General features: G+C 44.5%; 2 protein-coding genes across 2 annotated transcripts; one reads left to right on the forward strand and one right to left on the reverse strand.

Annotated features, from left to right (window-relative positions):
* The first annotated feature begins 8,228 nt into the window (after positions 1-8,228).
* Positions 8,229-88,389, forward strand: glb1 (galactosidase, beta 1). Its single transcript, XM_078419245.1, has 16 exons — positions 8,229-8,341; positions 15,246-15,412; positions 16,109-16,259; positions 16,345-16,405; positions 17,652-17,746; positions 22,195-22,375; positions 24,627-24,685; positions 31,557-31,678; positions 31,788-31,828; positions 32,601-32,713; positions 36,473-36,547; positions 37,474-37,563; positions 49,782-49,895; positions 61,147-61,278; positions 63,839-64,075; positions 87,648-88,389. The coding sequence occupies exons 1-16, from the start codon at positions 8,288-8,290 to the stop codon at positions 87,894-87,896; spliced, it is 1,941 nt and encodes a 646-aa protein (XP_078275371.1). The 5' UTR covers positions 8,229-8,287; the 3' UTR covers positions 87,897-88,389.
* Positions 88,390-100,392: 12,003 nt separating this feature from the next.
* LOC144609577 (C-C chemokine receptor type 4-like) lies at positions 100,393-102,017 on the reverse strand. The gene is made up of 2 exons (XM_078428086.1): positions 101,944-102,017; positions 100,393-101,480 (listed from the first exon to the last, which is right to left on the reverse strand). The coding sequence occupies exon 2, from the start codon at positions 101,455-101,457 to the stop codon at positions 100,393-100,395; it is 1,065 nt and encodes a 354-aa protein (XP_078284212.1). The 5' UTR covers positions 101,458-101,480; positions 101,944-102,017.
* Positions 102,018-117,783: the final 15,766 nt, after the last annotated feature.

A 117,783-nucleotide genomic window follows, 5' to 3' on the forward strand; every position in this document is an offset into this window, starting at 1 on the left:
ATCCATGTCAGTACCCTACCTCCAATACCATGTGCTCTAATTTTGCCCACCAATCTCCTATGTGGGACCTTGTCGAAGGCTTTCTGAAAGTCGAGGTACACCACATCCATCGGCTCTCCCCTGTCAATTTTCCTAGTTACATCCTCAAAAAATTCCAGTAGATTAGTCAAGCACGATTTCCCCTTCGTAAATCCATGCTGACTCGGAACGATCCTGTTACTGCGATCCAAATGTTCCGCAATTTCGTCTTTTATAATTGACTCCAGCATCTTCCCCACCACTGATGTCAGACTAACTGGTCTGACATCAGTGGACCAGTGCACCACCCTCTATGTGAAAAATTTGCCCCCTCAGATTTCCATTAAATCTTTCCCCTCTCACCTTAAATCTATGTTCTCTGGTTCTCGATTTCCCCACTCTGGGTAACTACATCTACCCTATTTATTCCCCTCATGATCTTATACAACTCTATAAGATCATCTCTCATCCTCTCTCCAAAGAATATAGTCCAAGCCTGCCCAACCTCTCTCTATTCCCTTGGGCTTCAAGTCCTGAGGTCAAAGTCCTTGTAAATTTTCCCTGCACTCTTTCCAGCTTAACAACATCTTTCCTACTGCAGGGTGACCAAAACTAAACACAATATTCCAACTGTAGCCTCGCGGAAAGATATGATTCTCTGTCGCAAGGATCAAGAGTCTCGAACACCGTAGTTACCAATGGTATAAGTAGAACAAGGACAGAGGTACTCGGAGGGGATTTGAGCAACTAATTAAAAAGCAGAACCTAAAAGGTAAAAATCTCTGAATTGCTTGAGCCATGAGAAAATAGGCAGAGGGTTGAGAAGATTAAAGAGCTGAATGTGTGGCTGAAAGATTGGTGTGGGAGAAGGGGGTTTGAATTTGTGGGACATTGGCATCAGTATCGAGGAAGGAGGGAGCCGTTCGGATGGGACGGGCTCCCTGAACCCTGCTGGGACCACGGTACTGGTCAACCGTACAACCAGGGCCGTAGATAGTGCTTTAAACTGAATAATGGGTAGGTTTAACAAATTGGAAATGTATGGATGAAGTTAAAGGGAAGGAGAGGGCAGGGAAGATTACTGAGGTTTGTGAATACTGAACTAAAGGTGTTATATTTGAATGCATATAGTATGGTAAGGAGTTGGCGATGGTGGCGGCGGCGGCGGCCGGTGTGGTGGGTCTGGTGGCGGCGTCGACGGCGGTTATGGGAGAGGCGGCATGGGCAGCCAGCATGAGCTGGACGTGGCCAGCACTGCAAGCTGCTGCAGAGGGTAGGTTAGGTCATAAGGTCATAAGTGATAGGAGCAGAATTAGGCCATTCGGCCCAACAAGTCTACTCCACCATTCAATCATGGGTGATATCTCTCCCTCCTAACCCCAGTTGCCTGCCTTCTCCCCATAACTGCTGATACCACTGAGGTTAGTCTGCTATAACCAAAATCTGTTATAAAGTGTTCCATTAAAACGACAGGGTGCATGAAGAGTTTCCAGATCTATCCAGGATAATTTTCCAGAGTGGTATGTTTTTGTCGCAGTGAGGAAGGAGGCATTGCTGGATCTGGTTTTAGATAATAATGTGGATCAAGTACATCAAGATTTGGTAGGGGATAATTTAGATGATAATGCTCATAACATAATTAGATTTAAGTTTGTAATGACTAGGAAAATGGGATGTTTCAAGGTAAAAACAATTAATTGGTGGAAAAAGAAGGGATGAGAGTGGATTTAGCCCACGGTTCAAAGGAAAAAAAATAACAGAACTACAGTCTGTGTTTAATGAAGAGATGAAGGTAACTCAGCGGGTCATGTAGCATCTCGGAAAAGAAGGAATGGGTGACGTTTCGGGTCGAGACCCTTCTTCAGACTGATGTCAGGGGAGGGGGCGGGACAAAGATAGGATGTAGTCGGAGACAGGAGGACTAGTGGGAGAACTGTGAAGGGGGAGGGGATAGAGAGGGAAAGCAGGGACTATCTGAAGTTAGAGAAGTCAACGTTCATACCGCTGTGGTGTAAACTACCCAAGCGAAATATGAGGTGCTGTTCCTCCAATTTGCACTGGGCCTCACTCTGACAATGGAGGAGGCCCAGGACAGAAAGGTCAGATTGGGAATGGGAGGGGGGGTTGAAGTGCTCAACCACTGGGAGATCAGGTTGGTTAAGACGGACTGAGCGGAGGTGTTCAGCGAAACGATCGCCGAGCCTGCGCTTGGTCTCACCGATGTAGAGAAGTTGACACCTGGAACAACGGAGACAGTAGATGAGGTTGGAGGATGTGCAGATGAACCTCTGCCTCACCTGGAAAGACTGTTTGGGTCCTTGGATGGAGTCGAGGGGGGAGGTAAAGGGACAGGTATTGCATATCCTGCAGTTGCAGGGGAAAGTACCTGGGGAGGGGGTGGTTTGGATGGGAAGGGACGAGTGGACCAGGGAGCTTTGGAGGGAACGGTCTCTGTGGAAAGCAGAAAGGGGTGGAGATGGGAAGATGTGGCCAGTAGTAGTGGGATCCCTTTGGAGGTGGCGGAGATGTTGGAGGATAATATGTTGTATGCGACGGCTGATGGGGTGGAAGGTGAGGACAAAGGGGACTCTTTCCTTGTTATGAATAGGGGGAGGGGGAGCAAGAGCAGAGCTGCGGGATATTGAGGAGACCCTAGTGAGAGCCTCATCTATAATGGAAGAGGGGAACCCCCATTTCCTAAAGAATGAGGACATCTCCGATGCCCTTGTATGGAACGCCTCCTTCTGGGCGTATATGCGGCGTAGACGGAAGAATTGGGAGTAGGGGATAGAGTCTTTACAGGAAACAGGGTGGGGAAGACGTGTAGTCAAGATAACAATGGAAGTCATTAATGAAGAGATGGTTGAAGTACAATTGATACAACCTTGGATTTTAGGGGATTTCTGTAAGGAAATCATGGGGGCACTGAATATAGTTTTTTTCAATTCTCCTCAAATAAGGTTGGGGAGGTGGTGTTTCCAGAGGATGAGAGAATATTAAATATTACTCCCTATTGTAAATGTAAAATGTAAATGTAAAAAACCTTTATTGTCACTACACAAAGTACAGCGAAATTAAAGCAGTCCAGATGATGCAATCACACACAGCAGACAGTACAAAGGATAAACCTTTATAACAGGTATAACAGGTATAACAGAGCTTTATTTGTCTTTCAGTACCGAAGTACCGAACGAAACTACATAGCAGTCATAGAAAAAAAAAAAAGAACACAAGACACATAACCCCAACACAAACGTCCATCACAGTGACTCCAAACACCCCCTCACTGTGATGGAGGCAACAAAACTTCCACTCTCTTCCCCACGCCCACGGACAGACAGCTCGTCCCCGACCGACCCGCACAGTCCCCGCACCGGGCGCTGAAACGTCTCGCGGCCTAACCGGGCGATGAAAGGCCCGCGACCAAGCCTTGCGCAGCTAAGTCCCGTGGTCGAGCCGCACCGGGCGATGTCAAGTCCGCAGCCGAGCCGCACCAGCGATGAAAAGCCCCGCAGCCGAGCTGCACCGGGCGATGTTAAGTCCCGCAGCCGAGCCGCACCGGGCGATGTTAAGTCCCGCAGCCGAGCCGCACCAGCGGTGAAAAGTCCCGCAGCCGAGCTGCACCGGGCGATGTTAAGCCCCGTGGTCGAGCTGCACCGGGCGATGTTAAGCCCCGTGGTCGAGCCGCACCAGCGGTGAAAAGTCCCGCAGCCGAGCTGCACCGGGCACTGTTAAGTCCAGCGGCCAAGCCGCACCGGGATGTAAAGTCCAGCGGCCAAGCCGCAGCGGGCGATGTTAGGCCCCGCAGCCGAGCCGCACCCCGCGCAGTGAGGAAGAGAAAAGTTCCCCCCCCCCCACACCCACCCACCCACACCACCACCCCCTCCCACACATACACAACCAAAAAAATATATATAAAAACCATCCCAACACCGACACACAACAAAAAAAGGGAAAAAAAAGACGGACAGACTGCTAGTCAGCCGCTGCCGTTAGGCGCCGCCACCATCCATAACAAGCTAAACCTAATCTACTGAATTAAACAAACTGACCTCTAATACAATATAGACAAAACAATTACAATACGGTCAAGGCAGTGTACAGTTCAATCAAGACAGCAAGTTATTGCACAGCAATGAGAGCTAACATATTGCAAGTGCCGTTTTTAAAAAAAATAAAAGAAATAATGTAATTAAATATAAGGTGCGGTCGGTTGTAACATGTAATAAGTTTAGCAAATGTTAAGCAATATAAGTGCAGTAGAATGTAAACATGTATTAAATTGAGGCTTATGTTTTCTGACAAGTAACTGACAGTGTTCCGATCAGTTCCGTTCCTTCCATTCAGTTTTATGTGAGTGTCTGGCAGTGTTCAGCTCATGTATGACGCTGGGGTAGAAGCTGTTCTTGAGTCTATTAGTCCGTGATGTAATGGACCTGAACCATCTACCAGAGGGCAGCAGTTCGAGCAGCTGATGACCAGGGTGGGAAGGATCCCTCAGGATGTTGGCTGCTCTGCTGAGGCAGCGGACGGAGTAAAATTCCTCTAGAGAGGGCAGTGGGCAACCAATGATTTTCTTTGCAGAGTTGATGACTCTCTGAAGGGCTTTCTTGTCTGCCTCTGAGCTGCTGGTGTACCACATAGAAATACAATATGTCAGCACACTCTCGATGGTGCAATGCTAGAAAGTCACTAGCAGTTGCTCTTGCAGGTTGTTCTTCCTGAGGATCCTCAGAAAGTAGAGCCGCTGCTGTGCCTTTTTGACTGCCGCTATGGTGTTTGTGGTCCAGGAGAGATCCTCAGCAATATGCGTGCCCTGGAACTTGAAGGCAGGGACCCTTTCCACACAAACCCTGCTGATATGCAGTGGTGTGTAGCCCGTATTGTGTCTTCGGAAGTCTAGTATGAGTTCTTTTGTCTTGGAAGGATTCAGAGCCAGATTGTTTTCCGCACACCATCCTATCAGTTTTTGGACTTCATCTCTGTAGGCTGTCTCGTCATCTCCTGAGACGAGTCCAACCACAGTCGTGTCATCCGCAAACTTGATGATGGTGTTGGTAGGATGAGTGGGGGTGCAGTCATGGGTGTAAAGGACGTAGAGAAGGGGGCTCAACACGCATCCTTGTGGGCAGCCGGTGCTGATTGTGAGAGTGGAGGATGTGTGAGGGCCTAATCTGACCATCTGGGGCCGATTGGTCAGGAAGTCCTTAATCCAGTTACAGATAGATTGGGAGAGTCCTAAATCAGTTAGTTTAGAAACCAGTCTGTCCGTGATGACCGTGTTAAATGCTGAACTATAATCTATGAAGAGCATCCTCACGTAACTGCCCTGCCACTCAAGATGGCGTCAGTGCGGTGTGTAGGGCAGTAGTAATGGCGTCCTCTGTAGACCTGTTTGATCTGTAAGCGAATTGGTGTGGGTTGATAGTGGCTGAGAGGCTGGCTTTGATGTGCTGCTGGACCAGCTTCTCAAAGCACTTCATAATGACTGGGGTTAGTGCAACAGGACGGTAGTCGTTGAGATCACGGATGACTGATTTCTTTGGCAGTGGGATTATTGTCGCGGATTTCAGGCAGGATGGGATGATGGCTTTGGACAGGGACAGGTTGAAGATTCAACCCAGGGAATAAGGAAAAGCCCAGCATTTGTAAGATAGTCAATGTGACTTCAGTATTGGGAAAGTTCAAAGTGGGACAGCATCAGCAGTCACCGAGAAAAAGATGGATTAATTAAGGAATGTCAACACTAATTTTCAGGGAAAAATGTGTTTAACCAATATCTTAGAATGTTTTGATGAGATATAAGTAGAGATAAATGTAACATAACCCTAATATATTTCCAGAAGACGTGATAGGATGTCACAGAACGTCATTAGTAGCAAAACTGAAGCACAAACAAAGGGTCGTGCTAAATGGTTGTTTTTTCACCTGGAGGAAGACGAATAGCTGTGTACCCCAGGGGCGATGATGGGGATCATAGCTTTCTTTGATTTACATTAATAAACCAGACCTGAGTTTGCCTGCCATAATTCCTAAACTGGCAGACCAAAATAAACCTGCAGTACTGTGAGGAGAATACTGATGTAGGTATATTCCAGTGAGATATAGAGAAGCTGCAGGAATGGGTATTCTAACAGCAAGTTGTAATATTGTAGCTTCAAGCCTCTGAAGTCAAAATCAATTTTGCAGTGAGTTGAGTAATAAAAAACATTTCAGGAGTTATACTCTGGAGGTGTTTGATCCTGGAGCTCCTGGAGAAATAGGATGGTACCTACAAGCCAGAAGACAACTCAATTATAGAAAAGTAAAATGTTGTGGTTGGGAGGCAGCTATTATGTGTGCAGTCCCAAATGAGAAACAATGTTGTAATTTCTGCAAATTTGCAGTGTACAGATTTACTTAAAAGTAAGGTGTAAACTACTTTTGGAATTCTGAAAGAAAATGTAGACGATATATAAATAGAAGTCTTTATAAAATAGAACAGTACTGTAGGGAATAAATAGGCCCTCTGGTCCAATCCAGGTCATACGAAAATAACTTAGATAAATAAGTCAACACGGGACCAATAGAATTTTACTCAATAGTCAATTTCTGGTAACTAACAAAACAATGGAATTCAGTCAAATGAACATCAGGGAAATTGAATTCTGCAGTAGCAAGATCCTAAATTGTGGTACAATCTTCTTTAGAATAGAGAGACCAGCCATCAGATAGCAGAATAAAATCCATAACACAGTAGGCGATGCTCAGTACAAACACAAAAGTGTTTTCATTTATGAGGTAATCTAGGAAGCGGCTGGAGAGCATGAGACTTCATACAGGGCAATACCAGGAAGCAAGCACAGCATCAGTTTTAGAGGTGGGAGTGCAGCAGTTAAAGAGAGATTAATGATCACAGCAGCAGTACCACTTCATTAGCCAGTTCGGCTGCAGCTCTTCATACAGGTATAGTGAGGGGTTGGATAATAATTTGCACAGACAGTGGAGTGACAAATCAGGAACTGTAGTTTAAAAAATATATTACGTTGCAATTCATTCTCAGTATATGTCAAGAATCTAGACAATAATAAATGCCTTTGTTTCAACATTTTTATACATTAATTGAAATATTTGTTTTAAGATATACTAGACGAAGTGGACCCCTTTGGGCCCAAACCATTCTTGCATTGCTGCAGCACCCTCTCCTCCCCCCAGCCATCTCCTCCCTCCCCCCCCCTCCCCCTCCTCCCTCCCCCCTCTCCCCCTCCTCCCTCCCCCTCCCTCCCCACTAGGGTTGCCTCTCCTGCATTGATGCAGCACCCTCTCCTCTCCCACTCCCTCCCTCCCATCACCGACTCTCCCCTCCCATCTCTGATTCCCCCTCCCCTCCCTGATTCCCCCCTCCCCTTCCTGATTCCCCCTCCACCCCCCTACAGATCTAAGTCCATGGAGGTCCAAGTCCAGGCTTCCCTGATGAAAGTGGCATTAAAAGTAGATAGGGTGGCATAGAAAGTATATGATTTGCTTGCCTTTATTGTTTTGTTTAGTTTAATTTAGGGATATAGCATGGAAACAGGCTCTTCGGCCCAGTGAGTCCACACTGACTATTGATCTCCTGTTCACACTAGTTCTTTCTTATCCACTTTCTTATCCACGCCATACACACTAAGGGAAATTTACAGATGCCTATTTACTGATTCTATGTCATCTGTCCAATTAGCCAGGATCACTTTCTATTGAGATGGACCAAACCAGCAGTGGACTGATATGCAAGGGGCATCTTCCAAATTTGTTGATTTATTCAGTGGCACTGTTCATAGGATGATTCCAAGAAATGTATCTGAGAATCTATTGACAGGAATTTTGGATCAACTGATGTGCCATCAATTCTGGACATTGATCATTCAAATGGATCTCTTAATTCTGGATAGGAAACCAATATTACTCCATGCAGTTTAAATTTGAGCATGAAAAAGAGCAATTATTGCAAGTGGAAAGAAGAAAATTGCAAACTTGGTTGTGAATGGAATATTTGAGTTTTACAAATATTGAATTGAGGATTATTGGGAAAATAAGTCGATTTGCAGCTCTGCATGGATCTCTTTAAGCAAAAGAGTGAAGCGTGAGATGCTCACAGAGGCACCAAACCAAAAAACCGCCTGGCGATAAAGATCTTAGGAAGAACTGGCCGCCACTTTGTGTGTGCGCGATGCAAACAGCGAATGGTATCATACTTCCTCAGTCATGTGATGATCATTGCCATTTGCGACCAGCTGATTAAAGAAGGAACATGAGATCGAGTGTGGGGCTTCTGGTGGCGATTAACTTCTGTCTGTACTCGCCAGTAAGTGCCCTTTTTTTAAATTTTTCATTCAGTATTACATTCAATGGGCTGTCCGAATCGGACAATGAAATGTCCTCAGATCTGCGAAGGGAATACTTCCCTGCCTTGCAGTCACTTAAGGGAAGCGAGTTAATGCAGCCCACTAGCACTGCATGAACCCGTTCTGCAGCAAGCAGCAAGCAGCAAGCCCCCTCACCTTCGGAAACAGGCCAGCAAGTTCTATCTCTGTGTCAGTCAGCAAACCCCCCCTTCCCTGCGGTGGGTAGCAAGTTCTCACTGTGCATTAATTAGACAGCATTTCGCCAATTTCATAACCAGGAAACTAATTACCCGACCCGCCAGAGCAGAGAGACAGCAGCTGCTCTGTGCACCTCGCAGCGAATTCCCTCTCTGAATCTGCCTACCTTTGTAAACCGGGTCCCGTTGTACATCAGGCACCCAAACCCTCCAATAAAGCCTGCAGTTAGCCCTCTAAGGTCCCCCGCTGCCAGTGGGAGGCTTCGGGTTTGTTTTTAGTAAAAATCAGCGACCGCTCAAACTCTTCTGCTGGTAATGTTGAAAGAGTTATAGGGTTAGAAACATAGAAACATAGAAAATAGGTGCAGGAGTAGGCCATTCGGCCCTTCGAGCCTGCACCGCCATTCAATATGATCATGGCTGATCATTCAGCTCAGTAGCCTGTACCTGCCTTCTCTCCATACCCCCTGATCCCTCTAGCAAAAAGGGCCACATCTAACTCCCTCTTAAATATAGCCAATGAACTGGCCTCAACTACCTTCTGTGGCAGAGAATTCCACAAGACTCACCACTCTCTGTGTGAAGAAATGTTTTCTAAACCTCGGTCCTAAAAGACTTCCCCCTTATCCTTAAGCTGTGACCCCTGGTTCTGGACTCCCCCAACATCGGGAACAATCTTCCCGCATCTAGCCTCTCCAACCCCTTAAGAATTTTATATGTTTCTATAAGATCCCCCCTCAGTCTTCTAAATTCCAGCGAGTACAAGCCCAGTCTATCTAGTCTTTCCTCATATGTAAGTCCCGCCATCCCAGGGATTAATCTGGTGAACCTTCTCTGTACTCCCTCTAAGGCAAGAACGTCTTTCCTCAGGTTAGGAGACCAAAACTGCACACAATACTCCAGGTGCAGTCTCACCAAGGCCCTGTACAACTGCAGCAGAACCTCCCTGCTCCTAAACTCAAATCCTCTTGCTATGAATGCCAACATACCATTCGCTTTCTTCACTGCCTGCTGCACCTGCATGCTTACTTTCAATGACTGGTGCACCATGACACCCAGGTCACATTGCATCTCCCCTTCTCCCAATCGGTCACCATTCAGGTAATACTCTGCTTTCCAGTTCTTGCCGCCAAAGTGGATAACCTCACATTTATCCACATTATATTGCATCTGCCATGCATTTGCCCACTCGCCTAATCTATCCAAGTCACTCTGCAGCCTCCTAGCATCCTCCTCGCAGCTAACACTGCCACCCAGCTTCGTGTCATCCGCAAACTTAGAGATGTTGCATTCAATTCCCTCGTCCAAATCATTAATATACACTGTAAATAACTGGGGTCCCAGCACTGAGCCTTGCGGTACCCCACTAGTCACTGCCTGCCATTCCGAAAAGGACCCGTTTATTCCTACTCTTTGCTTCCTGTCCGCCAACCAATTTTCTATCCACCTCAACACTGAACCCTCAATACCGTGTGCTTTAAGTTTGTACACCAATCTCCTATGTGGGACCTTGTCGAAGGCCTTCTGAAAGTCCAGATATAACACATCGACTGGTTCTCCCTTATCCACTCTACTAGTTACATCCTCGAAAAATTCTATAAGATTCGTCAGACATGATTTGCCTTTGGTAAATCCATGCTGACTTTGTCTGATGATTTCACCACTTTCCAAATGTAATGCTATCACATCTTTAATAACTGACTCTAGCATTTTCCCCACTACCGATGTTAGGCTAACTGGTCTATAATTCCCCGTTTTCTCTCTCCCTCCCTTTTTAAAAAGTGGGGTTACATTAGCTACCCTCCAGTATAGGATTAAGCTTTCTGAGTTATGAACTTTCATCAGAAGTAGAAAAGTTTTGGGATAAACTGGATTTTGATATCCAGCTAAGAGGCTGTCTGGAGAGGAAAGAAAGGGAAGGAAGGTCAGTGAGGAATGGAAGCACAATAAATGGAATGATCTTGCAAGGTGATTAAAGGTAGTGAAGATACAACCGGAAATGCAAACGGAGGAATGCAGAGTTACTAGAGTTGGTTGGGTTCAACACTTTTTGCAACCTTCATTCCTGCTCACAAGGCTGTGATACAACCAGTCAATATGCTCTCTGCCGCAGTAATTGGTATACTGAATCTCATCAATCTTCCAAGGAAGTAAAGGTGTTGATGGGCTTTCTTTATGATTGCATCAATGTGCTGGGTCCAGGACAGATCTTTAGAGATATGTATGCCGAGGAATTTGAAGGCATCTGCCTCAACTATCTCCTCTACCAGCACATTCCACATACCAACTGCCCTCTGAGTAAAAGCGTTGCCCCTCAGGTTCATATTGAATCTTTCCCCTCTCACCTTAAACATATGTCATCTGGTTCTTGATTCTCTTACCCTGGGTAAAAGACTGCATTTACCCTATCTAACCTCTATATGATTGCCCCTCAGCCTCCTGTGCTCCCAGCCTGCTCACCTCTCCCGATGCTCAGCCCCCCAAGTCCTGGCAACATCTGGGAAATAACCAAAGCAAGGTTGAGCAAATGCTGCTAATGTGAATAGAATTGCTGATATGTGAAAAGGTTCCGTTTTGTATTGCACAGTTTGTTTCCCTCCATGGTGTAGGCTTCCTCCTCTTCATTCTTATTATCAGTTTTCAGCAGTTCGCTCTCGTGACGTGTGTGATGTGTGGTCTACTTCAGATTAGGTCATTTTCATATACACCAGAGTGCAATTAAATTCCTTGTTCACATGATACTCATAGAGGAAACAATATACATCCAGTTGTAGCGCGTCGATAAAGGCCCGAAATAAAGGCAAGGAGCCAGGTATTTCGGGAACGTTATATTTTATTGTACCTCGGTTATCAGACGGGTCGAGTCTGCCGGAATGGCTTGGCGCCCAAACCTTGTCCTTATATACCTGGTCCCGGACCGTCTCCCTGGACTGGTCCATTCCCGTGCCGAGGGGTCGGTAGAAGTATGGCCCGACCCTTGGGAGCCGCCACAGTACCCCCCCCCCCAGAACCGGAGGCACAAAACGCACTGGTGGTCGCACAACCCGACCGGACCGTGTACGGTAATCGATCGACAGAGGGGCCGGCGGAGGCACAGTTGGAGGGACAGGTGGTGGGACCCGCAAAGGGGGGCGACCTCGTGGCCGAGGCTGGACAACCCGCACCGGTTGGTCGATGATAAATACAATAATAAATACATCAATGAGTGCAAAATAGCAGAATGATGCAAAGATTGTGGTGCAAGTCCAAGTAGTGCAACAAAAATAAAAGTACAGTAATGAAATACTGGAATGTGGTCACAAGAAACTACAGATGTTGGAATTTTGAGCAATGCACAAAGTTCTGGAGGAACAGCAGACCAGGCAGCATCTGTGAAGGGAATGGATGATGTTTCGGGTCAAGACCCCTCTTTCCATTTCTTCCATGTTCAATATGGTCTGACTGCCAGCCACATCTTCCCATCCCACCCCCTCCTGCTTTCAGCAGCTCATCGCTGCCCACCCAACCAGCTCCCTCCCCTTGTACTTTCCCCTGTCACTGCAGTAAATGCATTGCCTGCCCCAATATCTCACTTCCATCCAGGGACAGCAGCAGCCCTTCAAGGTGAGACAACAGTAGAGTTGCTACCATACGGTGCCAGAGACCTGGGTTCAATCATGACTATGGTTGGTGTCTGTATGAAGTTTGTACATTCTCCTTGTGACCACATGGGTTTTCTCCAGGTGCTCTGGTTTCCTCCCACATTCTAAAGTCGTGCAGGTTTGTCGGTTAATTGGCTTCTGTAAAAATTGTCCTTTGTGTGTAGGATAGAACTAGGGTATGGGTGATCACTGGTTGGTGTTGACTCGGTGGGCCGAAGAGCATGTTTCCACGCTGTATTCATGTTGTATCTAAACAAAACTAAATATGCACCTCTTCAAACCTTGTCCACTGCATTGTGTGCTCCCGATGTGGCCTATTTAACAAGGGTGAGACCAAGTGTAGATTAAGCCACCGATTTGCTGAACACGTGCTCAGTCCACCAAGGCTTGCTGGATATCCAGGATGCTAACTATTTTAATTCTACTTCACATTCGCATACCGTCCTTTCTGTCCTTGGCCTCCTCCATTGCCAGAGTAAGGCCACTCGCAAACTGGAGGAAGAGCAGCTCATATTTTGCTTGAGTAGCCTGGTATGAATCCAATGGTATGAATACTGAATTCTCCAATTTCAAGTAATAACCCCCTACCCCTCCCGCTCTCTTTCCTGTGGGTTCAACCACCCTTCTATGCATACATTTCTCCCACCGCATCCCACCTACCCAGTCGCCCTGCTACTTCCCCCTCCTTCCTACAATCACTTTCTATCCCGAAGTTGCCCAGTTCCCTTTTATTATTTCTTCTTCATTGCTCCTCTCAGTGTTTTCCATCCTCCTTCCAGCTTTACATTTCACTCCTCTCCTCATCTGACACACTTTTGTCTCTTTTTCAAGTCTAGCTTTTGTTCATCCATCTGCCTGAGGGGAACAAACCCTCTTCATCTTTATCAACCTATAATTTGCCAAGCATTGCCCCACTGCTTTCTCCCTCCTACAATCAGTTCAATGGAATGGGGCATTCAGCTCCTCTTTCCTATCGAGCACTGCTCCATTATTTTCACAAATGCAGTCCCTTACTTATATTTCTTGCCTTGTGTACAGCATTCACATGTCATACCTTGCGTTCCTATACATTTGCGAGATCTAACCCAATTAGGTAGTCACTTTTCAGGATAACTCTGTCCAGTTTGTAAGCATGACTGTGAATACATGTTTAGGGTCTTCCTACACCTCCTAAATACCTCCAGTTTTGAATGGAGTTCATTGAGGTATCACGGGTGTTGCTGTTTTCAGTCATAGAGTTATACAGCATGGAAACAGGCCCTTCGGTCCAACTTGCCCACGCCGACCAACATGTCCAATCTACACTTGTCCCACCTGCCTGCGAAAACATCCCTCGAAACCAATCCTATTCATGTACCCGTCTAAATGTTTTTTAAACATTGTGTAAGTACCTGCCTCAACTACCTCCTCTGGCAACTCATTCCATATTCCTTCCATCCTTTGTGGAAAAGAATTTGCCCCTCGGGTTCCTGTTAAATCTTTCCCCCTCACTTAAATTGGTTGGCGGACAGGAAGCAAAGAGTAGGAATAAACGGGTCCTTTTTGGAATGGCAGGCAGTGACTAATGGGGTACCGCAAGGCTCAGTGCTGGGACCCCAGTTATTTACAGTGTATATTAATGATTTGGACGAGGGAATTGAATGCAACATCTCTAAGTTTGCGGATGACATGAAGCTGGGTGGCAGTGTTAGCTGCGAGGAGGATGCTAGGAGGCTGCAGAGTGACTTGGATAGATTAGGCGAGTGGGCAAATGCATGGCAGATGCAATATAATGTGGATAAATGTGAGGTTATCCACTTTGGCGGCAAGAACAGGAAAGCAGAGTATTACCTGAATGGTGACCGATTGGGAGAAGGGGAGATGCAACGTGACCTGGGTGTCATGGTGCACCAGTCATTGAAAGCAGGCATGCAGGTGCAGCAGGCAGTGAAGAAAGCGAATGGTATGTTGGCATTCATAGCAAGAGGATTTGAGTTTAGGAGCAGGGAGGTTCTGCTGCAGTTGTACAGGGCCTTGGTGAGACCGCACCTGGAGTATTGTGTGCAGTTTTGGTCTCCTAACCTGAGGAAAGACGTTCTTGCCTTCGAGGGAGTACAGAGAAGGTTCACCAGATTGATCCCTGGGATGGCGGGACTTACATATGAGGAAAGACTAGATAGACTGGGCTTGTACTCGCTGGAATTTAGAAGACTGAGGGGGGATCTTATAGAAACATATAAAATTCTTAAGGGGTTGGAGAGGCTAGATGCGGGAAGATTGTTCCCGATGTTGGGGGAGTCCAGAACCAGGGGTCACAGCTTAAGGATAAGGGGGAAGTCTTTTAGGACCGAGGTTTAGAAAACATTTCTTCACACAGAGAGTGGTGAGTCTGTGGAATTCTCTGCCACAGAAGGTAGTTGAGGCCAGTTCATTGGCTATATTTAAGAGGGAGTTAGATGTGGCCCTTTTTGCTAGAGGGATCAGGGGGTATGGAGAGAAGGCAGGTACAGGCTACTGAGCTGAATGATCAGCCATGATCATATTGAATGGCGGTGCAGGCTCGAAGGGCCGAATGGCCTACTCCTGCACCTATTTTCTATGTTTCTATGTTTCTAAACCCATGCCCACTGGTTGTCCGGTGTTGTTTCAATTGATGTCAGATTTTCAGCAGCAGCATTTGTTCATTCCCATTATACTTTTGAGGTATAAACCTTTGCTGCCTGAAACAAAAACAGAAAATACAAGCAACAGAATCAGTTGAGACAAACAGTTACATCAGCTGACCTGATGCAAAACAAATGCTGGTATGGATCTTATAAATCAGCCCCAATGCAAGAAATTTTACCCATGTTCTGGAGTGTATTTTCTATTTTGAAACTTGCATTTTAATAGGGAATTGTAACCTTCGTAGATTTTCTCGTGGTTTGAGAGCTGGAGTGGGGCAAGCATGATTTCCTTGATATCAAGCTTTTCCTTAATTTTACTGTGCAAAAAATGTGATCTTGATGAATAGGTTCAGGAGGATTAATCTGGTCTCTTGGTTGCAGAGTTCATCAAGGAGCTTTCAGATCGATTATGACAATGACAGTTTCCTGAAGGATGGTAAACCTTTCCGCTACATCTCGGGAAGTATCCACTACTCCCGTGTACCTCGATACTACTGGAAGGACCGTCTGATGAAAATGTATATGGCAGGATTGAATGCTATTCAAACGTGAGGAAGAAAACTTTTAAAATATATATTTTGTGATTGTTGGAATCACTATATCAATGCAGTTCTTTATACTTTTTACGCTTTCCTCCTGCCCTGACCTTCACTGTCCTCAACCAGTTGGGATTTGTTCATTTTCTAGACAGGGTTCAGGACATTCAGTCATCATTGTAAATTATTACCTTTGTTCTTTGAGTGCAGTTCAAACAGAAAGGGCACTTCTTTCCTGTGCCTTGGTATTTCTGCCACTCGTGCCATTTACTTTTTCCAAATGTACATTTTTTTAAACTCATTATATCAAATTCTTCTCTTTGCTGCTGGCTTCAAAGAATGAAAATTTATATGGGGTAATATCTGGGCAATGGGATAGTTCCTTTCGTTAATTCATACTGATTGAGAATGATCAGCCATGATCACATTGAATGGTGGTGCTGGCTCAAAGGGCCGAATGGCCTTCTCCTGCACGCACCTATTTTCTATTGTCTATTGTCTATTGTTAAGCTGCTTCAACCTCAAAGCCAGTGTCCCAGTTGAAACTTCATGTTGCTTACTTCTATTGCTACATAAAGATCAAAGAACATGTGCAGAATGTGAAACTTTATGTGCATAACTAATAAATTAATATTCTTTGGAGCTAATCTTCTCTAGTTGTAAGCATGCAGACAATGGAATGACATTTTTAAAAATCCCATTATGTAGATATGTGCCATGGAATTTTCATGAAACTACACCAGGAAAATATGACTTCACTGGAGACCGAGATTTAGAAACATTTATAAAGTTGGCCAATGACGTTGGCTTGTTGGTCATCTTACGAGCCGGCCCCTATATTTGTGCCGAATGGGACATGGTGAGTGCAGTTAATTTCCATTTAGAAATCATCATTTGAATGTGAAAAGAAGTTTGCCAATTGTAATGGATTTTCACTTTTATAGGGTGGCCTTCCTGCCTGGCTGCTGCGGAAAGATTCAGTTGTTCTCCGATCTTCAGATCCAGGTAAGACAGGAACATCACAAATAATGGAATTGACCTCCAATGGTCTTCATCTTTGTCAGATTGTATGGCATTCCCTTGACATTCTTCCTTATTCAGTCATAAGCAGAGTTTTTTGGCCTCTCTTTCTACTGCCACACTATAGTTGTGGTATCTCCCAGTCACCAAGCCTTGAGCCCCTTCATCATTCAAATTACCACTCTCCAACTTGAAATGCCTAAATCCTTCAACACATGGACGTTGAAATGTGTGCTCTTTTTTCACAACACTTTTTATTTCTGACATATCTACCTCTGCTGGTATTTCAAAACACAAATCATCCAAATCACAAATGGCATCCAAAGTGATTGTGACACAAGTATAGTATTAACCTGTCCTCGACCTTTGTCATTGTTGGTCACACAATTTTCATAAAGTAATTCAGTATGCAAACAGGCCCTCTGGCCACCAAATCCATGTTGACCAAAGTCAAATATGAAAGAGTCAAATATAATACCAAGGTTTTAACTGTTCTAATTCATTCTCAATCATTTGCTGGGAAGAGAAATGTTTTGGGTGGTTCGGGAATGGAATTTGTCAGTAGAACCAAAGACAATAAGTACTTTGTGCTTATCCCGTATCAGGCATTGAGAAACAATCTGGCAATTTAATGACAAAGAGAGAGTAAAGCGATGTGGTGGTCAGGTAAAACTGTGACAGCAGTGTATGGGGAAGCCTGACCTAGAAATTAATGAATGTGACACCGAATTGAGTCCCATGTTATCACACAGTTAGTCAATTTCGTGAATGTTTCTGTATATGGTAGCAACATCATCTACTCATTTTGAGGTTAGATTTTCTTGTTCCCTTGTTTTATTTTTTGACCTTGTATGACAGCGAAAATTTGTCCTTACTCACTCACATCAAAGAACCAGCCATTATGAATGCCCAAGGGTCAGAAACAAAGTTAAGTAAAGGCCCAATCAGTGTAAAGTTGTTTTTCCACAACGAGGCACTGCACACCACTCACCTCAGCTGTGCACAATGCACCCATCGAAAACCGACTCGTCCTTGTATTTTCAAGTATCTTTGTGTAACTAAAACTGACTTCAATTTGTCATTTGGCTCGATGTAACAAACTTCTCGACTGTCCAAATAAAATCTGGACCATGCTGCATTCTATGCTTGTAGAGCACGTGAATAGCACAACAAGGACGGATTTAAACAAACAGACAGGTAAAGGGTTATCAACCTGTTTTTATCATTTTAGATTATCTCGAGTATGTTGACAGATGGATGTCTGTTCTCTTGCCCAAGATGACACAATTCCTGTATCAGAATAATGGACCAATTATTGCTGTACAGGTATGGATTTTTTTTTAACTTAAAAGCATGACTAAACTGTTCAACAGACTAGATAAAGGTTGCTCGAGTAATCCTGTTTACTGAACCCATTTCCTGGTGGGGAATGGAGGTGTAGAGTAACTGGATATCCATGGTGGAGATGAGGCGATGAGTATCTCGGAAATGAAAGTTATTGAAGCGTTGAAGACCATGTAAGGTGTCTTGGATATAGGTCGTGGACAAGGGGGTATGAGATAGAATCAAGGTTTTTGGAGATAACTCCGATGGGGCAGCAACAGGCAGAATAGCTGGGCCCTAAGCATTGCACTCTGCAGTACCACAGTTATAACCTCCCTACCAAACAATAATTTTCACTCTTTTTCTGGTTCTTTGATTTCTGTTTGATAACCAATTCTCAATACATGTCAGTATATTACTCCAATTCCATATGGTCTAATCTTCTTAGTCAAAATTTGTGGGACCGTATCCGACCCCCTCTAAATATTCAAATATCACATTCACTGGTTTCTCCTTCTTTATATTACATAGAAACATATAAAATAGGTGTAGGAGGAGGCCATACGGCCCTTCGAGCCAGCGCCGCCATTCATTGTGATTATGGCTGATCGTCCACAATCAATAACCCGTGCCTGCCTCCAATAACCCATGCCTGATACTCAAGGAGTATTGTGGAGAAAGCAGATGAAGGTAGAGCCTGGATTGATGGTTGGAACTATAATGTTGTGGCCGTTGTGGAAACGTGGTTGCAGGATGTACTTGACTGGCAGCTCAATGTTCCTGGGCATCAATGTTTCAGACATGATCGAGAGGGAGGCAAAAGAGGTGAATGAGTAGTGCTACTGATCATGGAGACTGTCACGGCGACACTCAGAGAGGACATTCTAGAGGATTGTCTGCTGAGGTGGTATAGACAATAGACAATAGGTGCAGGAGGAGGCCATTCGGCCCTTCGGCCCTTCGAGCCAGCACCGCCATTCAATGTGATCATGGCTGATCATTCTCAATCAGTACCCCGTTCAGTACTGCCTTCTCCCCATACCCCCTGACTCCGCAATCCTTAAGAACTCTATCTAGCTCTCTCTTGAATGCATTCAGAGAATTGGCCTCCACTGCCTTCTGAGGCAGAGAATTCCACAGATTCACAACTCTCTGACTGAAAAAGCTTTACCTCATCTCAGTTCTAAATGGCCTACCCCTTATTCTTAAACTGTGGCCACTTGTTCTGGACTCCGCCAACATTAGGAACATGATTCCTGCCTCTAACGTGTCCAACCCCTTTATAATCTTATACTTTTCGATAAGATCTCCTCTCATCCTTCTAAATTCCAGTGTATACAAGCCTAGTCGCTCCAGTCTTTCAACATATGACAGTCCCGCCATTCCGGGAATTTACCTAGTAAACCTACGCTGCACGCCCTCAATAGCAAGAATATCCTTCCTCAAATTTGGAGACCAAAACTGCACACAATACTCCAGGTGCAGTCTCACTAGGGCCCTGTACAACTGCAGAAGGACCTCTTTGCTCCTATACTCAACTCCTCTTGTTATGAAGGCCAACATTCCATTGGCTTTCTTCACTGCCTGCTGTACCTGCATGCTTCCTTTCAGTGACTGATGCACTAGGACACCCAGATCTCGTTGTACGTCCCCTGTTCCTAACTTGACACCATTCAGATAATACTCTGCCTTCCTATTCTTACCACCAAAGTGGATAACCTCACACCTATCCACATTAAACTGCATCTGCCATGCATCCGCCCACTCACACAACCTGTCCAAGTCACCCTGCAACCTCATAGCATCTTCCTCACTGTTCACATTACCACCCAGCTTTGTATCATCTGCAAATTTGCTAATGGTACTTTTAATCCCTTCATCCAAGTCATTAATGTATATTGTAAATAGCTGTGGTCCCAGCACCGAGCCTTACGGTACCCCACTAGTTACTGCCTGCCATTCTGAAAGGGACCCATTTATCCCCACTCTTTGCTTTCTGTCTGTCAACCAATTTTCTATCCATGTCAGTACCCTACCTCCAATACCATGTGCTCTAATTTTGCCCACTAATCTCCTATGTGGAACCTTGTCAAAGGCTTTCTGAAAGTCAAGGTACACCACATCCACCGGCTCTCCCCTGTCAATTTTCTTAGTTACATCCTCAAAGAATTCCAGAAGATTAGTCAAGCATGATTTCCCCTTTGTAAATCCATGCGGACTCGGAACAATCCTGTTACTACTATCCAAATGCTCCGCAATTTCGTCTTTTATAATTGACTCCAGCATCTTCCCCACCACTGATGTCAGACTAACTGGTCTATAATTTCCCGTTTTCTCTCCCTCCATTCTTAAAAAGTGGGACAACATTAGCTACCCTCCAATCCGCAGGAACTGATCCTGAATCTATAGAACATTGGAAAATGATCACCAATGCATTCACAATTTCTAGCGCCACCTCCTTAAGTACTCTGGGATGTAGACCATCAGGCCCTGGGGATTTATCAACCTTCAGTCCCATCAGTCTACCCAACACCATTTCCTGCCTAATGTGGATTTCCTTCAGTTCCTCCGTCACCCTAGGATCTCTGGCCACTAGAACATCTGGGAGATTGCTTGTATCTTCCTTAGTGAAGACAGATCCAAAGTACCGGTTCAACTCGTCTGCCATTTCCTTGTTCCCCATAATAAATTCCCCCGCTTCTGTCTTCAGGGACCCACATTTGCCTTGACTATTTTTTTCCTCTTTACATACCTAAAAAAGCTTTTACTATCCTCCTTTATATTATTGGCTAGTTTACCCTCGTACCTCATCTTTTCTCCCCACCACCGTATTGCCTTCTTAGTCATCTTCTGTTGGTATGGATGGAGTTTAGAAATAAGATAGGTGCAAGCACACTAATGGTATTCTACGATAGGCTTTCCCAGTAGCAAGCGGGAGGTAGAGGAAGTGTATAAAATTATGAGAGGCATCGATAGGGTAGACAAAGAAGATCTGTGGGGCAAGTTTTTTTGCACAGAGAGTGGTGAGTGCCTGGAATGCGCTGCCCAGGGTGGTGCTTGAAGCAAATATGTTATTGGCATTTAAAAGTCTTTTGGAGACAGATTTGGATATGCAGCAAATGGAGGGATATGGATTATGTACAGGTAGATAAATTATGGTCTTGGCATCATGTTTGGCACAGACTTTGTGAGCCGAAGGGCCTGTTCTTGTGCTGTACTGTTCTATGCTCTGTGAGACATGTCATCAGAACTTTACTTAACTGGCTATCTAAATACTGCCGTGATGACACATTGGAGTCTAGGTTTTGTGCAGCACTAAACTATTGGCCCGTGACCTCTAATGCATTAAAGGGTTGGGGCTGCAGGTTCTTTTCCAAGTTATACACCATTGTAATTAGAAATATGAAATCAAAGCTAAAACTAGAACCTTATGATTACTAAGTTTGCAGATGATACTAAAGTAGGTGGTATTGCAGACAATGTAGATGGTTATCAAAAGTGGATCCAGATCGGTTGGGAAAGTGCGCTGAGTAATAACTAATGTAGTTTACATCAAATACATGTAGAGTGTTGCATTTTTGGAAGTCATAACAGGGCTGGACTTCACAGTGAATGCTAGGGTCCAAGGAAATGTGGTTGAACAGAGGGATGTAAGAGTACAAGTACATAGTTCCCTGGAAGTGGCATCACAAGTAGATAAATGGTGAAGAATGTTTCTGGCACCTTGGCCATCAAGGGTCAAGGAATTGAGTATAGAAGTTTGGATGTTATGTTATTGTCCTACAAGACATTGGTGAGGCTGCACTTGGAGCATTCTGTTTGGTTTTAGTCACGCCTGCTCTAGGAAAGATGCTATTAAACTGGAAGGAGTGCAGAGAAGATTTACAAGTATCCTGCCAAGTTTCGAGGGTCTGAGCTTACAGGAAAGGTTGGGCAGTCTAGGGCTATTCTCCTTGAAACGCAGGCAGCTGAGTAGTGATTTTATAGAGTTGTGTGTCACCAAAACAGGCCCTTGGCCCCCCTTTATCAATGTCACTGAGTCATTGTCCTGAAACTTAATGGAACAGCACTCAAGAGTACCCTCAACACACAAACTGCAGCAATTCAACAAAGCTGCATGCTTCCAGACTCCTATGGGCAACCAGGGATGAGAAACAAATGCTGGATTTGCATGAACATTCATAGAACAGAGAACAGTACAGAAGAGGAACAGGTTCTTTGACTCAAAAGGTCCATACTGGCTGTGACGCCAGGTTAAACTAATCTCCTCTGCCTTCATGTAATCCATATCCCTCTATTCCCTGTATAACCATGTGCCTAACTAAAAGCCTCTAAAATGCCTCTACCGCCACCACCAAGCCCGACAAAAGAACTGTCATCAATAACTGTGTTTGGATGGATTTATTACATAACTAAAAGTGACGTGGGTTAAAATTCTTGTGCTGTTCCAGGTGGAGAATGAATATGGCAGCTACTTTGCCTGTGACTATGATTATTTGCGACATCTATCAAAACTCTTTCGGAATTTCCTGGGAGATGAGGTTATTCTGTTTACAACGGATGGTGATGGTGAAGGATTCCTCAAGTGTGGCTGTTTGCAAGGACTGTATGCAACCATAGACTTTGGTCCAGGTAAAAATCATTCAGTTTCTCTTGGAATATCTGAAATCATTTGGATGTGAGGACAAAGATCCCGCTGCTCCCATGAACTGTCTTGATTAATTTTGTTCCACAGCTGGCTTCCAGAAAAAAAGACTTGCATTTATTTTGTTACTTTACATCCCTTTTAGGATATTATCCATGAAGTTGTTTTAGCAGCATACATGTGGAGAAAGGAAAGGTATTTTAACTGATCGTGATATGCTTGGAACTCAGAGAGAGCCAGCATTATCCCTGATCTACTTATGCACGGTTTACGTAAGAGCCTGCTTTAAGCTGTAAAAAGATCAGTTCATGTGTAGGAAGGTACTGCAGATTCTGGTTTAAAAAGTTCAGTTTAGTTTATTGTCACGTGAACCGAGTTACAGTGAAAAGCTTTTGTTCTGAGCTAACCAGTCAGCGGAAAGACAATACACGATTACAATCGGTGCAGGTTATACTTCTACTTTTGAAGTATTGAGCCTCAGTGCTGGGACCCCAGTTATTTACAATATATATTAATGATTTGGACGAGGGAATTGAATGCAATATCTCGAAGTTTGCGGATGACACGAAGCTGGGTGGCAGTGTTAGCTGCGAAGAGGATGCAAGGAGGCTGCAGAGTGACTTGGATAGATTAGGAGAGTGGGCAAATGCATGGCAGATGCAATATAATGTGGATAAATGTGAGGTTATCCACTTTGGCGGCAAGAACAGGAAAGCAGAGTATTACCTGAATGGTGGCCAATTAGGAAAAGGAGAGATGCAACGGGACCTGGGTGCCATGGTGCACCAGTCATTGAAAGCAAGCATGCAGGTGCAGCAGGCAGTGAAGAAAGCAAATGGTATGTTAGCATTCATAGCAAGAGGATTTGAGTATAGGAGCAGGGAGGTTCTGCTGCAGTTGTACAGGGCCTTGGTGAGACCGCATCTGGAGTATTGTGTACAGTTTTGGTCTCCTAATCTGAGGAAAGACATTCTAGCCTTAGAGGGAGTACAGAGAAGGTTCACCAGATTGATCCCTGGGATGGCAGGACTTTCATATGAAGAAAGACTGGATAGACTAGGCTTATACTCGCTGGAATTTAGAAGACTGAGGGGGGATCTTATAGAAACATATAAAATTCTTAAGGGGTTGGAGAGGCTAGATGCGTGAAGATTGTTCCCGATGTTGGGGAAGTCCAGAACCAGGGGTCACAGCTTAAGGATAAGGGGGAAGTCTTTTAGGACCGAGATGAGAAAACAATTCTTGACACAGAGAGTGGTGAGTCTGTGGAATTCTCTGCCACAGAAGGTAGTTGAGGCCAGTTCATTGGCTATATTTAAGAGGGAGTTAGATGTGGCCCTTGTGGCTAAAGGGATCAGGGGGTATGGAGAGAAGGCAGGTACAGGTTACTGAGCTGGATGATCAGCCATGATCATATTGAATGGCGGTGCAGGTTCGAAGGGCCGAATGGCCTACTCCTGCACCTATTTTCTATGTTTCTATGTTTCTATCATACATCAAGGCATTGGAATTTAATTGTAGTGCTGTTAAGTGTTATTTGAATGCAAATGGACTTTTCCCTGGTAAGTTACAATAATGATTTTGTGTGTCTCCGTTGAATATCTTGCACAATTTCCATGTTGATCATGCTTTCCATACATCGTCCCTCTGCAACACTACAGTCTGATCATGGCTGGCCAGTTTAATCCACATTGTCGGGCACCTCCAGGCCACTAGACTTTCATACCTCCATAAATCCTGCTACATAACATTTCTCCTTCAGGCATTCCCAAAATGATATAGATATCCCAGGCATCATGATCTCCATCCTAATCATTGACACGTCAATCCCCAATCTCTTTCCACCATGTTTCTCTCTCAACCCCAGTCCTCACAGCACCAGTGGAATGACCCCCTTACCCCATTGATGAGCCTCAAATAAACCTGTCAATATATGCACTTTCCCACCCTCGCCCTGATCAGTCCAGTCAGCTCTTCACCAGCATTCCCCATCCTTCCAGAACTAATCTCAATATAGCAATATTTTGCTATCTGCTCTCTGCAGTATGGATTGGAAAATACGTAACAAGCATCCACTGTTGCCCAAGCCATTGGCAGTTTGCTGCAATGGGCCCATAAGCAAAATACCTTTTCGCACACAACACAGCTGCCTTATGGCAACCCTGGTCTGGTACACATGAGATTCCAAGTCCAAGTCTTGCCAGCCTCACATTGTGCAATGCTTTCTTCTCTCGACAGGTGGAAATGTGACAGCAAAACTAAACACTCAAAGGTATGCAGAACCACAAGGACCACTGGTAAGCTTCAACCAACAAACTAACAAGCATACTATCAGCAAATCATATTATACTACATGAGATAGAACACCTTTCTTTGGCTTAATTAGCTTGCGTCCAACAATTACAAAGATGTAGAAGCAATCAAACAGAGAGTTAAATCCAACACTTCATAGAGTCATGCCCATTGGCCCAACACATCCATGCCGACCAAGATGCCCTATCTAGCTAGCCCCTGTTTCCTGTAATTGATCCTTATCGCCCTAAACCTTTCCTATCCATATATCTATCCAAATATCATTTAAATGTTATTGTACGTGCCTCTGGCAGCTCATTCCATACACTCACTATGCTATGTGTGAAAATGTTGCCCCTCAAGTTCTTTTTAAATCTTTTCCCTCTCAGCTTAAATCTATGATTCTAGTTCTTGATTCTTACACACGAGGAAAAAGACTATGCATTCACCCTTATTCCATTTCATATAACTCTACAAGATCATCCCTTTAACCAGATGCATCACAGCATGGTTTGGGAACAGCTCCATCCAAGACAGCAAGAAATTGCAGAGAGTTGTGTAAGCAAACCAACCTCCTTTCCATTGAGTACATCTACACTTCATGATGCCTCGGCAAGGACACCAGCATAATCAAGGATATTTCATCCCGGTCATTCTCTCTTCTCCCCACTCCCATCAAGCAAGAGCTACTGGAGTGTGAAAATGCATACCTCTAGATTCAGGAACAGTTTCTTCCCACTGTTATCAGGCAACTGAACCATCCTACCACCAACCAGGGACCATTTTACAGAAGCCAGTTAACCTGCAAACGTGTAGGAAGGAACTGCAGATGCTGGTTTAAATCGAAGATAGACACAAAAAGCTGGGGTAACTCAGCGGGACAGGCAGCTTCTCTGGAGAGTAGGAAACGGTGATGTTTCGGGTCGAGACCCTTCAGTATGTGGTCTTTGGAATATGGGAGGAAATCGGACACAAGAATAAAATTCACGTGATCACAGGAAGAATGTTTAAGCACCGTAGCCGAGGTCAGGATGGAACGTGGGTCTCTGCCACTGTAACGCAGCAACTCTACTGCTGCACCACTGTGCCACCCATGTTCTCTAGGGATACTGCCTGACCCGCTGAGTTACTCCAGCATTTTGTGTCTTTTTTCAAATAAAACAATTTGTTGGAGGAACTCATTGAGTCATGCAGCATCTGTGGCGGTAGAGGGATGCTTGATATTTCAGGTTGACACCATGCATCGTATCATCGACCATCCACTGCCAGCGACGCTGTCTGAGCTGCTGAGTTCCTGCAGCAACTAGTCTCTCACGGGTAGATTGATAATCCTGGTGCTCATAATTCTGAGTCTATCGATGTTCCGTTAGCTATTTTTATTTGACGTATCCATGCATCTGGGACATGGCTCAAGACTGACTCAGGACGCATCTTTTACATTTCTCTCAACAATACCTTGGTCACAGGATCAGGCTCTCAGAAAGTCTGTTTCAGAGATTTTTATGGACATAAACTGTGGAGTAACTCAGCGGGTCAGGCAGCATCCCTGGAGGACATGGATAGGTGACGTTTCAGGTCGAGACCCTTCTTCAGACTGGGCAGTTTCAACCTGAAATGTCACCGATCCATGCACTTAAGGGATGCTGCAGTAACCCACTTACTCCAGCACTTTGTGTCTTTTTGTGTATTAATCAGCATCTGCAGTTCTTTGTTTACACTCAGTGATTCTGAGATTTAATTCTGTAGGACCACATTTTAATATTGAAAATCTAATCTCACAAAGTGGCAACCCAAGACCATTGTTATGGCAAAAAAAAAAAAAAAAAATCAAAAAGATTTATGAGGTGCTACTTGAGAAATTAATATATTTGACAAGAAATATATCTTGATTTCTTCATTGCTGCTGGTGCAAGATATTTAATGCATGGTTCTATTTATATTTTTATTTAAATCACTAAAGAGATGAACAGCTATTGTTTCATTATAAATGTTTGCAGAATTTCTTTCACAAAGGTTAAACTGTGAACCCTTCCTGCTGTGTCAGCCCTGCTCTTAATGTTCCAATAGTTCCAATGCATTAAGCACCAAGCTCATATTTGCAGAGATTTACTTGTATCCTGTGTTCAAATTTCCCCAGTTCATGTGTTTCAGCAAGACATTGGTGAGCCATTTTGTGTATGAAGCAATATTTAAAATGCAACATTTTGCATTTTCTTTAGCACGTTGATGTCAATGCTGCAAGATGCTTAGCTTTATATTTTTAAACCCTTGCTAAGAGCGTCAATAGCTGTTGTTCCATTGAAACAATTTTGCAATGACAAATGTCTTCAGAAAGGAAACTTGCAGTAAAGCACACATTCAGTTCATCAGTCATATCTTTACAAAACCTGATCTATCCGTTGGGACCATATTCATCTTTAGGCATTTACTTATATTTCACCTTTGATATATGAACCTTTGATGTCGTTGAGACATTTTATTTTGATCCCTTCTTTGCTTTTGCTATGATGAATTAGAATGTATTATATTCAATGCCAGTTATTTCTTTCATAATTTTAATCAACAATGAGAATTTTTTTTTGTTAACTCTCCTTTTACAGTTTCTAGTTTAGTCATTTAAACATCGCTTTAGAATGAATCTCCCTTTTGCATCTTGGGGATTTGCAAGGTTTCTTCGTCCCTCAGCACAAATGTAAATGCAAATTCAGTTTTCCTGCTGTATCAGTTTTCTTTTCTAACTTCATTGCGTTAGTTTTCATTTAATGAGAGAATATCTGGGGGAAAATATATATTTCTCCCATTTGTATAGAAATGTGCGTGCATACCTTAGCACCCCTCCCAACCCTTCCGAATTTGGCGGAAAGTTTCCGCTTCCTTATTTCAATTTCGCCATTCCGATTTCGCCTTGCATTTTTCCGCAAAACAGTCGGTAATTGCAATTTGTCTATTCAGCCGCTAGAGGTCGCTAGGGGTTCTGCGAGAAATCCCTGCGCCCTGGAAGTTTCCCCGAAAATGTGGCACCTAGGCTTGACAAGGCAGCCAATCTCCACCTTATCGGGACTTCCATGGCCAATTTATCAATTCGGCCGCTAGAGGTCGCTAGGGGTTCGGCGCAAAATCCCCCCACCCTGGAAGTCTCCCCGAAAAGTGTGGCACCTAGGCTGGGCAAGGCAGCCAATCTCAACCTCATCGAGACTTCCATGGCCAATCGGTGAGTTGAATTTGCAACCTGCGGTGGGGGCTCTGGAACTCCAGCCCAGCTGGAGCCAGCACATCTATCCCCATAACCGACTTCCTTGGCCATCTGGATTAACCAGCAAAGCTCTGGAACCAAGAGTGCCAGAAAAACAGTGGTGGAACTGTAATGAGTAAATATTAAATTTAAGTGCAAGATTATATAACTATTAATTAATTAAGACGGGGTTAAAATATAAAACACAGCAGAAAAGCCAATTACCACCTTTTTGGGCTGATTATCAATTAATATGCAAATTTACTTCAACAAGTAAACATAGAAACATAGAAAATAGGTGCATGAGTAGGCCATTCGGCCCTTCGAGCCTGCACCGCCATTCAATATGATCATGGCTGATCATCCAGCTCAGTAGCCTGTACCTGCCTTCTCTCCATACCCCCTGATCCCTTTAGCCACAAGGGCCACATCTAACTCCCTCTTAAATATAGCCAATGAACTGGCCTCAACTACCTTCTGTGGCAGAGAATTCCACAGACTCACCACTCTCTGTGTGAAGAAATGTTTTCTCATCTCAGTCCTAAAAGACCTCCCCCTTATCCTTAAGCTGTGACCCCTGGTTCTGGACTCCCCCAACATCGGGAACAATCTTCCCTCATCTAGCCTCTTAAGTATTTCCGTATGCTTAGTCGAGGCACATACATCACAACTGCAGAAGGACCTCTTTGCTCCTTTACTCAAATCCTCTCGTTATGAAGGCCAACATGCCATTAGCTTTCTTCACTGCCTGCTGTACCTGCACTTACTTTCAGTGACTGGTGTACAAGGACACCAAGGACTCTTTGCACTTCCCCTTTACCTGATCTGACACCATTGAGATAATAATCTGCCTCCTTGTTTTTGCCACATTATACTGCATCTGCATACCCACTCACTCAACCTGTCCAAGTCACCCTGCAACCTCCTCATATCCTCTTCGCAGTTCACACTGCCACCCAGCTTTGGGTCATCTGCAAACTTGCTAGTGTTACTTCTAATTCCATCATCCAAATCATTAATATATATTGTAAATAGTTGCGGCCCCAGCACCAAGCCTTGCGGCACTCCACTCCCCACTGCCTGCCATTCTGAAAAGGACCCGTTGCTTCCTGTCTGCCAACCAATTCTCTATCCATGTCAATACCCAACCACCATTACTCAATACATGTGCTCTAATTTTGCTCACCAACCTCCCGTGGGGGATTTTATCAAAGACTTTCTGAAAGTCTAGATACACTACATCCACTGGCTCTCTTTCATCCATTTTACTTATCACATCCTCAAAAAATTCCAGAAGATTAGTCAAGCAGGATTTCCCTTTCATAAATCCATGCTGACTTGGACCAATCCTTTTACTGCTATGCAAATGCGCTGTTATTACCTCTTTAATAATTGACTCCAGCATCTTTCCCACCACCGATGTCAGGCTAACTGGTCTATAATTTCCTGTTTTCTCTCTCTCGCTCCTTTCTTGTAAAGTGGGATAACATTAGCTACCCTCCAATCCACAGGAACTGATCCTGAATCGATTGAACATTGGAAAATGATCACCAATACGTCCACAATTTCTAGAGCCATCTGGGTACCTGGGATGCAGACCACCAGGCCCTGGGGATTTATCAGCCTTCAGTCCCATCTGTCTACCCAATACTATTTCTCGCCTAATGCAAATTTCTTTCAGTTCCTCTGACTCCCTTGATGCTCTGTCCACTAGTACATCTGGGAGATTGTTTGTGTTTTCCTTAGTGAAGACAGATCCGAAGTACCTGTTCAACTCTTCTGCCATTTCCTTGTTACCCATAATAATTTCACCCGTTTCTGCCTTCAAGAGATCCACATTTGTCTTTACTAATCTTTTTCTCTTAACATATCTTTTTCTCTTAACGTACCTTCTTTATATTCTTGGCCAGCTTTGCTTTGTCCCTCATCATTTCAGCCCGTATTGCCCTTTTTGCTACCTTCTGTTGTCCTTTGAAAGTTACCCAATCCTCTGGCTTCCTGCTAGTCTTTGCCATGTTATACATCTTTTCTTTCAGTTTTATTCCATCTCTAACTTCTCTTGTCAGCCACGGTTGCCTTTTTACTCCCCTTAGAATCTTTCTTCCTCTTCTGGATTATGCCCAGAAATTCCTGTCATTGCTGTGCCACCGTCATTCCTGCTATGATCCTTTTTCATTCAACCTTGGCCAGCTCCTCTCTCATGCCTTCATAGTCCCCTTTGTTCAACTGCAACACTGACATTCTTGGTTTAACCATCTCCCTCTCAAATTGCAGATTAGAACTAATCATATTATGGTCACTACCTCCAAGCGGTTCCTTTACCTTGAGTCCCTTATTAGATCTGGTTCATTGAACAACACTAAATCCAGAATTGTCTTCTCTTTGGTAGGCTCCAGTACAAGCTGCTCTAAGAATCCATCTCGGAGGCAAACTCCCTTTCTTGGGGTCTAGAACCAACCTGATTTTTCCAGTCTACCTGCATATTGAAATCCCCCATAACCACAGTGGGATTACCTTTGTTACATGCCAGTATTAACTCCTGCTGCAACTTACACCCTATATCCGGGCTACTGTTTGGGGTTCTGTAGATAACTCCCATTAGTGTCTTCTTACCTTTACAACTCCTCAACTCTATCCACAGCGATTTTACATCGTCAGTCCCAATGTCAACCCTCACAAGGGGCTGAATTTCATCCCTCACCTACAGAGCTACCCAACCTCCTCTGTACCTGCCTGTCCTTTCTATAGGACCTATAACCCTGAATATTCTGTTCCCATTCCTGATCCTTCTACAGCCATGTCTCTGTAATCCCCACAATGTCATATCTTCCAATCTCTAACTGGACGTCAAGCTCGTCCATTTTACTTCTTATACTTCGCGCATTCATATATAGTACTTTTAATCCTTTGCTCATCTCACCTTTCACATCGATTTCTATTACACTTGGCCATTCTCTCCTATTCCTTCGTGATCTTTCTGTCGTGTTAATTCTGAGGTCTTCCTTCACTTTTCCTATACTCTCTTTCCCTTTAACTCCATCCTTGTCTATCCCATTTGAACCCCCCCTCCACTATTTAGTTTATTTGGAACACTATTTAGAACAAGCTGCCAGAGGAGGTAGTTGAGGCAGGGACTATCCCAACGTTTAAAAAACAACTAGAAAGGTACATGGATAGAACAGGTTTGGAGGGAAATAGACCAATTGTGAGCAGGTGGGACTAACATAGCTGGGACATGTTGGCCAGTGTGGGCAAGTTGGGCTGAAGGGCCTGTTTTCCACACTGCATAACTATGACTCTAATTTTAAATTGTTACTTTGAGACTGGTATTTAACGTGAAGAGTTATTGGAGTGTTAATTATGTTGTCAAATGAAGTGATTAGTATAGAAGCAATGGGCCCTTTTAAGGAAAAATTGGATACATATATGAACAGGTGAGCACACAGGTCTGTGGAGAGCATGCAGTTGATTGTCACACTGTTATGAATGCTGACATCCATGGATGTGTTGCTGATAGGAAATAATGTCATCAACCCATCAACTCCAATTTAATAAACATGATTAAGAAGATCTGAAAGATTGCTCCTCCTGCTAAATACTATTTTATTATTTTTTTAAATTAAAATGGTGTCCTTTCTATTTAGGTAAACTCTGAGTTTTATACCGGATGGTTGGATCACTGGGGCCAAAAACATTCTGTGGTTGGGAAGGAGATTATTGCTCGATCATTGGATGAAATGCTTGCCCTTGGAGCTAATGTTAACATGTAAGTGTGTTTTCTACTGTTACATGTTGTGTTTTCTACTGTTTTAAAGATGTTCAAAAACTAAATGGTGCAGTTTCTCTTTGAAATCTGAGTTTTATTTTGTCTCCAGGTATATGTTTGAAGGTGGAACTAATTTTGGCTATTGGAACGGTGAGAGTCTATCTCTTATTCTTTCTCAGTACTGGGACAGCAGGTCCTGATTGGTAATTGTTAGGATCAGAGGTAACTGATGCGCCAATTCTCCCAAGTGGGTTCTCCTGACCCATTGCTGACTTCAATTGAAGTTTCACAGAAACAAGGAACGCTGCAAAATCATCATTTACCAAAATGTTGCCTGGAATAGAGGGTTTCAGCTACAGGGAGAGGTTGGGTAGATTTGGATTGTTTTCTCTGGAACGTTAGAGGCTGAGGAAAGACTTGATAAACTTTCTCTCCCCTTCTCTCCTTCTCTCCTGAGATGCTTCCTTCTCTCCTGAGATGCTGCCTGACCCAGGGCTGTCTTTACAGCATTATGGGCCCCGGGTAAAGCAGTGTACTGGGGCCCCTACGACAACTACTCACAGGAATAAAAATGTAAATGGTCGATAAAATGGGGCCCCTATGCTCGTGGGGCCCCGGGCAAGTGCCCATCAGGCCCATGCGTTAAGACGGCCCTGGCCTGACCTGCTGAGTTACTCCAGCATTTTGTGAATAAATACCTTCGATTTGTACCAGCATCTGCTGTTTATTTTCGTATAAAGACTTGATAGAAGCATATACAATTATGAGAAGCATAGATAGAGTAGTTAGTCAGAACCTTCTTCCCGGGGGAAAGTTTAATGGAGATGTGTGGGGCAGGTATGACTTATCATGAGTTCCTGCACACAAAATTTTCCTAAAATGTGTGTGTGGAATTTGTTCTTATTCTTGTTTATTGCTGCAGGAGCAAACTCTCCATATTCGCCACAGCCAACAAGCTATGACTATGATGCTCCTCTGTCAGAAGCAGGAGACCCAACAGAAAAATATTTTACCATCAGGCAGGTTATTGCCAAGGTTTGTAGAATCTTTACCTTTTCAAGCAAGATTGTGTGTTGTGATCTGTGATATCCAGGACTACACCCTAATATTATTGGGTATTATTGGTTTAAAGGTACTTGAGCGGTATACTGTTGTTGATCAAGATTGCTTTGCAAGAAGTCATATTGAGTACATTTATTTAATTTTCTTATATGAAAAATTGTCGCACTAAGATCTATAATTCAGTTGAATTGCTTTTTATTGCCATATATATCGAGGTATAGTGACATTCTTTGTTCGTATACAGTTCAGTGAAGTATTACTGTACATAAGCACAATTTTAGACTAAGTATAAAGTGTATAGAAATAGTCCACTGAGACAATACAAAAATTGCCATTTTTAAAATCCAAGTTGTTCTGTGTGCAGCTGGCCAGGCCAAGCTATTGGTGTCCTCCAGTGCTACTGCAGTACTCTGTGCTGCTGCAGGCCGTGGCCAGTCCGCTCTTCTGTCTCTTATGCAACTAGCTGCAACTTTATAGTTGTACATTCCTAAATCTTTTAAAAAAAATAAAATTTAACAAACAAGTAGTTCCCAAGGCATTTAGAAAACAATATAGACAAACTTCTAATGCCAATTTTGACTATTTTAGAAAGTATAAGTATGGGACTCCAGTATTCTACAGCATAGAAACATAGAAAATAAGTGCAGGAGTAGGCCATTCGGCCCTTCGAGCCTGCACCGCCATTCAATATGATCATGGCTGATCATCCAACTCAGTATCCCGTACCTGCGTTCTCTCCATACCCCCTGATCCCTTTAGCCACAAGGGCCACATCTAACTCCCCCTTAAATATAGCCAATGAACTGGCCTCAACTACCTTCTGTGGCAGAGAATTCCGCACTTATTATCATGAAGAAATCTGGAATTTTATGATCATGAAATCATAGATATTTATTGAACAGAAGGATACCATGCTCCTGATATCTGATAAAGATCCATTCATCCTAATTCAGTTCTTTATCCAAAGCAATGTAGGTCATTAGCACATCAAATGCTCATCCAGGAACCTCTTCAGCATGGTCAGGGTTTCAAGATGAAAAATAATTCCTCAATTCTCTAAATATACATGCCTATCATGTTCATCAAGTACCTTTCTGATAATAGGTCATTTCTAGGGTTATTATCGGTGGACTTTGCTTTAAATATTTCCAAAACCACCTCTGTTCGGCCAATGTCAACCACCATTTGGCTAAATTTTTCTTTAAACACCACATTTCCAACCTTGCCACATCCACTCTATCCCGGCCTTTCACTATTTGGTAAGTTTCAATAAGGTCTCCCCTCATCCTTCTAAACTCCAGCAACTCGAGACCCTGTGCCATCAAATGCTCATCATATGCTAACCCAGTCATCCCTGGGATCATTCTTGTAAACCTCCTCTGGACTCTCTCCAATGCCAGCACATCCTTCCTCAGATATAGGGCCCAAAGCTGCTCACAATACTCCAAATGCGGTCTGATCAGTGACTTATAAAGCCTCAGCATTACATCCCTGTTTTTCCGATTCTAGTCCTCTTGAAATAAATACAAATGTTGCAATAACCTTCCTGACAGCAATTCAACTTGCAAATTAATCTTTGGGAATCCTGCACCAACACTCCCAAGTCCCTTTGAAGCTCCAATTTTTGAATTCTCTCCCCAATTAGAAAACAGTCTACACCTTTATTCCTACCACCAAAATGCATGATTGCACACTTTATACTCTGTATTCCTTCTCCCACTTGTCCACTCTCCAAGCCTGTCCAAGTCCTGCAGTCTCTGCTTTCTCTCCTATCCTTAAATCACCCGCAAACTTTGCCCCAAAGCCGTCAATTCCCTCATCCAAATCATTGATATACAATGTGAAAAGTAGCGGCCCCAGCACTGATCCCTGCGGAACACCACTAGTCACTGGCAGAAAAAACTCACTTTATACCCACTCTTTGCCTTCTGCTATTCAACCAGCCTTCTATCCATGCTAGTATCTTCTCCCTGATACCATGGGCTCTCATCTTCTTTAGCAGCCTCACATGCAGCACCTCATCAAAGGCCTTCTGAAAATCCAGGTAAACAACATCCACTGACTCTCCTTTGTCTATCCTGCTGATACTTCTTCAAAAAACTCTTGCCTAACAAATGTGTAGAGATTTGCCAGGCAAAATCTCCTCTTCTTAAAACCATGCCGACTTCGGTAGAGGACAGACCTCTTGAGAATGCATTGCGAAAAGTAGTCTTAATAATTTTCTGGTTTTAACTCAAACATCAGATTTATTTAAAATTAGACTAATTGGGGCTTCATAAAGATCTAATTGTGGCGGTCCCTGGGGATCAGGCCACTCCTTGGGTCAGCCCCCTCGTCACGTGACGGACAGGCGTAAGGGGTTAAAAGCCAGCCCGTTGGGAGGCGTGGCTCATCCCTAGGTGGACTACGCTGTGAGCAGGAGCTCACAGCCTAATAAAGAACCTTATCTTAAACTGCCTGGCGTCTTGCCTTTTCTCTGGCCTCCGCCAGGCCACTACACTGGTGACCTCGACGTGATGTGATGCTGCACCCCGTGCTTGGGAGCGGAGGAGCAGAAGTGGGTTTGAACAATGTCCGGGAAATCCGCCAGGATGCGCGCGTACGTCGCATCCACGGACGACAGGGGTCCGACGTTGGGGGAGACCGGCCTCAGCGTGCTGGAGTGCACCAGGCGCTGCCGCCTGACATCCACGAGCATGGAATGCGCCCGCAGGAAGTCGGCACCCAGCAGCGGCTGGGAAACATCGGCAATGACGAACCCCCATGTGAACCAGCTGTCGCCGAAGTTAAGGGCGAGCTGGCAGACCCCGTAAGTGTTAATTGGACCTTCCATCCGCACGTCCCTGCCGCTCTGGAGGACTGCCAGTTTGTGTTCCTGCGCAGGGACGTGCACCGATCACCTCTCCAGCGGCCGTACGAGGGCCCCTTCCGGGTCCTGCAACACGGCTCGGCCACATTCGTTCTGGACATGGGGGGTCGCAGTGAGACTGTTTCGGTCGCACGGCTGAAGCCGGCACACGTGGACATTGATCGGCCGGTGCCGGTTGCGCAGCCCCACCCGCGCAGTCGCCCCCCGTCCACATTACCCCCGCCAGTGTCTGCTACGACCCCTCCACCTGTCGGTTAGTTGCCGGTCCCTGCGCCGGTCATGGTGCGCACTCGGGCTGGTCGCCTCGTGCGCCCTCCTGTCCGTTTTGTATCTCTGGTTCTTGGGGGGGGGGGGGGGGTCCTGTGGCGGTCCCTGGGGATCAGGCCACTCCTTGGGTCAGCCCCCTCGTCACGTGACGGACAGGCGTAAGGGGTTAAAAGCCAGCCCATTGGGAGGCGTGGCTCATCCCTAGGTGGACTACGCTGTGAGCAGGAGCTCACAGCCTAATAAAGAACCTTATCTTAAACTGCCTGGCGTATTGCCTTTTCTCTGGCCTCCCTCCGCCAGGCCATTACATAATTATACTTCAGCTACTTGCACTGGTTGGTGTCTGGCCCAAATGAGCTTATTTGTTGTCAAGCCAGTAATGCAGAATTGCTCAGGTGTTCTCAGTTGATCACTGCTCTGATATCTGAAAGATGAAGCATGAGTATAGATAGTTTCACTTTAAAACTTGTCCCCGTCCTCAACATAGTTTTGACCTTTTCAACATCTGGCTCAATAGGATGAAGGTGACAATAAATATACTTGTAATTCACTTAAGAGATTAAAAACAGTGTAATTATGTTTTTCTCTTTCTTTAGCACAGAAAGGTACCCATCGGTCCAGTTATTCCAGCAACCCCAAAATTTGCATATGGGACCATTGGAGTTAAAAAGGTAATATGCTACTCTAAAGCTGTGCGCACTTAAAATCCCAGCCATACTACATTGCAAAATTTGATAATTAAAAAAATTAAAATAATTGAAAAGTATTTGGAATAGTTTCATTCATATATTGTAAAGACGAACATCCTTGGGGGTCACCAGAAAACATTGGAAAAATTGAACATAGACCTGAACCCACTATTTGGGCTAATATTTCAGTGCAGTATTGTGATTATGCCATGTTAGATCAATGCCCCTCTTGGTTTTCAAAGTAAGAAATCATATCCAGCCATTACTTGCCGTAGCATAACATGTTGAAGGGATGTCTGCAGGTTCCTGGCAGCTGCATTTCATTGATGATAAAAAGGAGATTATATTTCAACAGATTCCATGAATGTGAGTGTAGGACAAACAACTGTGCTCCATAGACACAGGGCCTAGGAATTTTCTGAGAACCTGCTTAGTTCCTCTTTAGCTTACCAAGTAGCAGGTCAACATGGGTGTGATTTTTTTTTGAAAGTCTCCACATTTCTCATGGGAACCACCGAGATTCTGCTAACTCAATGGATTTGGACTTTGATGATTGGCTGAGTGCATAGGTTTACTGCCCGATTTATTCACAAAATGCTGGAGTAACTCAGCAGGTCAGGCAGCATCTCGGGAGAGAAGGAATGGGTGACGTTTCGGGTCGAGACCCTCGTTTACTGCCCAGTTGGCAAAATTGGCCTATCATTATTTTCTCTCACAGAAGTGCCTGATAAAGTCAATAGGTCAAAAGGAAGATATGCTATCAGATATTAAGTTTGCCAATGTTAAGGATGTAGTTAATCTTGAACAGCACCAAATATTTGTTGAGAAATGAATTTTCATATTTTGTGAAAATAATATTTAGATATATTTTGGCTTTCAAACATGTGACCAATAATTCCATTATACAGTTACAGAGTGTTGTGGAATTGGTTAGCTACCTCTCGTTTTCTGCACCTGTCACTTCAGAATATCCATTGACCTTTGTTGAAATGGAGCAGGTGAGATTTTTCAAGTTTTTGCATTCAGACATGTTGCCTTAAATGTGAGTCATTGCTGCATTAAATATGATTGTTCAGATTAAACATACAGGCTCTTAATCCAAGGCCACATAAGACCCTATTTGATTATTATGTGTTCATTGAAGGCGCACATTTTCCTCAGCCCACTGATCACATAAATCTTGGAATAGCCCATCCTTTCATTTTTTTAATTGATTGTCTGGATCCTGTTAGCCATATTCCCTAATGGCAAAAAAATAAGATACGGGTGACATGTGAGATTTACAGTTATTGTATAGTCAAATTGATATGTGATTGAGTTTAAATTGATTTTCACACCCTTTCGTTCTCTGGATATAAAATGACTAGTATTTATTTTAAATGTAGCAGAAGGAAGATTTTGGGTTTCTGATGGAACGGAGGAGGGGGAGGGTGTATCTTTATTGGATCTGAGCCATTCGGTTGTTTGCTTCTCTTAGTATCACTGTGTAGTCATCTTTCTACAGATGGGGCACAGGAACCTTTCTCTATTGCTCCATTGCACCACATTGATGCTACTCCAATATTGTTTTCATTATCAAAAATAAAGGGGGGAAAAAATCAATTATTTCCTCAAATTTGACTGACACCTTGGAGATCTTCCAACCAACAGAACCTTCACGGTAGCAGTCAAAAATTCATGGCCCAGTCTTTTCTGGCAGTCTTGTGAAGAAGTGCTGGAATTGTTTTGTGTTGGTGCTCGAAGCTTGGGACCCCCTTGTGAATGTACTTCGCATGGGGTCCAGTAGTGGGCAAGAAGCATATGGGAATTCCTTGTATATTCAACCCAGAGTCTGCTTCTCGACCTGGCGCCACATGAGAATAGCCACAACATCTACATGCCCATTAATTTGTATGAGGACTTTGCCATTTTTAGAAATATTAAGCTGCAAGGTTTTATAACATATTTTTAGCAATTACTTTGAATCATTTGAATGTTGACTTTCCCATTTCAAACTTAAAATTAGGTGCTTTTAAAATTTAATTATTATTTATTACATGTTTAATAGCTTTAGTTTAGACATACAGCATGGAAACTATCCCTTGGTCCATTGAGTACACGCATTCCCAGAGATCACCCATTCATACTTTTGCATCTACCCCCTATACATTAGGCCAGAGGCCAGAGGCCACAGGCCACAAGTAAGCTGCAAAACTGTGGGGTGTTTTTAATCCTTTTAAATATAATGGATATTCACAAGCTTTGAAATACCTTGATAATTACGATAGATCAGTATGGAATGGGTTGACTTTGATTTAGATTTTAGAGATACCGTGCAGAAACAGGCCCTTCAGCCCACTGAATCCGCTCTGATCACCCCAGACACTGACCTACACACGAGGGACAATTTTTACAATTTGCCAAAGCCAATTATCCTACAAACCTGTACGTCTTTGTGTGGGAGGAAACTGGAGCACCCGGAGAAAACCCATGCAGTCACAGGGAGAACGAACAAACTCTGTACAGACAGTACCCGTAGTCAGGATTGAATCTAGGTCTCTGGCACTGTAAGGCAGCAACACTACCACTGCGCCACTATGTCGCTGGCAGCTAGATTTATTTTCATTGAACATTTTTGTGTGGTTTACAAGCTTTCAACTGTTACCCAATGAGTCAAGTAAAGATCTTGACTATACTGCCTCCCGTACACTGTCTGCTGTAAGGACTACATTCCATTCTTCTAACTCCACCAATGTGGCGGTCCCTGGATATTAGGCCACTCCTAGGGTCAGTCCCCTTGGTACTTGACGGACAGGGATGAGGGACTGCCCACAGGCTAAGGGGTTTCTACCCAGGGCTTTTTGGGGCGTGTTCATCCCTTCGGTGGAACTCGTTGTGAGTGGATGCTCACAACCTGCATTAAAGAACTTTCAAAACCTGCCTGGCGTCCAGCCTATTTCTGGCCACGTCCAGGCCACTGTATTCATGACCCCGACGTTCATCACGCGTCGTGATGGACCAGAACAATGCACAACCCGGTCCTGCCTACCTCGAAGCCATCGCGCTAAAGCTCCCGACTTTGTGGACCGAAGAGCCTGATGTCTGGTTCTAGCAGGCAGAGGCACAGTTTGCTGTGCGGGGCGTGACGGTGGATGAAACCAAATATTTCTATGTCGTCGGTGCTCTGGACCAGGCGACTGCGAGGCGAGTTAATCCGTAACTCCGCGTCTCCCCCCTCCCGGCAGCTAACAAATATGCGGGCCTCAAGGCTCTGCTCATCAGCAGGTTTGGCCTTAGCGACTCCGAGCGGGCAACTTGGATTCTGCGTATGGTGGGCCTCGGTGACCGCCGGCCGTCGGCCCTCCTGGAGGACATGCTCGCCCTTATGGACGACCATGAGCCCTGTTTCTTGTTCAAACATGTCTACCTTCGGCAGCTCCCAGCCGACATCCACCTGCAGCTTGCCAGCGATCCCTTCACCAACACGGAGGCGCTAGGCGAGCGCGTTGACCAGCTGTGGATGGCCCGTCAGGAGGAACTGGAAGCGCTGGCTGTTCTCTCCGCGGCATCGGGAGGCGCACAGCATGTCAAGGCCTCCATCGACCGCATCTCAGGGCGACCTTCGCGGCGAAATCCGGCCGCCATCGGGCACCCCAGCGCAGGCACGTCGTCCTCGCACGGCCCGCCGGCAGTTCCTATCGACGCCAGCAGAGGTCGCTGGTGGTCGGCCCAGTCAGCACCACCTCCTATACCGCTGGAAGCCACCAGAGGTCGATGGTGGTCGGCCCAGTCAGCACCATCACCTATACCACCGGACACCAGCAGAGGGGACTGGTGCTATCACCGCCGCTGGGGACCAGCAGCCAAGCAATGTCGCCCACCTTGTGCCTTCCCGGGAACCATAGGGGCCGGCCATCAGTGATTCCTTCGGCGGCCGGCCAGATCCATCGCATGTTCGCTCGGGATCGCCGCACCAGGGGTCGGTTCCTTGACACCGGAGCGGAGGTGAGTGTCCTGCCTCCTTCCATCGCCGACATCCGTGCGGGCAAATGCGGCCCCCTCCTCACTGCGGCGAATGGGTGCCCTATCAGTCACGCTTGCCGTCAACTTCGGCCAGAGCTGGTTTTCGTGGGGGTTTGTCATCGCCGACGTTTCCCAGCCGCTGCTGAGCGCCGACTTCCTGCGAGCGCATTCAATGCTCGTGGATGTCAGGCGGCAGCGCCTGGTTCACTCCAGCACGCTGGAGCCGGCCTCCCTCCACATTGGACCCCTGTTGTCCGTGGAAGCAACTTACGCACGCATCCTGGCGGATTTCCCGGACATCATCGAACCCCACTTCCGCTCCTCTGCCCCCAAGCATGGGGTGGAGCACCACATCCCTACCACCGGGCCGCCCGTGCGTGGCGTCTTGCACCAGACAAGCTCCGTCTAGCGCGGAGGAGTTCCACCAGATGGAGTCGATTGGCATCGTGCGCCCCTCCAATAGCCCATGGGCGTCACCGCTCCACATGGTCCCCAAGGCGGACGGGGGCTGGCACCCGTGTGGGGACTACCGTCACCTGAATGATGCGACCGTCGCCGACAGGTACCCGGTCCCGCACATCCAGGATTTCAATGCCCACCTGGCCGGAGCATCGGTGTTCTCCAAGGTGGACCTTGTAGCGGGTACAATCAAATTCCGGTCCACCCCAATGACATCCCCAAGACAGCCATTATTACACCGTTCAGGCTGTTTGAATTCTTGAGGATGCAGTTCGGGTTGAAGAACGCCGCACAGGCCTTCCAACGGCTTATGGACTGTGTGTTTGTATTCGTGTATTTGGATGACGTACTCGTGGCCAGCCGCACCCACCTCCGCCAACTGTGTCAGCGCCTCAGCGCGTACGGTTTGGCTGTTAACATGGCCAAGTGCCGTTTCGGGGTGACGGCCATCGACTTCCTCGGCCACCGCGTGACCCCACAAGGGGTGGTACCTCTGCCGGCCAGGGTGGATGCTGTCCGCCGGTTCGCCCGTCCGACCACCGTTAAGGGATGGTCTCTTTTTATTACCGCTTCTTACCGGCGGTAGCAGGAATCATGCGCCCGCTTTTCCACCTCATGACTGGTCGTCACAAGGAGGTCGAGTGGTCCGACGAAGCAGTAGCGGCGTTCGAGCATGCCGAGGTGGCCCTGGCCGGGGCCACGTCGCTCGTCCATCCCAGGGAGGATGCCCCAACCGCCCTGACCATGGACGCTTCTGAGGTGGCGGCTGGAGCAGCTCATTGACGGGTGCTGGCGGCCGCTCACCTTTTTCAGCAGGCGCCTCAGCGGCGCTCAGCAACGTTACAGCTCTTTTGATCGTGAGCTCCTCGCCCTGTGCCTCGCCCTACGCCACTTTCGGTACTTCCTGGAGGGGAGGCCCTTCACTGCCTTTACGGATCACAAGCCACTCACCTTCGCATTTGCCAATGTTTCAGATCGTGGTCGCTACTTTTTGGCGGTATCTAGCAAATTTCAACTCTGGTCCCTTAAAACCATAGAGTCATACACCACAGAAACAGGCCCTTCAGCCCAACCCGTCCATGCCGACCAAGATGCTCCATCTAAGATAGAACCATTTTCCCGCATTTAGTCCCTATCAGACTGAACCTTTCGTATCCATGCTCTTGTCCAAGTGTCTTTTAAATGTTGTTATTGTACCTCCCTCAATTACCTCTTCTGGCAGCTTGTTCCATATACCCACCACCCTCTGAGTGAAAATGTTGCTTCTCAGGTTGCTATTAAATCTTTTCTCTCTCACCTTAAAACTATGTCCTGTTTCCACACTGTGTAAAATACTCTATGCAATCACCCTTCCTATTCCCCTTATGATCTTATACACCTCAATAAGATCACCCTTGTCCTCCTGCGCTCCAAGGAATAAAGTCCTAACCTGCTCAACCTCTCCCTATAGCTCAGACCCTTGACGTCTGGCAACATCCTCGTAAAAATCTCTTCTGCAGGCTTTCCAGCTCTTAACGATTTTTATTTTGGAATATAAACAAAATATCAAACAGACATGAATATATTATGCCCTCGGTCAATGGCTTCCTACATTTCTTATTCAATTGATAATTCTGTCAAAATTATTTGTATTTTCAAATAATTTTATTTTTGACTTTGCAGTTTATTAATAAAAAAAATTAAAACGTTAAATGAAAATCAATTGCAATAATTCTAAACAAAATTGAAACACAAATTGAAAGACACATAATGTATATTGTGATGACATGGAATACCAGTCTACTTGCCGGCACCTTGCGAGCTGAAACTTGCACAACAGCTGCAAGGTTGCGTGTCAATCGTTTCAACAAATCTTGCTGAAATTTTCCATAATTGTTTTTTAAAGCTTTTTGGTCCCCTCACGGCACACTTTCAATCCTTTGCAGCCTAATTTTGGGCTGCTCCCAGAAATTGGGAACGAGCGCAGTAGGTTGTTGAAAGGAAAGTTGTAAGCTCAAATTGTCACAGTGCTGTTTCATTTGAAGTCTGCAGTTAGTTTCTCAGATTCACTCAAATGTAATGTTAATTATGCACCGTCTGGTTTCAAAATGATATTGTTTCTTTCTCAAAACGAATGAATCCATTGTGGCTCTGCTTAGTTCAAGGGATTATGTTGATACAGTAGTGAATTAATCATCCTTCGTAATTTCCAAACCACATTTTTTTTGTTAAATCAAAATTCAGTGTTGAACAAAATCATCGCAAATTTCCTAAAATGAAAAATCAAATTACTCAGCACCCTGCTGTGCCAAGCTCAGTTTTCTCTGCCATCCTTTCCACTCCACTCCACTCCTTCCCCTCTCTCCACCTGCCCCATGGACAAGCAAGATTCTCCCATAATTCACAACATTATCTAGAATTATAGTGTAGTTCCTTGTTCTTCTGGCACCAACTCAACTCCGTATTTATTATATCAGTAAAACAAGACATGATAGAAAGAAAGATAATCACAGAGAGAAAGAGTAGTTGCTGAAAAGCAAATCCATCAAGTTGTTTCTTTCTTTAGACACCTTTAGATTACCTCAGGTAAAATTGAACACATGAGAAAGTTAAGCAACAAGAACCACTTCTTGCTGTAACCTAATTATATTAAGGTCAGATACTCCACGTTAAAAGTTTAGGCTTCAGACTTGCACCTTCCCTCTAAAATCTCTTAGTTCTTCACTATCGGCAGCCAGTACTTTTATAAAAACAATGATAATTTGTCTGTTTGTTTTTATGTTATGACTGTTTTTGTAAAGCGCTTTGAGCACCTGATAAAGCGCTATATAAAATAAATGCTTATTATTATTATTATTAATGCTTGGATTTAAGTATTCATTACATTCAAGTAATGAAACCGAGAGGAAAATAGAGCTTCCTCAAGTAATAAGAAAAAGAGATAATTATAAGACTTATATACTATAGCGGGTCAGGATTCAAAAAAATATTTCAACTTGTAAGAAATTTATGAGATCATAAATTCACAGAACATTCGTATTATTTAAATCACTTCTGATCAAAGCATGATTCAATAAGATTAAAAATATGCACATGCAGAAGTGACCACAGACTAGACTGTGTAGTATTAGCAGATTTCAGTTATGAGCTGAGCCATGACACACTGAACACTGATATTTGTTAAAATCATACCTTCAAATAAGGAATGGCTACTGTACACACATCACTCCCTACCCTACCCCACACACAGAACTTCCTCCGTATAGACACTGTTCCCTCCACAGAAACATCACACCTTGGCATAAACATCCGTCTCACACAAATATTATCCAGCTGCCTTGAACACAACACCACTGCACAAATATTACCCATCCATATATGGCATTTTAATCTTTTTTTTCCATCAGCAGCCACAGCCTTAAGACCTTGCTTCTTCTGCAGATGTAGAAGAGTACAGGACCGAAACAGCCCCATCGGCCCACAAAGCTTGATTGGCGTATGGTTGATCAGACATTTTCTTCAAATTTTTACCGTGCCCTTCCTTAGTTGACTAGATCCAAAATTCGAATTTCTTACCTAAATCTTTCTGCATTTCTGCCTTACTCCTTTAAAGTGAAAATTTAAAACAAAACTACAGATACTGGAAATCGAAAATAAACACAGAACGTGCTGGAAAAACTCAGCTAGTCAGACAGCACCTGCGGAAAGTGAGCAAATAACAAACTACTACAAAGTCTCAATTCAAAATGTCGATAATTCTTCCTCCCCCGACCCATCCCTGGCAGCAGCTCTACCAGTTGTGCCACTGTGCTATCCTTATGCTAATGTGCCACGCTGTTGGTTCCAGTTTCTTCAAATTCTATTCTTTGTTTTCAGATCCCTTTGTTACTTAATGATTCTCATCTCCAACCTTGTTTAGCCTCACAACTTGAAAATGGTCTTCCTATACTGTCCTTTGAACATTCTGCACTTAATTGCACCATAATTTGTAGCTGAGCTCTGGATGTACCAACCCAGCTATCACACTTTGTACTTAGTTTTATTTCAAATATTAACACAGCTATTTTTAGTGAACAGAACTGTCTCCCAATCATTTTCTAAATAAATAAACATTTACTAAATTGATCTTCCTGGTGCAGCCTTAACCCATCTTGTATTTCTCAATTTGATCCTCTTCTTTATAGATTAAGGGAATTTTGATCTGAAATGTTTAAAGTTTATTTTTTCCCTTGATACAGTGCCCTCCGTAATGTTTAGGACAAAGACCCATAATTTATTTATTTGCCTCTGTACTCCACAATTTGAGATTTGTAATAGAAAAAATCACATGTAGTTAAAGTGCACATTGTCAGATTTTATTAAAGGGTATTTTTTGATACATTTTGGTTTCACCATGTAGAAATTACAACTGTGTTTATACATAATCCCCCCATTTCAGGGCACCATAATGTTTGGGACACATGGCTTCACAGGTGTTTGTAATTGCTTAGGTGTGTTTAAATGCCTCCTTAATGCAGGTATAAGAGAGCTCTCAGCATCTAGTCTTTCCTCCAGTCTTTCCATCACCTTTGGAAACTTTTATTGCTGGCTCTGGTTGATTACTACATAAGTGGTTATCCCGCGCAGGTTTATCAACTTGAGGACCATAGTTGTGCCAATGAAAGCCAAAGAAGCCATTATGAGACTGAGAAACAAGTATACAACTGTTAGATAAATCAGCGAAACCTAAGGCTTACCAAAATCAACTGCTTGGACCATCATTAAGAAGAAAAAGAGCACTGGGGTACTGATTGAGAGTGATCAGCCATGATCGCATTGAATGGCGGTGCTGGCTCGAAGGGCTGAATGGCCTACTCCTGCACCTATTGTCTATTGTCTATTGTCTAATTGCAAAGGGACTGGCAGGCCAAGGAAGACCTCCACAGCTGATGACAGAAGAATTTTCTCTATAATAAAGAAAAATCCCCAAACACCTGTCCGACAGATCAGAAACACTCTTCAGGAGTCAGGTGTGGATTTGCCAATGACCACTGTCCCAAGAAGACTTCATGAACAGAAATACAGAGACGACACGGCAAGATGCAAACCACTGGTTAGCGGCAAAAATAGGATGGCCAGGTTACAGTTTGCCAAGATCCAAAACATACTGCTAAAGGAACAAAGGAGTATTTTAAAGCGAAAAAATGGTCAATTCTTGAGTGGCCAAGTCAACATGCAGGTAGACTGGGAAAATCAGGTTGGAAATGGACCCCAGGAAAGAGAGTTTGTAGAGTGCCTTCGAGATGGATTCTTAGAACAGCTTGTACTGGAGCCTACCAGGGAGAAGGCAATTCTGGATTTAGTGTTGTGTAATGATCCTGATCTGATAAGGGGACTAGAGGTAAAAGAGTCATTAGGAGGCAGTGATCACAACATGATAAGTTTTACTCTGCAAATGGAAAGGCAGAAGGGAAAATCGGAAGTGTCGGTATTACAGTATAGCAAAGGGGATTACAGAGGCATGAGGCAGGAGCTGGCCAAAATTGATTGGAAGGAGGCCCTAGCAGGGAAGACGGTAGAACAGCAATGGCAGGTATTCCTGGGAATAATGCAGAGGTTGCAGGATCAATTTATTCCAAAGAGGTGGAAAGACTCTAAGGGGAGTAAGAGACACCCGTGGCTGACAAGGGAAGTCAGGGACAGCATAAAAATTAAGGAGAGGAAGTATAACATAGCAAAGAAGAGTGGGAAGACAGAGGATTGGGACTCTTTTAAAGAGCAACAAAAGTTAACTAAAAAGGCAATACGGGGAGAAAAGATGAGGTACGAGGGTAAACTAGCCAATAATATAAAGGAGGATAGCAAAAGTTTTTTTAGGTACGTGAAGAGGAAAAAAATAGTCAAGGCAAATGTGGGTCCCTTGAAGACAGAAGCAGGGGAATTTATTATGGGGAACAATGAAATGGCAGACGAGTTAAACCGTTACTTTGGATCTGTCTTCACTGAGGAAGATACACACAATCTCCCAAATGTTCTAGGGGCCGGAGAACCTAGGGTGATGGAGGAACTGAAGGAAATCCACATTAGGCAGGAAATGGTTTTGGGTAGACTGATGGGACTGAAGGCTGATAAATCCCCAGGGCCTGATGGTCTGCATCCCAGAGTACTTAAGGAGGTGGCTCTAGAAATAGTGGAAGCATTGGAGATCATTTTTCAATGTTCTATAGATTCAGGATCAGTTCCTGTGGATTGGAGGATAGCAAATGTTATCCCACTTTTTAAGAAAGGAGGGAGAGAGAAAACGGGTAATTATAGACCAGTTAGTCTGACATCAGTGGTGGGGAAGATGCTGGAGTCAATTATAAAAGACGAAATTGCTGAGCATTTGGATAGCAGTAACGGGATCATTCCGAGTCAGCATGGATTTACGAAGGGGAAATCATGCTTGACAAATCTACTGGAATTTTTTGAGGATGTAACTAGGAAAATTGACAAGGGAGAGTCAGTGGATGTGGTGTACCTCGACTTTCAGAAAGCCTTCGACAAGGTCCCACATAGGAGATTAGTGGGCAAAATTAGGGCACATGGTATTGGGGGTAGGGTACTGACATGGATAGAAAATTGGTTGACAGACAGAAAGCAAAGAGTGGGGATAAATGGGTCCCTTTCGGAATGGCAGGCAGTGACCAGTGGGGTACTGCAAGGTTCGGTGCTGGGACCCCAGCTATTTACGATATACATTAATGACTTAGACGAAGGGATTAAAAGCACCATTAGCAAATTTGCAGATGATACTAAGTTGGGGGGTAGTGTGAATTGTGAGGAAGATGCAATAAGGCTGCAGGGTGACTTGGACAGGTTGTGTGAGTGGGCGGATACATGGCAGATGCAGTTTAATGTAGATAAGTGTGAGGTTATTCACTTTGGAAGTAAGAATAGAAAGGCAGATTATTATCTGAATGGTGTCAAGTTAGGAGGAGGGGGAGTTCAACGAGATCTGGGTGTCCTAGTGCATCAGTCAATGAAAGGAAGCATGCAGGTACAGCAGGCAGTGAAGAAAGCCAATGGAATGTTGGCCTTCGTAACAAGAGGAGTTGAGTATAGGAGCAAAGAGGTCCTTCTACAGTTGTACCGGGCCCTGGTGAGACCGCACCTGGAGTACTGTGTGCAGTTTTGGTCTCCAAATTTGAGGAAGGATATTCTTGCTATGGAGGGCGTGCAGCGTAGGTTCACTAGGTTAATTCCCGGAATGGCGGGACTGTCGTATGTTGAAAGGCTGGAGCGATTGGGCTTGTATACACTGGTATTTAGAAGGATGAGGGGGGATCTTATTGAAACATATAAGATAATTAGGGGATTGGACACATTAGAGGCAGATAACATGTTCCCAATGTTGGGGGAGTCCAGAACAAGGGGCCACAGTTTAAGAATAAGGGGTAGGCCATTTAGAACGGAGATGAGGAAGAACTTTTTCAGTCAGAGAGTGGTGAAGGTGTGGAATTCTCTGCCTCAGAAGGCAGTGGAGGCCAGTACGTTGGATGCTTTCAAGAGAGAGCTGGATAGAGCTCTTAAGGATAGCGGAGTGAGGGGGTATGGGGAGAAGGCAGGAACGGGGTACTGATTGAGAGTGATCAGCCATGATCGCATTGAATGGCGGTGCTGGCTCGAAGGGCTGAATGGCCTACTCCTGCACCTATTGTCTATTGTCTATTGTCTAATCACCCGATCTGAACCCAATTGAACATGCCTTTTATATGCTGAAGCGAAAACTGAAGGGGACTAGGCCCCAAAACAAGCATAAGCTAAAGATGGCTGCAATACAGGCCTGGCAGAGCATCACCAGACAAGACACCCAGCAACTGGTGATGCCCATGAATCGCAGACTTCAAGCAGTCATTGCACGCAAAGGATATGCAACAAAATACTAAACATAATTACTTTCATTTACATGACATTGCTGTGTCCCAAACATTATGGTGCCATGAAATGGGGGGACTATGTATAAACACTGTTGTAATTCCTACATGTGATACCAAAATGTATAAAAATGGTCTTTATTAAAATCTGACAATGTGCACTTTAACCATGTGATTTTTTTTCTATTACAAATCTCAAATTGTGGAGTGCAGAGGCAAATACATAAATAATGGGTCTTTGTCACAAACATTATGGAGGGCACTTTATATCAAAGATACCAGAGGAACAAGATGGACCACTCCGTTGAAATCGCCTATACTGAAGTGTAGTACGCAAAGGAGCCATTTTAGTAGGCAAAACCCACCGTTCGCTATGCCTCTCGCAGTGTAATCAGTGTTTTGGGGGAACAGTATGTGTGATGATACCATTAAAATGCAGAATATATCTCATCTATCAATTCACAGATTTTTGTTATTTTTCTTTTAAAATGTTTCTGCAAGTTTCTGTCTACTAAAATGGCGTAATGACGTACTATGGTTTTTAGCGTTGAGTGGTCTATCTTGTTCCTCTAGTATCTTTGCTTTATATCAATTTATTATGTGGCTATGTTCTTGAAATGCATCAGTAAGGCTTTCCTTGGTCTGTGTCTGATCCAATGTTATTGAAATGATTTTGCTAGTAGAGTGAAGGCTAACTGATTTGCCTTCCTTAATTGGATAAGTTTGATGCCAGTTTAGCTGCTGCCTGATGCCCAGCTGTTAATGTGATTATTGCCTCTGATATTGCACTTCACTTGGTAACTGTTCCAAAGAGCCTTTGTGCTCTTATTCAGAATTTCCAAGCCACTACTGATCAAAATGTATTGTTCATTTCTCTACAGTATTTTGGATACATGCTTTACCGAAATACCCTCCCAGTAAATTGCACTCAGGGTACCGTACTGGCATCGCCCTTGAATGGGGTTCATGACCGAGCCTACGTCATGGTGAATGGGGTAAGGTCTCCTGTTTACTAACTAAACTGTGGCATGAACTTCCACAGTCAATGTATTACACCACTAGGAAGAAATATAACATTGTAGAGTTTTGGAACACTATGGAATATTATGAACAATTCTAAAACAGTGGAGTACTCGGTCCTGAATTTACCGGGTGAGTTGAACAGACGTGTGGCAAGGGCTGAAGGAGCAACAGATGATATTTATGGGCAGTGGATGCTTGGAAGCTGCTGACAATAGGCAGAAATTGATATTTATCTTGTGCCAGGCAGGCTTTGGAGAAGCCTCTGTTGAACCGGGTTGCATTTTGGCTCAAGAAAATGAAGGGGTTTTTCCCTGCAATTTGCCGATTAGAAGCTGGAAAATTAGAGTAGGCGTCGGTCTTTTGCTATCAAGCCTACTTCACAATTCAATACAGTCATAGCCGACCATCTTAATACAGCACTCCCGTTCTGCCCTCGAACCCCTAGTTAGTTTTTGTGTCTTTGTGTTTAGAAATCTGTCGGCATCCTTCTTAAATATACTCACTTACTTGACATCCATCTTCTAATGTGGTGGTCACCACCCAATGAGTGAAGAAATGAGGAAGAATGATGATGAGTCAGTGTATAGAAGTAAGATCGAACGTTTGACCAAATGGTGCCAGCACAACAACCTGGCTCTCAATATCAGTAAAACCAATGAACTGATTGTGGACTTTGGAAGAGGAAAGATGAGGACCCACAATCCTGTTTATATCAACGGGATGATGGTGGAGAGACTCAAAACCTTCAAATTCCTGGGCGTGCATTTTTCCAAAGATCTTTCCTGGACCCAGCACACTGAGGCAATTATAAATAAGGCACATCAACGCCTCTACTTCTATTATTATTTACAGTGTACTATGTTTACATATTCTGTTGTGCTGCAGCAAGTAAGAATTTCATTGTTCTATCTGGGACATATGACAGTAAAACACTCTTGACTCTTGAAATCTCTTTTCATCTCAGTCCTAAATTTCTTGCCGCATTGTGACCACTGATTCTAGACTAGACATACACCATGTCTAGACTAGACATGCACACCATGTCTAGACTAGACATGCACACCATGTCTAGACTAGACATGCACACCATGTCTAGACTAGACATGCACACCATGTCTAGACTAGACTAGGCATGTGGCACCAGCAATGGCTGCCTAGCCAACAGGCTGTCTCGTCCATTCCTTCTTTGTTGTTTTATAGTATGTGTTAAATGTGTGTTTTAGTGTTCTTTAGCTTGTTTTATGTGGAGGGGGGGGTGGGGGAAACTTTTAAAAATCTCTTACCTTGTCGGAGATGCGATTTCTTTTTTCCCCGTATCGTATCTCCGTCCGCACTGCGATCTAACATCCTGGAGTTGGCGGCCTCTGCTGGAGACCATCTTCGGGAGCTTCAACTGCGCGAGCCTGCAGACTTACCATCATGGAGCTTGTGATCCCCTTGCCAGGGATTGACCTCGGAGCTCCAACCGCGGGAGCCTGCGGACATTAACATCATGGAGCTCGCGGTCTCTGGTTAGGGACTGACTTCGGAGGCTCCAAGCCACAGGAGCTTCGACCGCCCCGGCGTGGGAGCTTCGACCACCCCAACGCGGGAGCTTCGACCGCCCCGACGCGGGAGCTTCGACCGTCCTGGCGCGGGAACTTCGACCACCCCGGCGCGGGAACTTCGACCGTCCTGGCGCGGGAACTTCGACCGCCCTGGCGCGGGAACTTCGACCGTCCCGGCGCGGGAACTTCGACCGCCCCGACGCAGGAGCTTCGACCACCCGACGCGGGAGCTTCGACCACCCCGGCGCGGGAACTTCGACCGTCCCGACGCGGGAACTTCGACCGCCCCGACGCAGGAGCTTCGACCACCCCGACGCGGGAGCTTCGACCACCCCGACGCGGGAGCTTCGACCACCCCGGCGCGGGAGCTTCGACCACCGCCGGCTGCGGGAGCTTCGACCGCCCCGACGGCAGATGGTTCGACTGCCCCGACGGCAGATGGTTCGACTGCCCCGACAGCGGGAGAACAAAGAGGAAGTGGATTGGACTTTATTGCCTTCCATCACAGTGAGGAATGTGGAGAATCCACTTGGTGGATGTTTATGTTAATTTTTATGTAGTTGTGTGACTTGTTGCTTTTTTATAGTATGGTTGTATGGTAAATCGAATATCACTGTACCTTAATTGGTACACGTGACAATAAAAGACCTTGAACCTTGAACCCGTCTGCCTCCAGCCAGAGAATACATTGTCCCCACTCTTAATCAGTTGTATGTTCCAATGCGATCCTCTCTCACTCTTCTAAGCTCTAGTAACTACAAGTCGAGCCGACCCAATCTCTCCTCACACTATTCCTTTGCCATTGCAGGAATCAGCCTCCTGAGCCTTTGTTGTGATCGATCCCACATTGGCAAGAACATCCTGTCTTATGTAAAGAAACCAAAATTGAACACTGTACTCCAGATGTGGTCTCTTTGTATTTGTAGCAAGCTGTCCTTGCTCTTCTACTTATTGTCCCTGTGATGAAGGGTGGCATGCCATTTGCCTTCTGACCTGCGGGACATTTGAAAACATTTGAAAACACGTTAGAGGCAGGAATCATGTTCCCAATGTTGGGGGAGTCCAGAACCAGGGGCCACAGTTTAAGAATAAGGGGTAGGCCATTTAGAACAGAGATGAGGAAAAACTTTTTCAGTCAGAGAGTTATGAATCTGTGGAATTCTCTGCCTCAGAGGGCAGTGGAGGCCAATTCTCTGAATACATTCAAGAGAGAGCTAGATAGAGCTCTTAAGGATAGCGGAGACAGGGGGTATGGGGAGGAAACAGGAACGGGGTACTGATTGAGAATGATCAGCCATGATCACATTGAATGGCGATGCTGGCTCGAAGGGCCGAATGGCCTACTCCTGCACCTATTGTCTATTGTCTAAGGCATTTGACTGGCTGAGGAAGAGACACAGCAGCCAATAAAAGGTCGAGAGGATTTAGCAAAGTGGCCTTTTGGCATTGCCTGTGTTGAGGCAGAAGCTGTGTTGAGCACAAGTGCAGTACTGAGGCTTTGGCTTAAGAGGCTTACTGCCGTGTTGAGAAAGTGTAGCTCTGAGACTTTGGCTCAAGAGGCTTCGACGAGAGCTGAAAAAGGCAAATAGCAGACTAAGATACCGTCTAAACTTCTGGGTAATTCTATGTTTTTGGTGTCATAGAGATGGCAGGTGGAATAATGGAAAGCTCTTCCTGCAGGATGTTGGAAGTCGGGGGCATTTCCAGTGCCCGTCATGACTACGTCTGCAGTAAATGCGTTCATTTGTAGCTCCTTAAGGTCCGCGTTAAGGAATTGGAGCTGCAGCTGGATGACATCGGGATTATCTGAAGGTGTGAGAGTGCCGTGGATAAGAGTTACAGTGAGGTGGTCATGCCTAAGGTACAAGCAGGAAGTAGATGGGTGACCCCCAGGGAAGGGAGTGGGCAGAGAGTGCAGGAATGCCCAGTGGCCATTCTCCACAACAGGCCTGCTCCTTTGGACATTGTTTTGGCAGGTGACAGGTCGGGGGGAACAGGATCTGTAGCAGTGGTCTGGCCTACGGTATGGGGCCTGGCTCAGAGGCACACCGGGTAATGGAAAAGTCAGACAGAGCCATCATGATAGGACACTGGTTAGTTAGGGGCACAGACAGGAGACTGTGGCAGCAAATGAGATTCAGGATGGTGTGTTGCCTCCCTGGTGTCAGGGTCCAGGATGTCTTCAATCAGTTGCAGAACATTCTCAAGGAAGAAAGCGAGCAACCTGAAGACAACGTGCACATTGGCACAAATGACATGGGTAGGCTAAGGGATGATGTTCTGCAAAGTGAATATCGGGAGTTATGGCGGGAGATTAAAAAGCAGGACCCCAAAGGTAGTCATCTCTGGATTACTCCCAGTGCCACTAGCTAGTGAGGGTAGAAATAGGAAGATAGGAAAAATGAATGCATGGCTCAGGAGTTGGTGCAAGGGGTAGGGTTTCAGATTTTTTTGACGTTTGGGATCTCCTCTGGGGCAGAGGTGAACTGTACAAGATGGATGAGTTGCCTCTGAACTGGAGGGGGACCAGTTGCTGGAAGCAAAACAAAAGATTCAAATCTGAACCACTGCATAGTTCAGATGCATAGTGCCATTGCATAATTCACGCAGAAAAAATGATATTGATAAACATCTCTGTGTAGCCATATCTAGATGGATATTGGCGCAGATTCTCCCATTTAGCAAAGTCAGAAGCTTAGAGGTATCAGTGAAAGCTACAAACAATCACTTTGAGTCTCTATTTCAGACTAATCTGTCCACAATGATCACATCAGAATTGAGGTCTGAGGTCTTGTACTTTGGGATGTCAAATGTAAAGGGGAAGGTTGAAGGCAAGGCCCTTGACCCATTGAGGGATAAGAACATTTTTGAGAGTGATATGGGCCAGGAGCCAGCATTAGCTGGAACTAGCTCTGCTAGGCAACTTGGCCAGTATGGCCGAAGGACCTGTTTCCCTGCTGCATAACTCTATGACTGTAACTCTTATCTTTTAGTCCTATATCCTTATTCATTCCCAATTGGAGCAATGTTTTGCTCTTCTCCACTCCTATGTAGCTAGCCAATGTTCCCAATTATGAACTCTTCCCTTGTGCCATCTATCTAAACCTTAGCATTAATCCACTTGCAACTAATCGCCCTGTACTCTTGCCCCTCAATTCCTGTCTGAGATGAAATCTCAACTGGGTTTTCTCAAAGTAACATTGTGCAATTGCCTCTCTAGCTTTTAGATCAGGTTTGCACCATTTCCTTATTTACAATAGTTCGTGAAGATTAGTTTAATTTGGCATCATATTTACAACGGACATTGTGGGCCAAAGAGCCTGTTCCTATGCTGTATTGTTCTATGATCTCAGTTTGTTTAAACAAAAAGCTTAATTTTAATTCTGGTTTAAAAACTTTATCTGAATGCGTTTTTTGGATGCATTTCCAAAGCAAACTCAAAAAATGATGTGTTGAGTAGGGAGGGGTTGGAGAATAAATAGATAAAGAATATTGCACAAAAGCCACATCCTGATGTTAGTGTTTGGTACACTAGGGCGTATTGTGTATCTTTTTGATTTTGATTGAAAGTAAGCATCAAGCAAGTTTTGCCCAAATCATTCAACTACTTTAAAGCAATCAAATCTATGTAAATATGTAGACTGTAAAATGAATTGTTTCAAAAGCAAAATTAATTGCTGTATCTTCATACTTAATATCTGAAACATTCCATTCCATTTTGCTAATGCTTTCTTTCGATATTCTGTTTGGACCTTTATTTAACACATGTGGTGCTTCACCAAAATTGACCGATTACTTCCTCCGTATAAGTCAGAATAAGCTCTGTTTATTTCTTATGCTCAAAATAAGAGAAATATAAATAAAGGTTCAAATACTGAGCAGTGTAGCGACCCTAGGGATTGGTCCTGAGAGTCGAACCCTCGGATTGGCCAGCAAGGTCACGTGGTGGTTTTGGCGCCCAAAACCAGTCAGTGGGAAGAGGACTTTGATGTGAATAGTTTGAGTTTAATGGTCGTCTGCGATCTGGGTTGTTATCTTTGTAACTGAATATTGCTACCGCAATAAACTTCTTTGACAAAGTTACAAGCCTTCAGACTCGCCATATTGGTGACCCCGACGTGATCTAGCCGATCACCTACCATGCAAGGACAGGACGCCCCTGCTCCGGTTCTAACGCCCGGCGTACCGCAGCTAAGCGCGGTCAGCGTTCATCTTCCTCCGTTTTGGGCGCACCAACCACACCTTTGGTTTGCGCATGCTGAAGCGCAGTTCCATCTGAGAGGCATCTCGGTGGACGAGACAAAATATTATTACCTGGTCAGTGCTCTACCGCCTGAGACGTCCGCGCGGGTGATGCAGTTCATCACCTCCCCTCCTGCAGACGGCAAGTATGAACCGCTGAAGGTAATCATGCTTCGAACCTTCGGATTTAGTAGGCATGATCGAGCCGAGAGGCTTATGCATCTACCAGATCTCGGAGATCGGCTGCCGTCCGTCCTCATGGCCGAAATGTTGGCGCTGGCAGGCGGGCACAAGGATTGCCTCATGTTTGAACAGGCATTCCGGGAGCAACTTCCAGAAAACGTTAGGTTTATGCTCACGGATTGTTCTTTCGAGGATCCCGTGGCATACGCGGAGAAAGCCGGATCGCTCATGGCGTCGAAATCGCGAAAGTACAGTTCGATCAACAGAGTCTCGGCACCATCGGGCAGCCCGCCGCGACACCAAGATGGCGCTGCGACTCCCGCCATTTCTCCAAAACCCCACCAAAAGGATCCGCACAAGCGCGGCTGGTGTTATTATCATCTGCGATGGGGTGGAGAAGCCCGCAACTGCCGCTCACCTTGCACCTTCTCGGGAAATGCCTCGGCCGATCGTACATAGAGGCAGTTGCGATTGGCCAGAACCGACGCCTCTATGTCGTGGATCGATTCACAGACACAGAGCTCTTAGTCGATCCGGGAGCCATAGTCAGCATTGTGCCGCCGACCGATCTCGAAGCTCGATCGGGTAAGAGAGGGCCTACCCTCATCGCGGTTAATGGTAGCCCCATCCGCACGTATGGTACGCGGGCAATGTCTCTGTCTTTCGGTACCTGCACTTACGAATGGTCGTTTATCATCGCGGAAGTCGGTCAGGCGATCCTGGGCGCAGATTTCCTCTGGGCCTTTTCGCTAGTGGTCGATGTCCGAGGTAAAGGCCTTCGATCCTCCGCTAGCAGCGATGAGCCTGCTGCTCCACCGCCTGCCACCCCGCCCAGCCCGACTGTCCAGGCCATAGTCGCGGCCTCCGGCCCGTATGCTGAGGTCCTGGCTGAGTTTCCGGAGCTGCTCATTCAGCGTTTTGACGCTCCATCTGCAAAGCACGGCGTTGTCCATTATATTTCCACCGAGGGGTCCCCCGTTTTCGCTCGGGCCCAGAGATTGCCGCCGGACAAACTAATGGTTGCGCGTGAAGAATTCCAGAAGATGGAACAAATGGGCATTGTCCGTCGTTCCGACAGCCCGTGGGCCTCTCCGTTGCATATGGTCTCCAAAGCATCTGGGGGGTGGAGACCATGTGGAGATTACTGGCGTCTTAACGCCGTCACCACTGCAGACCGCTACCCCATACCGCACATCCAGGACTTCTCGTCTAGTCTGGAAAGTGCTACGGTGTTTTCCAAAATTGATTTGGTGCGGGGGTACCACCAGATTCCTGTGCATCTGGAAGACGTGCCGAAGACTGCCACGATCACTCCGTTCGGGTTGTTCGAATGGTTGCATATGCCTTTCGGTTTGAAAAACGCGGCACAGGCGTTCCAGAGGCTTATGGACCATGTCGGTCGGGAATTGTCTTTTGTTTTTATTTATTTGGATGATATCCTGGTCGCCAGTCGCTCGGAGCAAGAACATCTGGTCCAGTTACGGACTGTGTTCCAGCGGCTTCAAGACCACGGGCTAATCATTCACCCCTCAAAGTGTCAATTTGGTCTCTCCTCTATTGATTTCCTAGGTCGCCGGATCACCTCAGCCGGTGCCACTCCTTTGCCGGAAAAAGTGGAGGCAGTTCGTGCCTTTCCGCGGCCCACCATGGTAAAGGGGTTGCAGGAGTTTGTAGGGATGGTGAATTTCTACCACAGGTTCGTGCCGGCAGCAGCACGGATCATGCGTCCGCTCTTCCAGTGTCTCGCGGGCAAACCTGTCGAGTTAGAGTGGTCCGCTGCGGCCGAGACAGCCTTTGAGGCAGCTAAAATGGCTCTGGCAGACGCCACCATGCTCGTCCACCCGAGCACCTCCGCCCCCACGGCCCTGACGGTCGATGCGTCAGACGTGGCGGTGGGAGGGGTCTTGGAACAGCATGTTGATGGCAGTTGGCAGCCCTTGCCGTTTTTCAGCCGACAGCTTAATCAGGCTGAGCTGAAATATAGCGCCTTTGACCGGGAGCTTCTGGCTCTCTATTTAGCTGTCCGCCACTTAAGCTATTTTCTAGAAGGCCGCCCGTTCGTGGCCTTTACTGATCATAAACTGCTGACTTTCGCTTTTTCAAAAGTGTCTGACCCATGGTCAGCCCGCCAGCAGCGGCACCTGACTTCCATCTCAGAGTTTACCACGGATGTCCGCCATGTCGCGGGTAAGCTTAATGCCGTTGCTGATGCCCTGTCCAGGCCAGCCGTTTCCCCAATTTCAGCGGAGGAATGCGAGGTAGATTTCCAGGAGCTTGCGGAGGCACAGCGCCTGGCAGACACTGCCTCAGGATATCACTCCACCACTTCGGGGTTGAAGTTGGCCCAAGTGGCTTGTAGGCCTGCGGGTACAAAAGTCTGGTGTGATGTTTCCCTCCCCCGCCCCAGGCCGGTGGTGCCGGCCGCCCTTCAGCGCCGGGTGTTTGATGCCATTCATGGGCTGGCGCACCCGTCCATTCGCTCCACCTCCACCTTAGTAGCCGCTAGATTTGTTTGGCATGGCCTGCGGAAGCAAGTAGCCGCTTGGGCCCGATCCTGTGTTCCCTGCCAGACCTCTAAAGTTCACCGGCATGTCCAACCTCCTGTGCAGGAGTTTGTGGTTCCTGAGGTCCGTTTTTTCCACATTCATGTGGATTTAGTTGGGCCTTTACCTTCCTCCAGGGGCTACACTCACCTACTCACGGTGGTTGACAGATTTACCCGTTGGTCGGAGGCCTTCCCGTTGTCCGACATCTCCACTGCCTCTTGTACCCGGGCCTTGGCCCTGTATTGGGAGGCCCGTTTCGGTGTTCCGTCCGTCATCACCACCGACCGGGGGTCCCAGTTCACCTCTACCCTTTGGGCTACGTTAGCGGAGCTGTACGGTTCCCGGTTGCAGCAGACCACGGCGTATCACCCACAGGCTAATGGGTTCGTGGAGAGGTTTCACCGACAACAGAAGTCTGCCCTCAGTGCGCGGCTGGACGGCCCTGATTGGGTGGATCAGCTGCCCTGGGTCCTTCTGGGCATCCGTACTGCTCCTAAGCAGGATCTCGGAACTTCGTCCGCGGAACTGGTATATGGCTCGCCACTCAGAGTGCCCGGGGATTTCCTTCCAGAGTCCTCTGGACAGCAGCCCTCGGTTCTGTCGGTTTTAGCATCACTCCGGGCGCGAGTGGGTTCCCTAGCTCCGGTTCCTACTTCACGTCACGGGTGTTCCATGGTGCATGAACCGCCAGCCTTGAAGGACTGTGAATTTGTGTTTCTGCGTAGGGATGCCCATCGTTCCCCGTTGCAGAGGGGCTATGAAGGACCATTCCGCGTGTTGCGTAAAAGAACGGTCACTTTCACCTTAGATGTTGGGGGCAGGAGTGAGCTCGTCTCTGTGTCCAGGCTCAAACCTGCCCACTTGGATCAGGACCGTCCTGTCCTGGCCGGTCAACCCCCTCGTCGGGGCCGTCCTCCTGCAATTCCCTCCGACCCGGGACCTACTGCTCCTGTGGTCCCTGCAGCCCCTCTCCTTACTCGTTCTGGTCGCAAAATCCGGCTCCCTGCTAGATTCCGTACCTTGGGTTCTGGGGGGGGGGGTCATGTAGCGACCATAGGGATTGGTCCTGAGAGTCGAACCCTCGGATTGGCCAGCAAGGTCACGTGGTGGTTTTGGCGCCCAAAACCAGTCAGTGGGAAGAGGACTTCGATGTGAATAGTTTGAGTTTAATGATCGTCTGCGATCTCGGTTGTTATCTTTGTAACTGAATATTGCTACCGCAATAAACTTCTTTGACAAAGTTACAAGCCTTCAGACTCGCCATAGCAGTTCTAAAATTAACCTTGATTTTTAAAAAATTAATAGCTGTTTTAAGTGAATTAACAGTAATCGGTGTTTCGCAAAACAAGAAGTGCTGGAGGAACTCAGCGGGGCAGGCAGCATCTATTGATCTATATGTTTTGGGTCTAAATCCTTCTTCAGACTGATGGAGTAGGGTGAGGATAGCTGGAAAAAAGGAGTGAGGGTGGGGCAAAGCCTGGCAAGTGCTAGGTGGATGATGATGAAGGGGGTTTGAGTGGTGGATGGGTGGAGTAAGTGACAAAGGAAAGAGGTTAGATGGAGACACAATGGTGTCAGATAAGAAGAGAAGAGGAGTGAAAGTAATTTTACATTGATAAGTTGAAGTGTAAACTAGACAATTGTTTCACCAACCACTTGCATTCTGCCTGCCAAAGCCTGCTGGATCTCCCAGTTGCTAACCCTTTTCACTTATCCTCCTGTTCCCATACCTTTCTATCCTTGTGGTCTCCTGCATTGCCAGAAGATAGCCACACACAAACTTGAGGAACACCTCATATTCTGCTCGGATAGCTTACAACCCAACAGTATGAGCAATGAATGTTCTGGTTTCAGTGATGCTCCCCCACCCTCCTCCCATTACACCCCCCCCCCCCTCAATGCACGTTCATTCCCCCCCTCCCCTCCCAGTCACGCTGTTCCTTTCCCCTCCTGCACATTCATCTCCCATCCCTGAGTTGCATTTTTCCCTTTTATACCTTTTTCTCTTCCTCCCTGCCTCCTTCCATCCATATCCCTCCCTCTGATTTCACTCCTCCTCTTTCTTCATCTGCCACCTTTTTTTCCTCCTTTTCACCTCTGTCATTTACACCACCCATTTGCCAAGCAATCCCCCCTCATCTGTATCCACCTATTACTGTGTAGGAAGGAACAGCAGATGCTGATTTAAACTGAAGAAAGACACAAAATGCTGGAGTAACTCAACGGGACAGGCAGCATCTCAGGAGAGAAGGAATGGGTGATGTTTTGGGTCGAGACCCTTCTTCAGACTAGAGTGGTTGTAGACTAGAGTGGACTAGAATCTGAAGAAAGGTCTCGACCCATTCCTTCTCTCCAGGGATGCTGCCTGTCCTGCTGAGTTACTCCAGCATTTTGATTCTATCTTCCACCTATTACTGGCCAGGCTTTGCCCATCAGTCTGAAGAAGGGTCCTTACCTGAAACATCATCTGATCATTCCCTCCCCAGATTCTGCCTGATCTACTGAGTTCCTCCAGCACTTTGTGTTTTAAGCAATTTGCATTTATATAAGAAAAAAAAATCACTTTGCTTCATAAAAGATATTTTAGGAAAATATTGACATCCCGAGTCAATGACTGAGATATTGGGAGCGGTGGTTGAAAATTCTGTAAAAGAGGTAGAAATAGTGTAATAATGCCTCTGTTTTATCCCATGTTTGTTCATTAGGTATTTCAAGGTATTCTCGAAAGAAATGAAATAATCTGGATAAACATCACTGGTCAAGCTGGATCACGACTTGATATTTTAGTTGAAAACATGGGCAGAATAAATTATGGCAAAGACATCCATGATACAAAGGTACATGAAATATGCTTTATTTCAGAGGTTCAATGGTGTTTTATTTATCTCACATGCAACTGCACAGTGAAATTCTTTTTGCATGTATTACACATGCTGCCATCGCCATTTTTGGCACCATTCTTCAAAGTACAAAGCCCGGTCCTCCCGCGCACTGGAGTTCTGGAACAGTTCCCGTGATCCAACGTCCCTCTCTTCATCCGGCCATCTTTGTCTCCTGGAAACGCTGGAGACGTTACCCCAGTTCACCGTCTTATTGGTCCTTGCTCCTCATGTCTGACATTTCCAGCTACCTCCTGATTATACCGTCCGGCGAGCTTTCGGGCGGGTTCCTGTTCCCGTTGACTGACAAGCCTTTGGGATGACCACAATGAGCCTTCGGGCGCATTTTCGATCCTGCCGAGCCTTCAGGTGAGCCCCTACCATCGACTAGCCTTCAGGTGAGGTATCGGTCCCTCCGACCAACGAGCCTTATCTTAGTAATTCTGTGGTATGCACTGATTGGAAGGACAATTTTAGAATGGCCGGATAGTGTTGATGGTCCGAAAGAAATGTGTGGAGATATACTTCAACAAATCATATCATGGTTTAATAATTTTAAGAAAAGATTTGCAGTTTTGATTTTATTCATGTCATCTTCCTGTACTGGAAATCAAGACATATTATTCTTTTCCTGGGATGTATTAGTTATGGCACTCTTAAAAGCACTAGTCTGGTTTATTTCTCTTCAAATTTAAGTCTATAGCATTGAGATCAGAAGACTTGCAATGTGTGTGCTTTTAACGACACAATCTCTATTTGTGGGACATGATCTCCAAAATCAAAAATTTTAAAGCAGAAGTGTCAGATGTACACATGGTCTCAGTATATATTAACGAGTTATGCTGAATTTTTGTGAAGAAGATCCTTAATGATTGTTATAGTTCCATTTGAGACCATGTAAATGAATAAATGTAAGTTTATTTTGCTGGATCCTTGCAGAATTAGGCCATTCGGCCTGTAGTCTAAACCACCATTCATTCATGGCTGATCTATCTTGACCCTCTCCACCCCATTTTCCTGTCTTCTCCCCATAACCCTGGACATCCCTACTAATCCTTTGTAAGAATTTAAATTTTCTGGATATGAACGGGAGTAATGAAATTCTTCCTTGCCACAGCTTTACAGGACATGAGATACATTGAACATAACTAATTACAATGAAAATAAATGTGCAATAACTTGTTAATAATTCTAAGTAAACTAAACCATACTGCTCATGTTCATTGTGTCCAAGCTAGCAGTTCCTTGTAGCACTTCCTTCATCCCTATTCTTTGACTCCCATCTCCTGATCAATTTCAAGTGCATCCCAATAAGTTGTCTTCAATTGTAAACATTTCTTAATGCTTGCAGTGTCATGTGAAAATCTTATTGAATGACCTATGAAATTCAAGATCAGTAGTATTCAATATCAGTGTTCATTCACATTAATAACTTAAATAAATCAATAAGACTACCTCATGACTTTGAGACACAAGAGGCTGCAGATGCTGGAATCTGGAATGAAGAAAGTGAGCTGTGAGAAGAATTCTGCAGATCAGGCATTATCTGTGGAAGAAAATGGATAGTTGATGTTGATGGAATGTTGACTGTCCATTTCCCTCTCCAGATGCTGCCTGACCCACGGTGTCCCTCTTGCAGCTCTCCTTCCCTTCCACTGGCTCTTCAGAATTCAGTCTGACTCTCCCTGATCAGGCATTGTAAGCAGTCTTTTTCCAACAGTCCATTATTCTCCATGTCCTCGCTTATCGTCCTCAAATAGTGGATTCTATTAACTTCATGACAAAATTTGGCCTCACTTCCTAGTGTCTTTTTCCAGCCTTCATAAACTATATTGTGAAGGAAACAATTTTCAATTCCAGGGGGACGATTCTTGAATTTTGAAGATTGTGATCAAAGCACCTGCAGTTTCCTGACCACTTTCAATATCTTGGTATAGTATCAATTAGGTCCTGGTGATGTGCCTGTCTTCAGTTCCAATCTAATGGTTTCAGTTCTCCAACTTTAGGTACCCTCTAACAACCTCCCCCCCCCCCCCCCACCTCTCCTTTTCTCCCCAACACCCTCCCCTGCGCCCCACATGGACTCTCACCTATTTCTCCCCTTCACCCCACCCCTCCTCCTCCCGCTACCTCCCTCCCTCTGGCTTCACAATCTGCAATTCTTCAAATTCATTCACACTGACCCTTCTTATCTCTCGCCTTTGTTCCAACCATCTGCCTGTCAATCAATCCCCCTCGCCTGTGTCGACTTAATACCCGCCACGCAATGTCCTGCCTCCCCTTTTCCATCATTCTTTTCCACCCGTTCAATCAGACTGAAATGTCACCTATTCATGTTCTCCAGAGATGCTGTCTGACCTGCTGACTTACTCTGGCAATTTGTGTCCATTATGTTCTCTTAGTCATATTTTTAAATACATTAGTTCTAATACAGTATTTCCCATGATATATTTCGTCTTCGTTTGTTACAACTACAGATGGCACAGCAAAGAGATGTCATTTTCTTTCTTCCCTACAGGGTCTGGTAACAAATCTTACTCTGGCTTCACAAATCCTAACTAACTGGACTATCTACTCATTAAATATTGATGAAGCCATATCAAATGGCCTGTTAAATAAGCTCCAGACACTTCCAGGCCTCACTGCTACGACCAAAGTGAATGTGCCATCCTTTTACTTGGGCTCCTTTGTGATTCCGAGTGGAATTCCTTATCTACCTCAAGATACATACCTTAAATTTCCAGGATGGACCAAGGTGAGTGCAAGATTTGAATTAAATTTGGCAAAATAATGTAACTTGGAGTGGGCTTTAATTAGTAATGAACGCAAACAGGTGGAAAGCAGCAGGCTTTAAGCTATTGTGAATGAATATGTATTTTCATGTATTAAACATTTGTCCCATTTCTCAATCCATCCACTTAGATACCCATTATTCACACTTATTGTTCAGCAGAAAATACAGGGTGTAATAGATCTAAGTTCATTGCTGACTCAAAGCTTGGAGAAAGAGAGATAGCAGTGAGAATCTATGCTATTAGCTGATATAGTTAATTAGAGATATTGATATTTTGTTGTAGATGGTTGAAGATGGTTTATTTTGTTGTTGTCTTAGCTAATATAAAATGAATGCTTATTTTCAGTAGAAAGCAGTTAGATGGATGCTTGTGGCAGAAATGTTATCATTGGGAATGGAATGTGTTTGTCCCTCTAGGAGGGATAGGGAGTAGACAGAGGCATATAGGGGTTCTTTGTTCTTAAATTACTCCCTTGTCTGATAGTGTTAGCTTGTGTATTAAAATAGTTAGAGCAAGGTTGTGCAGCTGTGAGATTGCTCGTATATAGTAGATTAAAAGTTTATTTCTCAATAACAACTCCTTATCTGGGTGCTTGTGAAAGTAGGAAAAGTTTTGAATCCACTCTAGGTAAATTGATGCGTTTCCCCGAACGCATGTGACTTGTATTAATGGTTTTGTTTTCTCTGTAACCATGGGAATTGTATTAGAATTGTAATTGGTCCTTGATTTTATCTGTTACACCCCTTTTTCCTTTATGTATAAAAACGAAACAATCGTGGAAAAGTTGTTCTTTCCCTTTCCCCAGTTGAGATCTTTTCAGACACTAGCATTGTATCTGGAGATCCTCACGGGCAGAACCCCACTGTGGAATAAATCTGTTGTGCTCATTCAGTATACGCATATTATTCAGGCTGAAGGTAAATAACTCAGATTGTCAGCAGTGAGGAGGGCATATATAGTGCACAAAGGCATATAGTGGCTGTGTTCTGCAGCTGCGGCTCACCGGCAGTCTCTCTGTCTTTTTTTTGTTTTTTTGTCTATTGTCATCGTTTAATGTACGTTTTGTTTTATTTTTTAACTCTGTGTATGTGGGGGGGTGGTGGGGGGGTTGGGGGAAACCTTTTTTCAAATCTCCTCCTCAACGGAGATGCGACCTTTACCGTGTCGTATCTCCGTTCGCGCTATGGCCTAACATCGTGGAGTCGGCGGCCTCCAGCTGGGATCGACCTTGAAGACTCCGGTCGCAGGGCCTGGACTTACCATCTCGGAGGCTTCGGCCGTGGGCCCTGCAGACCGCAACATCGGGAGCTCGCAGGTCCCTGGCTGGTGACCGGTTTTTGGGAGCTCCAACCGTAGCAGCTTCGACCGCCCCGAAGTGCGAGGTACGATCGACCCGCTCGCAGGCCCTTCATCGCCCTGCGTGGCTCGGCCGCAGCACTTTCCATCGCCCGGTGGGGGCTCAGGACTTTCATCGGCCTGCTCGGCTCGGCCCTGGGACTTTCCATCGCCCGGTGGGGGCTCAGGACCTTCATCGGCCTGCTCGGCTCGGCCCTGGGACTTTCCATCGCCCGGTGGGGGCTTCAAAAAGTTGGGAGCCTCGATCACCTCGTGGCACCACGGGAGAAGAAATCAGGAGGAGATAAGACTTTGCCTTCCATCACAGTGAGGGTATGCCTAGAGCAATCACTGTGATGGCTGTTTGTGTAAAAATTGTATCTGTGTGTCCTGTGCTTTTTGTTGTCTACTGCCGGCTGCCGCTTCTCCGTTAGGATAGTTTGTCTGTTTGTTTTTATGTTTGATTGTTTATGTAAAGCGCTTTGAGCTTCTGGAAAGGCGCTATATAAAATAAATGCTTATTATTATTATTATATATAGATAAGTTGAGGAGTATAATGGAGTATAATGTGAGAGAATGTGAGATAATACATTTCATGTGAAGACTAGTTTTAAAGTGGTGGAAACTAGCAAACTTGGTGTGAACCTTTGTCTTGGCGAACCCCTTTGTGTGACAGTTAGTAAACCTCCAGGAACAACAGCAATTGGAGCACAGGATATGTTTATTTTATTGTAAAAAGGTTTGGAAAACAAAAGCAAGGAAGTCCTGTTGAGATTATAAAGGTTTTAGTGAGATGTCATTTGAAGTGTAAGAAAATAACTGCAGATGCTGGTACAAATCGAAGGTATTTATTCACAAAATGCTGGAGTAACTCAGCAGGTCAGGCAGCATCCCAGGAGTGAAGGAATGGGTGACGTTTCGGGTCGAGACCCTTCTTCAGACTGATGTCAGGGGGGCGGGACAAAGGAAGGATATAGGTGGAGACAGGAAGATAGAGGGAGATCCTGGAAGGGGGAGGGGAAGAGAGGGACAGAGGAACTATCTAAAGTTGGAGAAGTGAATGTTCATACCGCTGGGCTGCAAGCTGCCCAGGCGAAATATGAGGTGCTGTTCCTCCAATTTCCGATGGGCCTCACTATGGCACTGGAGGAGGCCCATGACAGAAAGGTCAGACTGGGAATGGGAGGGGGAGTTGAAGTGCTCAGCCACCGGGAGATCAGGTTGGTTAAGGCGGACTGAGTGAAGGTGTTGAGCGAAACGATCGCCGAGCCTGCTTTTGGTTTCGCCGATGTAAAGAAGTTGACATCTAGAGCAACGGATGCAATAGATGAGATTGGAGGAGGTGCAGGTGAACCTCTGTCTCACCTGGAAAGACTGTTTGGGTCCTTGGATGGAGTTGAGGGGGGAGGTAAAGGGACAGGTGTTGCATCTCCTGCGGTTGCAGGGGGAAGTGCCCGGGGATGGGGTGGTTTGGGTAGGAAGGGACGAGTGGACCAGGGAGTTACGGAGGGAACGGTCTCTGCGGAACGCAGAAAGGGGAGGGGATGGGAAGATGTGGCTAGTAGTGGGGTCCCATTGTAGGTGACGGAAATGTTGGAGGATGATTTGTTGGATACGCTGGCTGATGGGGTGGAAGGTGAGAACGAGGGGGATTCCGTCCTTGTTACGAATGGGGGGAGGGGGAGCAAGTCGGAGCTGCGGGATATAGAAGAGACCCTAGTGAGAGCCTCATCTATAATGTAAAGAGGGGAAGTCCCGTTTCCTGAAGAATGAGGACATCTCTGACGCCCTAGTGTGAAACACCTCATCCCGGGCGCAGATGCGGCGTAGACGGAGGAATTGGGAGTAGGGGATAGACTTTTTGCAGGAGACAGGGTGGGACGAAGTGTAGACCAGATAGCTGTGCGAGTCAGTGGGTTTATAGTAGATGTCAGTCACTAGTCTGTCTCCTGTGATGGAGATGGTGAGGTCCAGAAACGGGAGGGAGGTGTCGGAGATAGTCCAATAATATTTAAGAGCAGGATGGAAATTGGAAGTGAAGTGTATGAAGTCAGTGAGTTCTGCATGGGTACAAGAGGTAGCACCAATGCAGTCGTCGATGTAGCGGAGGTAGAGTTCAGGGATGGGGCCAGTGTACGTCCGGAACAGGGATTGTTCGACGTACCCGACAGAGGCAGGCATAGCTAGGGCCCATGCGAGTGCCCATAGCTACGCCTCTGGTTTGGAGGAAGTGGGAGGAGTCAAAGGAGAAGTTGTTAAGGGTAAGAACCAGCTCTGCTAGGCGGAGGAGAGTGTCAGTAGATGGGGATTAGCTGGTTCTACAGTCGAGGAAGAAACGGAGGGCTTCAAGACCATCCTTGTGGGGGATGGAAGTGTAGAGTGACTGGACATCCATGGTAAAGATGAGGGAGTGGGGGCCTGGAAACCGGAAGTTATCGAGGAGATGGAGAGCGTGTGAGGTGTCTTGGACGTAGGTGGGGAGGGATTTGACCAGGGGGGATAGGATGGAGTCGAAGTCATTTGAAGTGGTTTGTGCAGTATTGGTCTCCGCTTCGCAAGATGTGTCTCTGATCCTTTTCTTAGAATCAGCGCAGTACATATTCTTAAAATTGATAGAAGATATGAAGTATCCATTCCTTGAAGAGTTGTTGAGTAAAACTGAAGTCCTGGGGTTTAGGTGAGAAATAGGACTGTTTCAGTCATCTGAGCATCAACCCGATCAATCTCACTCGGAATATGTTGTCCCAAACCAAACACCGTTCATTCTTCTTCAATCCACAAAATGAGGCTGGTTTTACTCAACTTTTCGCAGAAGGATAACCTCTTCATACCAGAAATAAAATGAATGAATCTGTGCTGCACAAGTTTAGTCATGAGTTTAGGAGCAAAGATGAGGATCTATATGGTCAATGCATTTTCCCTCAATACTTATATTCTATCAGTATGATTTGCATTGATAGTGTGCATTTGTTCTCTGTTTTCTGTAATTGATCAATTGTAACTGAGAAATATTGAAAACAGGAACAGAAGCCCATTCAAAACAAGCCCATTCAATAACATCAATGTGCTCCTCTTAATATCAAGTTCCTGTTATCTTCTTGGAACAGCAATCTACCTTTTTGTCAAACATTTTCAGTGATTTGGCTTATACAACCAGCTCTTGATGTAGTGAACACACCCTGTGTGAAGAAATATCTAATTTCTCTCATAAATGTCTTCCACTCTACCTGAGTCTGGAGTGTTCTGGGCAGCCTAGACAGGAGATACCTTATCCAGTCGGTTTTGCTCTGTCAGAAAGTTGTTCACTTCAATTAGATCCCCTCTCATTCTTCTAAACTGTGATGAATACAAAACTAAACAACTTAATCTCTCCTTGCAAGGTTATCCCCCCCATCCCAGGAATAAGTCTAGTGAATCTTATAACAAAGTATATTCTTTCTTCGGTAAGAAAATCAAATCAGTAAGCAATATCACCAATGACCTAAATAATTTTGATCTAACCACACCAGTCCCTAACTCTCGCCACACCTAACCACATCAATCCATAACTACACTGCACACCTGCATGCTTGCTTAGAGTAACTGGTGTGCATGGGCACGCAATCCTCTCGGAATATCACGCCTCCCAATCTAACATGAAATAATCTACTGCTTTAATATTTTTCCTACTGAAATGGATAACATCACATTCATCACACAATACTCCATCTGCCATGCTTTGTCAATTAGCTTAGTCTGTCTAAATTGCCTTGAAGCCTCTTTATGGTCTCCTCCCAATTCATAATTTCATACCGTTTAGTGCCATTGGCAAACTTTGAAGTATTACATTTTTCCAAATCATTAAATTAAAAACCAAATCATTGTCACAAAATCTGAACAGTTATGCGGTAATCACCAATCCCTGCAAAACCCTGCAATCACTGGTCAACGCGAGACATCCCGAAACAATCAATTTTATTCATCCCTCTCCATCCAAATCAACCCCTCCCGGTCCCCACAGGTCTCTACATCTACTCCCTCATATTCAGCCACAGACCCCAGCAGCCCTTCCAGATGAGACAGCTCTAACTTCATCCTTTTTCCCTTCCATACATCCCCTTCCACCTATATCCTTTCGTCTGGCCTCACATTTCATTCATCTTCTCTCCCCATCTTACACCCCTTTGTCTCTTTTTCAACTCTTGCCTTTGTCTGTCTGGCAATCGGAACACTCCTCACCTGCACTGACCTATCACTTGCCTGGCTTCATCCCATCCCGACCTCAATCTCAAGCTTTCTTTCCCCCCACCCCACAACTACAATCAATCTGAAGAAGGATCTCGACCCAAATCGGCAGCTATCCATGTGCCTGATACACTGTTACTCCAGCAATTTTTGTGTTTGCCCTTTATTCTGACTTTGTTTCCTGTTTATCCAAATCATTTTCAATCCTAGCCAGTCTATTATTCACAATGTCATGTGCTTTAATTTTGTACACTGACTTCTTTTGTGGGACTTTCCAAAAGCTTTATGAAAATCCAGGTACACATCATCAACTGGTTCTCCTTTTTTGAAGCTACCAGTTATGTCCTCAGCAAAATCCAGTTGATTTCCTCAACACCATTTCAGAAATCTGTGTTGACTTTGTCTAATCCTCTTGCATTTTGAAAAATGTGCTATTTTCTTTACAACAGCTTCTTCTATTTACAAATTCTCTAGAATTTGTAAAACGTCTCATATAGATTGGATAGCAAGGTATTTTGTTAGTTGGCGGGGATGTGATATCTGAACTGTAAATGCAATGAGCAGAAAACTTTGACTGAAAACAACAATGTCTTGCCTGGTGGAAGTGAATGCGAAATGAATAATTTTGACACCTTTTACAGAAGGCTGTGAACTTACAGATGTTATCAGTGTCATGCTGTCAAACGGTGAGACAGATTTATTTGATAAAAGCTCTTTTAGTTCTGCAGTGTTTGGGCAAATTCGTTGAATAGTATAAGATTATATCAAGGGTTTATCATTAAAATCTTTCAAATAGGTGTCTTTTTCTCTGAATTGCCATATGTGACTGCAGGCAGAGCCTTTTAAGTCCATAACTCCTCCTCGATTTTTCAAGAATCAATCCACCAATTTTTCAGGTATTATCGTTAGATGAAACTTCCCAGTATTTGTGTTTAATTTTTCCCCATTTTTCTTTATATTTTATGATTCTTAAAGTTCAGTTGTACCTGTAACAGGAGAGAAATATTCTTTGGGCAATCACTCTCTCTCACTCTCTCTATTTGGTGTACTTTTTCAACTAATGCTGTCAATTTGAAACAGGATTTACAGTAATAATTGGCTAAAGTGGTTTCCAAAGAGTCATCACGGCAGAGTTTTTCGTTTATTTTCATTCCCTAGTAAGGTTTTGTTATTTTTCATGCTTGGCTAAGATTGATGCTTCATTAGTGCATGTTGGTACACTCACCGCCCAATAACAATACTCATAATCAGTAAGTGTCTGCCTTGGTCAGTGCCACGAAGAACATTCAAACTAAGTGGAGAAATAAAATGTTGACCCGTCTCTGTTCTCAACTAAACCTACCAGCAGAAAGAATCATGAGTTATATATATGCATCAGTGCCTGCAACTTTGTGAAGCCAAGAAGTTGGGCAGTACAGTTGTAACCTCAGAATACCAAGCTTCAGATGTGAAGCCTTAGAAGTGCACTCGTCCTTGCTGCATCAACCCCTGGGCTCGTGTCACCTGCAGCTCTGATCACAGTAGAGTGATCACAAAGTTGAATCTTTACTTATTTGTTTTGCTCCCGTGTCCACAGGTCAGCCAAATTCCTAACCGTACAGTAATACCTAATAGTTACACAGCTTCTGAGGCTGTGCAACCTGTGTGACATCTTTGTTGACATTGCATGGGCACATTACACCCCCAAAATGGAAGGGCCAGCAGTGACAAGACCTGCCTGGTGAAGGCCATACTGTTCGTTGGAGAAGCAGTCACAGCTTTGCACAGACAATAGACAATAGACACAGGGAATGCATTTTGAGTCCAAATCCCTTGTTCCATCACAAAATTGGCCTGAGCGCTTTCATGTGCTGTCCACATTGCGCAAAAATCATTGGGATTTGCACAGCTAATCCATTGCACAAATGAATTGTTCCTCATTGAAATGAGGAAGTGTGGACCCAAATGTAAATAATTGCTGACTACAATACTGCATGCTCTTTGTGTCATACACCTCTCAGCAAATTTATGCACTCAATGCGCTGAGTTCCTTCCCTGCTCAAACATATCATCAACCAGGAGATCCAGTAGGCCTTGGTGGACTGAACGCAAGTGTTCAATGAAACACTTGCCGAGTCTACCCTTTGTTTTGCCAGAGCACAGGAGCCCACATCGAGAACACCGGATGCAATAGATGAGGTTAGAGGACGTGCATGTGAATCTCTGTCTCACTTGGAAGGTCTGTCAGGGTCCCTGAACTAAGAGAGTGGTCTCTGCAAAAGGCAGAAAGGGCTGGAGATGGGAATATGGAATTAGTGATGGGATCACGTTGGAAGTGACGAAAATGTTGTGGGAAGATGTGCTGATTGCAGAAACTGGAGGGTTGAAATGTGAGGACCAGGGGAACTCTGTCCTTGTTGTGTCTGGGGAGAAAGGGAGTGAGAACAGAAGTCTGAGACACAGAAGAAACATGAGTGGGGGGCGACAGCCCAGGGACACCATGCTCACTTAAAAAATGTGGACATCTCAGAAGTCCGCGTACGGAAAGTCTCATCTTGGGAGCATATGTGGTGGAGTCAGATGAATTGAGAGTAGCGGTTGTGTCTTTCCAAGAGGCAGGGTGGGAGGAAGTGTAGTCATGATAACTGTGGGAGTTGCTAGGTTTATAATAGATGCCATTCGATAGCCTATTTTTTTTTCCATGCTTCCAGTCCTCCTCCCCCCCCCCCCCCCCAGGAGGAAGTGTAGTCCAGGTAACCATGGGTGTTGGGAGGTTTATAGTGAATGATCAGTTGATAGAAAATCTGTACAAAGGCAAGACCAAGCGTAGACCATTTCGCTGAACATTTAAGCTCAGCCCATCATGGCCTACTGGATCTCCTGGTTAATAACTATTTTAGCTTCCCTTCTCATTATCTCATTGACCTTCATGTTTTGGACTGCCTCCCTTGCTAGTTAGTGTGAGACCACACCCAAACTAGAGGATTAGAGGTTGGATAGCTTGCAACCCAATAGTATGAACATTGAATTCTCAAATTTAAGGTAGCTTCCGACTAACCCTACTCCTAAATCCCTCCATCCTTTCTCTCCCACATCTCCCCTTCCATCGCCCAAACCGTACCCTTTCCATCCCCCAAGCCCTTCCCCAGTGCCCCACCTAGTGTAGAGCTGATGAAGAGTCTCAACCCGAAACGTCCTTTTCTCCAGAGATGCTGCCTGACCTGTTGAGATACACTGGCATTGTGTGTCTATCTCCACTTTTCCAGCCGCCTTCTCTGCCCTACCATCATTCTGAAGAAGGGTCATATTACGAAATCTAACCATGTTCTCCAGAGATGTTGCCTGACCTGCTGATTACCCCATCACTTTGTGTCCTTTTCAACATTGGTTTAAGTTGACAGGGGAAATATTTCATTGGAGCCGGAGGGACAACATTTACACAGAGAGGGTGGGGGGTTTATGGAACGATCTGCCAGGGGAGGTAGTTGAAGCAGGTACTATAACAACATTTAAATTATAGATTTGGAGGTAGTTGGGGCATCTTGGTCAGCAAGGAGAAGTTTGGCTGAAGGGCCTGTCTCCATGCTATAGGACTGGCATTAAGATGGCCATATGGATAGTAAAGGTTTAGAGGAATATGGGCTAAATGTCGTCAAATGGAACAAGCTTAGATGGGGCATCTTGGTCGGCATGGATGAGTTGGGCTGAAGGGCATGTCTCCATGTGCTATAACTCTATAACAACAACCTCTCATTCGACATCAACAACACTAAAGAACAGATTGTTGATATCCGAAAGGAGAAGTCAGTAGACCACGTCAGTTTTGTTGGTGTATTGTGGTGGAGAGTGTTAACACTTTCAAATTCTTGGCTGTTAACATCTTCAATGACCTGTCCTTGGCCGAGCACATAGTGCAATTATGAAGAAGGTTTCTGAAGAAGGGCCATGCCCCAAAACATCACCTATTCATATTCACCGGGGATGCTACCTTGACATCTGAACACTAAGACCCATCTCTTGCGTTAATTTGAAATAGCTTATTATTTTTAATAATGTTTTTGCACTAATGTCTTGTGTTTTATACAGTCTTTTTTCTTTTTTAGAATTTTGTGTGTTATTTTTGTATAATTTGATTTTTGTGTGTTCGAGTCTGTGTGCCTGTGCAAGCAAGATTTTTAATGTACCTCTGTGTGCTTGTGCATATGACAATGAACTTGAACTTACTTGGCAAAGAGGAAGGACGGATGGTAAATAGCAGCGCTGTGCTTTGCAGCAAAAAGGAGGTAGAAGGGTGCCGGTGCAACTTTATCTAAAGTACTAAAAGTACAAAAAGGGGCGTGGCTGTGTTCTGCAGCTGCAGCTCACCGGCAGTCTCTCTGTCTTTTTTTTGTTTTTTGTCTATTGTCATCGTTTAATGTACGTTTTGTTCTATTTTTAACTCTGTGTATGTGGGGGGGTGGTGGGGGGGTTGGGGGAAACCTTTTTTCTAATCTCTTCCTCAACGGAGATGCGACCTTTACCGTGTCGTATCTCCGTTCGCGCTACGGCCTAACATCGTGGAGTCGGTGGCCTCCAGCTGGGATCGACCTTGAAGACTCCGGTCGCAGGGCCTGGACTTACCATCTCGGAGGCTTCGGCCGTGGGCCCTGCAGACCGCAACATCGGGAGTTCGCAGGTCCCTGGCTGGCGACCGGTTTTTGGGAGCTCCAGCCGTAGCAGCTTCGACCGCCCCGAAGCGCGAGGTACGATCGACCCGCTCGCAGGCCCTTCATCGCCCTGCGTGGCCCGGTCGCAGCACTTTCCATCGCCCGGTGGGGGCTCAGGACTTTCATCGGCCTGCTCGGCTCGGCCCTGGGACTTTCCATCGCCCGGTGGGGGCTCAGGACTTTCATCGGCCTGCTCGGCTCGGCCCTGGGACTTTCCATCGCCCGGTGGGGGCTTCAAAAAGTTGGGAGCCTCGATCACCTCGTGGCACCACGGGAGAAGAATGATGAGGAGATAAGACTTTGCCTTCCATCACAGTGAGGGTATGCCTAGAGCAATCACTGTGATGGCTGTTTGTGTAAAAATTGTATCTGTGTGTCCTGTGCTTTTTTGTTGTCTACTGCCGGACCCTGACGTGAGAGGACGCTGGCGTTGTTTATTCGCCGCTTTTCCGTTAGGATAGTTTGTCTGTTTTTATGTTGATTGTTTTTGTAAAGCGCTTTGAGCACCCGATAAGGCGCTATATAAAATAAATGCTTATTATTATTATTATTATTAAAATTGCCCCTGAGTTTGAGGAGCAATCCCAGTTTAAGTTGGAGCTTAGAATAGTGTACCACAGAGAATGAGTGAGGCAAATGTTACTGCATCTTTTAGGGAATAAATGGATTAATGTTGGAAGTGAAACATGATGCCGAGCTATGTGTTATAGCGGTGTTACTCATGAAATGCTAAAAATGCCAATATACTTGGTGAGCCAAACAGCCATCTTCCTGCGCTGTTAACTGGTGCATTTCAACTCTCATTGCTTTTGAATATCTTATATGAAACTCACCTCATTTCCCAAACGTCATTGTTTCCAATTAAGCAACCTGTTGTTAGAAAAGTGCCCATAGTCTAGACCATATGTAAATGCATGATTAAAATGATGTTATTTTAAAGGAAGGATTGTGATGTTTTTTTTCCTATGCTTGGAAATAAATCTGTCACCACAGCCTCAGAGTGTTTGATTTGCACGTATCTCTGCAAAGCAATGCTTTCTATTTTCATGCTTCAGCTCTTGCAAAGTAATACCATAAAAGACCTTTCATGGTACAAGATAATGTTCCCCAAGTTTTACTTTAGTAATTACTAATCATCTAACATATGAACTAAATGCAGAACGAGTCAGTTAGCGAATTTCGTAAAATATAATCGCTCTGATTTCCATGAATATTGGTTTATTTAGGTTGACTTGAAATTTTATCTTAGCAATTAAGGAACAAAGAAGATTAAATGATGACATTTATATATTTTTCTGTCATGGTTCATAATGTGTCCTCTGAAAGCATGTAATTATCCATTTAAACCATTCTCCACAGTGAAAATAAGGGTATGGCAGCCTGGTGATTAAGTTATTGGACTGGTATCTTGAGATTTAGGTTCATCATCTGGAGCTATGATATTTACAATTCAATCTTAAATTAATAAATCTGGAAAAAAGTGTCACTTCCACTGATCTATGAACTGAACATCTTTCATCCTAACTATGTCTGGTATATATGTGAATCCAGACCCTGCAAAATGCCTTAGGAGATGATGTAGCATGCCAGTAGTTTGGGTCTGATTTATGTGGATAATCACATTGGATTGCATTAGAGAGGTGAGTTAACATGAGTTTTTTTTAAATTACAAATGGCTCTGCCCTTGTTCAGTAAGGTTCAGTCTATTTCCTCTCACTGAGGAGTTGGAATCCAGTGATAGCTCATTAAAATTTTCCCAACAATGTCCCTTTCTCTTGAATGAATACAATCATTTTCCCATAAATGGCATTATATATATATATATATATATATATATATATATATATATATATATATTTTAATTCACTATGTTATGGCGAGTCCGAAACTTGTTGGTTGTAGACGAAGTTTATTGCAGCCGCAATACACGAATACAGAGTTAAACAACAAGGTACAGGACAACCAATACAGACTTACTGTCTTCCTTGAAGACTTCGCCGAACTGACTCAAACGGGCGCCAAACGCGCACCTGACATCGCTGGCCAATCAGCGATGTCGTTCCCTGGACCAATCCCCATGGTCGCGTTCCCACGTGACCTCGCTGGCCAATCCGAGGGTTCGACGACCTGGACCATTCTCTATGGTCGCTACATGACCCCCCCCAGAACCCGAGGTGCGGAACCTAGCTGGGAGCCGGATTTCGCGACCATAACGAGTACGGAGAGGGACAGCCTGAACCACAGGAGCCGGAGGTTCCGGACTTGGAGGAACAGCCGGAACGAGAGGTTCTGGAGGAACTACCGGCACGGGGGGTTCTGGAGGAACTGCCGAAACGGGGGGTCCTGGAGGAACTGTCGGAACGGGGGTTTCTGGACTGGGCGGAACTAACGGAGGTCGGCCTCTCCTAGGGGTTTGACCGACCAGGACTGGTTGATCCGGGTCCAAATGGGCAGGTTTGAGCCGGGACACCGAGATGAGTTCACTCTTGCCGCCCATGTCTAAGGTGAAAGTAGCCGTTCCCTTACGTAAAACCCGGAACGGCCCTTGATAGACCTTCTGCAACGGGGCGCGATGGGCATCTTTACGCAGAAAAACAAACTCACAGTCCTTCAGGGAAGACGGTTCATGTACCATGGAACACCCATGACGTGAAGTCGGCACTGGAGCCAGGGAGCCCACCCGTTCCCGGAGAGATGCTAACGCTGATGGGACTGTAGGGAGCAGGGCTGAAGGGTCCGGAAACAGATCTCCGGGTACTCGAAGTGTCGAGCCACATACTAGCTCTGCGGACGACGCACCGAGATCTGGCTTAGGAGCAGTCCTGATGCCCAAAAGAACCCAAGGGAGTTGGTCTACCCAGTCCGGGCCTTCAAGCCTTGCACTGAGGGACGCCTTAAGTTGGCGGTGGAACCTTTCTACGAGTCCATTTGCCTGGGGGTGATATGCAGTTGTGGGTTGTAACTTGGACCCGTACAGTTCCGCCAGCGCGGCCCAGAGGGACGAAGTGAACTGTGGACCTCTGTCAGTTGTAATAACTGCCGGGACCCCGAAACGAGCTACCCAATGAAGGGCCAAAGTCCTAGCACAAGACGCTGACGAGATATCAAACAATGGGAAAGCCTCTGGCCACCGGGTGAACCGATCCACCACCGTGAGGAGGTGGGTGTAGCCCCGGGAGGAAGGCAAAGGCCCGACCAAATCCACGTGGATGTGGAAAAAACGACAAACCGGGACCTCGAAATCCTGTACGGGGGGCTGGACGTGGCGCTGGACTTTAACGGTCTGACAGGGCACGCAGGAACGTGCCCACCCCGCTACCTGTTTCCGCAGGCCATGCCAGACAAACCTCGCTGCTACCAAGGCAGAGGTGGAGCGGATGGACGGGTGCGCCAGCCCATGAATGGCATCGAAAACCCGGCGCTGAAGGGAGGGCGGTACTACCGGCCTGGGACGAGGAAGAGAAACATCGCACCAGACTTTCGTGCCCTCCGACCCACAAGCTACCTGGGCCAACTTCAATCCCGAAGTGGTGGACTGGTAAGCCGAAACGGTATCCGCTAAGAGCTGTGCCTCCGCAAGCTCCTGGGGATCCACTTCGCAGTCCACCGCCGAAATAGGGGGAAAAGCAGGTCTAGACAGGGCGTCAGCCACGGCATTAAGCTTACCCGCGATATGACGGACATCTGTGGTAAATTCGGAGATAGCAGTCAGGTGCCGCTGCTGGCGGGCCGACCATGGGTCAGACAATTTCGAAAAAGCAAATGTTAATGGCTTGTGGTCCGTAAATGCCACAAATGGGCGGCCCTCGAGGAAATACCTGAAATGACGGACAGCTAAATAGAGAGCCAGAAGCTCTCGGTCAAATGCGCTATATTTCAGCTCGGCCGAATTTAGTTGCCGGCTGAAAAACGCTAACGGCTGCCAACGGCCACCGACCTGCTGCTCCAGAACTCCACCCACCGCCACGTCAGAGGCATCAACCGTCAGGGCCGTGGGGGCGGAGGGGCTCGGATGGACCAACATGGTGGCGTCTGCCAAGGCTGCCTTAGCTGCCGTAAAAGCCGACTCTGCGGCCGGGGACTACAACAACTCTACCGGATTCCCTGCAAGGCATTGGAAAAGCGGGCGCAGGACTCGCGCCGCTGCCGGGACGAATCTATGGTAGAAATTAACCATGCCTACGAACTCCTGCAGCCCTTTTACTGTGGTAGGCCTGGGAAAAGCCCGGATAGCTTCCACCTTCTCGGGCAAAGGTGCGGCGCCGGCAGGAGTAATTCTGTGCCCTAGAAAATCGAGGGCAGGCAGGCCGAATTGACATTTGGAGGGTTGGATAATGAGCCCGTGGTCTTGGAGCCGCTGGAACACGGTCCGCAAATGGGCCTGGTGTTCCTGCACTGAGGGGCTGGCTACCAGGATGTCGTCTAAATAAATATACAAAAAGGGTAAACCCCGGCCCACGCGGTCCATCAGTCGCTGGAAAGCCTGTGCCGCGTTCTTTAAACCGAAAGGCATACGCAACCATTCAAACAACCCGAACGGAGTAATAGTTGCAGTTTTTTGTATGTCCTCCGGTCGCACCGGAATCTGATGGTATCCTCGCACCAAATCGATTTTGGAAAACACCACCGCTCCTTCCAGCCCAGATGAAAAGTCCTGTAGGTGCGGTATGGGGTAGCGATCAGCCGTGGTGACAGCATTGAGACGCCGATAATCGCCACATGGCCTCCACCCCCCAGATGCCTTGGAGACCATGTGTAACGGCGAGGCCCACGGGCTGTCAGACTGACGGACAATTCCCATTTCCTCCATCTTCCTGAACTCCGCCCTTGCCACCACCAGTTTGTCTGGCGGTAATCTCCTGGCCCGAGCGAAAACGGGAGGGCCTTCGGTGCGGATGTGATGGACCACACCGTGCTTAGCCGAAGGTGCGTCAAAACGTTGGACGAGCAGCTCTGGGAACTCTGCCAGAATCGCAGCATACGAGTCGGGGGCCGCGACGACGGCCTGGACAGTAGGGCTGGGCGAGGAGGCGATTGTCGGAGCGACGTGCTCATCTTCGGCAAAGGGTCGGAGGTCGTTACCGCGGACATCAGGAACCAGTGAAAAAGCCCAGAGAAAATCTGCGCCCAGGATCGCTTGTTTGACGTCGGCTATGATGAATGGCCATTCGTACGTGCGGAGGCCTAACACAAGGGACATCTTCCGTGTACCGAAAGTGCGAATTGGGCTGCCATTAACCGCGATGAGGGTGGGACCTGTCTTACCCGATCTGGTTTCGAGGTCGGTCGGCGGCACTATGCTGACGATGGCTCCCGTGTCTACCAAAAATTCTGTGTCCGTGAATCGATCATGGACATAGAGGCGCCGGTTCTGGCCAATCGTAACTGCCCCTATGTACGATCGGCCGAGGCATTTCCCGCGAAGGTACAAGGCAAACGACAGTTGCGGGATTCGTTACCCCATCGTAGGTGATAATAGCACCAGCCGCGCTTGTGCGGATCTTTTTGGCGGGCTTTCGGAGAATTGGCGGGAGACGTGGCGCCATCTTGCCGTCGCTGTGGCGTGGTCACTGATGTCGAGACTTTGTTGATTGAACCACTTGCCTTGTTTTTTGCCGCTATGAGCGCGTCCGCTTTCGCTGCATATGCTTCGGGGTCCTTAAAAGAACAATCCGTAAGCAGCAGTCGGACATCCTCGGGAAGTTTCTCGCGGAATGCCTGTTCAAACATCGGGCAATCCGTATGCTCACCGGCTAACATCATCATTTCGGCCATGAGGACGGAAGGCAGTTGGTCTCCAAGACCCGGTAGGTGCAGAAGTTTTGCCGCACCACCATGCTTATTCAACCCGAAGGTTCGTAGTAATACCTTCTTCATGGCCTCGTATTTGTCTTCCGCAGGTGAATTTACGATGAACCGCATCACGCGCTTGGTTGTGTCCGGCGATAGCGCGCTGACGAGGTAGAAGTACTTCGTGGACTCGTCCGACACCTTCTTTATATGGAATTGAGCCTCGGCGTGGATAAACCAAGCTTGCGGTGCGTACGTCCAAAATAACGGAAGATGAACGCCTGCCGCGCTTGACTCCGGTGTGCCCTGCTCAGCCATCGTCAACGAGGCGTCGGGTTCCTGCTCAGTCGGTGATCGTCCAGATCACGTCGGGGTCACCAATATGGCGAGTCCGAAACTTGTTGGTTGTAGACGAAGTTTATTGCAGCCGCAATACACGAATACAGAGTTAAACAACAAGGTACAGGACAACCAATACAAACTTACTGTCTTCCTTGAAGACTTTGCCGAACTGACTCAAACGGGCGCCAAACGCGCACCTGACATCGCTGGCCAATCAGCGATGTCGTTCCCTGGACCAATCCCCATGGTCGCGTTCCCACGTGACCTCGCTGGCCAATCCGAGGGTTCGACGACCTGGACCATTCTCTATGGTCGCTACAATGTTATATATAATTTAATGACATGTTCTGTTTAAAACCAATGGTTGTTCATTGCCCCTGATTGACCAAGCTGTCGTTTACTGAAAATAGGTACTTCATGCTCAAGTTGGGTTTATTATCAAGAAACTACAGATGCTGGTTTAGAAAAAAAGACACAAAGCGTTGGAGTAACTCCGGGGGTCAAGCGCGATCTCTGGAGAATGTGGATAAGCGACGTTTGTTTTGGGGCCATTCTTCAGACGTCTGAAGAAGGGCCCCGACCCGAAACATCGCCTATCCATGTTTTCCAGAGATGCTACCTGACCTGCTGAGTTACTCCAGCACTTTGCATCTAATTTTGAGTTTATTATCATATGCCCAAGTACATGTTGCAACAAAATGGCAATCTGATATTCCCATAGAGAGGTTGATGTTTCTAAAGGTAGGCCCATTGCTTGAAGGAGGTATGACAAGTACAAGTTCACACAGAACAGTATCAGGTTGAAAATATATATTCTGATTGTAGCAGTAGTTTTGTTTTTGCTAAGGTATCAGCAGGCCATAATTTTGAACATTAAGGGAAGGTTTTAGCTCTCGACCGTGTTGGCTCTTGAGGTGAATGATTCATTTTGTCCAAGGTGAGAGACTACAGTCTGTTGAGATTTCAGAGAAACTAAGGCCTTTTCTGCATCAAGAAGAAGGTTAAAAATTGTTTATGAACTTCAGAATTGTGAAGCGTTTCTGTGCAGCAAATTCATTAAAAGATAAAGAATTTCCATTAAGATAAAGAATCGCCATTGAATCAGTACTTGGGAGAACTTAAATGTAAAGTAACCAAAAAAGTAAGTGCCAAGGTTAGAATTTTATTTTACACCGTAAATTGTTAAAACATCCAAACACAGATGGAGTATTAACTTTTCAAAGAAAGATGGGTAAATATTTGAGAACCTTCCATAAAGAGTACGGGAAAATGTTAGTTGAATGATATCTGGAGAACTTGCTTTAATGCAGTGGTGCAAACGTTCTAACTCTGTGAATTGTTTTGATGTTTGTTGATGAAATGTCACCGTAGCTGGTGAGCAAGCATTTCTTGTTTCCACCTCAGAACAAAGTGACCTGCTGGGTCATTTCAGATACCAGTTAAGAGTCAATAACGTTGGTGGATGCAAAGCCAAATTGAGTCAGGATTTTAAATTTCCTTTCCTGAAGGACATTAGTGAACTGGATTCACAACAATCCAGTGTTGATGATCATTCTTCCTGACGCTGGATATTTAATGTACTTTTATTTGATTAATTGCATGTGTTATACTGGAATCCTAACTTGTGTTGTTTGATTAATAATCAAGGTCCCCTAGGTACCATCCAGTAAAGACTTAAATTCCGTGCATGAATATTCTTTGTATTTTTATGCCTGGTGACGTTTGCGTTTAGGAATTGCTTTCTTCCCATATGTTCAAACTTAACATCTAACTTGGAAATGGTGAAAAATGCAAGCTTTTATTAAATTAATTATTGGATAGGATATGGACTTCACTTCATTTATTGTCTATCCTTAACTGTCCTTAAGGAAATAGTGCAGGAAGAAACTACAGATGCTGGTTTATACCAAAGATACACACAAAATGCTGGAGTAACTCAGGTGGCATAGGTGGCATTTTGAGTTGATACCCTTCTTCAGTCTAAAGAAATGTCACCTATTCCTTTTCTCCAGAGATGCTGCCTGACTTGCTGAGTTACTTCAGTATTTTGTGCCTATCTTTAAGGAAGTAGTGTTGAGTACATTTTAGTACAAGTATTGACATTGCCTCTGGGTAATGAATGCTAGTCCTTAGACCAACAAGGGTGAAGGAATAATGATGCATTTGTTCATTGAAATAATGTAAGATGTAGGAAAATCTGTGGGCAGAGGCATTCTGCACAATTGCTGTTCTGGTTCTTTTGGGCATAAAGTTTGCAGGTTTGGGCGATGCTGTGTGAACAGCTAAGTAACTATGTTGTCCCAGCAATTTATACAAGGGTTGGTGTGCACCATTGCTGATTCCACTATAGATTGAGAGGGCTGAGGCAGGACACCAATGAGCAAGGCTGCAGTGTCACAACACAACGCCAGAGTTTGTCTGGACAATGAAGATGAAAATTCCATTCCTTTATTTATTGAAAATAAACTAATTTCTGGGGACACTAATCCTATTCCTATCCTGGGTCACGTCTGGTAATTTATGCACCTTCTGGACTTTTCACATAAATGTAGAGAGATTTCGATCATGTGCAGGCAGATAAGATTGGTTTATCTTGGCATTATATTCAGCACAAACTTTGCTCTGGTGTTGTACTATGATTCTTATCTCTCAGTATTCCAGCCTGTAAACTTAGACCAATTCTGCACTCGGGCAAGGATCCAAGAATTTCTGGTTCAGGATGGCCCTGCTGCTGACTCAATTTCTGGAACCTGGTAGATTCTGGCATCTCTGCGTGGCCCGGCCGCAGCACATTACATCGCCCGGTGGGGGCTCAGGACTCTCATCGCCCTGCGTGGCTCGGCCCTGGGACTTTCCATCGCCCGGTGGGGGCTCGGGACTTTCGTCGGCCTGCTCGGCTCGGCCCTGGGACTTTCCATCGCCCAGGGGTTGGGAGCCTCGATCGCCTCGTGGCGCCACGGGAGAAGAATGAGGAGGAGATAAGACTTTGCCTTCCATCACAGTGAGGGTATGCCTGGAGCAATCACTGTGATGGCTGTTTTGTGTAAAAAATTGTATCTGTGTGTCTTGTGCTTTTTGATGTCTGCTGCCGGACCCTGACGTGAGAGGACGCTGGCGTTGATTATTCGCCGCTTTTCCGTCAGGATAGTTTGTCTGTTTGTTTCTATGTTAATTGTATTTGTAAAGCGCTTTGAGCATGTGATAAGGCGCTATATAAAATAAATATATTATTATTATTATTATTATCTCTAAAACTGTCTGGAAGATGCTAAAATTAGCAGAGCCTTTTGTCGCAACTCACCTGGTGTTTCCAACTTTTGACAAGCCAGGCTTATGGTTGGAATTTAACAGAACGATAAAAATCATTCCATCTACTTTATGATATGTTCTCCTCTTCCACATCCTTTGATTTTGTCAGTGACCAAGTGCTATGCAGATGAAGCAGGCTTGAGGGGCCACTTGGTCAATTTCTATTTCTACTTCTCAGCTTTTGCCCTCTCAGTGGTTCAGATATATTTGTAGCAAAAGCCAGCCAGCCTAAGAATCTAGGCAAACAGGAGGTGCTGCAAACTTTAAACCTGCAATAATAAAATGTTTGTACTCATTGTGATTTCTTTGAGATGATTTCTAATGGCTTAAAAACATATATTTTACTAAGCTCATGTCTAACCAAATAACACTCCCAGTACAAGAGGTCTGCAATTTTGGGGCTAGAGTCACTAATGAAATTTAAGGCAATCATTTGTGTAGAGTAAGATCTGGTTATTTTGAAATTTGAAGCCCTGCAGTGGCAAATAATCTAAAGTAGACACCAATATTTGTACAGAAAATGTGAAAAATGAATTGTTTCCATGAGAGTTCTGCACAGAATGTGAATGGATATGGCAATGACCATCTCAGCATTAAAATAAATGGGAACATCCTGTCCTTGAGAATAAAGAACCATTGACAATAGTTATTGACAATTATTGACAATAGGGAGCCATTGTCATCGTCACACTTACTGTCTGAAGCTGGCTCACTGACATTAAATCTGGTTCAGGAAAAGGAAAACATGAGAGCATAAAAATAGCTGGAGGGTGATTCCGTCACTGGAGCACAGGTTGATTTCTTAAGTTTTTTTTCAGAAGAATAAAAGGGGAAGTTTCCTTCTATTTTTTCTAATAGCTTCTATTAGGGAAGGCTGCTGCCGAAGATCAGCTTTTGTGCACTTAGACTGTATCTGAGTAAGATTTAGCATGATAAATACATAGAAAGATTTTAGAATAGGTCACGGCCCAGATTACTCATTTGCATATGTTGAGCTTCAGTCAAAATAGTCACTCAAGGGGGATTTTTTGTTCTTTTTATATGAATGAGTTAAATGTGCCAAAAGCGTAGGTAGAATTTTTAACCTAGCAATGTTTCATAGTAGACCTGATGTAGAAGATAGTATCGAAGATACTAGTGAAGATGTCCAATACAACTGGCTGATATGGATCCTTCAGTTAACCTTGGCAGAGGTTTCCATACTCAAATAGTGCCAGACTTTCCTGAACTTCTGTGTTTGATGTTCTTCCCCTGCCACAGTACCATCTTGTCTCCCAGTGTCCTTTTGTGGTTGAGGTATGATGAACTATCACTTTTCCTGTGTAGAGTAATTGTGGTCAACCACGCTATCATCTTCCAATACCATCTTTGTCCAGTTTCACCCTTATCTTTCCAGTTACACCAAATGGGTCACCTGCAAAGGGTTCTCTTCTTCCTCTTCCCACATTGATCCCTTTATTGTCTATTCTTCACCCTGTTGTGCTTCTCATTTGTATGCTGACATCATCCAAAAACACACTGTTTCTATGTACACTCAAGAGAAAACAACCTGTAAGTTTGTAGAACCTTTCTTTATAACTAATACATTCTAATATAGGCAACAAACTGATGGACCTCTGCTCTGTTCCTACACCCACCCCTCTCAACATCTTCACCGTCTTCAAATTGTCTCGTTGCTTGTCTGGCATCCAGTGTTGTATGAGTAACACATTTCCTGCAATAAAATATCAGCAAGAATGAAGGCACAAGGAACAGCAGATGCTGCAATGTTACACAACGAGCTGGAGAAGTGTCCCAATCCAAAGATTGGAAAGACTGGGCTTGTATTCACTGGAGTTTAGAATGATGGGAGGGGATCTTATAGAGATATATAAAATTATAAAAGGACCAGACCCAGCTAGATGCAGGAAAAATGTTCCCAATCTTGGGGGAGTCCAGAACCAGGGGACACAGTCTAAGAATAAAGCGGAGGCCATTTAAAACTGAGGTGAGAAGAAACTTTCTCTCCCAGAGAGTTGTGAATTTGTGGAATTCTCTGCCACAGAATGCAGTGGAGGCCAATTCACTGGATGAATTTAAAAGAGAGTTAGAACTCTAGGGGCTAGTGGCATCGAGGGATATGGGGAGAAGGCAGGCACAGGTTACTGATTGTAGATGATCAGCCATGATCACAATGAATGGCGGTGCTGGCTCGAAGGGCCAAATGGCCTCCTCCTGCACCTATTTTCTATGTTTCTATGAAACGTCACCTATTCATATCCTCCAGAGATGTTGCCTGACCCATTGAGTTACTCCAGTACTTTGTGTTCTACATCAACAATCCCGAAGCTGAAATCTTTGGTCCCTTCCAAAAATTAAATTTCACAGTGACCATTCAATGTGCCTGTCCCTGGCTGGGTCTGAGATGGTACCTGTCTATTTGCAAGCATGCTGTCGTATTTGACCCTGTGGTGCGCAACTAATGTGATGTCTGTGCCTGTTTGCATCATTAGAGTAATGCTCAGTTCTCTTCTGACCTGATTAACTGCTGATGACATTGGGCATCGTCCAGCTTAATCCCTCAGTAAACTTAATGTCATCCAAAAGTTCAGGCTGAAGCACACCTGTAGTAACAGGTCAAAATAAGCAACGTTTCATTTCCACCCCACCAATGCACCACAGGAAACACTAACATAGAACATTGCAACACAGGAACAGGCCCTTTGACCCACGAGGTCTGTCCCGATCATGAAGCAAATTTAAACTTCATATCTGCCTGTTTTTATCCCTCCATTCCCTACCTGTTTATGTATTTGTCTAAATGCCTGTTAAGCATTCCTATTGAATCTGCTTCCACCACTTCCCTTGATAGCACATTCCAACCACCTGCCACTTCGGTGTAAAAAAAACCTAGAAGCATAAATCTCCTGTAAACTTTCTCCCTTTCACCTTAAGGCTATCCCTCTAGTATGTGTCATTTCCACCCTAGAAACAAGGCCTTCCTGTAACGTGGCAACCAAAACTGTACACAGTACTCCAAATGTGGCCCAACAAAAATTCTACGTGGCTGACTCTTATACTCAATGCCCTGACCAATGAAAGCATAAAGTTTCATATTAATGTACTCTTTTCATGACAGCAGTGAAATAAGTAAGTCTAATAATTGTTGAAGTGTTGTCAAATACAGTAGTGAGTTTTCTCGCCATTACTCCAGGATAAAAAAAATTCAGATAATGTGTTGTGTTGGAGAAGGGGCAGATGTGAGCAAAGGTAGTGGGAGAGCTCCGCTGCTTACATTCACCAAGTGCTACATTTCATTCATCGAAGTGAGCAGAAGGATGCTGTTATGTCAGAATAATGGCACCTGCAAAAGGGCCATGTTCTTTCAGCACTGAATGCAGTATTGGACCCTCAGGTCTACAAAGAGGGGCTTGAGCCCATGACTTGGGTGTAAGGGGTTATGGGGAGAAGGCAGAAGAATGGGATTGAGAGGGAAAGATAGATCAGCCATGATTGAATGGCAGAGTAGACTTAATGTGCCGAATAGCCTAATTCTGCTCCAATGACGTATGAACTTCTGGTTTGAGGCGCAAATGCCACTTATTACTGAACAGTCATGTAAATGTTGTTAACTGGGAAGCTTGGATATGTAGAAAAAATGATATGATATGTAGAAAATATGATTAAAGTAGCAGATGTACTTATAAAGAAGATGTACTTATGTGAAGCTGTAGTGGTGTCATTTTTAACAGGGACATGATGTGCAGTCCTTATTAAATAGCTGGAGGAAAACATACCAAGAATCTTCTGTTCATTGTTAATGTCACTAATTATGAAGTTTGCAATAACTCTTCTCTCTGTCTGCAGGGTCAAGTGTGGATCAATGGCTTCAACCTGGGTCGTTATTGGCCAGCTAGAGGTCCACAAATCACTCTGTATGTTCCTGCTCATATTCTCAGTACCTCTGCAGTTAACAACATCACAGTGTTGGAGCTGGAAAAGGCTCCTTGCGGAGGAGAGCAAAGTATGGCATGTGCTGTGGAATTTGTGGACACGCCTCTCCTAAATTGTACCAAACCTCAAATCAACATGCATAATAACCTTTTCAGAAAATAATCTTAGCATAATTGAACTAAAAGTTTAATATGTTTCTTCTAATGGGACGGGCCAGTGTGTGGGGAGAAATACTGAAAATTAAGCTTTTTAACAGAAGCTGCTACTTTTTTTGCTTCTTGCTTTGCAAATTCAAGTTGATGGTAAATAATGAGCATTGCAAACACAAGCCATCTCGGCCACATTGGTGAAATAAATAAAGATTTTTTTTAAAGATAAAGAAATGAATTGTAACCACAGGCATAAATCTTTCCCTTTTTGCCCAAAATTGGTGAAGGTACCAAAGAGCGTGTGACGGCCTTTTATGTAATTCCGAGGGGAAAAAAAATCCTGAGAAAGGAAACTTGCTTTGGGGTGATTCCAGACCAGTTATATTGGTTCTTCATCAATAAGACTGTTTTTTGATTTAATACAGTCTTTGGAGAAAATCAGGATGTGCTTAAAACTTGACTGATGATTGTACTGTAAATGGAAAATAAATCAAAATTTGACCTATCGCATGTTTTATGGATAACTATACTGATTCACTTTAATCTTCTCTGTTTGTTGATTTGCTTATTTTGAATGTCCAACTGAAGAATAGATTAATTGTAGATGGCATCTCTTTCCAGAAGCTTCCGTATTTATCACCTGCAATCTTTCTGCGCACAAAAATGTCTGTGAGCAGATTGAAAATGGTGAACGAACTGAAACCTTGAGATAAAACCATCTGATGTGCATTCTCCAGAGAGACAGCAACACAACTTATTGTCTTCCTTTTTCTGCCCCGGGGAACCACTCAGCTATAGCACCAGATTAGTGATATAAAACTATGTAATCATCAAAAAACCCACAAATTGCTGGAGTAACTCAGCGGGTCAGGCAACATCTCCGGAGAACATAGATAGGTGACATTTTGGGTCGGGACCTTTCTTCAGAGGCAACTATATAATGACTGTTCAAATTGTAGGCTCGATTTATATCCATATAGTAGGCTCAACAATATAATGGCTGTTCAAATTGTAGCGGTGCAGGCTCGAAGGGCCGAATGGCCTACTCCTGCACCTATTTTTTATGTAATGAAAGTACTGGAAAGCTCTTCAAACTGTTTGCAATAAATGTATTGGATTCAAGTTTGATTAGTTTAGTTCAGAGATATAGAACGGAAATGTGTTTTAGCCCACCCAATCCACACCAACCATGAACCCCGTGATCTGTTCACACTAATTCTATATTATCCTTTGCTTAGATACTAGAGACTGAATCACCTACAATCCTGCGGGTTGATTTGTATTTGTATAAATGGTGATAATAGATTGGGGCACCACACCATAGCCACATTTGTATCCCGTGGCCACTGATCAGGCAACACAGGCACACATGGTGACAACAGTAGGTGCTGAAGCCCTGCAATATTTTTGCCCCTTACACTGCAAAAGATTGACTCCCTCACCCCCAAATTAAGAAAACCTGACTGAAATTGACAGTGGATGACATTGATTCTGTATAGAGTATCTCAACATGAATGCTAATCTTACTTTGTGAGACAGTCACCATTATTTATGTGGCAGTATAGGCCAGACCAGCAGCAACTACACTGTCATTTATGTTGAAATAGGTTTGTTCGGCATCAACATTTGCTTTTTGCTGCTCTAGATTTCTCTTGCCAGTTGGAATGAATTGGGATAACATAATTTTAATTGGTGAAATTGATTTCCTAAATTCACTCTTCCTGTGTACTGAGAAAAAGTGGAAGAGGCAACTTTGAGGAAAGTTGTTCATTGCTGATGTGTAGAGCTAAAGCACTAAGAATAGAGGAACCAGCACCTCACATGCACTTCTCTTGTTTGTGTTTCCTCATTAAAAGCCCTGGTGGTGTCCACCACAATCACCCCATCCATTGTCTTTCCTTCCCCAGCTCCCATATGACATGGAGGTAATAATTAGATAGGGTGGCCTACATATTCAAAATGTTGTGTTCAATTGTCAAATGCAAGAGGACTGGAACAATGGAACTCTTGCTTTTTGCAGCTTCACAGGCACATTAAATGCAACAACACAAATAAACCTACAATAAATTATCAGATATTTTAGGTAAATCAGACCATGACAGTGCAAGCCAAGGTTCGTAGTGCAACCGTAGTTGCAAATAGTCCAGAAACCTTTTACAGGGATTGTGCGGCATGGTAACGCAGCAGTAGAGGTGCTGCCTTACAGCGCCAGAGACCCGGGTTCGATCCTCACTTTGGGTGCTGTCTGTACGGAGTTTGCATGTTCTCCCCATGACCTACATGGGTTTTCTCCGGGAGCTCTGGTTTCCTCCCACATTCCAAAGATGTACAGATTTGTTGGTTAGTGTGTGTAGGATAGTATTAATGTGTAGTGTGCACGGATCGCTGGTTGGCACGGATTCCGTGGGCCAAAGGGTCTGTTTCCTTGCTGTATTTCTAAACTAAACTAAAGCCTGATTTGTTTCAGTTTTCTTAATATTAATATTTAAGAACAATTATATTTAATACCATTTTGCTCAGCTGGTGGAGAAAAAAGTCACCCGCTGGCTTTATTTTAATTGTGCACGTTTGAGGCCCAACCATTTCTTTAGGAGGGTCAGAATAAAAGTGATGGAAGGAGAATGGATGTACTGTATCGATAATAAGAACAATCACTGTGGGAATTGTGGATGGTCAGGGCCTCTGGAAAGCACTTTAAGTAGAACTGACTTAATGCTAATTGTTTCCTAGAATGTATTCTTGAATCTGATGGGTACATAGTTCTGCATTTAGTGGTAAATAATAAATCAAAATTAGTCAACCATCTCATGATATGAGATCATTATGCAAATAGTAAAAGTAACATGATTTAATTTAATTCTAGGTTTCAAAGAGAGAAGGTGAAAAACAAGCTATTGCTTGAAATTTTTAAAATGCAAAGTTAAAAAAATGTAAAATTTTAAGTGGTAAGAAATAAATTAGCCACTGGCAAAGATGTTAATGGGTAAACCTATACATGAACCACAATAAGAATTCAGAACTATTTGATTTAATATATGCATTACCTCAAAGGCTCCATTGTGCAACTAATTTGTCATGGTCATTAATGAAGAAAGGTACGGTATTCAGCCAGAGGAAAAGATTTGCACAATTGCAAGGGGAAGTGGAGTTCTTCATCTTTAAACAGACAGAAGCAATTACAAAGAAAGCAAAGATTCGACTGGGGAAATACAAGAATATTGTCTCTGAAATGAGAACAGAATATTTAGGAGTGAAATAAGAAAACAAACGTACACATATAATATACCGGAACTTTGGATTTGTAAAACGTAGATTTTTTTCAATTAAAATATTTCAGTGTGAAAATTTTGGTTTTGATGGTGTTTTTTGTTACAATGGAATAACGGCTGTATGGAAAGTCAAAGCAACGCAACATGGAAACAGGCCCTTCAGCCCACCAAGTACAACCAACAATCAATCATCATTTACACGAATCTTACATTAATTCTATTTTTTATTCTTCACACATTCTCATCAACTCCCATAAAATCTATCACTCTCCTTCACACTATGGGCAGTTTACAGTGGCCAAAACACTGAACAGCCTGCATATCTTTAGGAGGTACAGTGTCCTCCATAATGTTTGGGACAAAGACCCATCATTTATTTATTTGCCTCTGTACTCCACAATTTGAGATTTGTAATAGAAAAAATTCACATGTGGTTAAAGTGCACATTATCAGAATGTTTGGGACATAGCAATGTCATGTAAATGAAAGTAGTCATGTTTAGTATTTTGTTGCATATCGTTAGCATATCCTTAGCATGCAATGACTGCTTGAAGTCTGCGATTCATGGACATCACCAGTTGCTGGGTGTCTTCTCTGTTGATGCTCTGCCAGTATGAATGAATGAATAAGTTTATTGGCTAAGTATGTGCATATACAAGGAATGTGCCTTGGCACTCCGCTCGCAAATGACAACACAAACATACAGATAACAATTAAGAATAAACACATCAAAACAATAAGGATACAACTTTACGGTCTAAACATGTGAGTGAAACATGTGCAGCCATCTTTAGCTTATGCTTGTTTTGGGGGCTAGTCCCCTTCAGTTTACTCTTCAGCATATAAAAGACATGCTCAATTGGGTTCAAATCGAGAATTGACCATTTTTTAGTTTTGAAAAACTCCTTTGTTCCTTTAGCAGTATGTTTGGGATCATTGTTTTACTGTCGAATGAACAGCCGACCAATAAGTTTTGAGGCATTTATTTGAACTTGAGCAGATAGGATGTGTCTATACACTTCAGAATTCATTATGCTACTACCACCAGCAGTTGTATCATCAATGAAGATAAGTGAGCCAGTACCTTCAGCAGCCATACATGCACAGGCCATAACGCACCCATCACCGTGTTTCACAGATGAGGTGGTATGCTTTGGATCTTGGGCAGTTCCTTCTCTCCTCCATACTTTGCTCTTGCCATCATTCTGATATAAGTTAATCTTTGTCTCATCTGTCCACAAAACCTTTTTCCAGAACTGTGGTTGCTCTTTTAAGTACCTGTTGGCAAACTGTAACCTGGCCATCCTAGTTTTGAGGCTAACCAGTGGTTTGCATCTTGCAGTGTAGCCTCTGTATTTCTGCTCATGAAGTCTTCTGCAGACAGTGGTCTTTGACAAATCAACACCTGATTCCTGAAGAGTGTTTCTGATCTGTTGGATAGGTGTTTGTGGATTTTTCTTTATTATAGAGTGAATTCTGTCATCTGCTGTGGAGGTCTTCCTTGGCCTGCCAGTCCCTTTGCAATTAGTAAGCTCACCCGTGCTCTCTTCTTAATGATGTTCCAAACAGTTGATTTTGGTAAGCCTAAGGTTTGGCTGATGTGTTGAACAGTTGTATTCTTGTTTCTCAGTCTCATAATGGCTTCTTTGACTTTCATTGGCACAACTTTAGTCCTCATGTTGATAAACAGCAATAAAAGCTTCCAAAGGTGATGGAAAGACTGGAGGAAAGACTAGGTGCTGAGAGCTCTCTTATACCTGCATTAAGGAGGCAATTAAACACACCTGAGCAATTACAAAGACCTGTGAAGCCAAGTGTCTCAAACATCATGGTGCCCTGAAATGGGGGGACTATGTGTAAACACAGCTGTTATTTCTACATGGTGAAACCAAAATGTATGAAAATGGCCTATAATAAAATCTGACAATGTGCACATTAACCACATGTGATTTTTTCTATTACAAATCTCAAATTGTGGAGTACAGAGGCTTTGTCCCAAACATTATGGAGGGCACTATATATCAATATAGGCTTAGTGGATATGTCACAATATTAGAGTCAAGTAGAAGAAAGGGTCAAACAAATGCAGGGAAAGATAAGCTAATTCCACACATGCCTTTGGGTTGTCAGGAATTCTTGAATAATGCTGGACCTGCTGAAGTTGCCCCCAGGTTGTTTTCAACATGTGCTAAAGAAGGTCACCCTTACACCTACTTATGTTAGAATGAAACAGGGCACAGGTCTTAAATCTCATGGCCATCTTTCTTATGTTTTTCTTTCCTGATTTTCGTGACCTGTTTGACAGTGTTTGCTGGTGTGGGATTTAATTAATATGGTTTCAGAATTGTTAGCTTTCTTGTTTTTTTTTCGTATAGGAATATGGCAGTGGCAAAACAATTGAATTACTAAACTAGTAATATTGAGGATAGACACAAATGCTGAGAAACTCAGCGGGTCAGGCAGCATCTCTGGAGAAAAGAAATAGGTGACATTTCAGGTCGAGGCCTTTCTTCAGACTGAGAGTCAGGAGAGAGATAAACTAGAGATATGATACTACTCTAGTAATATTGAGGCCTGGATTTATAATCTAGACACCTAAATTAAGAATTCCACCATGGTAGTTGTGAAATTTAAGTTCAGTTAATAATCTGGAATTGAAACACCAGCTAGCCATTGGTAACAACAACCACAAAAACAATTTTTATAGCAGCTGCTGTTAGAAACCATGGAGATGACCGATGCTCTCTGGGGAGTTTGGGCAGAGGATATCTGCCATATTTACCAGGTCTCTATGTAACCACCACAATTATGACTCAGTTGCACAATTACTTTTCGGCACCACAAATACAGAGAATCATATCTTACAGATAATGTGCCAGAGTCCTCCATCACAAACCCTGTCCCAGTGGCAGGCCAGACTCATCAGAAAGGGAAGCACAGGGCTACACAGGCAGGAAGGAACATTCCCCAACATTGACTGTAAACATGATGAAGTATTAGGCCAGACTGTGCATGGAAATCCCCTCCTGATCATCACACACTGTCCTCTATCAGCTGATGAATCTGTGCTCTTCTATGTTAAACAACATGGAAGAAAAACTGAAAATCCAAGAATGCAGAACATACAATGGATGGGGGACTTTCACATTCATCATAAAGAGTTGCACTGGACATAGCTGCCAGACGTTGTCTGAGTTTGATCGTGAGCAATCCAACATGAGGGATTGACCTATTCAAAAGCATGCACACAAAGGTAACTGTTGGATTCATCTGCGATAGTATCAGTAGAAGTGTCAGTTGCACACTTCTGATGGTGTTCCATCTTCACAGTGAGTTCACCTCAAAACCTTTTGCAAAAGCAAAAGCAACAAAAAAGCTCTTCAGTACATGTGACAGTAAACTAAACTAAACATACATTGTGTTATATGGTGCTAAGATTGTACTAAATGTGGTAGATTTAGAACTGATCTGGTGCTCAAATTGGGTGTCTTTGAGGTGTCATGTACTGTTAGCAACCATGGTACACGTACTCTTCCACGATCTGATCAGCTCATGGCTAGGTATTTCCCTCACTCTACCATTATAATCAAGCCAGAAGATCAACCCAGGGTCATTGAGAAGTGTAGAAGTACGTACCAGGGCACAACCAGACATACCTAAAAATAATGTGATGCTTACATGGTGAGGCTGTAACACAGAACAACGTGTAGGCTAAACAACGAAAATGGCATACGTTAGATCTCAGCTAAAAGCTCTGCAATCCCACCACACCTACCGAGCGTGGCTGAAGCTCCCAAAGTGTCATGGCCAATGGAGGGGACCATCGAGCCGGTCGCCCGCAGCCAAACGCAAGACCTGGCCAACCGTGGCCTATAGGGGGTAGCCACCGAGTCAGTCCCTCACGGCCAAACGCAAGACCCAGCAAACCATAGCCTGCAGGGGATGGCCAGTCCCTTGCTCGTCGGACCAGGCAGACTGCGACCTGGCAGGGTAAGCCCGCTGAGCCAGCCCCTGCCCGTCCCACAAAGAGCAGAGGATGGAGCCATTGACAATGATGGACATGATGGGCGAGGGGAGAGGCCAGTAGGAGAGGAGAGGAAATTGGAATCTGCCTTACCACACTCTTGAAGTCAACTGCGGGAGGCACCACAAGGGAACAAAGGTGGATGGGCGAGGAGAGGACGTTGGTTCGATCCACACGTTCAAAGAAGGAGAGCACGGACTGGGCTTTGAAGACGACGCCAAAACATGGTGCCTCTTGCATGCGGGCCCAGTCGACTATTTCTGTATGATTTGATGTGCTTAGGTATGGCAATACTCGACTCGACCGTTTGTAAGAATTTCACTTTGTGTTTGCACTTTGCACATGTGACAATAAAAGCACCATTGAACCATTGAATACCTAGACATGAATAATGATGGATTATTAGACAGCTAATGAGAAAAGGAGGCTCCAATACTATTCCCATTCGCAACATTCTAGGGGGCTTAAGATGTGAGTGCTGAATACATGGATGAACCATTCAGAACCAGAATCAGCCAAAAATGTTGTCTAGATGATTTGTTTTGGCTTCCATCTGAAGTCCCCACCTACAGAAGCCAGTTTCCAGCCAATTCAATTCAATCCACATGAAATCACGAATGTTGTTGGATACAGCCAAGGCTACTTTCTAAATGTAGTACTGAAGGTCTGCAATCAGAATTAGTAACATTTCTATCAACCTGTTCCAGTGCAATTATAGTACTTATATTTATAGACAATAGACAATAGACAATAGGTGCAGGAGTAGGCCATTCAGCCCTTCGAGCCAGCACCGCCATTCAATGCGATCATGGCTGATCACTATCAATCAGTACCCCATTCCTGCCTTCTCCCCATACCCCCTCACTCCGCTATCCTTAAGAGCTCTATCCAGCTCTCTCTTGAAAGCATCCAACGAACTGGCCTCCACTGCCTTCTGAGGCAGAGAATTCCACACCTTCACCACCCTCTGACTGAAAAAGTTCTTCCTCATCTCCGTTCTAAATGGCCTACCCCTTATTCTCAAACTGTGGCCCCTTGTTCTGGACTCCCCCAACATTGGGAACATGTTATCTGCCTCTAATGTGTGCAATCCCCTAATTATCTTATATGTTTCAATAAGATCCCCCCTCATCCTTCTAAATTCCAGTGTATACAAGCTAAATTCCAGTGTATACAAGCTAAATTCCAGTGTATTTACCAGAGAATGTGGTAAGTTACCCAGGTATATCTTATTCACAAAATGCAGGGAAAATCCAATCCAGCTAAAAATACCACTGAATTCTGGAAACTTTCAGCAACTCACCCTACCCTTTGTGGAAAGTGGAAAGGAAGGGTCTTCGACGCTGCTTTCTTTCCACTGGATTGATGACAATATTTATACTTCACTGAATGCAGCTTTTAAAAGTGTCTCAAAAAGGAAAGACTGGTTGAGGAAAAACCCAGCCTTCTGATCAGCAGATTTTATGCTGCCATCCAAAAGCTGCCTGATGTGCGAAGCACAATCACCAAAGACTTTAATTTCCTTGGTTGAGCCACGTTATGGCATTTTACACCCACAGTATGGCTGTGGTGATGTCCAATTTCTATTCTATGTCTAAATTATATTCCAAATTGGTAAGATCAATAAAGAATGTACCTCAGTGACATTAATAACTTTCTGAAAATGTGAGGGATATGCAGTGAGGACCAGCAAGATATAGGCACACCTACTTGTTGAGGGCAGCATGTAAACAAGATATTGCTTTATGATGCCAGTTGAACAACAGAGAAGAAGAGAAGGAATGGGTGACGTTTCAAGACCCTTCTTCCGACTGATGTCAGGGGGTGGGACAAAGGAAGGATATAGGTGGAGACAGGAAGATAGAGGGAGAACTGGGAAGGGGGAGGGGCGGAGAGGAACAGAGGAACTATCTAAAGTTAGAGAAGTCAATGTTCATACCGCTGGGCTGCAAGCTGCCCAAGCAAAATATGAGGTGCTGTTCCTCCAATTTACGGTGGGCCTCACTATGGCACTGGAGGAGGCCCATGACAGAAAGGTCAGACTGGGAGTGGGAGGGGGAGTTGAAGTGCTCAGCCACCTGGAAATCAATTTGGGTAAGGCGGACTGAGCCTTCTCTCCTGAGATGCTGCCTGACCTGCTGAGTTACTCCAGCATTTTGTGAATAAATACCTTCGATTTGTACCAGCATCTGCAGTTATTTTCCTACACTAATAGGGAAGCAGATGTTCATTTCTGGAGTTTCAGAAAAGGTCATCACATTGTTGCGACATGAGCCTGCATAGAAAGGTGACACGCAAGTCAGAGACTTAGACCAGGGACTAATGTCCCAGAGTGATAGACTCTTCATTTTGAGTGCAAGAGTGAAGACTTTCAGCGAGACATTCCGTGTAGCATTTTCAGAGAAATTGGAATATTTGCAATCCTGTGTAGCAACTAATTAAGTTTGATTTGTTTGAGAAATGTGAGAAAGTCAGTTCAATGGAGTTTTAAGATGATGTGCCATTACAGGAATCGACAGGTACACGATCAAAAGCTTCAGCAAAGGGTGCTGCCTTGTGATCATTTCAATGACAGACATTCTCCTTGTCCTTTCAATTCCTCCCCCTTGTCTGCAACTTAAGACATGATTGATTTCTTACTGTTTCTGGTTCTGATGCAAATCTATGGTATTTCTCCATTCACCCCAAGTGTGTGAAGGAGAGATATTGAAGATCCTTCCTTCCTGCTGCTGTCAGACTGCACAATCAGCACTGCTCCCAGCAGACCAGTAAATAAAGAGAATTACCGTTATTTTATTTTTTAATGAATGCTTATTTATTTTTACTATCCACTTTGCTGCTGTAACCCTGCAAATTTCCCCATTGTGGGATGAATAAAGGATTATTACTATTATTATTATTATTATAAATGCCGACTGTGATTTTATTTGCGATTTTCAGCGTTGGAAGATTTTTCTGATACATATTTTATTTCTGCAGGAGGTGAGGCTAGAGCAAGATTTGGGGAAACTCTTGCATTTCCAAAGAATTGTATGTTAACAGAGTGATTAAATGGACTGAATCAAGCTCTGACCTCAATGCATGAGTGAAGTGAGGACTGAATTGTGATGTAGAGATTGTAGGGAGTTCAAAAGTTTGAAACGTCCTGTAAGACATATCACAATAAGCAGACCTTGCTGATATCAGTCCCACAGTATATATCCAGAACAAAATGCAACAAGAGAGAATGGAAATCATCATGGCACATTTGCAAGCAGAGTGATAATCCTGAGGAGTGGAAGATCAGAGATCAATGACTACTTCATGTTAGGAATGAGGATCTGATGTTCAGTGGAAATCAAATTGGAAATCAGTATATGAGACGGTGTGAGAACAGTGGTAAAAGATGGAGAGCCTTAAGAAACAAGCAGAGCAACTAGAATTTAAATTTATCAAATGCATGATAGAATTTAAACTAATGTCGGTTGTTTTTCTAGTCACTTAATTACTATTCTCTTATACCCTTCAGGACAGAAACAGTGCCAGAAAAATCTCATGACAAGAGAAGTAGAAATCCAAAATTGAAATCATAAAAGAAAAATCAAAAGAGAAATGGAGTGTGTAGGATAGCAACTGAATAAATACGGTGGAACACAAAGTAAGTTTACTTACCAGGCTGTCGGCATACTGTGAGATATTACATAGTAGGCAGCACAGTTCCACGCACGAATCTGATTGAATAGAGATTAATCTATGTTGCAGTATTCTAGTAGGGACAAGTGTGGTCTAAAGTAACATTAGAATCTAGACTATAATGTTCAGAACTTGGTTTTGTCTCATGCTTGCTCTGAGTGTAATTCCATTATTCAGCTGTCACTTATGGATTTATAAATTACCAGCATATATTTATGGGTCTTGATCATAAAGATTACCTTGTAAAATGTGTCAGTGGTACAACAATTGCCGAGTATGTATTTACAGAGCTGAAACAAGTTACTCAGTCTGGTAAGTACACAACTGTTTAAATTATTCACAACCCGACCAACCATAAATCTATAATTTTCAGCATATTCCTCTATTCCTTTCTCCCTTATCTGACTTTCCCCTAAATACATTCATGCTGTTCGTTTCAACTGTCAGACTCTAATTACCACTACAGTCTGATAAATGAATCATCCTACCATAACTCGAGAGCAGTCCTGAACTACTATCTACCTCCTTGGTGACCCTCGGACTATCTTTGATTGGGCTTTACTGGTTTTCATCATATCATCATATATATACAGCCGGAAACAGGCCTTTTCGGCCCTCCAAGTCCGTGCCGCCCAGTGATCCCCGTACATTAACACTATCCTACACCCACTAGGGACAATTTTTACATTTACATTTACCCAGCCAATTAACCTACATACCTGTACGTCTTTGGAGTGTGGGAGGAAACCGAAGATCTCGGAGAAAACCCACGCAGGTCACGGGGAGAACGTACAAACTCCTTACAGTGCAGCACCCGTAGTCAGGATCGAACCTGAGTCTCCGGCGCTGCATTCGCTGTAAAGCAGCAACTCTACCGCTGCGCTACCGTGCCGCCCTATTCCCTTATCTTGTATCTTGTATCTGTACACTGTGAATGGCTCGAGTGTAATCATGTATTGCCTTTCTACTGAATGGTTAGCACGCAACAAAAACTTTTCAGTGTACCTCGGTACACATGACAATAAACTAAACTAATCTAAACAGAAAGCCCCTGGCTCTCAGTCTGAAGAAAGGTCTCAACCCGAAACATCGCCTATTCCTGTTCTCCAGAGATGCTGTCTGACCCGTTGAGTTACTCCAGCTTTTTGTGTCTATCTTCGTTCTAAAATTAAAATGAGTTTCTCTTGAATTCCCGGTGCATTTATTAGTTACTGTCCTCCATTTATGGCTCTTGGTTCCCGTGTCAACGTATAACCATCTTGTAAGAATGTTAACCTTGCATTCAGCACTCAGAGCAACGCAGGACTGGTGCAGCACCGAAAGAATCTCAGTGATGACAGCAGCCTTAGGACTGGTTTAATTTGACTTGAGTAATCACAATGAAAAAAAACACAAATCCAGAGCTAGATGTGCAGATGGCTTTATGTTTAGGCACAGCTTACGAATGGCTTAAGTTTTGAACAAATTAAAAAATAGCATTAAAAAACAGCATATGTACATTGATTGTAAAAGAACATATGAACGCTGGACTACATTACAGAGGACTATTTATGGTCACTGGAAATAAACTCACGAGAAGTGAACTGATCTTTGTTATATGCTTTCAGTCCACATGTTGAAGGCAAATGAAACAATCTGTGGAGATCTGACCTGAAATTTTGACCCATAAATGCATAGATGATTGGGTTCAAAGAGCAGTGTACAAATGTGAAGGATTCAGTTATCTGCTGAGCAATAGCCAGCCTCACGTTGATATCACAGCCACTTAAAACTTGCAGATTCGCCAAAGACATAAGTAACATCACTATATTATGTGGTGTCCAGCATACAAAAAAAGTAATCACTACAGTAAGTATAACTTTTATAGCCCTGTGCTTCTTTTTACTTCTGTTCTTAAGCAGGGTTATAACTATATTTACGTAACAGAAAAGTATTATAATCAACGGAATTAAAAAACCCAATGCATTGTCTCTGAAGATGGTAAAATGTCTCCAGTTATCATTTGGAGGAAAGGAATGGCAAACATTTCTTCCTTCCATGTTAATAACTTGGGTAAATATCAGAGAGGGAAGTGATGCTAGAATAGCCAAGCACCACATGACTAAGCTTGAAATTAGACCATGTAAAGTAGTCCTTCTCCTGATGGAAAACACAGCATGAACAATTGCCAAGTAACGGTCTATACTTATCAGGGTTATGAACATCATGCCGCCGTAATAACCGAGCACGTAAAAAGCATCAATGATCTTACAGAAGGCATCTCCGAAAATCCATTGATTTACAATAAAATATGCCCAGAAAGGAAGTGGTATTACAAAAATTAAATCAGATATTGCCAAATTGAGAAGGCAAATGTCTGTCATGGTTCTTGGCCGTCGGTATCTTCCAAAAACATATAACACCAGAGCGTTTCCTGGGAGCCCGAACAAAAACACCAGTGAGTAAAGCACTGGCAAGAGAAGTTGACCGAATTGCTTTGCAGATCCCATGGCACAGGGAGCATTTGTCTCATTGTAATCGTAATCGTAATCGCTGTGGTCAGTCATCATCTCCGTTGTATCATTGTAATCGTGATCGCTGTGGTCAGTCATCATCTCCGTTGTACTCATTGTATTACTCAGTTTTCAGTAAACTGGAAACAAACAGACATCTGTTAGTTGCTCTTATATCGGAATTATCTCATTGATACGAGTTACTTTCACTGAGCTCAAAATTAATTTATTTTAGCCAGAAACATTAATAAATATAAATGATACCCACAGCGTACTCCAGTCATTGGGACCAATACACAAAATCAAGAACGTCAGGCAGCATCTCGGGAGAGAAGGAAGGGGTGACGTTTCGGGTCGAGACCCTTCTTCAGACGAAGGGTCTCGACCCGAAACATCACCCATTCCTTCTCTCCCGAGATGCTGCCTGACCTGCTGAGTTACTCCAGCATTTTGTGAATAAATCGATTTGTACCAGCATCTGCAGTTATTTTCTTACACAAAATCAAGAATAATTTCTCTCACATTCATGTTAATAATCTGTATAATCATATATTTATGTTTGTCTATTTAAATGCAAATTCACTACTAGCAAATAGAACTTACTTTTCTTGTAGACAAACAAAAAATTGCTGTTCCTTTGTTATCCAGCAAAATTACTGACCCAAGTTCAAGATGTTTATTGGAAGGAATGATAGACTCTAAAGTATGAATGAGGAAATGCAGCATTTCCTGTCACTAGTCTGCGACTCAAAGCTTTAATTTCAGAAACGCTCATCAGGGCTGCAGCTTTACTTCTCTCGAATGAAAAATGTATTACACCAATCAGCCAACCACATCTTAAAACTTTTACTAAACCAGGCTGGGTAACCATTGAACACGTGAATCATGATTTGCTGCTAAAACATTCTAGTGTGGCCAATCAGTCTTTGTCTGAAGAAGGGTCACAGCCCAAAACGTCACCGATCCATGTTCTCCAGAGATGCCGCCTGACCCACTGATTTTCTCCAGCACTTTGTATTTTTTAAATTCTAGTACGCACCTCTGTTTTCTCCTACTTAAGTTATAAATTTATACCTTTTATATTACACATTTCGCTGATTTCACCCCACCCCCCACTCCCATCCCCACAACTTCTACTGAATTTTCTTGGCATTTTCATGGAATTTTTTTCAAAGATTTGCAAAGAGTTTGCACTGCCGCAAGTATATATATTTCAGACATCAGTGTGAGCTTCCCAAGTCTGACTCACAGAAATTTCTGCTGTGTCCTAGATCACCTCATATAGTCACAGTGTGATGGAGCTGTACAGCACAAAAACAGGCCCTTCAGCCCACCTTGTCCATGTTGATTAATTTGGCACACTGTGTTTGTCCCATATGCCTGCAATTGGCTTGTCGCCCTCTAAACCCTTTCCTTCCATACTGTATATCTGTCCACGAGTCTTCTAAAAATCATAACTTTATCCATTTTTGTAGCTTCCTTTAGAAGCTTGTTCCAGATATCGACTGCCCTCTGAGGCCCTCTAAGTAAAATGGTTGTCCCTAAATTAGAGTCATACAACGTGGAAACAGGCCCTCATGCCGACCAACATTCCCCATCTATACTAGTCCCACCTGTCCACATTTGGCCCATAGCCCTCCCTTTGCTATCCTATCCATGTACTTGTACAAATGTCTGCTCCAGCAACTCATTCCATATACCCACCACCTTTTGTGTAAAAAAAGTGACAGGTTCCTATTAAATCTCTCCCCTTAAACCCACAAGCTCGTGCTCGATTCCCCTACTATTTAAATTCCTCTTAAATATCTCTATTCTTACTCTAAGCCTGTGCCCTTGAGTTTAAGAAACCTCTACTCAGGGAAAAAGACTTTATTCGTGCCCCTCATGATCTGGTACGCCTCAACAAGGTTAGGTTACTTTAGTTAGGTTTTGCTATTGGCACATGCACCAAGGTACAGTGAAAAGCTTCGTTTTGCATGCTATCCAAACAGATCAGGTATTCCATACATCGATACATTTAATTCGAACCCAGGTACAATAGATAGAACAAAGAGGAAGATACAAATAGCAGGATTTAGTTCTCAGCATTTTAGTACATTGTAGCACATCAATTCCTTAGACAAAGTCCAATATCCTCAATAGGGCAGAGGTGAATAAAACAGTACCCTAACTTATGAAAGGCCTGTTCAGTAGCCTGATAATGGAGAGGAAAAAGCTATTCCGAATCTGACCATGCACACCTCTCAGCCTCCTGTGCTTCAAAGAAGAAAAGTCCCAGCTTATCCAACCGCTCCCAACAACTCAAGACCACAAGACCAGGCAACATTCTAGTGAATCTCTTCTGCCGCCTTTCCAAGGTAATGTCATTTCCCCTGTAGCTGGGCCTCCAGAACTGCACATAGTGGTCACCCATGATTTGTACAGCTGCCTCACGATGTACTGACTTTCATACTCTATACACTTCTCAATGAAGGCAAGCATGCCAAATGCCTGCTTCATTATGCTGCCAACCTGATGCGCCTGAGGAAACCATGCACCTGTATTCCTGGACCTCTCTGCTCAGCGACACTCACTAGAGCTCTACCATTTACCGTGCAAGTCCTGCCCAGGTTTGATATGGCAAAACGTAACACCTGACACTTGCCAGAGTTAAATTTGTTATTCCTTGCCCTCCCTCCTCCCCCTCCCCTTCCCAACTGATCTGGATCTTGTTGTAAACCTCAATATCCTTCCTCCTGTCCACTATACAACCAATTTTTTGGTGTCACCTACAAATGTACTAACAATGATAACCGATTTCTAAGCACTCGATTGGCCACAGGCCTCCTATCAGAATAACAACCCCTCCACAACCACCCTTTGACTTCTTCATGCAAGCAAATTTAAATCCAATTTTCTACCTCACCTTGGATTCCCTGTAATCAAACGGGCCAACCGTACGGACAATCTTCTCTACCTTGCCCTCATTAATCCTCTTGGTGACATCTTCAAACCAAAGCTGCTCCCTGCAGCAGCTGCTCAACCATGTATTCGGCTGGACTATCCTTCTATTCCTGCCTTCACCAGTACGTAGTACTGGGAGTAATCCAGAGATTACCACCATCAAGATCCCACTTTTTAACCTCGTTCCTAGCTCACTATGTTCACTCTACAAGACATCATTCGTTTTCCTACCTATGTCTTTGGTACTGATCTGCACAACAACTCTGTAAGAAAATAACTGCAGATGCTGGTACAAATCGAAGGTATTTATTCACAAAACGCTGGAGTAACTCAGCAAGTCAGGCAGCATCTCAGGAGAGAAGGAATGGGCGATGTTTCGGGTCGAAACCCTCCCTCCCCCTTGCGAATGTTCTGCAGCTGCTCAAAGATTTCCTGGACTCCAGCACGAGGGAGCCAACACACCATCCTGAAATCACAATTGTGGCTATAGAATGGAAACATAGAAACATAGAAAATAGGTGCAGGAGTAGGCCATTCGGCCCTACGAGCCAGCTCTACCATTCAATATCATCATGGATCATCATCCAAAATCAATACCCCGTTCCTGCTTTTTCTGCATATTCCTTGATTCTATTAGCCCTAAGAGCTATATCTCACTCTCCCTTGAAAACATCCAGTGAATTGGCCTCTACTGCCTTCTGTGGCAGAGACTTCCACAGATTCACAACTCTCTGGCTGAAAAAGTTTTTCCTCATCTCAGTCCTAAATGGCCTACCCCTTATTCTTAAACTGTGGCCCCTGGTTCTGGATTCTCCCAACATCGGGAATCTTCTGCCTATCCCCCTAACTAATGACTTCATTATTCTCTTTCATATTATTTCATATTATTTCACTCCATATTATTTATGTATTTTATATTCACTGCTAGAGCTTTCTTCACAATATCTATCAAACTCACTGTCGCATCTTCATTCAAATTTCATGCCCCCGTCTCAATAAGCTATTTATTCTCATTCCTACATTGTAAGTGGGCCAAGGATTGAAAGCTCCCTCCTCAAGTGCAACATGCTCTTATCAACAAAAACGAAAATAGTTCATGAAGATGCCACAGTGCCACTTTTTCAGGGGTAAACAAGGATGGGCCACAAGTGTTGACCTTGCTTGCAATCCCATTTACAGAAACGGTTTTGAAGAAAATGGCTGACGTAGGATGTTTTCACTTCTTTCAGGATAATGAGCACAGATGTGTACAAGTCACAGCTGTAGGTGGGAATGGGTTGCCTTCCCACTAATAAAGATGGCAATCTGGAAGCAGAAGACTGCCATGCCCATAAGATGCTGTGCTCTTTTGTTTTGCTTCATTCTATCAATAGGATTAAATTAAGAAGTTAATTCTTAATTGAGGTTGATATTTTTCTAATTGAAGACTGCTTCAGTTGGTACATCAGGTTACATGTAATGTTACCTGAAAAGAGTCCCAGGCAGTGTCATCCATCCTAATTGAGATGTGAATTGTGCATGCAGGCAGGAGCATACGGTGGCGCAGCGGTAGAGTTGCTGCCTTACAGCGAATGCAGCACCGGAGACTCAGGTTCGATCCTGACCATGGGTGCTGTCTGTACGGAGTTTGTACGTTCTCCCCGTGACCTGCGTGGGTTTTCTCCGAGATCTTCGGTTTCCTCCCACACTCCAAAGACGTACAGGTATGTAGGTTAATTGGCTGGGCAAATGTAAAAATTGTCCCTAATGGGTGTACGATAGTGTTAGTGTGCGGGGATCGCTGGGCGGCGTGGACCCGGTGGGCTGAAGGGCCTGTTTCTGCGCTGTATCTCTAACATTCTTGGTAAACAAAAAGTCTTTGTGGAGAAGAATTGCTCCCAATAGATCATCTGAGGCACAATCAATGGCTGACATTGGGCAGCCTGTTTGGGACCTGTGTACACTTATGGGGCAATTCAATACTCTGATCCCCACAGCCTTGTTGAACAGGAGAGCTAATTCACATTCTGTAATACTTTTTGCAAATAAATTAGACAACTAATTAATTAATTAATTAATTAATTAATCTGTAAATCATTAAATTAATACGAATTAATTAATAACATTGAATACTACTTTTAGTATTTTACTGTTAAATCAACCTTTATCAAGAATTAACTTCTTAATTTAATTCAAATTAAGATTTAAGGGAGGGAAGGAGAAAACATTGGGAAGTGTGAAGCACATTGGGAAAAGGGTTAATGTGATGTAAGTGTGAAATTAGAATGAGAAATTGTGAAAGTGAAGTAACCCTCCCTCTTCTGGTTGACTCAGGGATTGAATCAGAGTTGCAATCTGAAAAGGTGATGAAACATAAAGTTGAATTGGGAAAGAGCAAGTCCATTCGCGCCAGCTGACTTGACCGGCATCTGAGTTGTTTCCTGATGTACTTGAGAGCATTCAAAGTAATAATGTTCAGATTCACATGAAGGCAAGTGGTTCTCCAAAGCCTGACCTGTATGTTACAGGATAAAGGAAAAGGTTGAGAAAGAGCTAAAGGTACTAGAGGGGGAAGCTTTTATTGAACTGGCTGAGCTCTCTGATCGGGCTGGGCTTCTTGATTAGTACGGGTGTCAGGGGTTATGGGGAGAAGGCAGGAGAACGGGATTGAGAGGGAAAGATAGATCAGCAATGATTGAAAGGCGGAGTAGACTTGATGAACCGAATGGCCTAATTCTGCTCCTATAACCTATAACCTATGAACGTATGCTCCATTCATTCCATGTGAAGTCAGATGTTGCCATTAGGTTATAAGGTCATAATTAAAAGAGACGCAAAGGTAGGCAGATTTCGCTTACATATGAAGATAAACTAAACTAAACTAACACAAGGAAAATCTAGATGGTGTACTTCAACAAGCTAAACACAGGAGAACAGTTGGAAAACATGCATAATTTTGTTGCATCAGGAGTAATGATCTTTAGCCATGGCTCAGATGCTGAGGGACTCCATCCATTTGAGACAAGGTTGAAGACTGACAAGAATAGTGAAACATAGAAACATAGAAAATATGTGCAGGAGTAGGCCATTCGGCCCTTTGAGCCAGCACCGCCAGTCAAGGTGATCATGGCTGATCATCCAGAATTAGTACCCCGTTCCTGCTTTCTCCCCACATCCCTTGATTCCGTTAGCCCTAAGAGCTAAATCTAACTCTCTCTTGAATACATCCAGTGAATTAGCCTCCACTGCCTTCTGTGGCAGAGAATTCCACAGATTCACAACTCGTTTTGTGATAAAGTTTTTCCTCATCTCAGCCCCAAATGGCCTACCCCTTATTGTTAAACTGTGACCCCTGGTTCTGTATTCCCCCAACATCGGGAACATGTTTCCTGCGTCTAGCGTGTCAAATCCCTTAATAATTTTATGTGTTTCAATAAGATCCCCTCTCATCCTTCTAAATCCCAGTGAATATAAGCCCAGTCGATCCATTCTTTCATCACATGTCAGTCCCGCCATCCCGGGACGTAACCTGGTGAACCTACGTTGCACTCCCTCAATAACAAGAATGTCCTTCCTCAAACTAGGAGACTAAAACTGCACACAATACTCCTCGTGCAGTCTCACCCGGGCCCTGTACAACTGCAGTAGGATCTCCTTGCTCCCAGGGCACCCAGGTCTCGTTGCACCTTCCCTTTTCCGAATCTGACACCATTCAGATAATAATCTGCCTTCTTGTTCTTAAGAATACACTTCATCCAAACAGCTTGAAGGCCCACAAAGTTTTCAGCCGCAGTGGTGATTTCCTCCAATCTTTGAACACTGCTTGGAGCTTTTACGTGAGTTGCTTACTCACAAAGCAACATGGAACTGGAAAATAGAATAGAATAGTTCCTTTATTGTCATTGTAACATGAGCCATGTACAACGAAATTGTAAAATGTCAGCCAGTCAGTGCACCATTCAAACATTTCTAAAAGCTAACGATACATACAAGGTAAAATATTTTAAAACAGATAAACAACTAAAATAAATATCATGAAAATAGCACGCATAAACACCCAACCCTACATCCTTCTGTCGATTTCACAGTCTCTTATTATGTATCGCCCCTGCGTTCCTTGGCGGCTACATTTAGTGCCTTTATAGCAGTGGGGTAAAAACTATTTTTAAATCTGTTTGTCCTTGTCCTTGTAGATCTGTACCGTCTGCCTGACGGTAACAGTTCAAACAGGGAGTGTCCGGGGTGGGAAATGTCCTTTATAATACTCTGGGATTTTTTGATGCAGCGGGAACTGTGTAAGTCCTCCAAGGTAAGTAGAGGGCAGCCGACAATCCTCTGGGCGTTGTCAATGGCCCTCTGGAGCGCTTTCCTCTGAGCCGCTGTGCAGCTGGTGTACCATACGCATACACAGTATGTTAGGATGCTCTCAATGTAGCACCGATAAAAGGACAACAGCAGTCTCTGAGTGATGTTATTCTTCCTGAGCACCCTCAGGAAGTGCAGTCTCTGCTGGACCTTTTTCAGCAGCGCAGAGGTGTTCACGCTCCACGTCAGGTCCTCCTCAATATGGATTCCCAGGAAGCGGAAATCCGCCACCCTCTCCACACATTCCCCTCTGATAGATAATGGTACCATGTCCGTTTTATTCTTTCTAAAGTCTATTATTATTTCCTTTGTCTTTAAGGTGTTGAGGAGCAGGTTATTTTCTCCACACCACACTGTCAGCTGCTCCGCCTCATCCCGGTAGGCGTACTCGTCCCCCCCGGTGATGAGTCCCACCACCGTAGTGTCATCCGCAAATTTGACAATGGTGTTGCTGTGGTGGGCGGGGGTGCAGTCATGTGTATAGATGGTGTAGAGCAGGGGGCTCAGCACGCAGCCCTGTGGAGAGCCGGTACTGAGGCTGAGGGCCGTGGATGTGTGATGGCCCACTCTGACTCTCTGGCTGCGAGCTGACAGGAAGCTATTTATCCACATGCAGGTGGAGTGTGGAAGTCCCAAGTCCCCCAGTTTGTCCACCAGTTTATGGGGAAGGATTGTATTAAAGGCAGAGCTGTAGTCCACAAAGAGCATCCGCACATAGCTCCCCGGCTGCTCCAGGTGGAACAGTGCAGCATGGAGGGCTGTGGCTATAGCGTCCTCTGTGGATCTATTCGCTCTGTACGCAAACTGGTGGGGGTCAAAGCTTCGGGGCAGGAGTGATGTGATATGACCCCGGACCAGTTTTTCAAAACACTTCATCACCACTGGTGTGAGTGCGACTGGCCGGTAGTCGTTGAGGCTGGAAATGTGGGGTTTTTTGGGCAAGGGGACTATGATTGCGGACTTCAGACAGGATGGAACAGTGGACTGGGCCAGAGACTGGTTGAAAATCCTCGTACAGACTCCAGCCAGCTGGTCAGCGCAGTCCTTCAGCACGCGTCCAGAGACGCCGTCGGGTCCAGTAGCCTTCCTTGGATTGATGGCCCGCAGCGTGCGCCTCACCTCATGCTCCTCTATCTTGAGGGTTAGGCTGCTGTGGACCATGTGGTGTGATATGGCTGTCTCGGGTGGCTCCACTTCAAAGCGAGCAAAGAAGAGGTTCAGCTCCTCTGCCAACGAGGCGTCACCTTCAGCAGCTCCAAGGTTGGTCTTATAGTTGGTTAGATACTGGATCCCCTGCCACACCTGCCTGCTGTTGTTACTGTCCAGGTGGTCCTCTATCTTCCTCCTGTAGTCTAATTTGGCCTCTCTGATGCCTCTCTTCAGGTTAGCTCGGGCCATGCTGTATAAAGCCCTATCGCCAGACCTAAAAGCAGTGTTCCTCTCTTTTAACAGCCGCTGGACCTCCCGGGTCATCCAGGGCTTCTGGTTGGGGTAGACCCGGATGCGTTTGTCCACTGTGACAGTGTCCATGCAGTTTTTAATGTAACATAGTACACTGTCTGTGAACACCTCCAGGTCCCGGTGTTCAAACACATCCCAGTTGGTCCTGTCGAAGCAGTCCTGCAGCTGCTGAGATGCACCATCAGGCCAAGTTGTGATGGTCTTTGTGATGGTAGGAGCGGTTTTCCTGAGGGGGGCATATGCAGGAATTAAAAACAGGGACATATGGTCCGACTGACCCAGGTGTGGTAGTTGTCTAGCCCTGTAGCCCAGCTTGATGTTGGAGTAGACCTTGTCCAGTGTGTTAGCTCCTCTTGTAGCACATTTAACATGCTGATAGAATTTGGGGAGCATTTTCTTCAAGTCCGCGTGGTTAAAGTCCCCTGCTATGATGTGAACACCGTCAGGATATATGCTCTGTTGACTGCTAGTGCTACCATACAAATATCCGATAGCCGAGTTAGCATTAGCATCCGGTGGTATGTAGACACACAAAGCTATATTTTGGCAGTCACAGCAGTTGTTGCTGAATTCACAAGTTCACGACTTTTCATTCATGATGATACAGCAAAGCCACTATGGCAGTCCTGTGATGGTCTCATGTTGTTTTTCCCCATACCATATGGAGAATGGAAATGAGGAACAGGCTGGTTAATAATCAAAGTCTCCTTCCAAAGCAGAGCAACAATACTCATGGATAGACAAATTTTAATTATTGTCAACAAAGTAGTGAAATTTCACAAAGAATTGAATGGTCCAAACTATGTGATTATTACATATCACTAGCCACTGAAAGGTATGTTTGTTGAATCTCTGAGAGGGCTTCAGCTACTGTGCGGAAACGGGCATTAACATTAAGTGCAAATGACGATATCAGGAGAACATGTATAGACAGAACAACCAGAATGCAGATGTGGGGTGTCGACTACCAATTAGTCCATCTACATGTCAGGCATTAAAATAAGTGAGATTGTGAAATTGCTGAAATAGATGAAAGGATCTCCGGACACAACGTAACAACAAGCTACAAACCCATCCTTTCTCAGGTGTAAGAACACATATAACAAGGATGTGAATGTGACAACGAGCTGGTTCATGACTTCCTAACTCATATATTCAATGCTCCAGCAATGAAGACGAGCATTTCCATATCCCTTCTGTACCACTCTATTTGTGCTGCCATGTTCAGTGAGCTATGAACTTGGACTCCAAGATTCCTCTGCACATCAATGCTGTTAAGGGTCTTGCCATTAACTGTATACATTCCCCTTACATTCAACCTCCCAAAGTGCAACACCTAACACTTACTGGGGTTACCTTCCATCTGCCAATTCTCTGCCCATTTCTGCAGCTGATTTAGATCCTGCTGTATCATTTGACAGCCTTTTTCATTGTCTGCAACTCCTTCAATTTTGGTGTCATCAGCAGACATATCTACATTTACATCCAGGGCATTTACATATATAACAAACAGCAGAGGTCCCAGCCCACATCCCTGTGGAACATGGGGCAGCGCAGTGGTGCAGTGGTAGAGTTGCTGCCTTGCAGTGCAAGAGACCTTGGCTCGATCCTGACTACAGGTGCTGTGTGCACAGAGTTTGTACATTCTCGCTGTGAGCATATGGGTTTTCTCCAAGTGCTCCGGTTTCTTCCCACACTCCAAAAACATACAGGTTTGCAAGTTAATTAGCTTCAGTAAAACAGTAAAATAGTAAAATTGTAAATTGTTCCTAGCGTGTAGCATAGTGCGAGTGTTCGAGGTGATCGCTGGTTGGCGTGGACTTGGTGGGCCGGAGGTGCTGTTTCCACGCTGTATCTCTAAAGTCTAAAGTCTAAGTCCACTCATCATTGATGTCCTGCCAGAATGTCTACCTTTCACCAGAACCCTCTGTCTTCTATGAATAAGCCAGTTCTGTATCTATACGAACAAGTCATCATGAATCCCATTCATCCTCATCTTCTGGATCAGCCTACCATGAGTAACTTTATCAAAAGTCTTACTAAAATCCATGTATATAACATCCACAGCCTTACCTTCATCAATCTACTTTGTCACCTTCTCAAATAACTCAATCAAGTTAGTAAGACATGACCTGCCACATACAAACCATGCTGGCTCTACTTAATTAGCCCATTCTTTCGCAGATGGGAGTAAATCTCAGAAATCTTTTCAATAGTTTCCCTACCAAATGGGCTCAAATGCCTATAGCTCCCTGGATTCTTCCTACTTCCCTTCTTAAACAAAGGAACAACACTAGCCACTCTTCAGTCCTCCGGGACCTCGCCTGTTGCTGGAGAAGAAACAAAGGTTCTCCTCAAGCCCCCTAAAATATCCTCTCTTGCCAATAACCTAGGATAGATCCCACCAGGCCCTGGGGACTTATCTACCTTAATGTTCTTCAAGAGCCTCAGCACCACCTCCTTCTCGATCTCAAACTGCCCAAGCCTGTTTGTATTCTCCACACTGATCCCGCTGTCCTCCAAGTCCTTCTCCTCAGTGAATACAAATCAAAGTATTAATTTAGCACCTCACCTATATCCTCCAAATCCAAGCATAGATTCTCTCCTATATCCTTGAGCGGTCCTACCCTGGTCACATTCTTGCTTTCAGCCTATGCATAAAAAGCCTTGGGATTTTCCTTAATTCGATTCACCAGTGACATTTCATGGCCCGTTCTGGCCCTTTTAGTCACCAGGTTCAGTTCCTTCTTACTTGTTTTACATCCCTCATATGCCCTGTCTGATGTCACTTTCTTAAACCTGACATACGCTTCCTTTTTCTTCCTGACCAGATTACAATCTCCTTGGCAATCCACTGTTCCCTTTACCTTACCATCCTCATTCCTCCTCCTTACTGGAACATGCTGATCCTGCACTTTCATCAGCTGGTCTTTAAATGACTCCCACATGTCATCAGGGAACTTGCCAAATAACAACTGCCCCCAATCTCCCCTCTCTAGCTCGTGCCAAATGATATTATAAGCTGACGTGCCCCAATTAAGTACCTTCACCCAGCTTCCAGACCTGTCCCCATTCAAAACAATCTTAAAACAGATGGAGATAGACACAAAATGCTGGAGTAACTCAGTGGGTCAGACAGCATCTCTGGAGAAAAGGTATAGGTGACGCCTTGGTCGAGATCTGTTCTTCAGACTTAAGAAGCGTCTCGATCGGAAAGGTCACCTATTCCTTTTCTCCAGAGATGCTGTCTGACCCGCTGAGTTACTCCAGCTTTTTGTGTCTACGGTTCAAACCAGTATCTGCAGTTCCTTACTACACATTAAAACTAATGGAGTTGTGATCACTATCTTCATAATGCTTTTCCATCGCAATACCAGTCACCTGGCCTGGCTCGTTACCCAATACAAGGTCTTGTATGGTCCGTTCTTGAGTCGGATTATCCATTTATTGTTTAAGGAAACCTTCTTGGATACATCCAGCAAATTCTGCCTCGTCTAATTCTTCAGCACTGAGTAACATATAACATATAACATATAACAACTACAGCATGGAAACAGGCCTGTCCGGCCCTACCAGTCCACGCCGACCATTCTCCCTGACCTAGTCTCATCTACCTGCACTCAGACCATAACCCTCCAATCCCCTCCTATCCATATACCTATCCAATTTACTCTTAAATAATAAAATCGAGCCAGCCTCCACCACTTCCACCGGAAGCCCATTCCATACAGCCACAACCCTCTGAGTAAAGAAGTTCCCCCTCATGTTACCCCTAAACCTTTGTCCCTCAATTCTGAAGCTATGTCCCCTTGTTGGAATCTTCCCCACTCTCAAAGGGAAAAGCCTACCCACGTCAACTCTGTCCGTCCCTCTCAAAATTTTAAAAACCTCTATCAAGTCCCCCCTCAACCTTCTACGCTCCAAAGAATAAAGACCCAACCTGTTCAACCTCTCTCTGTAGCCTAAGTGCTGAAACCCAGGCAACATTCTAGTAAATCTCCTCTGTACCCTCTCCATTTTGTCGACATCCTTCCTATAATTTGGCGACCAGAACTGCACACCATACTCCAGATTCGGCCTCACCAATGCCCTGTACAATTTCAACATTACATCCCAACTTCTATACTCGATGCTCTGATTTATAAAGGCAAGCATACCAAACGCCTTCTTCACCACCCTATCCACATGAGATTCCACCTTCAGGGAACAATGCACAGTTATTCCCAGATCCCTCTGTTCCACTGCATTCCTCAATTCCCTACCATTTACCCTGTACGTCCTATTTTGATTTGTCCTACCAAAATGCAGCACCTCACACTTATCAGCATTAAACTCCATCTGCCATCTTTCAGCCCACCCTTCCAAAAGGCCCAAGTCTCTCTGTAGACTTTGAAAATCTACCTCACTATCAACTACTCCACCTATCTTAGTATCATCTGCATATTTACTAATCCAATTTGCCACACCATCATCCAGATCATTAATGTAAATGACAAACAACAGTGGACCCAACACAGATCCTTGGGGCACTCCACTAGACACTGGCCTCCAACCTGACATACAATTGTCAACCGTTACCCTCTGGTATCTCCCATTCAGCCATTGTTGAATCCATCTTGCAACCTCACTATTAATACCCAACGATTTAACCTTCTTAATCAACCTTCCATGTGGAACCTTGTCAAATGCCTTACTGAAGTCCATATAGACAACATCCACAGCCTTGCCCTTATCAATTTCCCTGGTAACCTCTTCAAAAAATTCAAGAAGATTAGTCAAACATGACCTTCCAGGCACAAATCCATGTTGACTGTTTCTAATCAGGCCTTGATTATCCAAATAATTATATATATTGTCCCTGTATCTTTTCCATTAATTTTCCCACCACAGACGTCAAACTAATAGGTCTATAATTGCTAGGTTTACTTTTAGAACCTTTTTTAAACAAAGGCACAACATGCGCAATGCGCCAATCTTCCGGCACCATCCCTGTTTCTAATGACGTTTGAAATATTTCCGTCATAGCCCCTGTTATTTCTGCACTAACTTCCCTCAATGTCCTAGGGAATATCCTATCAGGACCTGGAGACTTATCCACTTTTATATTTTTGTGCTCAACCCATAATGTCCCAGTAGATGTACCCCGCAGTATGTCCTCTCTAAGTACCGCTGTGACATTCTTCCTGATTAGTAAAGCAACTCCTCCACCTCTTTTACCCCTCCACTCTATCTTGTCTGAAATATCAAAACCCAGTCACGTTGAGCTGCCAGTTGTGTCCCTCTCACTCCCTCTATGCCCTAACACATAAGATCTCACTACTACAAGGCATCTAAAATATTTGTATTTATTAAATGGTTTTCACAGTCACATGAGCTTCCAAAGCATTCTTTGAATATTGCATCAAATAAACATTTACAGCCACCTGAGAGAAAGGGCAGAGCCTTCGTTTGATATCTCATCGGAACAAAATCTTTGGAGCTTTCCCTCAGATTTAAACTTGAGCATCAGCCTAGAATTCCACGCTTACAACTCTAGCCTTGAACGTTTGACTTTCTGAATGATATTTGTCAGCGGTGAACACTGAGTCAGGGTTAGAGCTAAACAACATATCACTCTATGATGAGAATTGATAAGCTAATGACAATATGATAACTACGTTCATGGTGTTTTGACATGGAGCCATGATTGCCACAGCTTTACCACAAAGAACGTCATCAGCAATGAATTTATGACCAGCTCGCATCTGGAATTGTAATTTTTCTGTTTCCTCTGGTTTATATTGTGAAATCGTGATTTAGTTTACCGCAGGCAATATTTAATTCTGTTGACAATACAAACTTGATTTACATGGTAGATAGACACAAAATGCTGGAGTAACTCAGAGGGACAGGTCAGGAAGCATCCACACCAGGGCACTTGACACCTATTGAGATCTGCGTGCAGTAAGACATCATTACTGAGCGGCTTGATGATGACAATGCTTCCCTAGGTAGTAACCATCCTAAAAGCTTTGAAGGGCATTAGAGGATGCCAGAATATGGGACATTATCAAATGAGTGCTCAATTGGACCATCTGAGTCGTAAAGGTCCAGTAAATCTACTTTTGCAAGAGTGCCTTAACTCTTTCACTCCTCAACAACAAATAAATCTCCAGTCTGAAAACCGGCATCCATCTTAGAACATTGCAGTCTATCTCTGCTTAACAAACTGTTTGTTTTTTACAGAAATCCTTGTTGATTTTCTCCATAAATCAGAAAATACACAATGATCATTTGATATGGTATTGGAATCTCTATGGTATTGTAATAAATGGCATCAAAAACACAGAATATTGATTTGAAAGAAGAAATACTAAAAGTGGAGACAGAGAGAAGAACCTAGTTCTTCGAACATGTGTATTTTTGAACGAACATGTGTATTTTTGTCAGAATTTTGAATGTAATAATATTATGGGATTTCCATCTTATTTACAGGTGTCCATAATCTGGATGGTCTGTACACAGAACAACACTTCCTTGTCTTTTGAAGTCAGGGAGTATCATGGTGATAGTGTTCGTCTCTGATGAATTCAATGCATTCTATGCTCGCATTGAGCAGAAGCCGACAGAACGATGACCTGACAGTCTCGAGTGCGCCTGTTCCCACGGTCACTGTTGCAGACGTAAGATCTGCCTTCCTGAGGATGAACCCACATAAACCAACTAACCTGGATGCAGTCACTGGCCATGTCCTGAAGAAGCACATGAACCAACTAACGGGAGTATTCACAGACATTTTTATCCTCTCCCTACTCTGGTCTGAAGTACCCAACTGCTTGAACAAGACCAATATCATCCTGGTGTCAAATGGCATTGACATCGACCATCATGAAATTTATCGCAAAGCTGTTTATGGAAAGCATTAAATCCAGACTACCAAACAGCCTTGACCCACTGCAGTTTGTCTACTGCCACAGCAGGTCCTTGGCTGATGCCATTTCCCTGGCCCTACACTCTTCCCTGGAACACCTAGATAAGAAGGACACCTACATCTAACTTCTATTCCTCGACTATAGCTCTGCTTTCAATACCATTATCAATCATCTACAAACACATGGAACTTGGGGGCCAGCACTCCACACATTTCTGTGTTCTGTGAGTCTATAACGCAACTTACGGCAATGTACAAATTCTAAGAAAAGTAGGAATAATTTTTAAAGACTATGTAGAGGGGGGGGTGGGGGGGGGGTGGAGTGGGGAAAGGGGGGTGGGGGGGAGTGGGGAGAGGGGGGTGGGGGGGAGTAGGGGTAGGGGGGACATGAACCGTTGTGATTTGCTGTTGAAGACCACTGGAGCAAGTATGTTTTCAATTAAATTAGGTATGTGCAGTTTTTTAAATGAAACTCTTTCTTCATAACTTAGTCATACATTTTATGACCATTGTTCTTTTATTCAATACCAAGAGAATTGGGATGTGTAAGGAAAAGGCAAAATAGAAAAAACAAAACTAAACAACTTTTTCTTTGTTATAAAAAGTATTTCTGTTCAATAACCTTTCTATAATAGTAGAATATACTCAGATAGGCCTGACATTGTACATGTAGTCCAAGAACTACAGACTGTTGGAAATAATAGTCGTTTTTCACACGTGAATGTAGCGCGACACGTACGTGTATTTGTCGTGCATAAGTTTTTTTGCTGAAAAGTTGCATTATG

The sequence above is a fragment of the Rhinoraja longicauda genome, chromosome 2 (assembly GCF_053455715.1).
Source record: "Rhinoraja longicauda isolate Sanriku21f chromosome 2, sRhiLon1.1, whole genome shotgun sequence".
Taxonomy (NCBI): Eukaryota; Metazoa; Chordata; class Chondrichthyes; order Rajiformes; family Arhynchobatidae; genus Rhinoraja; species Rhinoraja longicauda.

What these genes read in the sequence shown, in the direction of transcription:
- LOC144609577 (XM_078428086.1), bottom strand. Translation starts at nt 101,457, where the DNA reads ATGAGTACAACGGAGATGATGACTGACCACAGCGATCACGATTACAAT.
- glb1 (XM_078419245.1), top strand. Translation starts at nt 8,288, where the DNA reads ATGAGATCGAGTGTGGGGCTTCTGGTGGCGATTAACTTCTGTCTGTAC. An exon ending in TCTCCGATCTTCAGATCCAG is followed by an intron (nt 16,406 to 17,651) that starts GTAAGACAGGAA and finishes TTATCATTTTAG; the next exon opens with ATTATCTCGAGTATGTTGAC. An exon ending in CAGAACCACAAGGACCACTG is followed by an intron (nt 24,686 to 31,556) that starts GTAAGCTTCAAC and finishes CTTTCTATTTAG; the next exon opens with GTAAACTCTGAGTTTTATAC.